The sequence below is a fragment of the Hyperoodon ampullatus genome (genome assembly GCF_949752795.1).
Source record: "Hyperoodon ampullatus genome assembly, chromosome: 5".
Lineage (NCBI taxonomy): Eukaryota > Metazoa > Chordata > Mammalia > Artiodactyla > Ziphiidae > Hyperoodon > Hyperoodon ampullatus.
In genome coordinates, this window is record NC_136918.1 from 146,310,341 (window position 1) to 146,418,754 (window position 108,414).

Consider the following 108,414-nt stretch of genomic DNA (forward strand, 5'->3'; position numbering starts at 1 on the left):
GTGGAGCGGCCAGAGGTGCCGGGAGCCTTCTCGTCTCCTGGGGGATCAGACTGTGGAAAAGTCTGAGCTGCGGTGATCTGAGTGACTTTTTATGTTTCTCTTGCAGCTGAGCTGAAGGAGAAGCTACAATCAGAAATGGAGAAAAATGCCCAGATGATAGAGGTACACAGGATAAGAAAATTCATTCCGTGTACGCGGTATTCCCCTCATCCCCACCCGGGACCCCTCCCCTTGATTCTAACAAAATGCAGTCAGAGCTGGAGTCGCGGGGGTGAAGCTTTCTCTGCACAACGTGAATTCATCACAGCAGCTGGTTGTGGGCTTTCGTGTTGCTTGGTGTGATGGGAGTCTCTTTCCTCCCATCTGGCTTCTGAGCAGCCCTGTGGCATGGCCCTGGCTGTGCTTGGGACACAGACCTCAGTCCTCACGGACGGGGGGCGTGGACGCCTCGGAGGTGGTGATCAGGTGACGTGTATGGGCCTTGGGGAACCACGGAGGGTGGGGGGGTGGGACGAGCGTGACTCTTGCGACCCATCCGTTTCTCAAGGCTACGCTTGTAGAAGGGCCGTTGGCGCTGGTGATGACCGAGGAAGTGTGTAGTGTTAGGGGATGTGTGACGTCAGGCCGAGGGGACCGGTGTGCCCTGGCCACTCTGGATAGGTGGTGGGTGGAGGATGGCCTCGTGCCCCAGCCCCCGCCCTCTGAGCTGGAGAGAGGGGACTCGTTTCTTAGGGCGCCTGGGACAGAGCCTGACCCCGTCAGAGCTCGACGGTGTCGCTGTAGTGCCTGGGTCTTGCGTGGGGGATGGATGCCTGTCTTGCCAGCCGAGTTCCTATGCTTTTGCTCAGCGACCAGTTCTGTTTCTGACAGGTGATCCTCGTTCTCGTGTCCTGGGCTGTTTGTCTGCAGGTGCTGCTGTTCCTGTCTGACTGGACATCCCGAGCTGTGTCCTGTACTCGCAGTCTGGTCTGGGTGGGGGTGACGGTTTTCGAATGCGCAGTTGAAATTTTTTTACTGCAGTAATAAACTGTTGGCCATCATCTACTTTTTCCTTATTTAAATTAGACCCTGAAGCAAGACTGGGAATCCGAGAGAGACTTGTGCTTAGAACACCTACGCCAAGAATTATCGGAAAGGCATCGGTCAGAACTGGAGAATTTACAAAACCAGTTTAAGAAAGAATTGGCAGAACAGAAGGCTGAGTTGGAGAAGGTTTTTCAAGACAAAAATCAGGCTGAATGTGAGTCTCTAATTAAAATGAGCAAGTTTGGAAGGGGACTGAGTTTTCCTGTGTCATCCCAGGAAAAATGCCGTGTGACTGGCTGGCAGGAGAGTCAGCCTTGGGGTCCCTCCTCGTTGGTCACAGGCATCTCAGGTTCCCTAAACCTTCCGAAACCTTCATTTCAGAGAAATCTTTTGCATGTTCTTCTACTAAATTGCTACTGAAAAAGTAGTTCGTGATTGTTCCCTTTCTGTTACACGGTGGGGCCCACCGGTCAGTAGATGCTGTCTGCTGGCCTGTGTCTTCCCCTCTCTTCCTCCCCGAAGAGAGCAGGATCCTGAGAATGGGGTCTGGAAGAGCCTGGGGGACCCGCTGTGCCTGCAGCCGCCCCTGCTGAGGAGGAGGACGCTGTGCCGTCACAAATTAAGTGAGGCCCGTGCCCGTCTCCAGTTTCCCTTCAGACTCAGGAGGCTCAGCATGAGGCGGCTCTGAGCAAGTTACGCGCGGACCTGCAGCTGGAACACTGCCAGTACGTGGAAGACCTGGAGCTGAAATTCAGAGAAAAGGAAAAGGAAAAGCAGCTTGAGGTAGAGGCATTGTACGGGGGTGCTGGGGGAGATCTCGGATTGGGGTCCTCTCACGCTCTATTATTGCCTAAAACTTAAGCCCTAACATGCGTATGTTTGTGTTTATTTCTAAATCGAGGTATAGTTGATTTACGATATTATGTAAGTTTTAGATGCACAACATAGTGATTCACAATTTTTAAAGATTGTACTTCATTATAAAATATTGACTATATTCTCTGTGCCCTACAGTGTATTCTTGTAGCTTATTTTGTACACAGTAGTTTGTACCTCTTAATTTCCTACCCCTAGCTTGCCTCTCTCCCCATCCCTCTCCCCAGTGGTAACCACTAGTTTGTTGTTTATGACTGTGAGTCTTTTTCTGTTTTGTATATACATTCATTTGTTCTGTTTCTCAGATCCCACATATAAGTGATACCATACAGTATTTGTCTTTCTCTGACTTATTTCACTTAGCGTGATAATCTCCAGGTCTATCCATGTTGCTGCAGATGGCAGCAATCCTTTTTTATGGCTGAGTCGTATTCCATTGTATATATACACCACATCTTCTTTATCCATTCATCTGTCAGTGGATGCTTAGGTTGCTTCCTGTCTTCGCAATTGTAAATAGTGCTGCTGTGAGCATTGGGTGCATGTATCTTTGTGAATTAGTGTTTTCGTTTTTTCAGATATATACCTAGGGGTGGGGTTGCTTGGTCATATGGTAGTTGTATTTTTAGTTTTTGAGGGACCTCCATACTTTAAGCCCTCCTTTAAAGAGACTCTCAGTATTTGGTGGAGCTGGTAGATAGCCATGTCAGGATATGGAGTCTGTGACTTTGACTTAATGATGGTGTTCAGTCCTACACCTGGAGAATTCGTGCCCTTGACAAGTGCCCCTGGGACATCTACAGGCTCCGGCCATTAGGGGTGCAAGGGTACATGCTCTGACCTTGACTCAATAAACAAGAAGTTAGCAAGAAACATTTCTGTGGCTCACGTATTCAGAACTCTTTTCCATTGGAACTTTACATACCGAAATATGGGTGATGTGGCCAGATCTCACTCAGGGACCTGAAGGGCCTTTATCACCAAGACCAAGAGCCAAGCAATGCCCCAAGCATTGGTTCAAGGAATTACCAAGGAAATAACTAGAAGACGGAGTTAGCCGAGGCCCATGTGTGGGTTTGCAGGGAGGAGAGTCGTGGAGCCGCGGAGGAGCCGCGTCTGGCCCTGTGGCTCTCGCACCGGCTCCTCCCTGCTCTCCTCCAGACAGAGGCCAGCTTGGCCGGGCAGGACCAGGGCCAGGCGGGGCCCTGCGGGCTGTCCCCCATCCAGGGAGAGAGGCGGCCTGAGGTCACCTTCTGCCCTGTGCCCTGGGTGAGGAGAGGCCCGTTCCACAAGGCAGCACTGCCCATGCTCCCCCGGGAGCGCTTGGCCCTGTGCTCGTGACTTGGGGTGCTGGGTGGCCACCCTGACCCAGGCCCCGGGAGGGCAGGTGGAGTCACTCAGCTCTGGCGTTGCAGGGCCGGCTGGCACTCAGCACACGCTTGGTGTGCAAGCTCTGTTCATCCCTGAAAGAGTCGCTTCCCAGGAAGGTTGACCAGGGAACGCGGAGAAAACCACGCAGGCCACACGAGGGTGAGGGAGCCCGTGGTCATAGATGGAGGGGGCCCATCCACCCTCCCTGACAAAGTAGGGGACAAGTCTCTGCTGGGAACGAGGCTGAGGCCTGGGAGGTGTCCACATGAGAGGCCGCGCTGGCCACGGCTTCCTCTGGTCCGCTCTCGGGGCCGCCTGGAGGTGGGTGGGCTTGAGCCGAGACTGCGCGTGTTCACCCGGTGCCCATCGGCTGCTGCACGGGTATCACCGGCACTGCCTTGGGCCCGGGGCTTGGTCGGGCTCCCACACCATCGCCTTCTCTTTTCAGTTGGAGGACCTGCACGCCTCGTACGCGGAGCTGCAGGCCCAGTCACAGGAGGAGATCCGGCGCCTGGGGGCCCAGCTGGAGTCTGCGAGGTCCAGCAGGCAGGAGCCGAGCGGTAAGGGGCCTCGTGTTCAGATCCAGGTTCCCGGCGGCTGGAGCTGGGCTCTCGCTGCTGAAACCCCGAACTGGGGCCTAACGGCTTTGCAGGCCCAAGAAAGTGGCTTAGAAAACTTCTGTGAATTTTGAGGTCTGCGGCCTCACGGTGCAGAGCTGCTGGTGGCAGCCTCAGCTTCCTCGTAGGCGCGTTGGTGAGCGATGCCTCTCGCAGCCTGTGTCCTCGTGTGGACACGCACCGTTCACGTGTGAGACTGGGCTCACGGTGGGGCTTGGCTGAGCGCCGTCGAGACGCAGTTCCCAGTGGGCATTCGGGTTGTGGGTGTACACCGCCTCCTGGGTCCCGTGAGCTCACCTGCGTCAGGTGTTGTCAGGCTTCTGGGGCCCTGAGCTCTGGTTTTGGAGGGTGACGCCATGTTTACTGAGGGCAGCTCACCTGGGTCTCCCCCTCACAAGACCCCAAGTCAGAGGGGTCTCTGCTCGCTGGTGGCACCTTCAGAGGGAGGAGGTCATGAGACACGGGGCAGAGAGACGTGGGCTTGTCTGCTGCTCTCTAGACAGGCCTGAAACTGTAGGGTCTGCCTTTGTGCCTACGTGTTACTGAGGAGCCAAGAACAGAGTTACGGGAAGGGACTCGCAGGAACACCTGACGGTCTGGGTGGGGGGATAGGCCTCCCATCCCTATCCCGGCCAGGCTCCGGGCAGCCGCGGGCAGAGCTGGCGGACTGACCTGTGCGGGGGCTTCAGGTGCGCTCTCACACACGGGTTTCAGCTTGTGCGCCTTCCACTGCACCCTCCCCCGTGCGTTTAAGGACCCTCATGGGGAGCGTTGATTTGGGATAGTGACCTGTTTCCATCCCTGTTATTTAAAAGCTAATAACTAGCTCTGGTGGACTAGCTGGCAGCACCCCCTTGATCAGAACCGTGATGCCGACAGTTCTCTTACCGTCTGCAGTACTGTTCTGTGGCTGTTAACAAAACACCACCAACTCAGCAGCCTGAAACCACCCAGGGTCACCCACAGCCAAAGTCCAAACGTTGGGCTGGGCCTTGGCCTGGCTCCCTCGGTCGGCAGGGTCCCGTCCCTGTGCTTGTAGGACCGAGGTCCTGTCTCCTTGCTGGCTGTCGGCCCAGGGGCTGCCCACGTTCCTCGCCACGCGGCCCTCTCGTCTTCAGGGCCCCCGCAACATGTGGAGTGCTTCTCACACTTCCAATCCACCTGACTTCTGTGCCAGCCTGAGAAAGCTCTCTGCCCTCAGGGCTCTGGAGTTTACTGAGGCCGTCTGGCTGGTCCCCCTGTGCGAGGCCCCCTGTGCCACGTAGCATAAGCCCTGGAGGGTCCCATGTCCATTCACGGGTTCTGGGATGGGGGGACCTTTTATAGTTCTGCCCCCAGCACCACACTACAGGCTCTTAACTACCTTCTGATTTCCCCTAAGTGTTTCATTTTGAGATGATGGCTTACTTTCATCCTGTAAAGAGTTACCCAAGCAGCTCCTGGCCCAAGTGTCTCACATGGAGGGGCTGGAACACCTGACGTGGGACTTAGAGCAGCAGCAGCAGCAGCAGCAGCAGCAGGAGAGAACCAGGCACGAGTCTGAACTGCAACAGCTGAGAATCTCTTCTGAAGAGAAGTTGAGGGAGGCTGAGAGGGGCCACCAGGAGGACCCGACCCTGTTACACCAGCGGCTGCAGGACGGGAAGGACAGCTCCCCACCGGAGGCTGTGGGAATCAGGTAAAGCAGCGCAGGAGAACACGTTTATGTTTGGGTCTCGACAAGATGACATTAAAGCTGGGCGCTGGTCTGACCCGCACGCAGGCTGCGGACGGCGCTGTGCTGCCGGGGTGGGTGGGCACCAGCCCCGCTTCACCACCCTCCTGGCGGTCATCCTGTCCTCGGCACAGAAGCGGGATCCCAGGGACAGTGGAGTTCAGTGGAGGGGCACCCGTATCAGGTTGTTGCAGCACAGTTTCTCAATTCATCCAGTGCCTGTTCAGAAGAGACGTCTGAAGGAGAAGGAAGAGACCGTCTTGATGAACTTGGCCTTCAGCTGGAGCAGCACGAGGTGATGGGACACCTTTGTTTTGCTTTGAGGTCTGGCTGACACGGGACATTATGACATGATGATTGGATGCCCGGGTGTGCTGGGAAGGGTCAGTCTGGTTAACGTCCACCACCACACAGAGGTAGAGTTTTTCCCTTGCGCTGAGAACTTTTAAGATCCACTCTCTTAGCAGCCTATGGTTACACAATACAGCGTTGTTAACTGTAGTCCTGTGCTCTGCGTGACGGCCCAGGACTTTTTCTCCTCAGACGAGAAGTGTGCATCTGTTGAGCCCTTCCTCCAGTTTGCCCACAGCCCCTCTCCCACCTCTGGCAACCACCAGTCTGTTCTCCGTGAGGTGGGTTTGTTAGATTCCACATAGAAGTGAGATCAGACAGTATTTGTCTTTCTCAATCTGACTTATTTCACTTAGCATGACACCCTCAAGGTCCATCCATGTTGTCACAAATAGCAAAATTTCCTTCTTTTTTATGGCTGAGTACTGTTTCCGTTGTGTGTATGTATGTACGTAGGTATGTGCCACATTTTCTTTATCCATTCATCTGTTGGTAGACATTGAGGTTGCTTCCACATCTTGACTGTTGTAAATAGGGGCTGCTATGAACGTTGGGGTGTGTGTGTCTTTTCCAATTAGTGTTTTTGTTTTCTTTGGTTAAATACCCAGGAGTGGAATGGCTGGATCATATGGTAGTTCTTTTTTTTTAACATCTTTATTGGAGTATAATTGCTTTACAATGCTGTGTTACTTTCTGCTGTGTAACAAAGTGAATCAGCTATATGTATATATATATCCCCATATCTCCTCCCTCTTGCGTCTCCCTCCCACCTTCCCTATCCCACCCCTCTAGGTGGTCACAAAGCACCGAGCTGATCTCCCTGTGCTATGCGGCTGCTTCCCATTAGCTATTTTACATTTGGTAGTGTATATATGTCAGTGCCACTCTCTCACTTCGTCACAGCTTACCCTTTCCCTTCTCCATGTCCTCAAGTCCATTCTCTATGTCTGCGTCTTTATTCCTGTCCTGCCCCTAGGTTCTTCAGAAGCATTTTTTTTTATTCCATATGTATGTGTTAGCATATGGTGTTTGTTTTTCTGACTTCACTCTGTATGACAGTCTCTAGGTCCATCCACCTCTCTGCAAATAACTCAATTTCGTTTGTTTTTATGGCTGAGTAATATTCCATTGTATATATGTGCCACATCTTCTTTATCCATTCGTCTGTCGATGGACACTTAGGTTGCTTCCACATCCTGGCTATTGTAAATAGTGCTGCAGTGAACATTGTGGTACATGACTCTTTTCGAATTATGGTTTTCTCAGAGTATATGCCCAGTAGTGGGATTGCTAGGTCATATGGTAGTTCTATTTTTAGTTTAAGGAACCTCCATACTGTTCTCCATAGTGGCTCTATCAGTTTACATTCCCACCAACAGTGCAAGAGGGTTCCCTTCTCTCCATACCCTCTCCAGCATTTTTTGATGATGTTCTATTTTTAATTTTTTGAGGAACCTCCATACTGTTTTCCATAGTGGCTGCACCAGTTTACTTTCCCACCAACAGTGCATGAGGGTTCCCTTTTCTCCACATCCTTGCCAACCTTTGTTATTTGTTGGTTTTTTAATAATAGCTATTCTGACAGGTGTGAGGGGGTATCTCATGGTTTTGATTTGCATTTCTCTGAGGATTAGTGATGTTAAGCACCTTTTCATGTGCCTGTTGGCCATCTGTGTGTCTTCTTTGGAAAAGTATCTGTTCCGATCTTCTGCCTGTTTTTTATTTAATCAGGTGGGTTTTTTTTTTTTTTTTTTTTTTGCTGTTGAGGTATATGAGCATCTCCATAAACATTGAGAAAGGTTGTGTTTCATTAATCTTTAGTTGGGAACTGGACTGTCTTTATGTTATCAAATCTGAATTTCCATCCTTTTCACAAAAGCTTCCTTCTGTGACACTGACACGCAGAGGGAGGCTTGCTTTTGTGTCTCTGGTGACTCCACAGGCTGCGTTGTGTCTGCTTGTTTAAAACAACAACCCGAGGTTCAGGGCACGACTTGGAGGCGGGTGGCTGGCAGGTCAGGTCCTGCCTGCGTCCCACGCAGGCGCGGTCACACTGCCACGAGCTCCTCAACCGCCTGTGTCATGCGTGTTGATGACCGGAGAGTGAAGCGCTGGGGTGAGTGCGTGCTGGTCATCTTTTTACTGGCCTTTACGTTCCTCTTCGTTGAACGGCCTCCATGCTGTTTGTTTCTGGCATCTCTAGCCTTTGCGGGCAGCGGTGTTCACACGGCTCTCTGTGACAGCGGAAGCCTTCTGCGCCTGTTCTGATGCGGAGCTCCGAGGAGCCGGTGGCTCCCCTGTCCTCCTGCCCCTGGCGCTGGCGGTGGAGGTGCCGTGCTGTTGGCATGGCTGGGCCCCCGGCCGCGCTCCAGGGAGTCCTGAGATGGCAGCTTGTGTCCATTTTTCACACTAGGAACAGGCAGGGCCTTGACTCTGTCTCCACTTCTGGGAAGTCTTCAGCGTGTTCGGACAGCCGTTCCTCCATGTGGTTTGTTCTCTCTCTGATACTCCTGCGGGCTTCATGCTGCACCTCCAGGCTGGAACCACCGGCTTCCTTCAATTCTCATTTCTCTTTTTATGTTGCTTTAGGCTTTTTTTTGCGGGGTGGGAGATTTTTTTCTCCCCTCTCCTCTAATTCTGCAGTTGGCTATCTTATTTCCATTGTCATTGTTAATTTCTGGGGCGTTGCCTTCTTGTTCTGCCTTCTTGTTCTGTGTTCTTTCCTGTGTCTTCTGCTCAGCGTCAGGGACGGGGTGTCTTTGGTCTTCTCCCCGAAGGCGGCCGTTGGTGTTAAGAGGCCTCTTGAGGCTCCGTGTAGTTCCTGCCGTGTCTCCATGCGTCTTCGTCTCTGTGCTGTGTGGGGCGTCTGTGGTCTGTGCATCGGTTGGTGACCTGAGGCACCGTGTGGTCTTGGGGGGCTGTCTGACCAGGCAGACTCCACCTGGGGGCTGGGGGGCGGCCTCCCCTCCGGGGGCCATTGGTCTCTACCAGCCCCCTGCTAGGTCCCTAAGGAGAGGGGCACAGCGGGGTCCCCACGCCAGTCTCCCTGGTCCACAGCCCCTGGGGGTCGTGCCATCACCTCTGTGCTCCCTGTACCCGCTTCCCAGCCTCCCGGGTGTCTGGGCAGCTCTCAGGCGGCTCCCTGTTCAACCCCTGTGAGTATCCGTGATTCCCATCTTCCAGCAATTGGTCATCTTTGGCTTACTGATTACCTCTTTCACTGTTTCTTCTCCTCATAGGTTTAGGTATTATGTCTCCTATCATCTGAGGGAATATAAAAACGATAGAGTACACGTGTGTTTAAGCAAAAGTCCCGGGTGTGGGCACGTGTGTGGCAGCGCATGGCATGCGCGGTGTGTGCGCGTGCGTGGTGTATATTTGGCGTGTTGACGCGCCATGTTGACTGAGGGTGCCTGGTGGAGCTCCCCCAGCTGGGTTTGGGAACCCCCATGCCCCTCTGGTCGGTGCCGAACCCTGGCCGGTGTCTCTCTGGCTGCAACTGTTTGGTTGTCCCTGAGGCTGAATGTCTTTTGACTTGTTTGGTCGTTGCGGCCACGTTTCTGCCCTTTCCTCAGAGGCCGGGAACCCCTTGCTCTCGGCTCCCCGTCCCCAGTCTCCAGGCACAGCAGGATTTCCCTGTATTTTATCTTTGCTTTTGTCGTCTGGAACTGGCTGTTGCCTGGTGGGGGGTGAGACTCTGGCCCCTTTTCTTTCCCGGGATGGTGAGTCACTCTCGTCCGACTTGCTGGGAAGCCTGACCCTTGTGAGCCGAGTTGTGTCGGGGGCGCTCGAGTCCACCCATCAGTCAAGTCGTTTTCTCCCGTGACCGTATGAGGACTCCAGTCTGGATTTAAAAGATAACTCGAGCTTATTGAGAGCTGGACATTTAGGCTGCCGTGGCCTCTCTGTGATTTTGAGGAAGATGGGGTGACTGGTTGCACCTTGAGGGAACAGGAGACGTTGACACTGCCTCGAGCCCCTCGGACCCTGCGCTCCAGAGCGTCGTCCTCGTGGGGCAGGCGCTCCAGAGCGTCGTCCTCGGGGGGCAGGCCCAGCACCCGGCTCTCGATGGAAAGTGCAGGGCAGGGAGCTGCAGGTGGAGCAGGGTGCCTTCCACCAAGGCCCTGGCCGTGTGGCCGGTCCCGGAGGCCTGGCCTGGGGTGCGGAGGGCAAGGGACGGCGGTCCGGTGGGGGACCCAGTGCCCACGGCTCGGCGTCAGTGGAGGAGGCCCGCCTCCCTGCTGGAAGCGAGACGTGGGGCAGCAGGTGGTGTGGCCGTGCGTGGCGAGGCTCCGTGGGAGTTTCCGTGGGGGTGGGTCCCCTGGGGGGTTCCCTGGGAGGCAGGGATTCAGGAACGAGGCTGAGAGAGTCATTAGAAGGTTTTCTCTGTGATTTCCCAAAGGAGACCCTGGGGTTGCACACACAGCTAGAAGAAAACCACCAGCACCAACTAGCAGTGGGGAAGTCCTCCCAGGAAGTCCAGCAGGAGGCGGGCCTCGCGGGGACCCAGGTGTTGGAAGGGGAGCAGCATGCGGGGCCTTCGGAAGAGCCCGGCCAAGGTGTGTGCCTTCAGTGCCGCTGTGTCGCCTGGAGTCCGGCCTGCAGGGGACGTTCTGGGCGGTGACTGATTCCCATGAGAGCCACCTGCACATGCTGGCTGTTCACTTTGCATTGTGGGCACCGCGGGCCCTTCCTCGGGGGTTGAGCAGGCCTGGGCGTGTCAGGAGAGGGCCTGCCCGGTGTCACGGGGACGGAGAAGCTGTGGTCGCCCCTGGGGATGGTCAGGGACCCAGGAGAGCAGACGTAAGGCCGGCACTGGACACGAGCCCAGGAGAGGGTGGGTCCCGCATAGAGCTGAGGGGGCAAGGCAGAGGGTCCCGCCGTGAGGGCCGGCGGCTCAGGGTCCCTGTCGGGGGCCTCGGAGCCGGGCGGGCCTGTGAAGGGGAAGAATGCAGCCCAGAGAGCTGGTCACGGCTGCTGGCATCGTGTCCTCCCTGTTCTCCTTCCTGCGGGAGGGGTGCCCCACGGCCCCTGCTCAGCACGTTCCTGTCAGCTGGTGCCTTGGCCACGCTTGGCTCTTTATCGAGCCTGGGACGGTGATGAGCCCTGGCCAGAGGAGCTCTGGGGGTGCCAGGTCACCCAGTACCCAGGCGGAAGGAGCAACGGTGGGTGTGGACCACTCAGGATGGGCCTGCTCATCTGGGCCTCGGGCTCAGTGACCACTGGGCTGAAGATGGGTGTGTCATGTCCACTTCTGACACCAAGCCCACACGGGGAGTTTCAGGATCTTTGTGCGGTTGTCTGAGGCTTCTGAAGGTAGGTGTCTAGTCTGAGTTGCGGGTCAGCCTGATGGTCCTGCCCCCTGGTCCCCTGCAGAGCTCGCCCGGGTGCCCCTCCTGTGTGCACACAGCACGGCCTTGGAGGTGGCAGCCGGAGACTTGGGTCTGGAAACCATGCACAAGGCTCATCTCCTGCTTCTTCTCACGGAGCTCAAGGAAGAAATCGACCTCTTAAAAGTAGAAAATAGAAATTTACACGAGAAATTGCAGCATGAAATCCGCCTAGAAGAGGACTCTGAGCAAGTAAGTTGAAACACCTCACCACTCTGCACTCCCCGCGTCCACCGGGGCCTCGTGTTAACTGGCCGGGGTCAGCGCAAGCCCCCGAGGTCCACCACGCCTTCCACCTGGAGCAGTGTTTGCTTGCTGGGTGCCTTCCTCGGGGTCGGGATGGGATACCACCTGAGCCGGGGGCCGAGTGTGCTCCTTACCGGGGCCTCCAGTGCTCAGGGGAACTGGCCGGGGCCCTCTGAGGGGCGCCAGGGTGGTTGGCGAGGCCACCTTCAGGCCTCATCCACTGTGTCTTCTGTGGTGTCCTGAGCCCCAGGCTCTTCTTGCTGACCGTTGGTCGTGTAGCCGCGGACGCACGCGGTGATGAGACCCCTCCCCTGAATTACTGGCGAGCCTCACCACAGTTCAGAGGAGCGGAGTGGAGGTGACTTTCTCTCGTGTTCCCTCCGAGCGGCCCAGGGTGACCATCTGGGAGGTGCTGCTGTCGCCCCTGGTCTTCCCCGCGGAGCCTCCCTGGGGTTCCTCATCCATCAAAGCAGTTGCATAGGAAGCGGTTGTTACCGGCAGGGCGGATCACATGCCGTCCCCACGCGGAGGCGCTGGGGGTGCGGACGGGGGCACAGCAGGCTCGGACAGGTTTGTGGGAGGCCCGCGGCCTCACGGCGGATGCTTGCTCGCCGGCGGTCTGCCTTGGCACATGACCTTCTCAGGCACCGTTCCCTGAGGGACAGACTCTCCTTGAAGGCTTTTGACGTTCGGGGTATATGTGTTTCCTGGACCACCATTTTATCTCCTTACCTAAATTACTAAGAGAGGTGTGTGGAATTCTCTCTCTCTCCCTTCAGTTCTCTTAGTTTTTACTTTTAAGTGTTTTATGGTTCCGTTATTACACATTTATGATTGTTATGTCTTCCTGAGAAGTGTACCCTTTTATCATTAATGAAACGTCCCTTTTCTGTCCTGTAGCTTCTTAGTATTGAAATCTCCCTGCTCTTTGACCAGTGTGGTCATTCCAACCTTCGTTTGCATTTCCTTCGATGGAGCCCGTTCTGTCCATTTCACCTTGGACGGCATCTCCTGGGGTTAGTGCTGACCCCACGGGCTAAGGGTCCGGTCCCAGGAGATCGCCCCGCCCCCGCCCCCATCAGAGGCCATTCGCCTCCCCATCTTCTCTGTGCTGGGCCCTTCAGTTCTCCTGGACTTGGCTGGCCTGCTCTGGAGTCTGCTCGCACGTGTGTGACCAGGGGCCAGCCTGGGAGCTGGGCTGGACCCAGTCACAGATTTTGCAGCTCTCCTCCTCTGCCTCTGTCCTCACGGGCTTTCCCCCCTCACCTCCCAGCTCCTCTGGTTCAAACAAGTAAGATTTCGACGTGCACGGCACAAGCAGGTCGGTGACCCAGGCCGTTTCCTTATTCTGGGTGTCAGACCACCCTCCCGCCCCACACACCTCCTCCCGCCCTGGGATCTCTTGGATTTTATCCGGAGTCTGCAGTTGTCGTCTCTGCTGAGAGCTGATTCTCAGCCATCACTAAGGGCAGGCCCTAAACTTTAATAACTTGAATAAAGAGTTGAGGTCAATCTCACAAACCTTTTTGGTTTTGTTTTGTTTCTTTTTGATGATGATCAGTAGTCTGTTGACCTTTCTTTCCTTTTTTGAAAATTAGGATATTTGTGTGTGTTCAGCTTTCTGGTTCACCTCCCTTTTCACATGACACCTTTAAGGGTGTTGGTTTCAGTCTCTTGCTCAGGTCCCTTGTAGAGCCTGGAACGTTCATTGTGCAAGTCCAGAGGCTTGGCCTGGCGCTGTTTGCTGCTCTCCTGTGGCTCCGTCCTGGCTGGTGGTGGTTCCTCTGTCTGGGGGGTTGGCCTTTCCTTGATGGGAGGCCCCGTACGTGTCTGATCCCCTGGGCTGGTCTTCATCGCAGAGGAGCTCCCCTTCGCGTGTGTGTCCAGACCTGCCAGCCCCCGAGGTAACAGTCGGGGCCAGGTGCTGGGATGCGGACACGTCTTACTTAAGCACATAGTCTTAGATTTGTGCATTTTAGGCTCCTTTATTCCCATCAGGATAAGAAACACTGCCATTGCTCTGTTCTGTGCAATACATTATGAAACTAGTGCTTGTATGTTGTGGAACTTCTCTATCTTCAGAGATGGATTTGGGTCGTTGCTGCCAGTGATCTTTTCATTTAATTTCCTCCTTCTTAAATAAAATTGTGCTTTCTGCAGGTGAAATGTACTTCAGTTGAAGCCCACCAGGAAGCACTGAAGAGCGCTAAGGAGAAGCTTGAGCTAATGAGACGAGAACTCGGCGAGAGAGAGGCTGAGTGGAAAGTCACGAGTGAGGACCCGAGGAGAGGGGACGAAGAGAGGCTGACGCAGCTGCTCCTCGAGCTGCAGGAGCAGGCTGAGTCCGAGAAGCTGTCCATGATGCACAGGTTTGAGCTTCGAGAAGCCGAAATGAGGCAGCTGCAGGACCAGCAGGCGGCCCAGATCCTGGACCTGGAGGGGTCGCTGATGGAGCAGCAGGGCCGCCTGAGGCAGCTGGAGCTGGGGCTCTTGGGGGACGAGTCTCTGCAGTGCAGCCAGTGTGGCCGGGAGCTGGGCGGTGGTCTGGCCCCCATGGACCGGGGCCACCTGAAAGAGGACTGTGCCCTCCAGCTGAAGCTGGCCCAGAGCAGGTGGGTGACGTTCCTGTGGCCGCCTGTTCAGTACGGGGCCGCCCGCCTGTCTGGGTGAGGCTGGTCCCCAGGAGGGCACGCGTGGCTCTTGGGGCTGCGGGACCTGCTGGCAGCAGCAGCACCCCCGTCCTTCCTGTGGAGCCCGTGTCCCATGATCCACGCTGCCCTGCATGCATCTGTGACAGTCATTTGTGTTCTTTGCACGGTTTACGGTTTCAGTAGCAGAACTTCAGCCTCATTTATCATAAGGACGTGTGGTTCATTTCTGAAGTTTCTTGTGTATTTTAAACTCAAACAGATTAAAAAAAAAAGTTTTTTTGAACTATGTACGTACTTCCCTGAAGCTTTAAATAGATTTAGAATGTGATTTGGTTTGCTGCCTCTTTGCACATCTGCGCTGTAGTGACCAGGGGTGTTGGTGAGTCCTGGTGTCACTGGAGCTGCTCTTGGTTTTGCTGCTTCTCATGCGGCAGCCGCTCCCCAGCATCATGAGGCAGGTGCAAGAGCTTCTGCTCTGGGGTCTGAGAACTGAGTTCAAATCCTGACCCCCGTGTGAGCTGGAAGGACACAGGCATGGTGGACAAACTCATGAGGCCTTAGCGAAGCCCTCTTGCATGGGCTGATCAGTGGAAAGGCTTTCGTGGTGTCTGGTGCACAGTTAGTACCTGAATCCCATCCCAGCTCTTGTCACTCACCTGAACGCGCCACATGGCACTAACGTGTAATGGGTGCCCCGTAGAGATTCTTCCCTGTTCCTGCTGGGGTGCTGGGTGCTTCAGTTAGAGGGGCGTCTCCCTGCTTCTGTGCTTGCCAGCCAGTGTCACCTGCAACTCATTTAATTCATGCCCCTAATTCACCCCGAAGGGGTTTTGGGGGTCTTTTGAATGCTCTTTGCAGCCCTGTTGGCTCCTGTAAATGATAACGATGCCGCTGCCCCTTCCCTGTTGAGGTCCTCTCCCTGCCGAGGAGCCGTCACACCTGCTTCCCTGTGGTGTCTGTGGAAATGTGTGTGTGGTTTCTTGCTGGGGGTCCTGTGTCCTGTACTTCAGTCGGTGACTGGGGAAGCCTGGGCTCTGGCGTCCGAGCTCCTCTGGCTTCGTGGGCCCCTTGGCTCTCCGCTCACGGCTGGCAGTGGGGCTCAGACCACCTGCAGCCCCGGGAGGTGCAAAGAGCAGGGAAAACCTGGGCACGACGGTCTCACCAGTAGAAAATGGTGTCTCCTGTGAGAAATGTGAGGTTGATGCTTTTGTGGCTGCACGTTGGTTCTCCATGTTCACTTGGCTTGTCTCCTCAGGTTTTTAGAAGAACGTCGAGAAATCACAGAGAAATTCGCCGCAGAGCAAGACGCCTTCCTGCGGGAGGCCCGGGAGAAGCACGCCCGCGAGCTCCAGCTGCTCCAGGAGAGACACCGGCAGCACGTCCTGTCTTTGACTGCGGAGCTGGAGACCCGGCACCAGGCCGAGGTGGACGCGCTAAGGGCTTCTTTGGAGCGAGAGTGGGGGGCTCTCTCAGAAGCCCGCGTGGCTGAGCTGCAGACAAAACACGCTGCGGAAATCAGTGCTTTGGAGACCAGACACGCATCACGCCTGTACGCTTTGGAGTCGCGTTACCTGTCTGAGATGCAGACCTTGCGGGGCCTGGAGCTGCCGGGCCTGGAGGAGCAGCTGCAGAAAGAGGATGCTTCTCACCACGTGGTCTTGACTTGGGTGTTAGAGAAGCTGAAGCTGAAACACGATGAAGAGCCTCAGTCCACAGAGGATGGCCTGAGAGCGGGAGTGAACACAGAGCACGTGGAGGGTGTGAGAGCCTCTCGGCTGCGCGGAGCTCGCCAGGTGAGGTGCGGGGCTTTGCCCTTCCCCAGGACTGGTGTCTTCTATTGCCCATATGTGTCAGCTGCACGTGTGTGTGTGTGTGTGTGTCCCAGGGACAGCGGTGGGTTTCCTGGTGAGGCGGGTACACAACAGTGAGTTTTACGTGTTTTTTGGTCCCAGGCTCCTTGGTGAAGGCTTTGGATCTCTGATCCTGGAAAAACGTGCGCCTGTGCCTGCGTACACTGTTCCCTGTGAGATTTCAAAGGGTTCAGAGTGCTCCTCAGGACCTCTACTGATTTCTGTGAGATTAAACCCTTTGTCCTGTATCGAGCAGCAACTGTCCCCGTGGCAGGTGCTTTCAGCTGTAGTATGAAAGGAGCTTCTGGAGACAGCCCCATGCCCTAGCCAGCGCTCCCCTTTGCTCATCTGCAGACCTATGGCACTTGTACGTCGTGAATAGGATGCATTTATTTGGCTAGAACGTCATCACGTAGCGGGAATTCAGTGTGGGGACGGGCTGCTCTGTGCCCATTGGGCCAGGTGTGCATGCCAGGCACTCAGGAACGATCCTGTTCTGGCGCCTTCATACTTTTGTCACGTATTGAAGAAGTAGATATTCAGAATTACAAAGCAGGAAATCTCAGCCTTGTGAGAACACAAGTACCAGGTAGAACCTTCGCTCGTGGCTGAGACGTGCTTTATGGGATGTCCCCAGGGGGGTTTTGTCCTTTGCTCCTGGTTTAGCGTGTTTACGGATGGAAGGACGAAGGCAGCCTAGTGCTGAGAGGTGTGGTGGCTTCTGTTTATGCTTCGGCTCTGCCTGTTCTGTGTGGTCTGCGGGCGAAATCTTTTCCTTTTTTTAAAAAAATGTTTATTTATTTATTTATTTGGCTGCACTGGGTCTTGGTTGTGGCACGCGGGATGTTTGTTGCTGCGTGTGGGATCTTTAGTTGAGGCCTGAGAACTGTTAGTTGCGGCATGTGGGATCTAGTTTCCTGACCAGGGATTGAACCTGGGCCCCCTGCATTGGAGGCGTGGAGTCTTACCTACTGGACCACCAGGGAAGTCCCTGCAGGAGAGATCTTGAACAAATTCCCCGAGGGCTGAGCACATTCCACCTGGGGTCATGAGCCTCTGGCCTGTCCTTGAATTCGGGCCCCAGGGCAGGTGTCACAACTCCTCCCTGGGAGTTGTCCTTTTGGTGTGAATTTGGAGGGCTGTGGTGCCCCTAGGCCAGTCCAGTGAGCTCTCAGTGTCAGCTTCAGTTTCCTCCCATGCGGATGGATGCGTGGGGAAGGGGGCTTGTTCCCAGCCTGTGGATTTAAATTAGATTTCCTCGGATTATAGGGTTTGAAGAAGATGAAGTTCTAAAAGAATATCAAGACGGAGAAGTACGCATTTTTTACATGAGAAAGCTATGTATTTTAAACCATGGCTTAATTTTATTAGTGTAAAACGCGCTTGCAGGAAGCACGTGGAGTGTTTCCCACCTTGCAGGTGGGAGGTGTGTGTGGGTGGCAGGACAGGTGTGTGGGAGGCAGTGCCCTGTGGACTCGCTCTCTGCAGGTGGAGCTGGTGTGGCCTGCTGAGGGCCTGCCCCTGGGGCAGCAGCCAAAAGCAGCCATGCAGGAGCTCAGGGGCGGGCATGTGGCCAAGATTCAGGTGCAGAAGGCTCCGCAGGAGGGGGCCCCCACAGGTTCCTTCTGGGCAGTGGTGGCTTCAGGGATGGCCTGGGGGTCAGGCTCTGGCCCCCACGGGGATGCCGGTGACATCAGCAAAGCCGCTGGGCCTCCTGAGGCTTCTCCTCGTGATGAGAGCCCTCGGACATCCGTGAGGCCCGCAGTGGGGTGGACGCTGGGCAGGCCTCACACCTGCCAAGAGGGCCCGGGGCCTGCGCTCAGCTGCGTGGGACGTGTGGGGCACCTCAGGGGCTGCCTGTGCCAGGTGCCCGGCAGTTGCTCCATGTCCTCTGCATCCCGTGCTGCACCCCCAAACCCTGGGGCCCATGGTGCAACCTGGGGGCACAGCCCTGCACAGACTCCGCCCAAGTGTCCTCTGGCCCGATGTCCTGTCTTCTTTGTTCTCGTGGCGCCGGATACCTGCTGCCTGGCAGTTTCTGGAGCACCCTGGCTGTGACCTCCTCTGAACTTGGCCTTGTCTCCCGCCTGGAAACTCCCACTCTTGCCTCCCTTTCGTCAAATCGTTTTCTCCATGGGCCCTTCCTTCCGGGACGGCCCCTCCGTCCGGGACTCACGGCCCCGCGCCCTGTGCCCTGCATAGCCCACGGTGCGTCCCCTGTGGGGCGCATGCCACGTGCTGTGCTCCTCTCGCCTGCGCTCTGCTCAGCGGTGGCCCGGGCCCAGAGCGGTGCCCAGACTGGGGCTCCAGGGCAGCGCGCCCGGGAGGGTTTTGCTGCCAGGGGCCCCGTCCTGCACACCTCTTCAGGGCAGTTGTTGCCGAGGTGCCCATGGCCCTGCCACACAGTGTCGCTAGGATCTCGGAGGTCAGGTGGGCAGTAAGGACCTGACCGAGGGCAGGGTCCCTGGAGGGCAGGGCAGCAGCAAAGTGCCTGGATGTATCCCACGGGGGCCGTTTGGTGGAGGCAGCTGCCCTGCTCTAGGTTGACCGAGGCTCGCGGGGAGCCCCGGGGCGGGCAGTGTCGGGGGTCTGCTGGGGCCAGGGAGAGGGCCCGTGCCTCTGGACCCAGGGGAGGCCGGAGGAGGCGGTGGCTGTGGAGGAGGGTGGAGCAGGCGGGCTGCTTGGGTGTGTGGGTGACGTGTGTCCACGCAGAACAGCCACCCCCAGCAGGTGCCCTTAGGGATTGCCACACGCTACGGGCTCTTGGTTAGAGTTTTTTTCTTTTTTCTTTTGGTTCCTCTGGGCGGCTTGTGGGATCTTAGTTCCCTGACCAGGGATTGAACCCGGCGCCAGGCAGTGAAAGCGCCGAGTCCTAACCACTGGACCGCCAGGGAACTCCCACTTCTTTGGATTTTTAACTTTGCGTGTCACCACGTGTATAAGCAACATGTCGAATTGCGAGGTCGAGGTTACAGCGGAGTCTAACAAAGCAGTTGGAATACACGGGGCTGCCATGGAGGCTGGGACCTGGCCCGGGTTCACGTGACCCCTGTGGGGCTCACACCCCTCAGTGCCCTTTGCATTGACACAGGATGGCAGAGGTGTGTGTGGACGCCATGCAGCCAGACCCCACATGATGTCACTGCCCCGCCTGCCCGCCCTGCATGTGTGTAGTGCACACACATAGCACACGTGCAGACATGCGTGTATGCACGGAATTCTGCACACCATCCTCGCAGGGCTTGCAAAACCCCTGGAGTCCATCTGAGGACACTTGGCTGGATGCCCCTGAGGCCCTTCTGCCTTGGTGTTCTTAGATTTGAAATACTTGTGTCTCCGCATCTTCTGATCTTTCTGGGGGTAAGGATAACTGGTGTTTTTTGTGAAGCATATGTACAAACTTATTGAGGTTATAAATTTTTGTAGGTACTTTTTCTATGGGGCTTTTCAAAAGGACATGTTAATAGCTCATTTCGAACCGTAAAATAAGGCCTGGCATTCGCTAGGTTTCCTAGGTTAATAGTCAGTGCTCTTAGCTGTGTGTGTACATATTGACTGATCTGATATTAGCATGTAAACTGTTTTTTCACGTGGAAGTTCCCAGAATGAGAATTAGTGGATTGGAGAAAAATAAAGGGAAGCATAAATATGACATTTATCCCTTTTGTTTGGTTGAAAAATCTGGGAGTTGGCATTTTTCTTGGTTTGCTCCTTGGACCCTGAGATGCCCTGAATCCCGGTTTCCCATGTTTGGGGAATGAGAGGACAGGAGGGATCCACACCCAGGAAGCCCATGCCCACAAACGCTCATGATAAAACAGATATCAGAAACACGATAAAAGCCCGGCTGAGACCAGACATGCAGCTGGTCACTGATAAAGTCACACAAACTATCTTCTCTTCACAATGTCATCTTACTCAGGTTTCATTAAAGAGGACAAAACTCCCTCATCCCCCTCAGTGTCCCCTCAGCCCCCATGTCCCCTCAGTGTCCCCTCAGTGTCTCCTCAGCCCCCATGTCCCCTCAGTGTCCCCTCAGTGTCTCCTCAGCCTGCTCAGTGTCCCCCAGCCCCCTCAGCGTCCCCTCAGCCCCTGTGTCCCCTCATTGTCTCCTCAGCATCCCCTCAGTATTCCCTTGAGGCAGGAGATAGATGGGCCCCAGGCTGAACAGTTTCTCCCCTGTGGACAGAAGCTCCATAAAAGCAGGATAATGGAGGAGGCTGGGCCCTGCCCAGATAGAAGATAAGAGACCATATATTCCTCATTCTCGAAGCCAAGGAGACCCTCCCGACTACACATGCACAGAAGGGCTCCTTGGAGGTCCAAAAGGGAGGGGCACCACCTCATACATAGTAAGTGGTGCCAACTACCCTTAGATAGGCCTCTTCGCTGGAATCCATCTTGGCCAAGAGATGTGCGCGCATGCATGGGAGGACCTTGAGATACACCAAATACGGACTCAGAACCAGGCAGAGCAGGATGGTTGGTCAAAGGAAATCTGGAAGAAATGCCCACGAAAGTGATTTAAACTGCCATGAGGGCGTGATGCTGTCTCTGAGCCTGCCCGTGTGTCTACTGTACTCTTTTTCGTTCTAAAAAACACTTTACTTGCTTCACTACTTTCCGTCTCTCTGCGGAAATTCATTTTTTCATAGTGGACGGGCCAGGGCCTTGTCGCTGGCTGCTCGTCCCTGGTGGTCCAGTGGCTGGGATTCAGCGCCCTCACTGCCGCTGCCCAGCCTCAGGCTCTGGTCGGGAACTGAAATTCTGCTTCAAGCCGCTGCAGGCCGAGGCCACCCGAGGTCACCCTCACCCCCGCAGCCCGCTTTCTGTCCCTGCAGTGTCCTAAGTGCCCCAGCCCCTCGAGTTCAGTCCTGAGGGGCCATTACAGAGGGGTCAAGTGGCTGCCAGGACAGTGCTTGCTGCAGGCACCGTGGAGGAGACGGTGGTCCTGGCTGCAGCCCAATTGCTCTCGTGCTCTCGTGCTCTCAGTGCTCTCGGTGTTCTCGGTACTCTGGTTGCTCTCGTTCATCTCGTGGTGTCGTCGCTCTCCTTCCTCGTGTTCCTCTCTTTTCTCTCGTCCTCTTATTGCTCTCGGTGCTCTGGTTGCTGTGCTCTCGTTGCTTTCGTGCCCTCATGAGCTACGTCCTCCTCTTCTGGGGCACTGCCCTGATACCTGCTGACCTGTGGAGGTGTCTGAGTTTCATTTCTGTAATCCTCTGAAGAGGCAGACTCTGCCGCTGGCCTTTCCTGGTATTTACTGGCTTACAGTCCTCCCTCTAAAGAGACTTTGTTGGATCCTGTTTGTTCACTCTGATGATTCTGTTACCTGTTCGTGACATGTGTCCTGCTCTTCGGCTTGGCATTTTTGTACTTCCGTGTTGACTCTCTTTAGAGCGCTGAGAACATTTGGGAAGTATTTTTCTAGTTGTTTGTTCAAGTATGTCATTCTTTTACTTTGCTACTAAGGATGTGAATATTAGATACTGTTTAAGTGACCTTTTTTGTGTAGCTCATTTCACAGGAGAAAACATCTGGGTTTGTGGGGAGGTGGGATATGCAGTTTCTTTCCCTATTTTATTTTAACTTTTTATTGGAGAAAATTTCAACATATACAGAAACAGAGAACAGATCAGAATCTGACTGCCCATGGGTACGTGCCAATCTCAGTGCATTAGCCGCCCAAATATACCATAACATGCTCCATGCTAACCTGCAGAATTAACAGTAGTCCCTTAATTTCATCACATATCCAGCCTAAGTTCCAGTCTCTTCCTGTGGCTGGTCAAATTGGGATCCACATAGGGCCTGAGCTGTGCTGAATCTGTTTTTCCTGCTTCCTGTGACGTTGGCTACCATTTCCCCCTTATTGCCTGTAAACGTGTCAGCAGTCTACACACGGGATGGGATTCAGGTCCATGTCTTGGTGAGAATAGTTCCAGGTGGTGGCCTCTTGGTCCTACCATCTTCCCTCAGGCTCTCCTCACAGACAGCCTTGCTGGGTGTCTTCTGGGATGCTGTGGTCATTGTCCCCAAAATAGCAGGGACATGCTGTTCTTTCTCTGTGAATGGGTTTTATCTGGGCTACAAATATCTCTGCACCTGTTTGAAAAGCAGTGTCACTTATCAGAAGAGTTGTTTACCCAGCGCTTGTGAAGCGATTGGATTATTTTTCAGGTTACTTCCCTTTGGAGTTTGGTTGTGAGAAAAGTTCTCTGAAAACGTAAGCCTGATTTCCTTTTCTTAGAGATAAGTGTCCTGCAAAGAAATCACCCTTGTATTGCTAACACTAAGCAGTGGAAGGAAAGCAGGAGTGAACTGTCGTCTGACCACCATCAATTGCTCAGGCGATGTCATCTTTTCTTGGGGAGAAGAAAATCTGTTCATATGATGTTTAAAACATATTAAGAGAACCTGTGGTTATTTTAGATATAGTTTGAATGTCTTTAATTCAATATCAGTTGAATTTATTCTTATTACTATGTTGGTATTCTTTGTGCAGAACTACTTATTTTTTTCTTCTTTAAGTGTATCCATTGTTTTTTTAATGAGTAAAATATATATGACACTTCCCACGTAATTCTGTGGATTTTTAGAAAAACTCGAGAATAACTTTTTAAAAACATCTTTTTCTTATATTGACTTTACCATTTAGAACAGATTAGAGAGAGTTTAGTCAGGCTGGAAATAGAACGATTGTGTGTAAGGAGATCTTGAGGGGATGCAGGGAGTGGCACAAGTAAAACCCCCTCTGAGCCTGTCTGGTCAAGTCACGGGGGCCGAGGTCGCGCAGCCAGCCCAGGGGTGCTGAGGTGTCCAGGTCGCTGGGCTGAATGCGTGATGCCGTCTGTGGCCTCCCCTGACTGTCCTGCTCCGCTGCACTGGCCTCAGCCTGGTGCATTCTGCGAAGTCCTGCTCCAGACCTGGGGGCGCACTGGGCAGAGCAGATCGCGGTGTCCCCACTGCCCCTCGCAGGTGTCAGGTTAGGGGGATCCCCCCCACAGGGCGCCTGGGAGGGGCGCTGTGTGTCCGCTGCTCCTGACTGCGTTTGGGACGTCTTGCTGGACCTGGCGTGTCTCTGCCAGCTGCCTAGAAACCCTCCCTGAGGCCGTGGAGGCTGAGAAATGAGTCCTGTGCTTGGCCCCGCTCCTGCAGCAAGGTCCGCTCTGTGCTGGGGCCCGTGGGGCCTCAGTTGGGCAGACGACCCAGGCGCTCGGCATCGGTGGGCTGGTTCTTCCTTCCCAGCCACAGCTCTGTATGGCACCCACCCTCCGCCCTCTCTGTTGGTGGGCAGTGACCCCAAGGCCTGGAAGGACCCCGTGGCCAGAAAGAGCAGCCTGAGCCCCCGGGCCCAGACTCTCACGTGTGCAGTGTAGCCTGCAGGCCCCGGGACTCGAGGCACGCCGGGGTGTGGGGCGCTCTTGGACTCTGACCCTGACCCCAAACACACGTTCACTTTTATCTGTTTGTGTACATTTGGCTTCTGTGAAAGATTTTTGCCTGAAGCATGTGGTCTGTGGCTCAGTCAAGTTTTTCAAGAAGCAGGTGCTTACGATTCGACCTGTCAACCAAAGCATTTATTTAACAGGCCAGCGAGTGTGCGGGGTCTGCCCTCAGGACCTGTTTGCCGAAGGTGCTGAGAGGGAGGAGCGCAGATGCCTGCGCCGGGCACGGCGCCCGAAGCGGTCCATGCACTGGGGTTCCTGTTTATCACGTGCCTTGCGGGATTTGCCTCTTCTTGGGTGTTGATGTTTTCTTATTTTTCCCAGCGTCCTTCAGTGTCCTAAAGTCTGTTTTTGGGCAAAGAGAGTGTGGCTTGTCCTCCTCTCCCTTGGCCTTGCCGTGCCGGTCTGTGGTGCCCGTTGGCATTCGGGGTTTTGTTCTTGTTCACTAGCATTTTGTGGTTGGCACACACAGAGCCAGCATCCGTGGTCAAATCCGGTTACTGTCAGGGCTGCAGCTTTCTTCCTGGCTGTGAACCATCTGGGTGAACCCCGTCCTTCCCATGAAGTGGTTGTGTGGTGCAGGTGAGACAGTTAAAGGGCTTTGGAAGCTGCCACATGTCCTAACTTGAAATTGCACTTGATTCTTCGTTTTAAAGGATTGAATTAAACCTGTTCCAGGAGAGGAAGTTTATAAAAATGTTCTGTGTTGATTGAGAAATGGTCTCTAGAACTTCAAAGTATAGTTTCAGTGTTGTGCTCTGCAAACCCCATTTTCTGATGCTTGTGACTGAGGTGAGAATCCAGAGCCCACAAAGAATGACTTGAAGTTTTCTATGAGCTATAACCTGACTGCTGCATGTCGTCACAGTGAAAATATGTGGAATAAGCTGAGCTCCAGCCTCACCACAGATCCACGTACACGGTCAAGGCCCAGTGTTGACCTTCCTCCCCACTCAAGCAGGGCACTTCGGTTCCTGCGGAGCTGGAAGAGGAGAAGGAGAAGCAGCGGGTCTGCTGTCAAGAGGAGATTGAACTGCTGACGTGTCAGTCAGAGGCGTTGCTGGAGCAGCAGATCACACAGTTAAAGGTACTGGGGTTAAGAGTGATCTATTTCATTGCTATCCTTTCTCACCTGCAAAGTAAATAAAAAAAATTTATTCTAAATTAATTTTGATATGCAAAATTAAAACACATATTCATTGTCTTAGAAACTGAGATTTTTCAAGGCAACTGTTTTTCTTTCATTTTTATATTAAGTTGACTAGTTAGCATTCCTTTTCTTTTAAGAACTTGTCATCAAATAGTTGACCCTTAACCAACACGGAATTAAGTGTGCCGGCCCTCTGCACGGTTGAGAACCTGCGTGTGATTGACAACTGGCCCTCGGTACACGTGGCTCCTCCGTATCCGCCATTACTGTGCATCTGCACGTTCACCCAGCCACGGATCATGTGGTGCTGTAGTGTTTACCATTGAAACAAAATCCATGGGGCTTCCCTGCGGTCCAGTGGCTAAGACTCCACGCTCCCAGTGCAGGGGGCCCGGGTTCGATCCCTGGTCAGGGAGGTAAGATCCCCCATGCTGCTCAGCACGGCCCAAAACAAACAATCCAAGGGTAAGTGGACCCACACTGTCCAACCCCGTGGTAAAGAACCGGCTGTATTTAAGCCTGGGAAAATCTGAGCCCTGCTCATGGCCTTGCATTGGTGACTCAGCAGCGGCCACGTCAAGCCTTTTCTTGCTTCAAGGGGCCTGTTGCCACGGAAGGGTGTCTGTGCAGGATGAGTGAGCATTCAGCACTACTTCTCACAATGATTTTTACTGTGGTTTGGTTTTGTTTTTAATTACAACTTTATCGAGATATAATGCACATATAAAAATCACTCTTTTTGAAATATACAGTTTGGTGGTCTGCAGTGTATTCACAAAGTTGTACAACTCTTATTGCTGTCTAATTCCAGAACATTTACATCACCACAAAAGAAACCCCCACCCGTTAGCAGTCTCTTCCCTCCCCCAGCCCCTGGCAACCACTGATCTACTCTCCGCTTCTGTAGAGTTGCCTTTTCTGAACATTTTATAGAAATCGAATCATACAAAATGTGGCCTTTTGTGCATGGCTTCTTTCACTTAGAATAATGTTTTCTAGGTTCATATATGTTGTAGGGTGTGTCAGTACTTGCTGTTTGCTTTCTATATATCTACTGTTTTGTTCCTCTAAATCTCCATTACTGACTTCTTTTGCTTTGATTTCCTTGATGTTTATTTTTCTATATTTTTTTGATTTTTGTTTTTGTTTTGTTTTTTGTTTTTTTGTTTGCTTTTAATTTTTTTAGTGCCTGCCCTGGGCATTACATTGAACATTTTATAACAATATGGTTCAGATTAATACCAACTTAATTTTAATAGTTCACAAAATTATTCTTCGATATAGCTTCCTTCCTTCCTTCCTTCCTTCCTTCCTTCCTCCCTCCTTTGTGCTAATATTGTCATACAAAGAACATCTGTATACAATTTATGCTCGTTCTTTATGCATTTGTCTTCTAAATCACATAGAAAAAAAGAATTACAAGCTATACACATAAATATAAAAGACAAAATAAATTACTTGCTTCTTGCCGCTTTCTAGATTTTCTTTGTCTCTCAGCAGTTTGATTATGATGTGTCCAGGTGTGGATCTCTGAGTTTATCCTACTTGGAGTTTGTTGAGCTTCTTCTATATATAGATTAATATTTTTCATCAAATTTGCAAAGTTTTTAGGCATGTTATCTTCAAGTATTCTTTTGCCCTGTTCCCTTTGTCCTTTCCTCTGGGACTCGCATGATGTGTATGTTGGTCTTTGAGGATGTCCTGGAGGCCTGTGAGCCTACTTACTTTATTTCTTATTTCTTTTTTTTTTTTTTTTGTTCCCCATAATGAATAATCTCATTTGACCTATCTTCGTGTTTACTGATTCTTCTACCCACTTGAATCTGCTGTTGAGTCCCTCTAGTGAAACTTTTATTTCAGTAATTGTGCTTTTCAGCTTCAGAATATCTATTTGGTTTCATTTTATAATTTTATCTCTTTATTGTGGGGCACTGGTTGGGGCATGCCTTCAATGCTGTGGCAGGCAGTATACATCTCTGCCTTAGCTTTCACTTCCTTTTAAGTTTTTTGATCAGCCTCTTATTAGCTCCAATTGTTATCACTGCCTCAGGCCACTGAGATGTTAAACAGTTGCTGCTAATTGTTTTTGCCAAATGGCTTGGGCACAGGATTGTTGAGGTGAGCTCTGAATCAGATCCGATAAAAAACCAGCTTTGAGAATGGAGCTCTTCAGTGAGCTGCCAGACAGGTCAGTTAGTGACAGTTGGTGGTGGTGCTTTGGTGCAACCCATTCTTCTCCTCCTCCCCCCATGGTTGCTGGGCTGCATTTTCTTTCTTTTTTTTTTTTGGCGGGCTCCCGGATCAGAGATTGAACCCTGGTTGAACCCTGGGGCCCACAGCAGTGAAAGCTTGAAATGGTCTTAACCACTGGACCACCAGGGAATTCCCTGGGCTGCATTTTCAAGGCTATCCCAGAGACTGGAGTGATGGGATTAGGGCAGGTTCAAACATCCAAAGCTTCCTGTTCTGATGGCGACTCAGCCTTTGTTTTTAATAAACACTTTAATTTCCAGAGCTATGAAAAAGTTGATTTTGACAGTTTTTGCCAGTGTTCTCGGTGCTCTTGTAGAGGAGTGGATTTTTGGAGGTCCTTATTCTGCCATTCTGGAAATGCTATCTCTGTATTTTTTTAAAAAAGCTTATTTCATTAATGTATTTTAATTCATTAGGTGAACATTATTAAAAAATATTTTTTATTATTTAAGAGGAAACAAGGTTTATTTTTTAAAACCAGAGGAAGTTAGGTTTCTAAATATCTTGGATTTTGAGGGTCATGATACCCTGATGATGGAGAATTTCTTAACGTGGCCATTGGGAAAGGTAGCAGGCTGTTTCTTTTGTATTCTATATGATAAGCACATTTGAACGCATGTTCACTGGGGATAGTGGCCTTGGCCTTTTTGATCATTGTTCTTGGCACAGAATACGGAATCAATGAATATTTGTTGAATGAACTAAATTCTAGTGAACAGCAGCGAAATGGAGCAAGGATAATTTTATAACTTAATGGCATTTTTCGTTGTTGTTAATAATGTACTTTTGTACAGGGTGAATTTGAAAGTGAAAAGAAAGCTGCTTTGCATGAAAAAGAGGCGATACATAAACTTGAGCGTGAGCAGGCACAGTCTCTTCACCAAAAAGAGAAAGAGTCTTTGTCTCTGCAGCTTCAGGAGAAGAATAACCAAATTCTGCAGGTATGTGGGATGCATCTTTTCTTTGTTAATTCTTCTTTTGTGTATGGTAAAATGTGCATAACATAATATTTACCACTTTAAGTGTACAGTTATAGTGGCATTAACCACATTCACAGTATTGTGCAAGTATCGCCACTGTCCATTTCCCAAACTTGTTCATCATCCCAAACAGAAGCTCTGCCCTCATTAAAAATTCCTGGGCTTCCCTGGTGGCGTATTGGTTAAGAATCCGCCTGCCAGTGCAAGGGACACGAGTTCGATCCCTGGTCTGGGAAGATCCCACATGCCGTGGAGCAACTATGCCCGTGTGCTGTAACTACTGAGCCTACACTCTAGAGCCTGCGAGCCACAACTGCTGAGCCCGTTTGCCACAACTACTGAAGCCCACACGCCTAGAGCTTGTGCTGCGCAACAAGAGAAGCCACCTCAATGAGAAGCCCGTGCACCACAACTCGCCACAACTAGAGAAAGCCCGCATGCAGCAACAAAGACCGTAATGCAGCCAAAAATAAATTAATTTAAAAAAAAAGGGCTTCTCTGGTGGCGCAGTGGTTGAGAGTCCGCCTGCCGACGCGGGGGACATGGGTTCGTGCCCTGGTCCGGGAGGATCCCACATGCCTTGGAGCGGCTGGGCCCGTGAGCCATGGCCCTTGAGCCTGCGTGTCCGGAGCCTGTGCTCCGCAATGGGAGAGGCCACAACAGTGAGAGGCCCACATACCGCAAAAAAAAAAAAAATACAACTCCCATCCCCCTCCACCCTGCCCTGGTACCCACCACTGTACTTTCTGCCTTTGTGAATTTGACTCCTCGAGGGATCTCATTTCAGAGGAATCATACAATATATGTTCTTTTGTGTTTGACTTATTTCACTTAGTATAATGTCCTCAAGGTCCATCTATGTTGTGCGTGTATCAACATTCATGGCTTTTTATGGCTGACAAATATTATTCCATTGTATATAGACACCATATTTTGTTTATCTGTTCATCTGTTGATGGACATCTGTTCATGGTCGTCTCTTCCTTTTGGCTGTTGTGCATAACGCTGCTGTGAACATTGGGGTGCAAGTATTTACTTCAGTCCCTGCTTTTGCTTTTTGGGGTATATATCTAACAACAGAGTTGATGGGTCATATGATAATTCTGTGTTTAACTTTTTGAGGAACTGCTAAACTGTTTTCCACAGCAGCTGTGGCATTGTGCATTTCCACCAATAGCGCACAAGTGCTCCAATTTTTCCACATTCTTATCAATACTTGTTGTTTTTCATTTTTTAAAATAATAGCCACCATAATGCATGTGAGGTGATATCTTGGTTTTTTTTGCATTTCCCTAATGACTGGTGATGTTGGACATCTTTTCATGGGTTTGTTGGCCATTTTTGTCTGTTCAGGTCCTTGACAATTTTTTTCTGTTGAAGTACAGTTAATTTACAATGTTGTGTTAGTTTCAACTGTATAGCAAAGTAACTCAGTTATATATATATATATATACGCATATGTGTGTGTGTATATATATATAAAGTGTATATATATACTTTTTCAGATTCTTTTCCCTTATAGGTAATTACAAGATATTGAATGTAGTTTTCTGTGCTATACAGTAGGTCCTTTTTGGTTATCTATCTTATATACTGTAGTGTGTACATATTAATCCCTAACTCCTAATATATCTCCATGTCTGAGAGTCTATTTCTGTTTTGTAAATAAGTTCATTTGTATCATTTTCTTAGATTCCACATATAAGTGATATCATACGGTATTTTTCTTTCTCTGTCCGACTTATTTCACTAAGCATAATACTCTGTAGGTCCATCCCTGTTGCTGCAAATGGCATTATTTCATTCTTTTTTATGGCTGAGGTCCTTGACAGTTTTTGAATTGGGCTCTTTTCATTATTATTATTATTGAAAATACAGATGTGTATTTATACTATTTTTAGAGATAGTCCCGCTGTGTGACCTTTCAGAGTCGTAAGAGCACTGCTGCTTTCTTTGACGTTATCATCATACAGGGTCACTGGATTTGAACTTATTCACACACTGGAGGCACAGTTTTCTTATGAATATGTGCAGGCACCGCGCTAAGCACATTAGGTGTAGAATTTTCTCATTTCTGTGCAGCTCTCTCCCTCTCAGGACACTGAGGCCCAGGAGAGGTTCTGTTAATTTGCTCAAAGTCCATGGCCGCCAAGTGGTGGGGCCAGGCCTTCTGACTGTAAACACTGCACATGGGTGTGTCTGACTTAATTTGGTACCAAAGATGTCAAAGTCACTCCCAGCCAGATTCAGGGCAGCATGTATCTGTGGAGGTCCGTCATTAGCTGCCCGTCAAGGGGCATGTTCCTGGCTGCAGAGGCCCCTCCTGTGCTGGGAGCCCAGCCACGAGAAGGCAGGAGGGTGGGGGGCACGTGCAGGGGAGCAAGGACAGCACCAGGGCTTAGGCAGGAGGGGGTTCCATGAGGAAGAACGAGCCTTTCGAAGTATTTCTTAAGCTTGTTCTTCAGTATACCAGGCATTTCTGCTGATACATGATATGCATTCTTAAAAAAACTTATTCTATACAAAATACTAAAATTAACCTGGTTTGTGGGCAAAATAGGGTTAGAGATACACCATTCAAAGCCTCTGCGATTTTATACCTCAAGGACCAGAAACAATAACAGTCCTAATAAAATTATTAGTATAGCTAAAAAGAAATGTTAAATTCTGAATTAAGAGAGAAATTGTAACATACATAGCTATTTACTTTTAAAAGGGGGGATGGTTGCTTGATGGCAGGAGTGTGCGAGAAGGTGGGGGGGAAGGACTGAGAGGCGCCAGGAGTGGGGGAGGCGCCAGGAGTGGGGGAGGCCCCCGTGCGGGCGCGTGGAGGTGGACAGCAGGAGGCTCCGCTGGGCCAGTGGGCCGCGCTGTGCGTCCGCTGCCCGGAGGCTCCCCGGTCGGAGCAGGGCGCACGACCCTTCAGGAAACCAGACTCTGCGGGAAGCTGTTTCCACTGTGAAATTATCTTACAGGTGTCCTTAACATGTACATGTTCGGTTAAAGTAATACTGTGGAGTAAGGATGGTGTCCCACCACCCACGTGAAGCACCTCAGGAGACCCCCCCGCCCCCTGCCCCCCGCCGAGGCAGCCACCCTTCTGATTGTTACAGGTTTCTTGCTCACTGATGTGTTTATTCCTGGACACTCTGCTGTTGAGCCTCAGCCCTTTCCGGCCTTCACAAGGGTTCCGTGTTGACTGGAGGTTCACAGACGGCGCTGGTGGGGCCGTACCCGCTGTCCAAGCCGCCGAGTGGCAGCCGTTGCGTGTGTGCTCATCGGTGGACTTGGGCTTGTTTCTGTCTTTCTGCCATTATGAATAAAGCTGCCCTGAGTTTCCTACACACACCTCTTACTCCAGATGTGCAGGAGCTTCTTAAACCTAGAAGTGCGTGTCCAGGTTGTGGGGTTCTACCTCCGCTGGGTAAGCCCAAGGCTGTTTCTGGGCGGTTCCAGCAGTCGTGCACTTGAGCTCCTGTTACTCCACATCCTCTCCTGGAATGTTCTTGCTTTTTAATTTTTGCCAATTTTGTGGCAACGGAATGGTGTCTCTTGGTGGTCTTAATTTGCTGATAAGATGCGCATCTGTAACTATGTTTGTAATCCATTTGTGTTTCCCTTTCTGTGGAACGCCTTTTTGTATCTTTGGCCATTTTTCTATTTAAAAGAGTTGTTTGTCTTTTTCTTACTGATTTAGGGAAGGTTTTTTTTGTATTTCTGGATTTCTTCTAATTTGTGGTTTTTTTTTTCCCTTTTGTCATCTTTTGATGAACAAATGTTCTTCATTGATGAATTAACTCTATTACCTTATTGAGTACAGACAGTCCCTGACTTACAGTCGTTTGACTTAGGAAGGATTTTTTGACTTACGATGGTGTGAAAGCAGTGTACATTCAATAGAAACAGTACTTTGAATGTTGAATTTTGGATTTTTATCTTTTCCTGGGCCAGTGATATGTGGTCCAGTTCTCTCCTGTGACGCTGGGCAGGGCAGCCACAGCTCCCCGTCAGCCACACGACCAGAAAGGTGAATGACTGATGTGCTGACAGCCATTCTGGACCAAGACAGCCGGCCGCTCTGCTATTCCTTTTCAGATTACTATTAATTAAAGAAACCAGGCATCTCAAGTTAATGAATTTAGCGCTTTTCTATATATGGGAAGAAGCCAAGTCTGGGCTCACTGAAATCATTTTTTTTTTTTTTTTTTTTTTGCGGTAGGCGGGCCTCTCACTGCTGTGGCCTCTCCCCCTGCGGAGCACAGGCTCCGGAGCACAGGCCCAGCGGCCACGGCTCACGGGCCCAGCCGCTCCGCGGCACGCGGGATCCTCCCGGACCGGGGCACGAACCCGTGTCCCCTGCATCGGCAGGCGGACTCTCAACCACTGCGCCACCAGGGAAGCCCTGAAATCATTTTTTGATCTGCATCTCCTCTACCTGGGTCCAGTATCCTGTGCTTTCCCATGCTGAGCCCGCTCAGGGCTCACTGTCCGGGCGGCTGTGGTGGCCTGATGGCTGCAACATCCTTTGTTTACTGATATGGCAGGTGACCCTTTTCAATCACAGGTGTATTAAATGCATTTCTTTTTTTAAAAAATTAATTATTTATTTTTGGCTGCGTTGGGTCTTCATTGCTGTGCGTGGGCTTTCTCTAGTTGCAGTGAGCGGGGGCTACACTTTCGTTGCAGTGCATGGGCTTCTCATTGCAGCGGCTTCTTTTGTTGTGGAGTGCGGGCTCTAGGCACATAGGCTTCAGTAGTTGTGGCTTGCGGGCTCAGTAATTGTGGCTCACGGGCTCTAGAGCGCAGGCTCAGTAGTTGTGGCTCACGGGCTTAGTTGCTCCGTGGCATGTGGGATCTTCCCGGACCAGGGCTCGAACCCATGTCCCCTGCATTGTCAGGCGGATTCTTAACCACTGTGCCACCAGGGAGGTCTTAAATGCATTTTCGATGTATGGTATTTGCAGTTTAGGATGGGTGTATTGGGAGGTAACCCCACTGTAAGTGGAGGAAGATTTGATAGGAATGCAGATGAGGGAGCAGGACCAGCAGAGGGAAGGGTCTGCCGTCCACCAGCCCCACCCTGGCATCTGGGGCCGCCCCAGCCTTGAGCCGTCCGGGCATGCAGTTCATCTTCTATGTCTCTTTTGTTCATTTTTTGGTCATTGTTTGCCATCTTGAAACTTGCCATTCTCTGTTTACTTATTCCATTTTCTTTCATTTTACCAGCGACCTATATGGCCCAGTGGTTTATAGGAGCCACAGTTTTTTCCCAAGTTCCCTCCATGCACAGCATTGAAACTGTTTTCTGTTCCTTTTGTTCTCTTCAGTAAATTGGTTTCAAAATTACACCCTTCTTTTTCCTCTGGCCTGTGTTTTGCGTGCTTTATGGGCCCCACGCTGGTGTCTCATCATCCGTTTTCTCCATCCCACAAACCACAGACCTGCTCTTGGATAAAGAAAGTTCCTTACAGAAACTTACTTTTAACTAAACTGTCTTAACTAAAGCTTTAACAATTTTTCTTCAACAGCTAAAAGACCAGATTTTATCCTTAAGTCGCGAAATAGAAGAGCGCCATTCCGAACTGGAGAGGCTTCAGCAAAGGCGGGAAAGGGAGAACCAGGAGGGCACAACTCTCATCTCAATGCTCAAGTCCGACATCGACCTGTCCCACGGCGAGAGGTCAGTGGCCGCCTCTGCTTCTTGAGCTTGAGTGCATGTTGGCACCTGGCAGATGGGACCCTGTGCTGCGTGGTCCTCTCGTCCAGGAGGGTCTTAAACTTCAAGATGAGCGCTGAGTCGTGGCACCCACATACCCACCACCTCGCTTTGCCAAACCTTCCCATTTTGCCAGGTTACAGGATTTGATGCTGCTATGAAGGCAGTTACTGACCCGTCCCTTTTCTTGTTTGTTTGGGAGCCTCATTTAGGAAATGGTTTCCCACCTGGCACTAGGCAGGTTTTAGCTCTGCTTCTCGTGTGGTTCTGGAGTGAGCCGTTCACTTGTGTTTGCCTGATGTCAGGAGACGCTCTCGTCTTTGCCTGTCGGGGCCATTGGCTCAGCATTGCCCGGGAAGGTGCAGCTCACTGGCCAGCCTCTCTGGGCCCCTTTGTGCATCCCTTGGCCTGTCCCTGCCGGTATCTCGTGGTCCTGCTGGTCTGGGGTCCCCGCTGCCCCTGGACCCTTGTCCTCAGCACCGCGGCGCTACCGTGTATGCAGCGCTGAGGGTCAGAGGAGACGGGGGAGGGCTGCTGTGCGGAGGGCAGGTGCCGCTCACGTGGGCTCGGTCTCTCCGTTCATTCTTTCATGGCTTCATTATCTCTGTGAGGACCTTGCGTGCTGTGCCCAGCTGCCTTGCGGCTCGATGAGGGGAGTGCAGGGCAGGACGTGTCAGGTCTGGCCCTGCCCTCGGGGGGCTGGCAGAGAGCAAAGGCCCCGAGGCGTTCGGGGGGCGTGCCCGGCAGGTGAGATGCCCCGACACCCACGAGTGTTTGGCATTCATGAGGCTCCTCAGGGACCAGGGGTCGGCACGGCCTGGACGGGGCCCAAGGTGGGGGGGGGCTGGGACCTTCTGGCGTTTTCTCTCAGAGCAAAGCAGACACCGCCTGCCCGAGCCCGTCTGGGGGTGGCCCTTACGCCCTCCCGGCACGCTCCCTCCGAGGGGCCTGGGCAGCAGCAGGGGTGTCGGGCCCGCCGTTTGCAGTCTGCCCCCACCTGCCCCCGCCCCTCACATCCCCGCGTCCCTTTCTCACCGTCTCTGGCCCTGACCTGGGGTGTCAGCTTCCCGAGGGGCGGCTCTTCCCGTGTCTTGAGTGACGTTTCCCTGTGCTGGGCCCGAGGGAGGGGTGTGAGCCACGGGCGGATGGTGGCGGCCAAACCCTGACGTCTCGTGGGCACCGGAGCCATGTCCTGGGCGGGGTCACCGTGCCCCAGACGATGCCCCCCAGCTGGAAGGGCTGGTCTGGGAGTATGCGGCTCAGAGACAGGACTCCTGTCCTAGGGGAACCAAACACCCCAAACTCCGTGTTTGTGTGGCCCTAGAGAGAGACACGGGGAGACACGGCGCCTTCCCGTGCTGGTGAGCTGTGGGCAAGGGGTGACCTGGGCGTTTGAGCCGGTGTCTCCTGAGAGGAGGGGGCCTCGGGCCACGTCGGCGCCCAGCTCTGCTCCTGAGTGCCGGAGAGGCTGTGCCGGGGGGCAGGCTGGGTCTGTGCAGCTCGTGGTGGCGCCGCTGCGGGCAGAGCAGCTGGCGGGGGGGGGTCCTGGATGAAGCCCCGGTGCTGGGCTGGCCGCAGGCCTCCAGGAGAGGGACGCTTAGGTCGCCCACAGTGCTGCTCGCGTGCGGTCAGCCGGGCGGGGTCTTGGCTGACGCTGCCCGCGTGTGCCCCTCTCAGGAGAGCTCTCCGGGACGCCCTGAGGAGGCTGCTGGGCCTGTTTGGGGAGACGCTCAGGGCCGCCGTTGCCCTGAAGAGCCGCATCGGCGAGCGCGTGGGGCTCTGCCTGGAGGACGAGAGCCCGCCTGCAGGTGAGCACCGACAGCCCTGTGCCCGCAGCCCTCAGGCCGGGCGCCGGGGGTCCTCCTGGCAGTGCGGCTTCTGTGTCTGCTCGCTTGTAGCCCCGGCACTGGACGAGGTGTGGCCCGGGCTCGACGCGGCCCTGCCGGAGCTGGACAGCGCATCGCCCGAGTGTGCCGAGACGTCGTCAGTGGCTGAGATTAGCAGTCATGTCTGTGAGAGCTTCTTCATGAGCCCAGAAAGCACGCTGGAGTGTGAGCGGCCCGTCAGGAGGATCTACCAGAGCCTGGGCCTGGCGGTGGATGGCCTCCTGGAGATGGTCCTGGACTCCACCAGGCAGGTGAGGCACGGCCGCGCGGCCCCCTGTGCAGAGGAGGGTGACAGGCTGAAGGAGTGGGCGGGGGGTCGGTGGGTGACAGAGGCTGCCTGGCGGTGACAGCGCAGCCCCAGGTGCCTGCCGGGCGCTGGGCAGTCAGGGTTTCTGATCCTCCACCAGACCCTGCGGGCGAGGCAGGAGGTTTTCGCTCTCCAGGCGGGTCTGGTTTCTTTCTCTCCTCTGCCGGGTGTCGTCCTGAGCCTGTTACTCCCAGGGAGGTTCACCCACATGTTTTCCTCAAATAGGAGTCTTTTCTGAGCCGAAATTCTTGGGGAAGTAGGCTTGCTGTGAATGAAAAGTAAAACCTCAGTGCACTTAATTTAGATCATGTGTGTTCAGCCTCTTTTACTGCACCTTGTACACCATTCTAATTCCGTGTTGAATACACTTATGTTTAGAGATTATTACCGAAGACGGCAATTTGTTAACCTTTTAGAATGTTTCAGACAATTAGCACAGACATTAAGTAGGAAAACTTGGAAAGCAATAGAGAGCCTTTTCCCAAAGTTGCCCAGTTAAAAAGTAAGCATTTTCACATGAAGCATCGCTGTTCACGTCTCAGAAATATTGAGACGCGAATGCAGGTAGAGCCACAGTGTCGAGCTCTGAAGTTTCTCCTCTGGTTTCGTCCCATCTTCTCTCAGAAACCGGACAGAGTTGGGGAGCATCTGATGATAAATAATCAGGTGCTTCTGATTGTCCCCAAGCGCAGTTAAGGAACAGACGCCGTCCGGTCTGCAGTCTGACCTGGCCCGCGGCCCTGCGTCCCCACTGCCCCCACTGTGTGCTCTGCAGGGGCACCTGGGTGTGTAAGCGGGGAAGCAGGGGAGGGAGGTGGGAATTGACACAGGGCAGCGGCCAGAGGGGAGCGAGGAGCCCCTGTGCAGGTCGGGGTCAGTGGTGGGGCTGCCCGAGGACCACTGGCTGCTGGGAGGGGGCAGCGGCAGCCCAGAACCCGGACGGGCGGCCCATGGCGGGGCGTGAGGAGCGGCGGCGCCAGGGTGGTTTTCAAGGTGAAACCAGCAAGTTTCCTTAGAGGCTGATGGGCCCAGAAGGGTCAGAGTCGGTTACACGCAGGGGGAGGCTGAGGGGGCCCGGGCCAGGTGCTGGGTTGTCGGTCAGGACAGCTGGGTGTAGGCGTTTTGAATTCAGAGATTAATCTGGGCCCTCCAGCCTGTGGGTGGCCTGGGGGCTTCAGCCCGGACATGCCCACCAGGGGAGCTCGGGAGGAAGGTGAGGTTGGGGCCCCGGGCTGTGCCTGGGAAGGGCGGCGTCCCATGGTGTCCGACCTGGGGAGGGAGGGTCGCGTCAGGTCCCCCGCCCGGTGTGGTGATGGCCCAGGAGCCTTTCCCCATCCTCCACCTGCAGTCACCAGGGGGCCTGTCCCTGCCCGGTTGCCAGGCACCTGTCCGTGTGTCCTCTGAAATGACCACCCCCCCGCCGTGTTCCACGCAGACACACGTGGGGTCGACGGTCACAAACGGTGTGTCCGTGCAGCGTTGCCTGTGTCTCCGTGTGCAGAACTTTCCTTTTTTGAAAATTTGTTGCTTACTTAGTAACTGACATAACATTGAACATGGAAATTGCTGTTTCTTATAGGATATTCATGGTTTCCCCATAATTCGACGCAAATAGAACTCTGTTGGTGTCAGTATAAGCTTTGATTACTTTTGGTCCAAAATGCCATTTTCAAACGTGTTTCACAGCTGGAGGAAGCACGTCAGATTCATTCTCGTCTTGAGAAGGAGTTCAGCTGCAAGAGCGAGGAGACGGCGCACGTATTGCGGAAGCACCGGGAGCTGCTGGAGCACCTGGATGCGGAGAGCGCGGCCAAGGCCCGGCTGGCGCTGGCGCTGCACACGGCGGAGGGTGAGCGGGGCCTGCCTGCCGGGGGCGCGCGTCGTGCTGGGGTCTCAACAGCAAAGGCGTCAGCCACCTTCCCGGGGGCGCGCTGCCGCCCCGACCCCCCGCGCCTGGTGCCTGGCGCTCGTACCTGGCGCTCGCTCGCGGTGGCCGCGTGTGCTGGGCCCTCGTCTTGCCTGCCGCTCCTGTGCCTCGCAGGGAGGGTGTCCCGGTGCCGTCCCTGGGGGAACAGAACGCCCCGCCCCCGGGGCCTTACAGCGGCTTCCCGCGTGGACTGCAGGCATCGTCGAGGGCTTCACAGAGGAGAGGGCTGGCCTGCAGGAGGCGCTGGGCCAGAAGGAGGCGAGTGAGCAGGGCCTGGTGGCCGAGCTGGAGGGCCTGAGGCAGCAGCTGCAGTGCGCGGCCCGGCGGCAGGCGGAGCTGCAGGAGGAGAACTCCGTGCTGTGGAGCCAGAAGGAAGCCTTGGCTGTGGAAGCCGGAGAGAGGGAGACCGGTAAGGATGCTGAGCTGCAGCCGGGGGCGCGGGCAGAGCCGGGCTGGCTCGGACGCGAGGCTTCGAGGTCAGAGAGGACGACGTTGCTGGCTCGCGGGGCTGCGTGTGGCTTGAGGGCGGCTGCGGTGGCTGACTGTGCTGTAGGAAAGGCTGCCGACTCTGAGGCCGCGTCGCCTGGCCAGGGGGTCGCCCACCTGTGTGCGGTTGTCAGCCTCGGCGTCCTCGAGGCAGTGGTCCAGCAGGGAGTGTCTGTTTGGGATCAAAGAAATGCAGTTTGGAGCGTGCAGGTTCGGGTCCCGCTGGGCAATAGAAACATTCGGGGCTTTTGAGGGTGAGGCCGGGGGGGTTTGCCTACAGAGGATTTAATTGGAGTCAGAGGCAGAAGCCAGTCTGGGCTGAACATGCCTGAGGGCCGAGGCCGTCACGAGGGAGGAGAAGGCCCGTTACGGGGACGGGAGCAGGTGCGGTTCTTGCTGCGCCCCTGGAATCTCTGAGCTTCGGCCGGGGTCCCAAGTTCACGGCTCCCCTCGCTGGGGCCCGGCTTGAGTTCCACTCCTTAATGACCCCCAGGCTCTATGTTAAAGCCCCTGGACATGCTGACTCTGCTTTGTTTCACATTTCACAAGATAAATAACCAAGAATGTGAAAAAAATGAGGGCTACTTAAAAATTTTCTTTAAAATTACCAGAAAAGTGTCTGTTAACCTTAGCTAGGAAGACATACGGTTTTTGTTTTTGTTTTTTTTTAAACATCTTTATTGGAGTATAATTGCTTTACTGACATACAGTTTTAACCAAAGCAGGTCATTATAGTTTCAGATTCTTAGAAATTTTAGATCTTAAAATATTTAACGTTAAAACATAAAAAGCTTAAAATGTGGAGCTTGTGGGCAGTGGCGGTGGTGGGGGCATGTCTGGGGCGGCGCCTGCGCTCCGCCCGCTGAGGGCCCGCCTTCCTCTCCCTGTGGCCCCCATGGCCCGGCCCCCCAACCCCGGGCGCGAGTCCGGCCAGGCCCACCTCTCTGCTGCCCCCACCACACAGCAAAGGCGTCAGCGACCTTCTGACTTTCAGGGGCTCCTGCTGAGCCACCACCCCAAGCAACTCGGAAAACTCATTTCTCTTCCTCCAATTCTTCTTTTTAATTTTCCGATTAATAAACAAACAGTTGTCTGTTTAATTGGTTTCTGCCCTCGTCTTCGGTGCCTCTTCTGGGCGAGACGCATGTTCACGCTCCCACGGCTCTCGAGTGGATGTGCGGGTCCGACGGGCTTGCAGGCTCTTCTTGAAGCAAAGAGTGATTTGTGCCATCGTCTTGGTTTCCATCCGCGTGGGTTACTAAAACTATTTATAGTCACTCCAGACTTCATCTTCTTGTTTAGCTTTAATATATATAACATTCTTTTGTCTCTTTTCCATTTTTTGATGTGAACTTCTGATGGTAAAAAATTAACGTTTCTTTTTTTCCTCTTTTGCTTTGTCTTTCTTTATACTTGAACTGTGTCTAATGGATGTTGTGCTAATTGAGAGCGGACCCGTGGCATCTTCTCAGTTCTGTGTCTGCGGTGAGTCTGTTCCCGCATCTGCTCGGAGCTTCCTAGGACTTGCTCTCCCCACCACCTCGAGCTGGGGCAGGGCTGTCCCCTGCTGACTGTGCTGCTGTCCACTTTGCTTGTGTGCTTGCTTCTTCCTCGTTCAGGTCGTGTCCTTGGTCCCCAGCACAGAAGCTTGTCCCGCTTTCCCCCCTCTGCTCGGCCCCCAGGGACAGAGGCGTGTATGAGCACATGAGCGCGTGTGCTCTGTCTGTCCGTGCCGTGTGCACGGTGCTCCCTAAATGGCAGTAAGATGTGGGTTGTTTTCTCCTCGGCTCCCCGCAGACTGGACGCTTTCAGAGAAGGACTGTGAGGGAAACTTTCCAAGACCTCGAGTGCCTGAAAGTTACCTTATTTCAACCTCATCCTTAAATGAAGTGGTAGCTGGAAAGACACAATTCTAGATTAGGTTTCTTTTACTTGAATACTGTGAGACTAAAAACCATTGTTTTCTTGCATCCGGACACCTGCTGGCACATCTGGTCGTGTTTCTTTGGGGGTGTTTTTAGAAGTTTCTCTTTGCTCGGATGTTCACACGTCCCGGAACCGTATCTGGAGTGGTTTCCCATGCCTGCCCTGCTCTGCCTGCGGCTGGGCGTTTGTTACATCTGGGGCTTTGTCGTCGTTACTTCTTGGCGATGTCTCTTCCGTGCGCACACTTTGCTGTCCCCAGACGCCCTGGGCCACACGTCCCAGTGGGGCAGTGTTCTGGCTGGGGCCCCCTCCTGTTCCCGGTATTGGCGTCCTGGCCTGTGGGTCCGAGTGGTGGCTGGGCCCTCCCCGTCTGAGACCCGTGTTTGTTGTCACGGGCTCTCATACCTCCAGCCTGCTCTCCCTGCGTGGGGCGTTAGGGCTTCAGAGTCGGGACCCTGTGGGAGATGCAGAGGTGTGGGGTCAGGCGAGCGGCCACGTAGCCCTAGGCCTGGTGCCTCCCCTGCGTCCACTGTGACTGCCCCTCACCCCTGCAGAGAGGCCTGGCCCACCTGTGTGGTAGGGGCTGGCTGGGGGGGCGCAAATCCATGGAACCTTTTCCCGGACCCAGGCCAGTCTTCCGTCCCGCGTTTGTTTTATCCCCAGGAAATTCTCGTGTTTCCTTTGGGTCCTCTCGGTTTGCTTTCATCTTTACATGGTTAACCCACCTTAGTTGCTCACTGTTGTCTGGTCCCTGTCTCTAGCTGCCCGGCCATCTGGGGACTTGCGGGGCGCTGCCGCCCTGCAGGAGTCCACAGCCTGGCACCTGGCCTCCCCTCCCCTTCCCGTCCCTTCCCAGGCGCCGTCCTGGGGCCACTTGGTCCCGATCCTGCTTTGGCTCCTCGTGAACACTGGCCAGCTTCCAAAGGGCGGGGGGTCCTGGTGCCCATGGGGGAATTCAGCTCAGCCTCACCTGTTCTCGCGTGTCTCGTGGGCAGTGCCATCTGTCCCCTGTGTTTTTCCTTGTTGTCTTTAAAAGTCAGCAGCAAAGCCCCTGGGAGCCGGGACCTGCTGCGACACGAGGGCCAACAGTGGCCTTAGTCTCAACAGAGACCCAGCGGCTTACGCTGCAGCCGTTACTCACCCTTATGGTCCTGGAGGCGGGTATCCGAGGTGAAGGTGCCGGCACATCACCTTCTGGTGCAAGCCAGCCTCCCACTCGTGGACGCGCCTTCTCACTGGGCCCTCACGTGCAGGGGGGCAGGGGCTCCGTGGGGCCTCTCTTAGAAGAGAAGCACTCGTCCCCTCGTGGGCCCCACCCTCAGAACCTCATCACCTCTGAAGGCTCCACCTCCAAACACCAGCATATGAATTCTGGGGGCACAACATTCGGACCAAGCAGTGGCATCACGGAAATAAGGCACGTTTCAGAGGTTGTCCAAGGCCTGGCATGAAGGCCACAACATTTCCTGGAGTCCTGCTGCTGACATTTTCCCTTCTCTTATTTCTAACTTTCATATCCTAAGTCACCCAGTTTTCTGTTTTCATTTTTGAAAATGCTGTGTGTTTTCATTTATAGGCACTCCTGTTTCTATAGCACACAAGGATTCAGGTTTGTAAAAGCAAATGAGTGATTTCTGTGTGATATGCTATATGTTTGCATCAGGTTTTGCCAATTTTTTACTAAAGAGGACAAGTACTTAGCTTTTGTGGCAAACTACTACATGAAAGATAACTTTGATCTTCAATATTCATACATGAAAATGGGCAAGCATTTCTCTCACGATGCTTAACTGCAGTTACTGAGCCGCAGGAAGCCTGTCTTGCCATAGTCGTCCTTGGGCTGGGGGCGTGCACTGGGGGCCCCAGGAGGTCTCCTGATTCTGGAGTTGGCCCTTGTGTGGCCTTAGTGGCCGCATGGACACCTCCCCTCAGTCCTGCCTGCATGAAGGCTGTGTGACCCTGAAGCGGGTCCTGCCTGGGTGGCTGACCAGGCAGCACTGGTCATCACAGCAGTGACACATGAGCCCTGGTTTCGGGTCTCTGAGGCCCGTGAAGGACATTGTTCTAACTGCATGTTCAAGCCTAATTTGCCATCATTGCTGACTTGTTAGCCTGGAAGTTTATTGAGAATGTTACATTAGTGGTGGTGATAGTTTGTCATAAAAGACAGATTTATACAAACCAAAATAATTAACTTTGGAAATCTGGTGAAATGTAAATACAAACATATGGGTTTAACATTTCAGTTTCAGGATAGTTTCAACTATCGGGATCTGACAGGTCGAGGGTGCACATCTGTCCTCTCGAGGCGGCTGTGTCCTTGGCTGAGTCACGCCCGTGGGGGGTGGAGGGATACACACGCTGCGCCGCCCCCCTCCCCCGCGCTCCGTCGCTGGAGAAACGCGCGTTTCCATGTTTCTGCCGGCACATGGCTCCCTGAGCTGGGCTCCTCAGCTGTTTCCTCGGCACCTGTAGCTCTTCAGAAGGCAGTGGAGTCGCTCACCAAGGAGCAGTCGGAGACCAAGGAGCAGTCGGAGAAGGACCGTTCAGCTCTGCTCTCCCAGATGAGGCTCCTGGAGGCCGAGCTGGAGGAGCAGCTCTCGCGGCAGCAGGCATGCGCCCGGCAGGCCGAGGAGTTCTCCGCCCTGAGGCAGCAGATGGGCTCCCTGGACCAGCAGCTGCGCCGCCAGCGCCAGTTCATGGATGTAAGAGTCTCGAGCGATAAGTTTGTTTGCGTCACCGGAGGTCATCTTCATAGTGTGAACTTCTTTCCAGGTTGTTAAGTAGCTTCTGTGCTGGCGTCGGGATGAACGTGAGCACAGCCTGGCAGATGTCTCGGGTGTTGTGCACGTGCATCTTGCCCTGGTCCAGGGCAGCGTCTGCTGGCCCCCTGCCGTCTGCTTTCTGTGTCTCCTTCTGCCTGTGTCTCAGAAGGCGCCCCCGGTCCCACCTGGAGGCTGCACCTCTTCATGTGGCTCCGTCATTCGCGGTGTCCATGACAAGGGGGCCCCTTCCGCCCTGTCCCCGTCCTCTGCTCCTGCCTGCAAAGGGTGGTGGGGACGCTCGGGGAAACGGTCCAAACTGGGTGCCTCTCGCAACAGGCGCAGGCAGTGGAGCGGGAACGCGAGCGCGAGGACTTCCAGCAGGAGATCCAGAGGCTGGAGGAGCAGCTCCGCCAGGCAGCCCGGCTGCGACCGCCGGGTCCCCGCGACAGTGACGTAAGTCAGCCTGTCTGCCGTGCGCTGGGCCCCGCCCGTGGGGAGCTGTTCTCTGCGCCGCTGTCAAAACAAGCTTTATCTTTAAACCCTTTTTTGCCTTCCATGTACACGACAACGGCCACGGGTGCAGCTGGCTGGTGCGGTGCGCGTGCTCCGCGCTTGTCTGTGTCTGCCGTCCGTCCGTCCGTCCGCTCCCTCGATGCTGCCCGCCCCCTCGCCTGTCCTCTGCATGACCAGGCAGGGCGGGAGTGGTGCACGGGGCCCTGTCTGGTTTGTGTTTCTTGCTGCTTCTGCTTGGGGCCGGATCTGTCCGCTTCCTCCTGTCTGAGGTCGCTGTAGTTGATTTGCTTATTCTTTTCAAAAATTAAAATTACCTTGAGATGATTGTGGATTCACTTGCAGTTAGAGGAACTAAGACCAGTTCCCCCCATGGTGATGTCCTGCAGGAGGTCCCAGCCAGGGTGTGGACCTGCAGACAGGAGACGGCGCCCACTCCCTCCCACCCGCTAATCTGCGCTCTCTCCGCAGCTTTGCAATTTCCAGGCTGTTGTGCAAACGGACCATAGGTGTAACCTTTGCACTCAGCCTGCTTCTCGACCCTGACCCAGGCGGTGCTGTATCTGTCTATGCTCGGTTCTTTTTTTTTTTTACTGCTCAGTGGCTTTCCATTCCTTCCTCTCAAAATTTATTTTATTTTACTAACAAATTCTGTGTTATTTTTGGTATATCATTTTACAGAGAGAATTCTGTCTATTCTTTCACCAGGCTTCACTGTGCAGCATGGGTCTAGAAAACCATGTAGAGGATCAGTTTTCTCACAGTTGTATTGTTGTACTCTCTTTACTTTGCGAGGTGGGTTTTTTTTTTTTTTAACTATTGTTTCTGAAGCATTTTCTGTGGTTTTTAGATTGAATTGTTAGAAGAAAAATTGAGAGAAAAATCAGATGGACTTAATGAACTGATTATAAAGAAAGATTTGGCAGATAGACAAGTATTAATCCAGGAAGAGGAGATTAAACGTCTGCAGGAGACAAACGCCAGCACCACAAGAAAACTGACGCAGCTCCAGGGAGAACTGGAGAGACAGCGGAAAGCTGCGAGGGACCTGGAGCAGGTGAGCTTGCGGTCCCAGGGTGGTGGGGGGCGGCCGGGGGCAGCTGCTGTGGCAGCGCTTCATTTCCACCGCGGACCCCCAGCGACCCCAGCTGAGTGTCCTACGACTTAGCTCAACTCTGACACCGTCTACCTAGAGATGGCGTCAGACCCCACAGCTTAAGGGCTCAGTCCCACAGGACTGTCCCTGCACCCAGATGCCACCTCAGGTCCAACTTTTATAAGTTGAGGATCCCACGACCCGCTCCTGGGTTTCGACGAATTTGCTAGAGTGGCTCACAGAACTCAAAACACTTTACTTACTGGGTTGCCAGTTTCTCATAGAAGGATGCAATTCGGGAACAGCCAGATGGAGGAGGTGCAGAGGGCAGGTGGGGAGGGCGCACTGACCCAGAAGCTCCTGGAAACCCATCCTTCTGGGTTTTGTGGAGACTTCATCATGCAGCCATGACTGGCCATTGGTGATGGATTCACCCTTCAGCCCCTCTCCCCCTGCCCCGGAGGCCAGGGCTGAGACTGAAAGTTCTGACCCTTTAATCCCATGGTCAGTTCCCCTGGCAACCAGCCCCCATCCTTCAGTGGCCTGGGGCTTCCCCAAAGCCAGCTCTGTGACACAGACTCAGATGTGGCTGGAGGGGCTTGTTGGGAATGTAGGGCAGCTTCGTCACTCTCATCGCTCAGGGAGCGCCAAGGTGTCAGGCGCTCTGTGCCAGCATCGGACAGAGACCAGGTGCGTGTTTCTTATTGCACATCCCAGTGTTGCATTTAGTGTAATAACATTTCATACCAGCTTTATAGCACTCCTTTGTCTCTCAAGTACTCTTGAGTTTATCCCTAGTAATTAAGTAAATCTTCAAGATTTTAGGTTTAGAAAGCTTATTTTATTAAATACTTTATATAGAGCCTAGTTATAATTATTTTAATTTTTGAGAAAGGAATTTATGTCAGCTCCTCAGTGAAAACACCTCCGGTGATAGTTCTTCTAGGTTTGGAATTACGCCTCAGTGATGTGCACGTTCTTGTGTCTAAGAGTTTAAGATGAGGTGGGAAAGCTGCGTGTGGGCAGGTTCCCTGACGGGGAGTGGGGCGGGGCGGGTAGGAGGGCCTTTCCAGTCAGCGCTGCCCCTCCTTTGCGCATTTAGCCCGAAGGAATCCAAGTTTCTTGTATCTCGTGTCACTGGGGGTTTAAAGGTTACTTGAAAATCTGAGGCTCAATAAGAAATTTTATTTTGGAATCATTTTGGCCCCAAGAAAACCCTGGCTCAAGGAGGAGAGTTTTATCAGGTGTGTGTGGTTTAGAAAATGCTGATGGGAACCATTAGGTGAAGCCCAGGCCCCTTCTTGAGGATGTGCTGTGTGGGAAGGACGCCCAGCACAGGCCCCGTGGCTCCTGAGTCAGCCAGCTACTTGCTCCGTCCCCCCTTGCTTGGGGACAGTTCTGGGTGGCTCCCTCCCCCAGCCAACAGCTACCGAGCTTACTAGGCACCAGGGTGTAGAAAATGTCTTTTTTTTCCTCTACGAAGTTGGACCATGTGTACAATTTTGGATGCCTGTTTCTTCCCTGCGTAATATGTTGTGACCATTCTGTCCATGGTAAATGTTCCTTGAAAACTTTTTAATGGGCTGCTAGCATTCATTGTATGGATGTGTTGTCAGCGTTCTTTGTCAGGTTCTTCCCAGTTAGAACAATTTGCTGACAGTCTGGAGACCCTTTTGGTACCTTGTTGAATAATGACTGGGATAACTTCCTTGCAGTGGAATCTCGGGCGCAAGCGGCGGCTCTGTTTGGGCTGCACCCTCCACTAGGCAGGCGTCTGCTCTGGAGCATGGCTGGATCTGTGGATGGTGTGTCCGGCATGTGCAGGTGTGCGCAGGTGTGCTCCAGAAGGGCTGAGGATGACCTACACTTTAATAACAAGCTGCAGTTTGAGGCCCCTGATTTCCTGAAACACTTGCCTAAAATAAATGTTTTTTTCTTAAATAGGACAAAGAGGCATTACAGGAACAGCAGATGAGTAACTTGCTCCTGGTGTCCACACTGCAGTCTAAACTGGATGAGGGCAAATGCCTGGGGTCACCTGCGGACAACCGTCCTGACGATGCAGAAGTCCAGCTGGAGGCGGTGCACAGGACGCTGCCGCAGCATGAGGACGAGGTGCGTGTGGGGCGGGCCTTGTGGGAGTGTCCCCTCACTGCTCCGTGTCTGCTGGTGGCCTCCCCTGCGCTTCTGTGTAGAGGGCAGGACATCCAAGCGATACAGTTTGTGGGCTTGTCACTACTGTGTTCGCTTTGTAATTTTAACATTTCTATGTGGATTATAGGACAGTAAGTTTTTCTGGCACGTACTTTAAATCTTTCAAAGTGATTTTAATAATTATTAAATTGATTAGAATATTAGGTCATTTTTAATGCTTACCTTTAATGCAAGGTTTTAAACTTAAAAGAACAATTAGAAAAAATTAAAGGTGACTTAGTAAGTGAAAACGAAGAAGTACTACATCTGAACTTGAAATTAGACGTGCAGGACAACAGCACTGCCGTCAGCATCAGAGAACTTCAAGAAGAGAATGCCAGTTTGAAGGTAAGCGAGAAAAACCCACCGACTCCGCCTGTGTCAACCGTGTATGCGCTGTGACCGCTGGAGTGACCATCAGCTCTGGGGAGTTGGCCTCGGGCTCCCCGACATTCGTGCGCCTTCCTGCTGAGACAGAAGAGGGGCCTCATGCTGGCACCCCTGGGCCAGCTCTAAAGTGTGCAGCGGGGCCAGCTTCTAGGGACCACTAGTGGGAATCAGAGTCACCTTGACTGGTGACGTTCATCTCCTTCACCTCCTGCACCAAACTCTGCTTCCTGTTTGCAAGTCCTTTAAAGGGTTCTTGTTGGAGTAAAGCTACAGGAGAGGCCCTTCCCTAGTGACAGAAACCGTGAAGAGGAGATAAGTCATAACTTAGGAACCGTGTGACTACTTTGGGCTCCGTTCTAGAAGAGGTGATTTCCAGGACGTAGTTGCTTCCTTCTAGGAGCAGAAGAAACTCTGTTTTTAAGTCTTCTCTATTATCTTAATGTAATTGTGCTTTTGCAGCAAAAAATAAAAACAACCTCTGTATAGTGCAGACAGCAACCAAAGTCGTAAAGAGAACATCACCTTCAAAGATGGCCTTGAAATAGTTGAGTTTAGACTCACTTGTTGCCTGTGGTTGCAGCCTGGCGGTCATTGGATGAGTGTGAACTCACCGCAGTGAAGGAAGTCGAAGGGTCGTGTCATTTATGCCTGTTCCTCACAAAGGTTACATCTTCATGATTGTAAAATAATCTTTAGTGAAAATGGAGTTTTAGGCCAAAGGACAACACTGGTTGTCCTTCCGGTGGGAATTCTTCCTTAGTTAATAGATGAGTGGCAGGTAAGAGCACACTTTGCTTGTTCTTTGGTGATTGCTTTGAAACGAGTTGCCTAGAAAAATGCAGTCATTGATTTTTGAAAGCTGAACTAATATGTTATTTTCGGCAGAAAGCACTTTAATAGAAAAACATTTTCAAATTGAGTGTTACTATTTAAAACTGTAGGCTTATTTAATTAGGATATTTCGCATCTGCGAGGTCAGGGGACTATTTCCCATAATAATGCTTTCTTGGCATTATTATCATTGTTATCATTTCCACAAGCATTTCTGCAAAACAGAGGAAGGGAGATGACGTGTGTGAGTGCGTAGGCCGAGGCGTAGCTGGCCGGGGCGGGGCGTGGCGCCCTCAGTGAGGTGGGCCTCGCCTGGCACTGTGTGTGGGACTGCAGTCTGATCTGGTGTATTAGGCATTACGTTCTTTGTAGTTTGTAAGGTGTCTGGGGGTCAACAGGGGCTTCTGTGTCCTTACACAAAGGTTATAGTTTTTGGGTTTTTTTTATTAATGTTGGAGGAGGGTTTAGAGATGGTGGGGCTGTAGAGTAAAAAGGAGTTTTGACTGAAGTTCTTCATGACCCCAAATGTTGCAGTGACAGAGGCTATTGGGAAATTAATGATCTGTGTTGGTACCTTATATATGTGGCAAAATTGTACAATATCCTTTTGTGTTACTTTGAAGAATGCCTTTAAAACCAATGACTCGTTTTTTTAAGGAGATTATATCAGTTATTTGTCCTTAGTACTCTAGAATGAGCCATGTGAGTGTAATTTTACATACTAAAAAATATCGTAAATATTAAAAATAGTTTATGTGATAAGGAAAATATTTTAGTTCCATTAAGAATAGAAAACTATTATAAAGACAATCCCAAATGTTTTCTTTTGGGATTTTTGTTCATTTCTAGACATGTAAATTTGTACATCATTTGTTTTATGTAATTCTACTCATTTTTTGTGAAAATGTCGACGATATCTTTACTTTGATATAATAAACCAAAATTCCATTTGTAGGACTGACTCTCGTTAGATTTCTAATTCTGTGAAAGAAACCACGTTTTGTTATATTTTCTGTCCTTATTTTGTGTCAGTGAAGGTTTTCATCATTTAGAATCATGGTACCGTTAGGTTTTTTGGAATGCTGTACACTTATGTTCCCACCATTCTTTGTTAAGACCTCTTTTGATGTGGTTATTGTTCTTTCTTTTCTGTGCTTCCTTCTCCAGCAGCTACTTGACATCCTAACACCTTATTCTCAACATGTATTGTCCCTTCCTTCATTATTTATTCTAATCCTTGGATTAGTGTTGTTTCTTTAATTTTATCATTTACTCTCCCCCTTATTCTATAATTTTCAAGGAAGAGGTCTTAAACTTTTTTTTTTTTTTTTGCGGTACTTGGGCCTCTCACTGTTGTGGCCTCTCCCGTTGCAGAGCACAGGCTCCGGATGTGCAGGCTCAGCGGCCATGGCTCACGGGCCCAGCCACTCCATGGCATGTGGGATCTTCCCAGACCGGGGCACGAACCCATGTCCCCTGCATCGGCAGGTGGACTCTCAACCACTGCGCCACCAGGGAAGCCCTGAACGTTTTTTAATACATTTAATACATTAAATGTATTCCTAAGTATCTTAGGTTTGTTGCACTATTGGAAATGGGCTTAAATTTATTTTTATTATCCAGTTGTTTGCCATGAGTATACACACATACATACATATATGTATATAATTTTTGTATATTAACCTTGTATCTTGTTACCTTGCTAAACTCATATATACTAGTAGTGTTTTTGTAGATTTCTAGGGCTTTCTATGTAGAAGAGTACACCGTCTGCAAGTAGACAGTTTTGTTTCTTTCCAGTCTTTGTCCTTTATTTCTTTTCCTTTCTTATTACAATGTCTAGCACTTCCAGTGTAGTGTTAAATAAAACAGGTGAGAGCAGTCATCCTTGCCTTGTTCCTGATCTTGGAGGAAAGTGTTCATCATTTTGCCATTAAGTATAATGTCAGCTGTAGGTTTTTCATAGATATCTTTCATCAGATTGAGGATGTTCCCTTTTGTTTCTGCGTTGCTTCCTCTAAATCTTTTGAAATACTTATATTATTTTTCTTTTAACTCTTTGAATAGGGTTAACTACATTGAGTGATTTTTGAAGGTTAAGCCAACCTTGCATTCCTAGGATAAACTCTACTTGGTGGTGATGAACTACCCTTTTAATGCATTGTTGGATTTGACTTGCTGATCTTTTTTTAGTGGATTTTTCATCTGTGTTCATTGAGCTACTTTTTTAAAAAATACATTTTATCAGGTTTTGGTATGAAGGTTTTGCTGGGCTTATAAAATGTTGGAAATTTTCCCACTTCTTTTTCTGAAAGAGGTTATTTAAATACATGTGATTTCTTCTCTAAATATTTTAATAGAATGTACAGTGAAACCATCTGGCCCTGCAGGCTACCTAAGTGGTGAGGTTTTTGGTAATGAATTCCGTTTCTTTAATAGGTATAGGGGTGTTTAGATTTCTGTTTTATCTTGTGTTACTTTTGACTGACTGTGTTTTTCAAGGAGCTTGTCCACTTCATCTAAACTGTCAAATTTCTTGGCATGAAGGAGTTTATAATCGTTCCTTATTAGTCATTAATCTTATTAACCATTTTCTTATTAACTCATCGAATAGCCGTAAGTTATGCATTGATGACCCTTTTTTCATTCCTGATATTGATGAATTTGTGTTTTCTCTTTTTCTGAGGTCTCTGTAGCCTAAGGGTTTATCAGTTTTACTGGTGTTTTAAAAAAACAGCTTTTGGCTTTACTAGTTTTCTCAATTTTTTTCCTATTTCTTTGATTTCTCTTATTTTCATTATTGGATTCCTTTTACCTCCCTTGGGTTTATTTTACTCTTCTTTTTCTAGCTTCTTTAGGTGAAACCTTAAGTCACTGATTTCATTTATTTATTTATTTAATTTATTTGGCTGCGTCGGTTCTTAGTTGTGGCACGTGGGGTCCTTCACTGTGGTGCGTGGGCTCTTTGTTGCAGTCTGCGGGCTTCTCTCTAGTTGTGGCACATGGCCTCCAGAGCGCACAGGCTCAGTAGTTGTGGCCCACAGGCTTAGTTGCCCCGTGGCATGTGGGATCTTAGTTCCCCAACCAGGGATTGAACCTTCATCCCCTGCACTGGAAGGTGGATTCTTAACCACTGAACCACCAGGGAAGTCCTGTCACTGATTTGAGACAGTCCTTATTTTTTTGATAAAACCATTTCTTATCTGTAAATTTTTCAGGGTATTAAAAAAAAATTCACACACACAAATTCACTTTTTTGGGGATAGTTCTGTGAGTTCTGAAAAATGCATTTAGTCCTGTAATCACCACCACAAACAAGACACGGTACAGCGCCCCACTCAGAAAGTCTCCCTGTGCTGCCCCTTTGTGGTCACCAACCCCACGCCCAACCTCTCGCAGCCACTGATCTGCTCTTCAGCTCTACAGGTTGTGCCTTTTGCAGAATGCTATGTCAAGTCACTTAGCATAATATGTTTGAAATTCATCCATCTTGTTGCGTGTGGCAGTAATTTGTTCCTTTATTTCTGAATAATACTGTCTAGATGTCCCATGGTTTATTCATTCACTCATTGACATATGTTTGGATTGTTTCTAGGTTTTGGCAGTTATGAATTGAGTTACTGTAAACATTCTTGTGCAGGTTTTTGTGTGAAAATAAGTTTCCAGTTCTTTAGAGTAAATACCTGTGAGTAGAATGGCTGATTCATATGTAAGTATATGTTTAACCTTAAAAGAAACTGCCAAACGGTTTTGCAAAGTTGCTGTACCATTTTACATTCCCAGCAGCAGCGTATGAGGGCTCTAGTAACCCTGTCCTCATCAGCACTTGGTATGGTCAGTCTTTTTCACTTGTAGCCATTTTAATAGGTGTGTAGTGGTATCTCCTTATAGTTTTAATTTGCACTTCCTCAGTGACTAATGATCTTGAGCGTCTTTTTATGTGCTTGTTTGCCATCCATGTTGTGGTGAAATGTTTGTTCAAATCCTTTGCTACTTTTTTTATTACTTTTTTTAAATTGAAGTAGTCGATTTGTAATATTATGTTAGTTTCAGGTGTACAAGATAGTGATTCAGTATTTTCGTAGATTCTACTCCATTTAAAGTTATTACAAAATAATAGCTATTATATTTCCCTGTGTCATACAATATATCCTTTTTGCTTATTTATTTTATATAAAGTAGTTTGTGTCTTAATCTCATACCCCTGTCTTGCCCTTCCCCCTTCCCCCTCCCCATTTGTAATCACTAATTTGTCCTCTATATCTGTGAGTCTGTTTCTGTCTTGTCATATACATTTGTTTATTTTATTTTTTAGATTCCACGTATAGGTGATAACATACAGTATTTGTCTTTCTCTGTCTGACTTATTTCACTAAGTATAATACCCTCTAGGTCCATCCATGTTATTGCAAATGGCAGAATTTCATCCTTTTTTATGGCTGAGTAGTATTCCATTGTATATTTGTGCTACATCTTCTTTATCCATTCATTTGTCGGTGGACACTTAGGTTGCTTCCTTATCTTGGCTATTGTAAATAGTGCTGCTATGAACAGTGGGGTCCATGTATCTTTTTGAATGAGTGTTTTCATTTTCTTCAGCTATATACCCAGGAGTGGAATTGCTGGATCATATGGTAGTTCTATTTTTAGTTTTTTGAGGAACCTCCTTATTCTTTTACACAGTGGCTGCACCAATTTACAGTCATGTCAACAGTGTGATAGGATTCTCACATCCTCACCAACATTTGTTATTTGTGTTCTTTTTGATGGCAGCCATTCTGACAGGTGTGAGGTAATATCTCATTATGGTTTTGATTTTCATTTCCCTGATGATTAGTGATGTTGAGCATTTTTTCATGTGCCTGTTGACCATCTGCATTTCCTCTTTGGAAAATCATATGTTATGGTCTTCTGCCCGTTTTTTTTTTTGGCTGCGCCGCATGGCATGCAAGATCTTAGTTCCCTGAGCAGGGATCAAACCCATGCCCCCAGCAGTGGAAGCGCAGAGTTTTAACCACTGGACCGCCAGGGAAGTCCTTCTCATTTTTTAATCAGATTGTTTGTGTTTTTGATGTTGAGTTGTATGAATGGTTTATATATGTTGGATATTAACCCTTTATTGGTCATAATATTTGTAAATATTTTCTGCCATTCAGTAGGTTGTCTTTTCATTTTGTCGATGGCTTCCTTTGCTCTGCAAAAGCTTTTAAGTTTATTTAGGTCCCGTTTGTTTATTCTTGCTTTTGTTTCCTGTGCTTTAGGAGACAGCACCAAGAAAATATTGCTATAATTTATGTCAAAGAGTGTTCTGCCTGTGTTTTCCTCTAGCAGTTTTATGGTTTACGGTCTTGCATTTAGGTCTTTTTTTTTTTTTTTACAGTTTTTATGGAACTATATATATATATTTTTTTAACTTATTTTTATTTTTTATTTTATATTTTTAATTTTTGGCTGTGTTGGGTTTCGTTGCTGTGCACGGGCTTTCTCTAGTTGCGGCAAGCGGGGGGCTACTCTTTGTTGCCATGTGCAGGCTTCTCATTGCAGTGACTTCTCTTGCAGTGTGTGGGCTTCAGTAGTTGCAGCACACGGGCTCAGTAGTTGCAGCATGTGGGCCCTAGAGCACATGGGCTTCAGTATTTGCAGTGCGTGGGCTCAGTAGTTGAGGTGTGCAGGCTCTAGGCGCTCAGGCTTCAGTAGTTGTGGCTCACGGGCTTCAGTAGTTGTGGCTCACGGGCTCTAGAGTGCAGGCTCAGTAGTTGTGGCACATGGGCTTTGTTGCTGCGTGGCATGTGAGATCTTTCCGGACCAGGGATCGAGCCTGTGTCCCCTGCATTGGCCGATGGATTCTTAACCACTGCAGCACCAGGGAAGTCCTGTGCACTTAGGTATTTAATCCATTTTTAATTTATTTTTCTATATAGTATTAGAGAATGTTCTAATTTCATTCTTTTACGTGTAGCTCTCCCGTTTTCTCAGCACCACTTATTAAAGAGGCTGTCTTTTCTCCATTGTACATTCTTGCCTCCTTTGTTGTTGATTAATTGACCATAAGGGTGTGGGTTTATTTCTGGGCTCTGTATTCTGCTCCATTGATCTGTGTGTCAGTTTTTGTGCCAATACCATGCTGTTTTGATTACTGTAGCTTCGTAGTGCAGTCTGAAGTTAGGGAGCATGGTACCTCCAGCTTTGTTCTTTTTTTTTTTTTTTTTTTTTTTTACAAATTTAATCAGTTATACATATACATATGTTCCCATATCCCCTCCCTTTTGCGTCTCCCTCCCACCCTCCCTATCCCACCCCTCCAGGCGGTCACAAAGCACCGAGCTGATCTCCCTGTGCTATGCGGCTGCTTCCCACTAGCTATCTACCTTACGTTTGGTAGTGTATATATATCCATGCCGCTCTTTCACTTTGTCACAGCTTACCCTTCCCCCTCCCCATATCCTCAGGCCCATTCTCTAGTAGGTCTGTGTCTTTATTCCTGTCTTACCCCTAGGTTCTTCATGACATTTTTTTCCCTTAAATTCCATATATATGTGTCAGCATACAGTATTTGTCTTTCTCTTTCTGACTTACTTCACTCTGTATGACAGACTCTAGGTCCATCCACCTCATTACAAATAGCTCAATTTCATTTCTTTTTATGGCTGAGTAATATTCCATTGTATATATGTGCCACATCTTCTTTACCCATTCATCCGATGATGGACACTTAGGTTGTTTCCATCTCCGGGCTATTGTAAATACGGCTGCTATGAACATTTTGGTACATGTCTCTTTATGAATTATGGTTTTCTCAGGGTATATGCCCAGTAGTGGGATTGCTGGGTCATATAGTAGTTCTGTTTGTAGTTTTTTAAGGAACCTCCATACTGTTCTCCATAGTGGCTGTACCAATTCACATTCCCACCAGCAGTGCAAGAGTGTTCCCTTTTCTCCACACCCTCTCTAGCATTTATTGTTTCTAGATTTTTTGATGATGGCCATTCTGACTGGTGTGAGATGATATCTCATTGTAGTTTTGATTTGCATTTCTCTAATGAGTAAAGATTTTGAGCATCCTTTCATGTGTTTGTTGGCAGTCTGTATATCTTCTGTGGAGAAATGTCTATTTAGGTCTTCTGCCCACTTTTGGATTGCGTTGTTTCTTTTTTTGTTATTGAGCTGCATGAGCTGCTTATAAATTTTGGAGATTAATCCTTTGTCAGTTGCTTCATTTGCAAATATTTTCTCCCATTCTGAGGGTTGTCTTTTGGTCTTGTTTATGGTTTCCTTTGCTGTGCAAAAGCTTTGAAGTTTCATTAGGTCCCATGTGTTTATTTTTGTCTTTATTTCCATTTCTCTAGGAGGTGGGTCAAAAAGGATCTTGCTGTGATTTATGTCATAGAGTGTTCTGCCTAGGTTTTCCTCTAAGAGTTTGATAGTGTCTGGCCTTACATTTAGGTCTTTAATCCATTTTGAGCTTATTTTTGTGTATGGTGTTAGGGAGTGATCTAATCTCATACTTTTACGTGTCCCTGTCCAGTTTTCCCAGCACCACTTATTGAAGAGGCTGTCCTTTCTCCACTGTACATTCCTGCCTCCTTTATCAAAGATAAGGTGACCATATGTCCGTGGGTTTATCTCTGGGCTTTCTATCCTGTTCCATTGATCTGTCTTTCTGTTTTTGTGCCAGTACCATATTGTCTTGATTACTGTAGCTTTGTAGTATAGTCTGAAGTCAGGGAGCCTGATTCCTCCAGCTCCATTTTTCGTTCTCAAGATTGCTTTGGCTATTCGGGGTCTTTTGTGTTTCCATACAAATTGTGAAATTTTTTGTTCTAGTTCTGTGAAAAATGCCAGTGGTAGCTTGATAGGGATTGCATTGAATCTGTAGACTGCTTTGGGTAGTAGAGTCATTTTCACAATGTTGATTCTTCCAATCCAAGAACATGGTACATCTCTCCATCTATTTGTATCATCTTTAATTTCTTTCATCAGTGTCTTATAATTTTCTGCATACAGGTCTTTTGTCTCCTTAGGTAGGTTTATTCCTAGATATTTTATTCTTTTTGTTGCATTGGTAAATGGGAGTGTTTCCTTGATTTCACTTTCAGATTTTTCATCATTAGTATATAGGAATGCCAGAGATTTCTGTGCATTAATTTTGTATCCTGCAACTTTACCAAATTCATTGATTAGCTCTAGTAGTTTTCTGGTAGCATCTTTAGGATTCTCTATGTATAGTATCATGTCATCTGCAAACAGTGACAGCTTTACTTCTTCTTTTCCGATTTGGATTCCTTTTATTTCCTTTTCTTCTCTGATTGCTGTGGCTAAAAATTCCAAAACTATGTTGAATAAGAGTTGTGAGAGTGGGCAGCCTTGTCTTGTTCCTGATCTTAGTGGAAATGGTTTCAGTTTTTCACCATTGAGGACGATGCTGGCTGTGGGTTTGTCATATATGGCCTTTATTATGTTGAGGAAAGTTCCCTCTATGCCTACTTTCTGCAGGGTTTTTATCATAAATGGGTGTTGAATTTTGTCGAAAGCTTTCTCTGCATCTATTGAGATGATCATATGGTTTTTCTCCTTCAATTTGTTAATATGGTGTATCACGTTGATTGATTTGCATATATTGAAGAATCCTTGCATTCCTGGAATAAACCCCACTTGATCATGGTGTATGATCCTTTTAATGTGCTGTTGGATTCTGTTTGCTAGTATTTTGTTGAGGATTTTTGCATCTATGTTCATCAGTGATATTGGCCTGTAGTTTTCTTTCTTTGTGACATCCTTGTCTGGTTTTGGTATCAAGGTGATGGTGGCCTCGTAGAATGAGTTTGGGAGTGTTCCTCCCTCTGCTATATTTTGGAAGAGTTTGAGAAGGATGGATGTTAGCTCTTCTCTAAATGTTTGATAGAATTCGCCTGTGAAGCCATCTGGTCCTGGGCTTTTGTTTGTTGGAAGATTTTTTATCACAGTTTCGATTTCAGTGCTTGTGATTGGTCTGTTCATATTTTCTATTTCTTCCTGATTCAGTCTTGGCAGGTTGTGCATTTCTAAGAATTTGTCCATTTCTTCCAGGTTGTCCATTTTATTGGCATAGAGCTGCTTGTAGTAATCTCTCATGATCTTTTGTATTTCTGCAGTGTCAGTTGTTACTTCTCCTTTTTCATTTCTAATTCTATTGATTTGAGTCTTCTCCCTTTTTTTCTTGATGAGTCTGGCTAATGGTTTATCAATTTTGTTTATCTTCTCAAAGAACCAGCTTTTAGTTTTATTGATCTTTGCTATCGTTTCCTTCATTTCTTTTTCATTTATTTCTGATCTGATTTTTATGATTTCTTTCCTTCTGCTAACTTTGGGATGTTTTTGTTCTTCTTTCTCTAATTGCTTTAGGTGCAAGGTTAGGTTGTTTATTTGAGATGTTTCCTGTTTCTTAAGGTGGGATTGTATTCCTATAAACTTCCCTCTTAGAACTGCTTTTGCTGCATCCCATAGGTTTTGGGTCATCGTGTCTCCATTGTCATTTGTTTCTAGGTATTTTTTAATTTCCTCTTTGATTTCTTCAGTGATCACTTCGTTATTAAGTAGTGTATTGTTTAGCCTCCATGTGTTTGTATTTTTTACTGCTCTTTTCCTGTAATTGATATCTAGTCTCATAGCATTGTGGTCGGAAAAGATACTTGATACAATTTCCATTTTCTTAAACTTACCAAGGCTTGATTTGTGACCCAAGATATGATCTATCCTGGAGAATGTTCCATGAGCACTTGAGAAAAATGTGTATTCTGTTGTTTTTGGATGGAATGTCCTATAAATATCAATTAAGTCCATCTTGTTTAATGTATCATTTAAAGCTTGTGTTTCCTTATTTATTTTCATTTTGGATGATCTGTCCATTGGTGAAAGTGGGGTGTTAAAGTCTCCTACTATGATTGTGTTACTGTCGATTTCTCCTTTTATGGCTGTTAGTATTTGCCTTATGTATTGAGGTGCTCCTATGTTTGGTGCATAAATATTTACAATTGTTATATCTTCTTCTTGGATCGATCCCTTGATCATTATGTAGTGTCCTTCTTTGTCTCTTCTAGTAGTCTTTATTTTAAAGTCTATTTTGTCTGATATGAGAATTGCTACTCCAGCTTTCTTTTGGTTTGCATTTGCATGGAATATCTTTTTCCATCCCCTTACTTTCAGTCTATATGTGTCTCTAGGTCTGAAGTGGGTTTCTTGTAGACAGCATATATATGGGTCTTATTTTTGTATCCATTCAGCCAATCTGTGTCTTTTGGTGGGAGCATTTAGTCCATTTACATTTAAGGTAATTGTCGATATGTATGTTCCTATTCCCATTTTCTTAATTGTTTTGGGTTCGTTATTGTAGGTCTTTTCCTTCTGTTGTGTTTCTTGCCTAGAGAAGTTCCTTTAGCATTTGTTGTAAAGCTGGTTTGGTGGTGCTGAACTCTCTCCGCTTTTGCTTGTCTGTAAACGTTTTAATTTCTCCATCAAATCTGAATGAGATCCTTGCTGGGTAGAGTAATCTTGGTTGCAGGTTTTTCTCCTTCACCACTTTAATTATGTCCTGCCACTCCCTTCTGGCTTGTAGAGTTTCTGCTGAGAGATCAGCTGTTATCCTGATGGGGATTCCCTTGTGTGTTATTTGTTGTTTTTGCCTTGCTGCTTTTAATATGATTTCTTTGTGTTTAATTTTTGACAGTTTGATTAATATGTGTCTTGGCGTATTTCTCCTTGGATTTATTCTGTATGGGACTCTGTGCCTCCTGGACTTGATTAAGTATTTCCTTTCCCATATTAGGGAAGTTTTCAACTATAATCTCTTCAAATATTTTCTCAGTCCCTTTCTTCTTCTCTTCTTCTTCTGGAACCCCTATAATTCGAATGTTGGTGCGTTTAATGTCAGCTTTGTTCTTTTTCTCAAAATTTCTTTGGCAAATTGGTGTTTTCTGTGGTGCCATATTCAGTTTAGGATTATTTGTTCTGGTTCTGTGAAACCTGTCGCAGGTATTTTCATAGGGAGTGCCTTAAATCTGTAGATTGCTTTAGGTACTATAGACATTTTAACAGTATTCTTCCAATCTCTGAACATGGAATATCTTTCCATTTCTTTGTGTTATCTTCAATTTCCTTCATCAGTGTTTTATAGTTTTCAGAGTAGAGGTCTTTCACCTCCTCAGATAAGTTTATTCCTAGTATTTTATTCTTTTTGATGTTTTCTTTCTCTTCTGGTACTTCATTATTAATGTATAGAAAAAGCAACAGATTTCTGTATATTAATCTTGTATCCTTAAACTTTTCTGATTTCAGTTTAGTTCTAATAGTTTTTTTGTTGGAGACTTTGTGGTTTTCTATATAAAGTATTAACATCATCTGCAAATAGTGATAGTTTTAGTTTTTCCCTTCCAATTTGGATGCCTTTTATTTCTTTTTCTTGTCTGATTGCTGTGGCTAGGACTTCTAATACTATGATAAATAGAAGTAGCAAGAGTAGGTATTCTTGTCTTTTTCCTGATTTTAGAGGGAAGGCTTTCAAGTTTTCACCAATAATATGATGTTAGCTGTGGATTTGTCATAAATGGCCTTTATTATATTGAGATATATTTCCTCTTTATCAACTTTGATGAGAGTTTTTATCATGAATGGATGTTGAATTTTGGCACATGCTTTTACTGCATCTATTGAGACGATCGTGTATTTTTATCCTTCCTTTTGGGAATGTGGTGTATCATATTGGTTGATTTACAGACATTGAATCCTCCTTGCATCCCTGGAATAAATCTCACTTGATCATTGTGTGTGAATTCTTAATGTATTGTTGGATTGGTTTGCTAATATTTTATTGAGGATTTTTACATCTATATTCATTAGAGATATTGCCGTAACTGTCTTTTTTGGTAGTGTCTTCTTTTGGTTTTGGTATCAGGGTACTGATGACCTCACAGAATAAGTTTGGGAGTGTTCCCTCCTCTTCAGTGTTTTGGAATTGTTTGAAAAGGATAAGGATTAGCACTTCTTTACATTTTTGGTACAGTTCCCCTGTGAAGCTGTCTGTTACTGGACTTTCGATTCTTTTGCTAATTTTTTAAAAGTTGGGTTCGTTTTCTTATTGTTCAGTTTTGGGAATTTATATCTTCTGAATACTTTTTTGATATATGATCTGCAGATATTTAACCCACTGTGTGGTTTGTCTCTTCACTCTTCAATAGTATGTTCCACAGATCAAGACCTTTTTAGTTTTGATAAAGTTCAATTTATTAAATTTTTAAATGGGCTATGCTTTTGGAGTTGTATCTAAGAGCTCTTCTCCTAACCCAAGACGACAAAAATATTCTCTTATGTTTTCACTTAGAAATTTCATAGTTTTGCTTTGTATTCAAATCTATGATATACTTTATATTTGGGCACATGGATGTCTAATTTTTCCAGCTCTGTTCAAACGCTAATCTTTTTTCCATTTAATTGCCTTTACACCATTCACAAAAATCAGTTAACCATATTTGTTTAGATATCTGAACTCTGTTCAGTTATATTGATCGAGATTTCTCTTTCTTTACTAATATCACACTATTTCTATTTCTGTACTTTTACAGTAAGTCTTGAAACCAGGTAATGTAAGTCATCCAAATTTTTCTGTTTACAAATTTGTTTTGGCTATTCTACTTCCTTTAACTTTCCATGTAACTGTAGAAGCAACAAAGTGATACCTGCAAAAATGTCTTGCTGGTATTTTGATTGGGATTGCATTGAATCTATAGACTGAGCTGGAGAAAATTAACATCTTAACAATTTTGAGTCTTCCAAACCATGAACATGGTGTAAGTCTCCATTTATTTGTCTTCTTGGATTTCTTTCAGTGATGTGTGGTTTTCAGTTTATATATACTGCATATATATTTTGTTAGATTTATATCTAGGTACTTTATTTTTTGTTGTGCTATCTTAAATGATATGTTCATTTAATTTAAAAAATGGTGTGTTTTATTTAATGTTAAATTCTAATATGGTAGATTATATTGATGAATTTTCAAATATTGAATCAGCCCTGAATCCCTGGAATAAACCCCACTTGGTCATGGTGTATGGTTCTTTTATATCTGCTGAATTCTATTTACTAGTGTTTTTTTTATTTGTTTGTTTGTTTGCGGTACACGGGCCTCTCACTGTTGTGGCCTCTCCCGTTGCGGAGCACAGGCTCCGGACGCGCAGGCTCAGTGGCCATGGATCACGGGCCTAGCTGCTCCGCGGCATGTGGGATCTTCCCGGACCGGGGCATGAACCCGTGTCCCCTGCATCGGCAGGCGGACTCTCAACCACTGCGCCACCAGGGAAACCCCTTTACTAGTGTTTTATTAAGAATTTATATATTCATAATGGATATTGGTCTGTAGTTTTCTTGTGATATCTGTCTGGTTTTGGTATCAAGGTAATATTGGCCTCACTGAATGAATTGTTCCCTTTTCTGTTTTCTGTAAAAGATTGTTCAGTATTAGTGCTATTTATTATTTAACTCATTACTGATGGGGGGATTTTTGTAGAAACTAACACCTGTGGCCGGCGATTTTTATTTTGGCCAGCCAAAAATAATTCTGTTATTTCAGTAACACTTTGCAGGTTATTACATTCAATAGTTACACCTGATGCACCTGTAAAGTCTCCTAATTTTTGTGAAATATTATCTTCAGTCCGCTGTTCTGTAGAAGCAAAGGAGCATTCTCCAGCACTGTGAGTTTCATTTTCACTTTCCGTGTTGGAATTAATCACTAAGGTTTTCTGTCTTTTTGTTGATCTAATATTCACATCATCTGAATCAGAACTATATTCTGAAGAATTATCATTTTCTGAGACACTAGTATATATGTTGCTCGGACAATCAGAGAAAGTATCTGCAAAAATTCACTGAAAAATTCTTCACTCAGAATTTCACGAGGCGTCATTTTTGAAAATTTTACATTTATAACATACACAATGTTGGAACAGAAACCTAACAGAGCAAAATGTGAATGATAATGACAATCATAAGTTGTATAATGAACCCTTGATCAGTTTTAAGCTTGAGCAACTTTGCACAGTGATGTTAATTGTATCACTCTCTAAAAACGCATTGATACGTCTCCAGTCAATAACATTCGGGTAACAAAAGACGTATTAATATGTCTCCTGTCAATAATGTGTTAATTGTTGAGTAACACCATGTGGGCCTGGCAAGTTCTCTTTTTCTTTTTTGTTTTTAAATTACAGATTCAATTTCCTCAATACTTATGGGGTTGTTCAAATTAATATTTCGCACTGGGAAGTTTTGGGCCATTATTTATTGAGGTATTTTTTTGCATCATTCTCTTCTAGAGCTCCAGTTACAAATACACCATACCTTTTACATCGTCCTATGGGTATTGGAAGCTGTGTGCATTTTTTATAATTCTTTTCCTCTGATGGGATAATGTCTGTGACTCTTCAGACTTTGAACTCTGTCATGTTCAGGATTTTCTCAAGCCCATTGGAGTGATTTTCTAAATTTCTTATCTTTTTGTTTATCATGAACATGCTTACCTTTATGTCCTTGAACACAGTTATAACATCCTTATTTGCTTGTTCCAGCATTTTTGTCATCTCAGTTTTAGTTGTCACTGGTTGTCTTTTCGTGTCAGAGTAAGCCACGTGATGCTGATTTTTTTTAAAAATAATTTTGATTTGCATCCTTGATATTCTGCAAATAATGTTGTGGGAACTCTTGCTTCCCAAAACAGTGAGATTTTTCTTTTAGTGGTAGTCATGTTGGTTGGACTTGAAGTTTGCACTCTGTCTTGCCTGTAGAGATCGCATCAAGTTTGGTTTCCCTTCCCTGCTTCTCTGTTGTCTTTTTCTCTCCAGAGCCGTGGCAGCCCTGGCTGCCCCAGTTCCCTCTTCTCGGCCTCATCTGGCCGCACTGCCTGACGGCACAGCCTGAAAGATGGAAACTCCCCCGTCTGGTAGCCTTTGCTGCATCAGAATCCCCAGCGTGACGTCCTGGGCCTGTAGGCAGGTGGGATGTACCTCTGGGTTTCACGGAGTCGGTCTGCATGCCCATCGTGGAGCTCCGTGGTCCCTCTTTGTGACGCCATGCTGTTGCTGACTTTCCAGATGCCCACAGAATCCGCTGGCTGAGAGAGAAGCACCCTCTGAGCCTCACTCTTAGCTGCCTGGGGTGCGTGGCACTGTCCTGTGCACTGTGCACTGTCGCGTGTCAGAAGGCACCGCTCCTCCTGCATTCAGGGAGATGCGACACACGTGTTCTGGCCCTTTTTCTACGTTCTGCAACTGCAGTTCTGTTCTTCCCTCTCTGGGCTTTGTGAACAGCGTTGCCCCTGTGCTTCCTCACTTGCTCCAACTGCACTGTATCTTAGAGGACTTATTTTAGATTTTAGTGTCTTACTTTTTAACGCCACTTTCATGTGCTAGCTTTGATATTTTAAGTGTGATGCTTGTGTTGTGACTTCGGCGCTTTTGTTGTGCACACGTTTTCATCTCAGTGTGCTGAGTGCGCTGAGTGCATCAGGCCACACATATGCAGACAGAGTTACCCCCCAACTCCCTTCAGTCGTCTGTGGGTGGGGAGACGTGGGTCTGTGCAGCACACAGTGTGGGGCTGGGTAGAGGGTCTTGCCTCACACTGAGAACTTTTCTTTTGCCAACTACATACAGTGGCATTCAGATGTGGTGAGTGTGATGCACAGCTTACGCCATCCAAACCAAAACCAAAAGTCAGTTTTCTTTTCTTTTCTTTTCTTTTTTTAGCGGTACGCGGGCCTCTCACTGTTGTGGCCTCTCCCATTGCAGAGCACAGGCTCCGGACACGCAGGCTTAGCGGCCATGGCTCATGGGCCCAGCCGCTCCGCGTCATGTGGGATCCTCCCGGACTGGGGCACGAACCCGCGTCCCCTGCGTCGGCAGGCGGACTCCCAACCACTGCGCCACCAGGGAAGCCCCCAAAAATCAGTTTTCTTATTTTTGTTTTCACTATGGGCCAGGTTTGGATTTGTGTTTAAAGTAATGGTTAAGTAGTACTAGTGAAACCAAGAATTGTATGAAACTCTTAATTTTTAGGACATATAAGATGTTACTATAATCAGTTGGTTGAAAATTGTTAACTAGAACACAGATTGGTTAGAACTTTTTAATTTTTGGTCACTACTATTGATGTAATCTTAAGAGAATGTAATTTGGAGCCATATTGACATAGATTTCAATTCTGATTTTCCATTTACTGTCTGTGGTCTTGGCAAGATATTTCACATCTGAATTTCAACTGTCTCATCTTTTAAGTAGGAATAATAACATTTCTTATCTTAAAATTGTTGAGAATTAGATTAAATAGCACATGTAGAAGTATCGTTCGATGCCCGCTGCGTTGAGTCCCCACATCCCCGCTGTGCGCAGTGTGGAAAGTGTGCTGTGTGCTCTGGCTCATTCATGTTCTTCATGACTGCAAACTCCCTCAGCCGATCTTCTCACTTTTATTCCTATTCTGGTGTTAGAATGATACCTAAAATCTAAATACCCCTTTAGGAAAATCAAACAAATCAAAGTTGTTTAAATGTTAAGAAAATAGACATTTAAAAGGTGGTGAAAACATTCATGTGTAACGTCATTGACTGAGATGTGGCCAAGTTAGAGCTTACCCTGAATCCTGGCAGCCGAGGGTTGGGGTCTGTCACAGCGATGCGTGTGGCCTTAGTGAAGCGTTTGAACGAGCAACAAAGCAGCAACTGCAGATACGAATATTTGACCATTTTGACATACTGGAAGTAGCTGGCGTTCTGGGTGTTCTTCAAATCTTAATGTCATTTGGTGATGTTGTTAGTTACTTCCACAGCTACTTTTAAGATGCGAAGTCTCCACTTCTGTAAGAATGAGTTCAGGCCCAACTGTAAGTGGAAAGGGGAACTTCGGAAGTTGATGTATGATTTGCCTCTGAAATGTGCTTTTTCTTCAGGTTGTGTATAACAGAAGTTCTGAAATTGAAGAGCTGAAATCCATTATTGAGAATTTGCGAGAGAACCAAGAGAGGTTACAGAAGGATAAAGAACAGGAGATTGAACAGCTCCATGAGGTCATCGAGAAACTGCAGGGGGAACTCCCGCTCAGGGGACCCGCAGCGCCCCAGGCCGGTGACGGCAGAGCCGCCAGCCTGCAGAGCGAGCTGCTGGGCCTCCCGGCCGAAGGAGCCAGGGCCTGCGCGGAGCTGGAGGGCGAGCTGCGTGCCGCCCTTGAGGCCAAGGAGGCCCTGAGCCGGCTGCTGGCCGAGCAGGAGCGCGGGCACGGCCAGGCCCTCGAGGCCCTCCAGCAGCGCCTGCAGGCCGCAGAGGAGGTGGCCGTGCGGCAGCTGGCCGCATCGGGGCCCGGCGCCGCCCTCAGGGAGGCCGAGGTCCAGGCCCTGGCCTCCCAGATCTGCGAGTTCGAAGCTGCCCTGCGAGCCAAGGAAGCGAAGATTGCAGAGAGAGAGTTAGAAATCGGCTCTCTGCACCGGCAGAAGTCAGCCCACTCTGCTGAGCTGGAGGCCATCCTGGCTGCCGTGGCCCGCTTCCGCTGCGCCCTAGAGCAGCAGCTCCTGGCGGCCTCTGGGGAGCCCCCTGAGCTGCAGCGGCTCCGGGCGCAGTGTGTCCGCCTCAGCTGCCAGCTGCAGGCACTCAACCAGTGCTTCCTGAGGTGCCAGAAGGAGCCGGACGAGCGGCAGGCGCACGGGGCCCACGTGGCAGGCAGCTCCCGGGGGCGGGCATCCTGGGGAGAAGAGGCCTCCTGCCACAAAGAGGTGGAACAGGATGTGTGTGGCAGGCGGCTGGCTGAGGCCCCCCACGGCCATGGCGGTAACCCACAGGTGGGCTCCTTCTTCGTCAGGCCACAGGTGGCGCAGCCTCTGTGTGCGGAGAGCTGCGTGCACGTGGGGAGCTGGGGTGTGTCCGGGGATCTGGGGGTGCATGTGGGGACCTGGGGTGTGTCTGGGGAGCTGGGGTGTGTCTGGGGATCTGGGGGTGCATGTGGGGACCTGGGGTGTGTCTGGGGAGCTGGGGGTGCAGGTGGGGATCTGAGGTGTGTCCAGGGAGCTGGGGGTGCATGTGGGGACCTGGGGTGTGTCTGGGGAGCTGGGGTGTGTCTGGGGATCTGGGGGTGCACTGGGGAGCTGGGGTGTGTCCGGGGAGCTGGGGGTGCAGGTGGGGAGCTGGGGGGCAGCTGTGCTGTGCTCCGTGTCTGCTGGGGGCCGTCTTCGCGGGGTTGCCCCAGCTCCAGCATGTGCTGACCTGCTGTGTGCACCACTGGTCTCCTGCTCCACGTGTGTGATTCTGGTCCTGAGCTGTGGGCTCTCCCTCGGGGCCTGCTGGCTGGTGCTCCGGCTGCAGAGCTCCTGGGACTCTGAGGTAGCCTCACTGCACTTCTGACTTTGTGATGCCTTTGGCTGTGTGCTCATAAGCATTGTCCTTATTTTCTCTGCTCATCACAGAGCCCTATTAAGGAGGATCCACAGCTGGCCAAAGCCCTGCCGATGTTGACCCGCGCAGGTCTCAGCCAGCAGGACAGCGTGATGTCGGTGCTCGCAGTCTGCCAGCGGCAACTGGAGTCTGAGCTGCTCTTAGTGAAAAAGGAAATGTGCCTGCCTGCAGAGAATGGAGTGTCGGGAACAGCGAAGGTGCCTGGGCACGTTCGGGGGTTGGTGGGGGCGCACAGAACACGGCAGCTGGTCACGGGCAGACACCCCCTCGGCGTCTTTGCTGCGACGGCGCAGATCGTGGACTGCGGTCAGGGACGCCTTCTCCAAGTCCGTCACTCTTGGCAGTGCTGCTCAGATCCGTTTTGAAATTTCCCACGTGTTTGATTTAAGCACACATTTCCCATGGTCTAATTAGCTTGTGAAAAGTGAGCAGTCAGTTACTTTTTCCTCATAGCTGATACCAGTAGGATTTAACTGGGCTCCAGGGCTTGTGTCTGGATTTTCCGTGTGAGGACAGTTGCCCACTGCTGTGCTGCCTCCACAACCTTCATCACTTGCAAAGGCTTCACATTTATTGCTTGAACGTCAGGTGTTTTCCCTACATGTTTTCACTTGTCCTCCCAGCAAAGAAGAGCCGAGTAATCTACGATTCAACAGTTTTAAATTCTGATCACCAGGACAGAAGCTACAAGAAGGCTGCCTTTTCTTTTCCAGGGTGGGGAGGGTGCGGGTCGGCAGCATCAAATTGTTCCAGAGCTGAGATGTTTGAGAACCAAAAGTGGGCTCGGTTCTGAAGCCTGCTCAGACGCGGGCTCTCGTGAGCCAGTCACCCTGCTGGTGTGGACGCTGCACATTTTGCTAGGTGTTCCAGCCCCTCACCTCCTGGGAGCGCTCCTGGGGTGTGCCACGAGCCACGTGCACCATGTTGGAAATTGGAAGATTCTGAATCCCACAGCACACAGGACTCTGGGCCTGGGTCTGCAGTTTTTTGTTTGTTTTTTTCAGTACGCGGGCCTCTCACTGTTGTGGACTCTCCCGTTGCGGAGCACAGGCTCCGGACGCGCAGGCTCAGCAGCCATGGCTCACGGGCCCAGCCGCTCCGTGGCATGTGGGATCTTCCCGGACCGGGGCACGAACCCGTGTCCCCTGCATCGGCAGGTGGACTCTCAACCACTGCACCACCAGGGAAGCCCTGGGTCTGCAGTTTTGATAGAGGAAGCCTGCATCTGATGTCATGTGTTTTACAGATGGCCTCAGAAAGTACATTCTGTTTGGAGAGAACCTTCACCTACTCTGTGTAGCAAACTTGTCTCAGCATCCTTGTGATAAGAACATTTCTTTAAATTCTTAAAAGAGAGCTCGGCCCTGGGATATCCTGAGCTGGTCGCCAAATTTTTAGGAGTTACACACTGACAAGGAAATTCCAAATTCATTCCATAAATTACAATTTTGTGTTTTCCAGTGTTTGCATATGGAACCTTCCAGGCCTTTTTCCTTAAAAAAACCAAAAAACAAGAAACTTACATCCTCAATAAATTGCCACAGAAATAGGTTATAACAGTTGCCTCTTTTTGTGTTGTGTGTGGCAAAATACATATACAATTTACATCTTAATCATTTTTAAACGTATAGTTCAGTGGTATTAAATACGTTTATAATGTTGTATGACCATGCATCTCCATAGCTCTTTTCATCTTGTAAAACTGAAACTACTCATTTAAACAATGACTCCCAGGGGCTTCCCTGGTGGCGCAGTGGTTGATGCAGGGGACACGGGTTCGTGCCCCGGTCCGGGAGGATCCCGCATGCCGCGGAGCGGCTGGGCCCGTGAGCCATGGCCGCTGCGCCTGCGCGTCCGGAGCCTGTGCTTCGCAGCGGGGGAGGCCACAGCAGTGAGAGGCCCGCGTACCGCAAAAAAAAAAAAATTAAAAAAAAATAAAAATAAAAACAAAAAAAAACAAAAAAAAAACAATGACTCCCATTTCCTCCTTCCCCCAGGCCCTGGCAACCACCTGTTATGCTTTCTGTTTCTGTATGATTTTTGAGATACTCTAAGTGTTTACATAAGTGGAATCACACAGTATTTGTTTTTTTGTGTCTGACTTATGTCACTCAGCATAATGTAATGTCATCAAGGTTCATCTATGTCATAGCAGGTATCAGAGTTTCCTTCCTTTTTAAGGCTGAATAATATTCCATTGTATGTATACACCACAGTATGCTTATCCATTCATCTGTCGATGGACACTTGGTTTGCTTCCACTTTTTTTTTTAAATAAATAAATTTATTTATTTTTTCAGCTGCGTTGGGTCTTCGTTGCTGCACGCGGGCTTTCTCTAGTTGCGGCGAGTGGGGGCTACTTTTCGTTGTGGTGCGCGGGCTTCTCATTGCGGTGGCTTCTCTTGTCGCGGAGCACGGGCTCTAGGGCGCGCGGGCTTCAGGAGTTGTCGCATGTGGGCTCAGGAGTTGTGGCACACGGGCTTAGTTGTCCGCAGCATGTGGGATCTTCCCAGAACAGGGCTTGAACCTGTGTCCGCTGAATTGGCAGGCAGATTCTTAACCAGTGCGCCACCAGGGAAGTCCTGCTTCCACGTTTTAACTGTTGTGAATAGTGCTGTTATGAACATGGATGTGCAAATATCTCTTTGGGACCCTGCTTTCAGTTCTTCTAGGTATATACCCAGAACTAGAGTGGCTGGATCGTATGGTAATTCTACTTCTAATTTTTTGAGGAACTGCTGTAGTGTTTTCCACAGTGGCTGTACCATTTTACATTCCTATCAAAAGTGTACAAGAGTTCCAAGTTCTCCACATCCTCACCAATATTTGTTACTTTCTGGTTTTTTTTTTTTTTTTTTTTGATAGTAGTCATCCTAATGGGTGTGAGGTGTATCTAATTGTAGTTTTGATTTGCATTTCTCAAATGACTAGTGATAGTGGATATCTTTTCATGTATATGTTCTTCAGAGAGATGTCCGTTGAAGTCCTTTGGCAAATTTTGAATCAGGTTGTATGTTTTTTTGACTGAGTTTTAGAAGTTCTTTATGATTGGCAAATATTTTTTCCCATTTTGTGGGTTGCATTTTTACTCTGTGGATAGTGTCTTTGTTTTTTGGCTGTGTTGGGTCTCTGTTGATGGGCGCAGGCCTTCTCTAGTTGCGGCGAGCGGGGGCTATGCTTCGTTGCAGTGTGCAGGCTTCTCACTGCGGTGGCTTCTCTTGTTGTGGAACACGGGCTCTAGGTACACAGGCTTCAGTAGTTGTGGCACGTGGGCTCAGTAGTTGTGGCTCACAGGCTCTAGAGCGGAGGCTCAGTAGTTGTGGTGCACGGACTTAGTTGCTCCACGGCATGTGGGATCTTTCCAGACCAGGGCTTGAACCTGTGTCCCCTGCATCAGCAGGCGGATTCTCAACCGCTGCGCCACCAGGGAAGCCCCTCTTCTCTTGTGTTTAATTGATTTTTTAAAATGGTGAAATGTTTAAATTCCTTTCTCACTTCTCTTTGTGTATATTCTTTTGCTATTTTCACATTGAGCATCCTAACATAAAGCACTCTGACTTGAATTTATACCAGCTTAAGTTTAATAACACATAAAACTCTGTTCCTTTGTAGCTCCATCCTTTTGGTTTTTGATGTAACAAAAAGCCATCTTTATACTTATGTGCCTTTAAACATAAACTAATAATTCCTTTAAATGCATTAACCTTTTAAATTATGTAGAAAACAACGCATGGAGTTAGAAACTAAAGTTACAGTAATACTAACTTTTAGACCAATAACTTAGGAATATGTATATTAGTCTTTTAGTTCATGATGAAAACAAAAAGCGCAGTTGTAAACCATTGTTACAATAATGTTAGCTTTTATAACTGCCCATGTATTTACCTTTATTAAGATCTTTATTTCTCCATACAGCTTTGAGTTACTGTCTAGGGTTCTTTCATTTCCCCTGCCGGACTCTCTTGAACGTTTTTTACAGGGCAGGTTTTAGTGGTAACAAGATCCCTCAACTTCTGTTTATCTGCGAATGTCTTAATTTCTAACCTACTGTTGATGGAGCTTTGCTGTATTTAGGATTCTTAGCTGACAGTTCTTTTTCTTTTAGCACTTTGACTATATTGGCGTACTGTCCTCTGGCCTCCAAAGTTTCTGGTGGAGAAATCTGTTGATAAGCTTATCGAGCATCCTTTGTATGTGACAAGTCACTTCTTTCTTGCTGTTTTCAAGATTTTCTCATTGTCTTTGGCTTTGTGTAAGTTTGATTATTATGTGTCTTTGATGTGGGTCTATTTGAGTTCATCTTTATGATGAGTTTGTTGAGTTTCCTGGGTATTTATGTTCATATCTTTCATCAAGTTTGGAAAGTTTTCATTCATTATGTCCTCATATATTCTCTTTGCTTCCTTCTCTCTCCCTTCTTTTGGGACTCCCATTCTGTGTATGTTGGTTTGTTCAGTGATGTCCCACAGTTACCTGAGGCTCCACTTACTTTTCTCAATCTTTTTTTTTCTTTTCCCCAGACTTGATAATTTCCATTGTTCTGTCTTCGCATCCACTGAATCTTTCTTCTGCCTTCTCAGATGTACCTTTGAATCCCTTTAGTGAGTTTTTAATTTCAGTTATACTTTTTAACTCCAGAATTTCATTTTTTTCTTTATTGATATTTCTATTTTGTTCATGCTTTTTTTTTTTTTTTTCCTTCACATTTTCCTTAGTTCTGTGAGCATCTTTAAGAAGGTTGCGTTAAAGTCTTTGTCTAGTGGATCCATCATCAGGTCTTTTTCAGGGATGGTTTCTGTAGACTTACTTTTTTCCTATGCCAAGGCCGTACTTCCCTGTTTGTGTTTTTTGTTGTTGTTGTTGAACACTGAATATTTTTAATCTATTCAGGTAAATCTAGAAATCAGACTCTCCCTCTTTCTCAGTATTTACTTTTTTGTTGTTGTTACTGTGTGGTTTTTTTTGGTTGATGTCTCTGTGCTAAGGATCAGCTTGAGATGTAAACTTAAGTTCTCAGATCTTTTCTGAGCCTATGCCTTTACCCAGGCACACGCATTCACTTTAGAATTTCCTCTGTATATGCAGTTATTTTTGAATGTCCTAGTTTTAAATTTTTCCCCAAAGGGAAAAAGAGAAAAATGCAGTGGTGGGGAAAAAGGGGCACCAGTCCTTTAAATCCCCTGGAAGTCACTTCGGCCAGAAGGGCAGGGACTGGAACACTTGGGGGCAGGTGCAGCAGCCGTGGTCTCCTGCCTCTCTGCCTGCTCCTCTGTGATCAGAAGCAGCAGTCAGAGCAGATTCCCAGTTTTTGGAGGACAGGGTCCTTTTTGCCCACCCTAGGTCCTGCAAGATGCTTCAGGGACACATGCACCGCTGCCTGCTGGGCCCTGGGGTGGGGGATGGGTAGCTGCTTCTGTGCTAAGAGCTGAGAGCAGTTTACCCCCCAAGCTTTCCCCTGGAAGTTGCAAGCCTTCAACAGACTGCAGACTTCCAGAATAGTTACATCAGGCACATTCTGCCAGTGCAGTAGTTGTCCAGGCGGGAGAGGGGTTCCCGGTGCTGCCTGTTCTGCCATCCTTCCAGGAGCCTCTCCAACAGTTACCTTTTAGGCAATGAGCTTTAAACCTTGAGTCTGTCTTTCATAGGATTTTAAAAAACTTGAAATCTTAAGAGTCTAGAGGGACAAAGGGCTCATCATGGAATCTCATCCTTAATTGTTCAGACAGTCTCTGAAATTGGCTCGTAAATAACAAATGTGACAACATGTAATTCACTTATTTTACTGTATGCATGTTCTTTTTTACCTGTAGGATAAGGAAAAACTACTGGAAGATTGTCAGCTGCGGAAAGTTGATCTCATAGATCAGGTGAAACAACTTCAAGAAAAACTGAACCATCTGGTACATTGCATGAGCTTCCAAAACGTCAGGACAGAGGACTTTAAATTTCAACAGGCATTGGAATCTCCACATGTTTTAGAAAATAATGCGAGTGATAGTTCCAGTAACAGTGAAGAAACTGACAGATCATCTCCTGTTGATGCATTTAATGTCACATGGGACCTAGTTGACATTATTGGAAATCAGGATTCGTTGATACGAAACGAGGTGCCAGATACTTCCACAGGAGAGCAGGTTGCTTTGCAAGACAGGTCACTCTGCTCACAGGGGAGCTTGTACGGGTGTTCCCATGACCTCTCCCACACCCAGGGGACCAAGCCCTTGAAGAAAGTGCTCAGGACGATGGACCTGTCCTCCTGGAGCTCCCCCGAGGTCATCAGGAAGGACTCAATCTCTGAGCGCCCCCCCAGCCTGCCCCTCACACCCTGCTCGGATGCCCTGAGCCAGCGCAGTCTGGACATCTCCCTGTGGGACGGGACGAGCACCCAGCTGCTCCAGGCTGACCAGTTGGGGCTGCTTTGTTACCCGGGCGAGTCAGCGGCAGGAACGGCCCCTAAGTGGGCGGGGTCTCCGTTAGCTGCAGACGAGGCCCCCTCCACTGACCACCATGCTCAGCGGGTGCCTGTGGTAAGTGGTCTCCTTGGGTGCTGTCCTGGTTTGGGTCCATGGGATGCCCGAGGCCCCAGTGTGTTCCCACTGGGTTGTGTCTACGTGGACGGCAGGGTCACAGCTGCAGTCATTGTTGGCTCACCTCCTGTTGTGGCCTGTTGGCCAGGCCTGGGTGAGCAATCCCCTGGTCAGCAAGTGTAGGGACGGTCAGCGTTCTGCAGGATGGACCCAAGTCTACTGTCATAGGAACATTCAGAGCACTTTGGTTGTTTTTAAAAATACATGAAAAATACATTACTCTTACTCAGAAATTCACCGCAGGCCTAAGTTTGCTAACTCATACTGGCTTTGGGAAGTATAATCTTAAACCTGTCTTCATGTGTGGTCTGCATATGGGTTCTTTGTCTGGAAGATGTTTTTTAGATTCATTTTCAGTTCTATATCATGTTTAACAGGTTCTACATATAATGTTATTAATTTCAAGAACACTTCAATATATTATTTTTGGGTTAGATTATATTTTATCTAACATAATTTTGAGATTTTGTGTATCTTAGATAAAATGAAAAATAAATTACGGGATACGTGTAATTTAAGGTATCCATATACGACCAGTTCATATCCATATGCTTCCATTTCATATCCATATGCTACTACATCATGCAAAATTTTGAAAGTCTGAAATATTTGCCAGTGACTTTTTAAAATATTCCTAGAGAACTGTGGACGGATTTGATTAAATTATTATGAGTGTATGGCCTCGTGTCCACAAGCTGTGAACACTTTGAGTTCTGTGTGGGAAGATGATAAATTCAGGACTTAGCAAGTTTTCCATCTGGCAAGTTCAGTTCCATGATATAACACGTTATCATTTTATGACCATTTAAACATCTACCTATTTGAACAGGAGAAAGATGTTGAAGATTTTATCATAACGTCTCTTGATTCTCAAGAAAAGTCAAGAGTGTCACCTCCTCTTGGGTTAGAAGGAAAAAGCGATGGAAAAAGTGAGTCAGTCACAAACTTTATTTTTACAGCTTCAGAGTATAGAATAGTTCAGAGTCCCTGTGCACCCCTCGTACGTCCCGTGTTAACTTGCCGTGTTGCCTGTGCACACTGCCTCTCTCTCTCTCTGTGTCTCTGTGTCTCTGTCTCCCTCTGGGTTTGTGCTCTGTTACTTGAGGACCTGATGTCGTTTTACTCCTGAGAAGATCCCTGTGTATTTCATGGCATCCAGTCCACGCCAGGACATCCGCCCTGACCCAGGGCAGCATCGCGTCCGCATACTTCACTGCGATTTTGTCCCGTTAGTGCTCTTTACAGAAACAAGCAGTGGCTGCCAGCATGCATCCAGATGTCCTTTGCGGGCTGGAGACTGGTGAGCGCAGACCCGGTGCCTGGCGCAGGGCTCGGGCCTGGACCCCACGAGGGCCGGCTCTTTATGTTCGCGGCAGGTTCGTCGGCATGTGTGCATCTTGTGGGACTCCGTGAGCACCCTGGCGGTGCCGTGCTCTTCATGTGGGTCAGTTTGGGCTCTGCAGTTGTGTTGCCAGGTTTCATCCTGTTCCTTCTGAATGGCCGATGTCCTGGGTAGGTTTTCGAGACCCTGGGACGTTCTGTCCTCAAGCTCGGACCCACTTAGCCTCCATTGATGGTTCTTGGTGGTCTTGCCTGGATCCTTGTCACTATGATGGCTGCCACACCGTGACTTTCTAACCTTATACTTTCTTCTATAATTGTTAGATTTTTACAAGTCAGTCACCTCAAGGTGTTTTGACTTTTGGAAAAGTCCCCATTGGCTCACTGGGTGCTTTTGAGGACAAGGCAGCAGCGCGGTCCAGTTCACTGGCCGTGTTGGCACTTGCGGAATGGGGCCAACAGCCTTCCAGCTGGTGCTCTCACTTCTTCCCAGCAGTAGCCACGTGATGTAACAATTTGAGCAGTTCTGTGAGGTGCGTCCCAGGAGCAGCCTCTCGTCCAGCTTCCCTGCTTGGAGTTGTCATTTCCTGAGGATATCATGTTCAACTTTCAGAAGTTTGCTCTAGTATTTATTTATGCAGCACAGCCCACACACCTCCCTTCCCATCTCCCTAAAATGGCCCCACCTGCACTTTCTGCCCATCACTGCCAAGTGTCTGCACTTCAAGGACGCGTGTTTGAGCGCAGGCGTGCGCTGCCCATGACGGCCTCCCCGCGTCCTGAATGTGGCCCTTGCTTTCCGGGTTGGACCCCCTACAAGTTTCTGGAGACAAAGCGTGTGCGGGGTACTTTTTGTGTGAACACTGACGTCTTCCTGATGTCGGCATCTTGGACTTGGGCTTGACCCTGGGTGGGGAGTTGGGTTCCTTCAGAGCGTGGAGCCCGCCGTCCTGGACCCGGGTGTCATGAGAGCAGCGTGTGGTGCACTGGAGCACGTCCTCCCACCCTGAGAACTCTGCTTCGTCCTTTGGTCATTTCCCCCACGGTTTTGTCTCGTGTGTCTTGTTAATTCTTATTGATCACATATTGGACCTCTTGTACTGATTTTCTCATTTTCTCTTTTTCCATGTTTGTATTCTTGTTCTCATTTCTAAGAGGTTTTTCAGAGCTTTACTTCTTTTTTTTTTTTTTTTTTTTTTTTGTGGTACGCGGGCCTCTCACTGCTGTGGCCTCTCCCGTTGCAGAGTACAGGCTCTGGACGCACAGGCTCAGCGGCCATGGCTCACGCGCCTAGCCGCTCCGCGGCATGTGGGATCTTCCCGGACCGGGACACGAACCCGTGTCCCCTGCATCGGCAGGCGGACTCTCAACCACTGCGCCACCAGGGAAGCCCCAGAGCTTTACTTCTTAAGCTTTGTATTGACTATTTTTATTTTTGCTGTTTTAGTTTCTGACTAGTCCTCTTTCCTAACCCTAACCCTTGTTTCCTGAACGATACTCCCCTTCTTAGTTCTCTGGGGATGCTCTAATTTTTCTGATGTTTTCTTCCGTTTGCTGCCTTTGCTCTGTTTCTTCCACACTTTCTCTGAGTCTCTGTTTTCTCTCTGTCTTTTGTGTTTGAATGTTCCTTGGCACGTTTGAGAAGGTAGACTTCTGAGAGGGCAGTCGTGAATGGCTCACTGGATGGCAGCTCTGTGCTCAGAGGGGCCTCGTCGGTGGCTCCGTGAGATCCACCTGCCCTTCCCGAGCTGTGTGCTGGTGGGGGTGGTGGGCTCTGCTTTTCCACCGGGTGCCTCCTTCCGTTTTCCAGAGCGTGTGCTTCCAAGCCTTCCTGGACTGGCCACAGTTCAAGGCTCAGGAACAGCTCAGGGAGCTGTGTGCTTCCGAGAGGTTAGGAGTTCTATTTTGAGGCCCCTCCCATCAGACAGAGGCTCCTGGAGTCTCAAACTTGAGACTTTGTTGAGGGCTTCCCAGCCAGGCTGCCCAGTCCGGGCTTTTCTCCACCTACCCCCAGATCAGGCGTCCCCTGCCCCATGGCCAGGTGCTTTGGGCCTGTCCTCCCGCTCAGCCTCCTCCTCATGTCCCGCTGCCTCTCTCGTCCGTCCTCCGAGGCTCTCGGCACAGTTGCCGATTTGCCCCGTCTGTGGGGGGTGAGGAAACACATCGCGTCTGTGAAAATGAGCTGAGCTGCCCAGAGGGTTTATGTTCAAATCACGGACATTAACATGCTAAACGTGCAAAATGTATATTTTCTTACTTAACGTGTGTAGCTGTCATCTTACGTTTCTATGAAACATTTTTACTGTCTGGGGGTGTCCATAGATGTTTCCTTTGGTGAGAGGAGCCTGGCCGTGGCCCTCCTGGTGCTTCGGGGCCGTCCCCGAGGATCGCCACCAGAGTCGCGGGTCTAGGCCCTGACTCTGCGGTGTGTTTCTAGGTGGTGGCATGGGGTTTGGAGAGACACTAAGCCAAGGCTCGGGAAGACCGGGAGCGCCCACTGCTGGTCCTGCAGCGCCTCTCAGCCCCCGGGGGTTCCGACTGCCGCTGGGCGCCAGGAAGGAGAAGGAAGTCCATCCGAAGCAAGTGAAGGTACTGGCCGGCGGGGAGCAGCGGAGGGGGCTCGAGGGGCCTCCGCTCTGGCCCGTCCGCAGCTGCGCTGGCCTCAGCCCTGCTACGATTTTGTGCCTTGTGTAGCGGCTCAAAGGGAGGAGATGCGCCGCTGTGGCAGGACCGCAGGGACGGTGTCCCAGGTGGGGCCTGGCCAGTGCTCGGGGGCCGCGGGTGCTGTGGCCGGGGGCGGCTCCTCCCGCAGCGCCTGTCACAGCACAGCGCCCAGAGGGCCTGCACGCGCGGCGCTGTCCTGAGTGGCAAGGCGAAACTGGATTGGTCTTCCTGAGTGTCATTCAGGTGCCAGACCTCGTGACCCTGTTTTGGGAAGCACTTGTGGTTTTTGCTTGTTTGTCTTTGGAGGCTTTCCCAAGATGCTTCGAGGGTTCTCTTATTCAGATAGTAAGTGTTCCCAAAGGGAACGATTTTGATGTTAAGTAAAATCTTCTCTGAAATTGTATTTGAAATGAAACTGGTTTTATTCCTTTAAGAGTTGAAATTGGAGCAGTGTCTTCTAGCTGTTTTTTCTTTTTTTGCATTCCTCAATTTTTTATATGGCATAAATACTAGAATTCCTAATTTTTAAGGAAAAAGTTTGGTTGTTAATGACAATGTTTCATGCTTAGGCTTTGAGGTTTAATACTTGATACTTAGTTATTAAAAAAGAAAAGAAAGAAAGAGACCCAGCAGAGGCCCTGGAGCCTTTTCTGGAAGCGCTGAGGCGGCAGGAGAGAAAGTCAGGAGCAGCCACCCCGCAGCAGCCTGTTGGGTCAGTCAGCCCGGCTTGTGTGTTCCCTGCCGGCCCCTCCGCTGCACCATCCTCAGTGGGGCGCGGGGGCCACTCGCCGCGGGGCCAAGTCTCAGGAGCCTCGTGCAGTCGCATCTCTGGCCACCCTGAGGCCAGCGATGCTGGTGAAGGTCCGTCACGCTGGGAAGCATGTGTCAGCTGGGCAGACGGGCCCCGCGGGGCGGCTGGTTCACGTGCGGCTGTGAGACTGCAGGCCGAGGCCCCCCTGCGACTCCGCGGTCCTCAGGGCAGAGGCTCCGGGATCTCATGGCCTGACTGTGCCCGTGGCCCGGGGGGCCGCTCCATGTCCGTCCTCCTGGCCGCCGTACATCCGGTTGGCGAGGGCGGAGGACCTCGCTCGTCACAGCTGTTCTTTTCCAGAGGTGTTTTTCAGAACACCTTTTTTTGTCCTTATTATGAGAAGGTGTTTACGGCCTGCGGCCCGGTCCACTATACAGCCTCCCCGCCTCCCCACCGCTCCTTCCCCGGGGCTGTGATTTGCGTCTGTTCTGTATCACATACGTTGTTTTTAAAGTGAAATTGTTGTAGAGTGTTAAAGATGGCAGCTTGTAAAGTAAACACAGTATACAGTTTGGTGTCTAGCACTTTTATGTTACTGTTTCACGTTTTCGGTCACGTCATTAGAATCAGAGGAAGACCTGTTTCTAGTTAAGTAACTAGTCGTTCTTTGTCGTAGGCCTCTTCGTTGCTACTTTCCTGTTTCCCTAACGTGCCCCTTGCGGGAACCTGTGTTGACATGCGGTGTGAGGACGGTCACAGTCACTTGCGCTCTGCATTGGCCATAGCACCAGCTGTCCGGAAGGGTGGCCCTGGGTGGGGTGCACCTTCCTCTCCCAGCCTCTGTGGGCAGCACAGAAGGCCGGCGTGCACGTCCCAGGTCCCATGTCCCATCATGCTGTAACTACCACTCCAAATCCTGATGGTGTGGAAGACCCCTTCCTGTGCTCACGTATTCTGGGCGCCCCCGGGGGCATGAGAGGGCTGCAGTGGCCAGTAGCTGGCCTGGTACCATCTGCAGGTGCCTTTCCCCCGAGGTGTCCCTGTGCAGCTCTTGGATCTCGCTCCTGGTGGGGAGCTGTGGTCCCGGGAGGGCCGGGGAGGTGCCTGGCATCTTGCTGACTTGGCTGTGGATTTCCCTGAGCTGAGCATCTTCTCTGAGGGAGCAGGCGGGATGGCTGGATTGTGGGGCCTTTGCTGGAGCAGCTCGCACAGAAGTTCACTCGTTCAAAGCTGGTTTACTTGTCTGTGACAGCTACAGGGAGGAAGGTTTGAGAACCTCATGGTCAGAGCAGCAAGTCTGGTCTCTGGTGCAAAGGCTGTGGGGGCAGCCTGGTGAGCCTTGGCGGGTGACAGCGGGGCAGTGACGGTGAGAGGTTTCCAGCCGCTTCTCCTCCTTTCTGAGATGTTTGTCCGTTTCAGGCTTTGCTGCAGATGGTGTGTGACGAGAGCCACCACATCCTGGCCCTGTCCGAATACCGTGGACCCCCGAGCGTCCTGAGCAGGGGCGAGCCCAGCGCCCCCCTCGACTGCCCCACGATGGGGGGCCAGGGCCTGCTGGAGGCAGCACCAGCTCCCAGCGAGCATCCCACCCCAGGACCCCCAAAGGGGGAGAAGGTACAGGCCTTCTAGATACAGACGAGAAGCAGTGGGCATGGACCTGGTCGAGGGCTTTCCTGGGCCCATAAGTGGGAGTGGAGGAGCCGGAGATGGGCCAGCGGCAGGCGGGGGGCCGTGCCCGGGCAGCCACCCCCCACCCACGGTCCCCAGGCTCCAGCCTCCAGGAGAGGCGCGGGGAAGGGGCCGCCTGGAGCCCTGCAGGGGGGCGCTTGATGGAGAGAGGGGTATGGGGGCCGGGCCGAGGGGCAGCATGGAGGTGAGGGCCAGATGCTGAACCGTGTGCAAGGAAGCCAGCCGGCCGTGGAGTGCGGACGGAGCAGTGAGCAGACCCCCCGACTTTAAGGGGAGGGAGCAGGTGGGCCCAAGCAGGTGGCCACGGGGCCGCCAGCCCATGCATGGCCCGTGTAGACGCCACCCCCCCGCGTGGACACTGACCCTAACCCTAACCCTGCACACACACATGCACACACACCCCGCCCCTGCACACACACGCACGCCCCCGCCCCTCACACACATGTGCACGCCCCGCCCCTGCACACACACGCACACGCCCCCTCCCCTACACACACACACGCACATGCCCCACACGTGCACACGCACAGGCACACGCACACACACTGTCTCCACCACTCAGGGTCTGGCCTCCCCTGGACCCGGGGCTCATGTGCAGCAGCCGGAAGAGAGATTTGCTTTCTGACATTCACTCTGTCTTACCTCCCCGTTGTGTTGGGGGCGGTTCTCTGCCCAGAGCTGGCTCCTCATGCCCCTAGGCGGTCATGGGTGTCCGTGTGTCCCCGTAAGTCGGGGTGGGTTCTGTTTGAACCTGCAGAATGCGTTTATAGGGACATGGGCTCTTTGTTTCGATATTTTAGGAACTTGCCAACGTGGGCCTCGACTGGAGAGGGGAATTTCTGCAGATTGTCCAAGAGGCCTTTGAAAAGGAGCGGGAGATACTGAGAGTCGAGCTGTGGCCCCGGCCCTGTGGCTCAGGCCCTGGGGGCTGCGGCTCCCTGTTGGAGCGGCTGGAGAAGATGGTCCAGGAGCAGGTGAGCTCGTGCCTTGGCTTTCCCCCAGAGCCCACCCTGACACAGAGGGTGGCGGGACGTGTTTCACCCGACCTTAGGGCAAGGCAGTGACTGAGCAGCAAATCCTGCTGCAGTCCACAGATAACACGGTGTTTTTATGCATGAATTCCGTGAAGTGGAAAACTCTGTGCATTTATTTATCTTCCTTCAGGATCTCACTCTGTTCTGGAAATAACTGGCCTTTCCTTGAAAGCAAAAGAGCAATTCTAGGCGGCCCAGCTCCAGGCTGTGAGCGCTGAGCCCAGGGTTGGAGGGTCGGCACCGCGAGGGCTGTGGGAGCCTGCTCCCCGCCAGTTCCCTCGTAAGAGAGGGCAGGGTGCATGGCGAGCGTCGACCAGGCCCAGCAAGCGAGACCAGGGTGCTGGGGACAGAGCTGCGTGCGGTCTGAGGGCTCCAGGGCCACTGTGCCCGCATTCATGCCGCACAGTTGTCCCCCGCGTCCTCCTGTGGCAGCGATGCCGGGAGCAGGAGCTGCGGGGCAGGAGCTGCTCTTGCCTGGCACGCCAGCCCTCAGGACCCCCTTCTTCTGCCGTGTCTTATGTCCCCCTGCCCTGATCCCCTGCCACCCCATCTGCAGGGGGACCTGCAAGAGAGGTCCTTGGAGCACCTTCGCCTGTCGGACAGGAGCAGCCTGATGTCCGAGATCCAGGCTTTGCGCGCCCAGCTGCGGATGACGCACCTGCAGAACCAGGAGAAGCTGCAGCAGCTGTGCGTGGCACTGACCAGCGCGGAGGCCCGCGGGAGCCGCCAGGAGCACCAGCTGCGGAGGCAGGGTGGGTGTGGCCTCTTGGCTTCGGCCCCGAAACGTTTATCCTGACACTCACCTGTCGGGAGGTGGCAGGCAGGTCAGCGAGCCCCTCGCTGATTCCCCAGGTCACCGAGTGCAGAATGCATGCCGGTCAGGGTGGAGGCCTTGCCCAGCATCCCGTGCTGGGCGCCGCAGGCCCACGTCCACGAGGGTCACTGGGGCTCGCAAGAGGCTGAAGCGGCCTGCGGCAGGTTTCTGAGTTTGATTTAAACTCCGGGACTTCTACACAGACACTCCTGTCATCTGCAGGGAGAGAACACTTTATCTTATTCTTTCTTCCCCGTCTCCTCTCCTCCTGTTCTTGCCACTTGCCCTGGGGATGCTCTGAGTGCTGAGTGAGAACTTGACTCCGTCCCGTGGGACAGCCTGCCTTCGAGGCCCAGCCTCGGCATGGCGCCTCACGCTGTGCAGTTCTGGGCTGGATTCGCTCGTATTTTGCATCTGTGTTCATGAGGGTCCTGGTCCATGGTTTTCTTTCTTCTGGTTTCGGTTCCTGGAGGAGTGGGTGTGTCTGCTCCTAGTTCTGGGAGGCTTCTCCGCGAAGCTGCCCGGGCTGGGTGGGCTCCATGGAGGTCCGTCTCAGCCCAGCTCCAGCCTCTGCCCTTGGGAGACCCCGGGCCTGAACATCGCAGGGGTCGAGAGGGCGTGTGCCCCCGCTACCCCGGAACCCCACTGCGTCACATGGCCTGCACGGCTGCGTGGTCCCGCCCGCTCTCTGCCCGTGTGTCTCTCTCTCGATGCTCACCGGCCCCGAGGGCGAGGCTGGCGGGGGTGTGAGCAGAAGGCGCGTGTCCCGAGTATCTTGGTTCCATCCGAAACAGTGGCTTCTGGGTCATAGAAGCTTCCTGTCCCCCCAGAGTGAACACATCCCGTTCCTTTACTGGGTTGTTACTGATTTGTTAACTCATTTGTGCGGCTCACTTTGGACTTGTAAATAATGCTATTTTAATTCATTTAATCTCTTTCTTAGTTGAGTTGTTGGCGTATAAGGTTGAGCAGGAAAAATGTATAGTAAGCGACCTGCAGAAAACCCTGCACGAAGAGCAGGAGAAAGCAAATAACGTCCAGAAGCTGCTGGTGGTGGAACAGAACACAGTCAGAGATCTGAAATCTGAGCTCTGCGAGTGTAGACAGGACAACGAGCGGCTGCTGAAGTCCCTCAACGAGGTGCAGAAGGAGGTCCTTCAGCTGAGGTGCGGCCCCCCAGCAAGGCTCTACCTTCTAGCCCCGTCCTGCCCTCAGGCTTCTGGCCGAATAATGATGGAAGTCATGTGGCTCCTGCCACGTTCTTGGCTTCAAGGTGAAATTTGCCGTCCGGAGCCGCGGTTTGCCCGGCTGTCGCAATGGGTGTTGGGGCAGCGCCTCTGCCCCCACAGGCTCGTGGGGGCCGCGCACACTGCAGGGCCCGCCCTCCCGGCCCTGGGAGCCCGGGTGCTGGCCGGCGTCCCCTTGAGAGCCTGTGTCCCCTCACAGGTCGGTGCTGGACAGTAAGGAGGATGACCTGCAGGCCGCGCTGCAGCAGCTGGAGGCCGAGCGCACCAAGGAGCGGGCCCTGCAGAGCCGGCTGGAGGAGGAGCGGCTGCAGCGCCTGCAGAGGGAGGGCCAGAGCGCCAAGACCCTGGAGGTGACGTGCGCGTCCACGATTGTGCCCAGGGGCCAGGGCTTGGGGCAGCGACGGGGCTACACCTTCAGGGCTCAGAGGGTCCCTGCACGTGCGGCCCCCGCCTCCGGGCATTCGCTTCTGTGCGGGCAGTGCGGCCCCAGAGCCGCATGGGGGCCCCGCCTGTGCGCAGGGGAGGCCTCAGGCCGGCCCCCTGTGTGGCAGCCGTGTGGCCACGCGCAGCCGTGTCCCGTAGGCCAGGCTGAGCCGAGCCCCGTGACGGGGTCGAGGGCCCGCCCTCCAGCAGCACCGCAGCCCCCGACTCAGGGACGGAGGTGAGCCTGGGACGCGGCACTGCGCTCAGAACAGCGCCTCATCCACGAGGACGGCCAGCGGAGCCACGAGAAGAGGGGTTATTGCTCGCCCTCCTTTGACCCAGAGTATAGCGTCGGAAGCTCTAGCTGCGGAAGCTCTGTAGATGCTCTTGCTCTGGCTTTGACTTGCCTCGTCTCACTTTTCCCCGATGCAGGAGTTAAGGGCATCTTTGGAGAAGCAGCGCGCTCAGAGTAACCAGCTGTGCGTGGCGCTAAAACACGAGCAGACGGCGAAGGACAACCTCCGGAAGGAGCTGCAGATCGAGGCCTCGCGCTGCGAGGCGCTGCTGGCGCAGGAGCATGGCCGCCTCTCGGAGCTGCAGCGGAGCCTGGAGGCCGAGCAGGGCCGCTCCCGCGAGCTGTCCGAGGCCCTGCAGCACGAGCGCCTGCTCACGGAGCGGCTGAGCCAGCGGCCGCAGGACAGGCAGGCGCAGCCGGCTCTGCTGCAGAAGCTCAGGGGCTGCGAGGCCCGCGTGCTGGAGCTGGAGGTAGCGCTGGAGGCCACACGGCAGCGAGCCCTGGAGGCTGAGGCCCACGTGCACCGCCAGGAGGTGGAGAGGGAGCAGGAGGTGAGTGTGGCGCTGAGTCCTCGCGTGGAGACCCCGCCGAGAGCGCGGGGGAGCTTAGAGCAGCCAGGACGGCAGCGCAGCCGAGGCCGAGCCGAGCGGACACGGAGAAGTGGAGCAGGTGGCAGAGAGACAGGGAGACGCCGGTGAGCCTGCCACGGCTGGAGGGCCTGTCCTGGCTCCGGGCTGTCCCTTGGTTTGGTCAGCGCGGCCTCGCAGCAGGCTGGAAGTCGGGAAGCACGCGTCCTCCGACCTTGTTCTTTCCCAAGGTGGTTTTGGATCCTCGGGGCCCCTTGCGGTTCCGTGTGCGCCTGAGGATCGGCTTTTCCGCTTCTGCATGAAGGCCCTTGGGATCTTGGTAGGAATCACACTGAATCTGTAGATCGCTTTGGGGAGTGTTGTCTCCTTAACAATGCTGGGTCTTCCCATCCGTGAAATTGGAAGGCCTCTCTGTTTGTTTAGCTCCTTATTTTCTTTCAATAATGTTTTGTCACTTTCAGGTGATAAGCTTTGCATTTCTTTTGTTAAATTTATTCCTAAATATTATTTTTTTGATGCTGTTGTAAATGGAATTATTTTTTACTTCTGTTTTCAGGTTGTTGTGAATGTGTAGCAATGTGGGTGATTTTCACACCTTGATCTTGTGTCCTATAACCTTGCTGAACTGGTTTATTATTAGTTCCAATATTTTTAACAGATTCTTTGGGATTTTCCATATAGAAGATCATGTTTTCTGCAAATAGACATAGTTTTACTTGTTCCTTTCCAACCTGGATGCCTTTGTCTCTTCTCCTTGCCTGACTGCCCTGGCCAGAACTCACAGTGTGTGAGGGCAGGCGTCCAGCCTGGTTCTTGATCTTGGGGGAGCAGTCAGTGTTTTACTGCTGAGTGCGATGGTAGTTGTGCCATTTTTGTAGATGCCCCTTATCGGAGGAAATTCCCTTCTATTTTTAGTTTATTCAATCTTTTCGATTTTTTATTTTTAATCATGAGAGAGTATTGGATTTTCTTTCTTTCTTTTTTTTTTTTTTTTTGTGGTATGTGGGCCTCTCACTGTTGTGGCCTCTCCCATCGCAGAGCACAGGCTCTGGACGGCCATGGCTCACGGGCCTAGCCGCTCCGTGGCATGTGGGATCTTCCCGGACCGGGGCACGAACCCATGTCCCCTGCATTGGCAGGCAGACTCTCAACCACTGCGCCACCAGGGAAGCCCTGGATTTTCTTTTTCAGTGTCTTTTCAGATTTATGGGTTTTGTCCTTCTCTTGATATGATATAGGACATTGATTTTCGTATATTCAGTCATCCTAGCACTCTTGGGATGCATCCCACTTGAATTTGGTGTATAATTCTTTTTTAAATAGTGTTGGATTCAGTTTGCTAGTATTTTGTTAAGAATTTTGCATTTATATTTATGAGAGATATGTTCTGTAGTTTTCTTTTCTTGTGGTGCTTTTGGTTTTGATATCAGGAAGATCTTGGCCTTGCAGGATGGGCTGGGAAGTGTTCCCTCCTTTATTTTTTGGATGGGTCTTAATTTTAGATACATTATACATTGACCAAAAGCATTTGTTTCTGAGGAAATTATATCCTGTGTTTTCTCGTGGATTGACCTTTATTTTGCTCTCTTTAAAAATATTTTTTAGAACTTCAAAAATATTACCTTTATTATTGCTTTTCGGGGGTTTTGGGAAATTATAAAAAGCTCTTAAAATGCACAAGGAAAACCAATGGCCTGGTCTTTTTAATGGTTAGGCTGCCATGAAATCGTCAAGAAATAAATATTAGTGAGATATCATTCACATGCTACTGAGTTCACCAATTTAAATGGCACAATTCAGCCGTTTTCCGTATATTCAAAAGCTGCGCAGCCTGATATCACTGCAGTCAATTTTAGAACATGTTCATCACCCACAAGGGACCCCTGGGCCTGTTAGCGGGGACCCAGCCCCTGGCACCCACTGGTCTACTTTCCATCTCTGGATTTGCCTCTTCTGGTCGTTTTGTGTCAGTGGAATCACACGGTATGTGGCCTTCTTCTGTGTCTGGTTCCTGCCGTGGGGTTTTCAAGGCTCACGCGTGTTGTGTGTGTAATGATTCGTGTTTTTGGTGGGGTTAAACAGCCTGGAATGCAGTCGTGTTTCATCACTAGAGATCGTGGAAGTGGAGGAATCATTTGGGGCTGTGGCAGAGGCCGGGGGTTTCCTGACGGAGGCGGCTAGAGTCACGGCCCTGGGTGGGCCTTGGTCACTCGGGACCCCCAGAGCGTGTTCCAGGTTTTTTGTGCGTGTGGGGGGAGAGAGGTTTGTTGTCTTCATGTGTTTTGCAAGGGGCTTCCCAAACCTTATCCAGAGTCTTCTGCCAAACCTTTTAATTTAATTTTGGGTTTTTTTTCTTTTGTTTTTCTTTATTTTTTTTTGTTTGTTTTTGGGTTGTTTTTGGTTTGTAAAAATGTAACGTGATTGCTTAAAAAAAATACAAAATGTTTTCCAAGTCAAATTAGTAACTGTCCTTCATGATGCACCTTGATATGTATTTTTCTTTCTTAAGTATGTTGTCCTTTTGGTGTTATTTTTACTGTAGGTAGTTAACTTGATCTGGGTTATGGGGTCTTTTTCTGGCCGTAGTGGCCCAGGCCTCTGATAGTTATTTCAGGGCCAATTTCATCTTTTTAAAATAAACCAGTGGGTCTCTTGGTTTTGTTACTTTCCTCATCTGGAAAATAGATCAAAAAGGATCACAGTTTCCTGAGGAGGCTCGAGCACTGAATGGGGGTGATGCCGGGAAGGGGCGGGAGCGCTGGGTGGGAAGCAGGCCTGGTCCGTGTGCGGCCTGAGGGGTGGCTGGGCCGGGCCTGTGCCCTCTCTGCCCTGCCTGCTTCCGCCCTGCCCGGCCTGGCCGTCTTTGTTTCCCTGGATCCCCCCTCCCCAGGCGTCATCCCCTGGGGTCAGCCCCCATGCTCTCCGAGCCCCCGCCGCTCCCTGAACTTCTCAGCACGTGGAGTGGTTTCTGTCGGTGGTCTGCTGTCTCCCTGTGGAGACTCGGGTCCTGGGTGTGGGGCAGGGAGCGGCCTAGCCGGCTGGGTCCCCTGGCATCTCCGCAGTGAAGGGCGGGGATCGCGAGTGGGGGGCACAGGGCCTCCTGAGACTCAGGCCCGCTTTCTCGGTGCTGAGCACCCACTCAGTGCCCGCATGCGTGCTGAGGTGGGGGGCCGGGCTCGGGCTGTGGCTCATCCCGTCCCGGGTCCTGTCCCGGATCCCCGGGGTGGGGGGACCCTGACACCGCATTGCGCCCGGAGCCCCCATATGGAGCGTGTTGGGGGTTGGTCGGTCGGGGCCCGGGGCCGGGCCGGGCCGGGCAGCCCCTGCGCTGAGCTTCTGGCTCCAGTCTCCACCCCGGACCGTGTGTGAGGCTCGCTTCTGTTTTTCACCGTTGCTGACAGCGGGAGTTAGAGCTGCAGCGCCAGCGGGACGAGCACAAGATCCAGCAGCTCCAGCGGACGGTGAGGGAGCTGCAGGCGAGGGAGGCCGTGCGCCCCTGCCCGGAGCCCGATTTGGAGCCCGAGCGCCCCCGGGAGCAGCAGCGGGGCCTAGAGAAGGTGCGGCAGCAGCTGCTCTGTGCTGCAGGGCTTCTGACCAGCTTCATCAACCAGACAGTGGACAGGCGAGTCTCTCGGGACTGACGCGGCCGTATCCCCAGCACCTTTGATGTTGAGAAAAATTCTGAGTGGGGCGTGTCTTTGATTTCGGGTTCAGGTTTTAATGAAACGGACTCTGTTTCTCATCCCACGTGTGTGGATGAATTCGTGGGCAGTATTCTCTTGAAAGATGATGGCAGCCTTGTGGTCTTTGCATTCTCATATGACAGGAAATCCAGGTGTCTTTCAGATCAGGTCTCTCCATGGCCCTTTACCATTGCTCACCACCCAGAGGGTCCGGCCCAAGGCCAGCCCCCCTCCCACCCGAGTCCCCCAAGGCAGGGCTGGTGCCCGGTGTCTGTGCAGCGTTTGCCTCGCCTGACACCCTGGCCCGCTGCCCACGGGGCCAGGATGCGTCTGCCTGGTCAAGGACCCACGACCCTGCTGTTTGGCGGGAACCAACGTTGATTTGCCCCTTTCTGAGCACACGGAAGCTCAGACCATACAGCTCTCTTGTCTGTAATTGGGTTTAGTTAATGGAGCAGCAAAGTCTTGCTTAGGGACAGCGTTTTAGTAGCTGACTCAGAGTCCCAGCAGAGAGCAGCCGGGGAGGTGGACACACTGAGGGAGCCTCTGTGGTCAGTGCTCAGTGGCTGGAGGCTTCCGGGCTTCACAGACTGCCCGCTTCCAGGCCGTGCCGCCTCCCGGCTGCCACAGTCACCGCCGGGCTCCCCAGGCGCTACACGGAGTGCCTGCCGCCCGGGACCCACACGCACCTTCTGAGTGTCCGTGTGCTTCTCCAGGACCATCAGTGATTGGACGTCGTCAAACGAGAAGGCGGTGGCGTCCTTGCTTCACACGCTGGAGACGCTCAAGTCTGAATTGGGCGCGTCCAGCTCCTGCCGGGTGAGACCAGCTTTCTTGTTCACTGCGGCCGGGCCTGCCTCCCGCCTCGGCCTGTTGCGTGGTTGGCTCAACGCACTGTTCCTGGTGCCCACGGGGGCGCTGATCTGTCCCGCTCGTGGCCGACGCCCCGGCCTGTCTGCCGCTCACGCACTTGTGTTGAGGCTCTGGGCTGGAAATGAGCTGCCCGTCAGCAGCGTCGGGGGTGCTTCAGGAGTCCTGACTGCTGCTGTGAATTCCCGACAAACTTCCGTGGCGGTTAGGACGGCGTGATGTCTGTCGTGGAAGCAGCACGCAGCGCCGGCAGCAGGAGAGCTGACCCTGCCCGTGTCCTGCGCCCGCTGGGGCCCGGAAAGAACGCGCCTGTTTAACAAAACATTTTCTAATCTTGTTTTCTCCTCAAGAAGAAAACGACGGTGGAGCTGCAGGTCCAGCTGGTGGACGTCCTGCTGAAGGACAACGAGTCCCTGAGCAGAGCGCTCAGCACGGTGACGCGGGAGAGGGCGGAGCTGTGCAGGGCCGTGTCCCGGCTGGAGAGGACCCCCCGGGCCCCGAGGACCCCGCAGGAGGGCTGCGCGCGCAGGGTACGCGTCCTGGGGCCCCGGCGGCTGCAGGCTGGGTTCGATTTGCTTATATTTTGGCGTACGTTTTTGTATCTGGCTTCATGTGGGATGTTAATCTGGAGGGTTTTAGTCATTGTCTTTGGTCTCGTCCTTATGAAATGAGCTGGGACATGTTCCCTCCTGTTTTCTGGAAGAGATTGTGTGGAGCTGGTATTCATTTCTTCCTTAAATGTTTGTTTAGATGCACCAGGGAGACCATCCGTGCCTAATGTTTTCTCTTCCGGAAGGTTCTTTGTGCAGGGCTTGGTGTTTCTGGTGCTCCTGGGCAAGGTGCCCTGTCAAGGCCGGGCAGGTCCCGTTGGCAGTTACCAGAGGGCCGTGGTGTGTCCCCAAGTGGGGCCTCTGTCTTCTCAGTTCTGTCCAGTTCCACTTTGTCTGTCTGAAGTGCTGTGGGGTTAAGGGGGCTCCTGTGCTCACGGGGCCCAACCGCCGGCAGACCTGTGGCCCTGTGCCTCGTCGGGAGGGACTGTAAAGGCGAGAGGTGCCGTTGGCGCCGAGCACGGCCGCCTGCTCCCCTGGGGGCTCCTTGTTCAGAGGGCGCCCGGGGTGGACTAAAGCACCATCACCTGGAACGCTTTGTCCTTCGCCTGGAAGGTAATGAATCAGGAAATGAATGTAATGAGTGAGCGAGAGGCAGGCTGAGGGTGGACAGACTGGAGCACCTTCTCCTTTGTGTCGGGGTGACTTCTGCTGGAGTGTCTTTCCCAGGAGAGGCCACAGGCTCTGTTAGAACCGGGCAGCGTGGTCTCTTCCTTGGGCCCCAGCAGGGGCGTCACCCAGCTCAGCACCTCCCTCTTCCGGGTCCTGCCCTGAGTTGTGGGCGGCGCAGCCAGGCTGCCTTGGCGGCAGCTGAGCGTGTGGCCCCGGGAGTGCTCCGAGCTGGCCTTGGCCTCAGCGACAGGCGGTCCTGGCTGTCCATTGTGGGCAGCAGCCTTGGCCCTCCCTGTGGGGCCCTTCGTCTGTTCGTGTGTCCACACCAGAGCTCTGGGTGCTCAGCACAGCGTGGTGTCCCGGCCATGCTGCCAGTGTTGGGACACGTGGCCTGGTCACGACATCCCCTCTGTGCGGTGTGGGCCCCTCCTGAGGTGTCCAGGGTGTGTGGCTCGATGGCGCTTGACCAAAGCTGGTGTCCACGTCTGCCAGGGGCAGCATTTCTAGGGCCAGGGAGGACAGGGGTGTCTAATAGGCTTAAAGCTTTGAATTCAGGGTGATTTCTCAAATGTGAGGGTTTTGTTTTTAGTAAAAAAATGCCTTTTGTACAATCATACTTCAGTAAACGGTGTGTAGCAACCACACTTGAGTGTAATAAAATAATCACATAACAACCGGAACATCACTGAGAAGAGACTGAAGACGGACCCAGGTGGCCGGCACCTGCCCCAGCCCAGCCGTGTCCAGAGGGCACAGCATGGGGCAGCTCGTTCCTGGGAGCAGTCACCACTGTGCTCTCAGCCCCTTTTCTTTTCTTTTCTTTTCCCCTCCCTCCCTCCCTCCCTCCCTCTCTTCCTCCCTTCCTTCCTTCATTTTTTTGGCTGCGTTGTGTCTTTGTGGCTGCGTTGTGTCTTTTTTGCTGCGTGCGGGCTTTCTCTAGATGCAGCGAGCAGGGGCTACTCTTCATTGTGGTGCGTGGGGTTCTCACTGTGGTGGCTTCTCTTGGTGCGGAGCACGGGCTCTAGGCGCGCGGGCTTCAGTAGTTGTGGCACATGGGCTCGGTAGTTGTGGCGCACGGGCTCAGTAGTTGTGTCTCACGGGCTCTAGAGTGCAGGGTCAGTAGTTGTGGCGCACGGGCTTAGTTGCTCCGCGGCATGTGGGATCTTACTGGACCAGGGCTCGAACCCATGTCCCCTGCACTGGCAGGTGGATTCTTAACCACTGCACCACCAGGGAAGCCCTCAGCCACTTTTCTTGAGATGCTCTCCTGGGAGAGCAGCTGTGTAGACACGCTGTCTGTGGTCACTGCAGAGGTCGGACAGGTCTGCGTGGAAGCAGGACAGGATGGTCTCGCCGGGCTCAGCACGACACCCAGACCCAGTACTGCCCACGCCAGAAGCTGGCGCCTGCAATGCCAAGGTAAGACCAAGCCCGTGGGTGGTGTTAGGTGTGCAGACACTGTCTCGTGGCTGCTTCTTACTTGTTTAAGATTTATGTTTCTAGGCAAGTTTTAGGTTCACAGCCAAATTGAGGGGAAGGTGTGGATATTTCCCGAACCCTCTGCCCCACCATCCACTTCCCCCCAGGCGGTGCGTGTGTTGCAGTCCATAGACCCACGGCGTCACGTTGTCATCATGTGCGGGCTGCTCTTGGGACCATACGTTCTGTGCCTTTGACAAGTGTAAGATGACAAGTGTCCACCACAACGGTGTCATGCAGAGCATTTTCACTGTCCTAGAGATACTCTGTGCGGCACCCGTGGCACTTTCTAAAATCCTGGGTTAAGGGGTGAAAGTCTTGGTGCTTGAATTACAGATGATAGTGTCCATAGTCTGGAAAAGCCTGGAGCCCACAGCTCAGTCAGCGCTTCTGATGGTGAAGCCCGAGCTGTGGGTCTCTCTGGAGGGAAAAGCCATATTAGGATATGGACACCAACCTCTGCCTGTGACCGCAGGTCTCGCCAACGCCCGATGCCCACAGACCTGTGATGGGACCCCCACCTGCCCCCCGGTTTGGTCCGTGCTTAGTGGTCCGATTCTTGGGCCCTCGCGGGGCTCCTCTGATGCTGGTGAGGGGTCGTCTGTGCTCTGCGTTTTGTCAGATAAACAAGATCCAACTCTGAACTGCAAGGTTGTTGCTGGTTATAGATGTCGTGCGGAACTGACCACTGTGATAATTTGCTGAGGAAAGAAGTCTGGTTCTTTTTAAAGCACCTGGTACAAGTGTGCTATGGAGACTTGTGAGAAGGATGTCTTTGTCCTGTGGTTAAGTTTCACTGTTTTTTCTTTTTCTTTTAGATGGAAAAATTGTACCTGCAGTATCTGAGAGCAGAGAGCTTTAGAAAAGCCCTGATTTATCAAAAGAAGTATCTTTTGCTGTTGATTGGTGGATTCCAGGACTCTGAACAAGAAACACTCTCCATGATCGCCCACTTGGGAGTATTTCCTTCCAAGGCAGATAAGAAAGCGGTGGCGGCTCGCCCTTTTACGAAATTCCGCACTGCCGTCAGGGTGGTGATCGCTGTCTTAAGGTACCGCCGAGGCACGTGCCTCCCGTCTGCTTTGGGGTCGTTTAGTCTTTGAAACGCTACAGTTGTTCCCTTTTTTGAGATGAATGATATTTGAGGCCTTAAAATATAGACGACCCTTGTCTTCCGGAAACCCCGCTGTGTCGAGCTGCGCCTTCTAAGGTGGAAGGGTTGAGGGTTAGGGTTAAGAGTTAGGGTTAAGGGTTAGGCTCGAGGTGCCTCTTTATTGTAAACAAAGCCTTCCCCTCAGTGGTGTTCTTATGATGGCAGACGTGTCTGATTGAGCTTAACACTGCATTTCACTTCTTCGTGTTTCAGTTTCTTGTATTTCAGTCAAATTTGTGTTTCATAAAGGGTGCCATGTGCACAGGAGCACACGCTGTGGGCCCCCCAGCGGGGAGGTACACCTGACCCCTAAGTGTCCGCCTGGCCCAGCCCAGCCCAGCTCCAGCCATTAGGCATGCAGGGCGCCACTTTGGAGTACGGATGGACTCCCTGGTGTGATAGGGAATTCTGCCTATTTCAAAATAAACAGTGATGAAAATCTATTTTATTTTATAATTTTAAAATCTGCTGTATTTCTAAAAATGTTTGTCCTACTAAGAATTGCGCCACTGTGTCTGCTCTGGTGCCCACGGAGGTGCCTTTTCTGGGCCACGCTCACCTCCGTCTGCGGGACCAGGCACAGCAGGGTGGGCTGGGCCCCCTCGGCCTTTCCCTGGACTGCACCACAAAAGGCAGTGTGGGTCCCATTGCCCTCAGAGACCCAGCACCGCACACAGTCCAGCCGCATACTTGCCAGGAGCCCCCGCGGGGTGGAGGCCTCCCCCGGCCTCCGGGCACTTAGCACCCTCCCTCCCTCTGAGTTCTCCAGACCACAGACTGTCCACCCACCTGCCTGTCACTCTGTCTGTCACCTGTCCGTCCGTCCATCTGTTCTGTATTTTCGGAGAACATGCCCCGTGCCAGGAAGTACGTCAGATGCTGGGTTGGGGCGGGGAGAGCCCCAAACCCTGCCTCCGTCTTTCTACCAACACGAAGTGGAGGTTCCTCCTGGGCCTTGGGTCTCAGAGGCAGCGGTGCTGTGAGGGAGCTGCTGGGGGCCATCGAGGAGAGGGGTCTAGGGACCCCTACACCGCTGCACCTCCCGTCACCACGTGGAGGGCGAGGGTCTCCATTTCCCCCAGCTGTCCGGGGCCCGTCAAGCGTGTTAGCGACGGAAGGGAGTGCGGTGAACCAGACAGACCCCAGCTGTCGGGTCTCGGAGTGGAGGGGCAGGGTCGGGGGCTCGGGGGCCCAGGGGCCGGGGGCGGGGTCGGGAAGGTGCTGGTGATGCCCGGGTAGAGGGCCACGCTCTCACTCCATGGTCCCATCACATCTGGATTTTCTTGGTTCTTTTCACTCCTGTTTTGCTCTAGTTTTCAATGTTTTCTATCTTTTTTTGTAGGTTACGCTTTTTGGTTAAGAAATGGCAACAAGTAGATGGCAGAGGAGCCCTAGCGCCAGGCCGAGCACCCCGCCCAGGTACCCCCCCATGCCACCCCACCCATGGGCTTCTTCAGTGCCCGCCTGGTGGGAGATCTCAAAGGAGAATAAGAAACCAGTAATTCAGCCAGTGCGCTTGTCAGGAGGCAAAGGGTTTTTGAAGGAAGGTGGTTTTTATTTTGGGAACAAGCACAAGCTTATACAATTAACGTTGATGAATAAAAGTGGTTCAGAGGAGCGTAATAATGATTGAAAAATACAGAAATGCTAAATGTATCGACCAATAGCTTATTTTCAATTCAAAGTCTTTTTTATTCTCCCAAATGGAGTGATGTTCTACTTCACACTGTGCACGTCTCCTGGGAGCACCTCTGCCTCAGTCCCGTCCAGCCTGCGGTCGTCCTCTGCCCCATCTGACGGGCCGCTACCCAGGTGTAGCCGGGCTGCCTGGGGGAGCTGCAGTGGGCAGCACCCTTCATGGCCACTGGGCTTCCCTGGTGGTGCCAGTCCCCTTTGATTTCCACGTGTGAATCCTTAACGTCTCGGAATCAGCTGGCTTCGAGGTTCTTCAGGAGGTCCCCCCGCATCCCCTGCCCCCCGGCTGCACCTGGTGGTCGCCAGGGTTCCTGCCCTTCCCACTCCTCAGAGCTGGGTGCAGGAGACCCACCCCAGGCCCACCTGGCGCCCTGCTCGCTCCATCAGGGTGCTGAGTGCTTCTCCAGGGCGCTGCCCACACAGACACGGGGGTCAGGGTTAGCCTTGCAGGAATGAAATTCAGGTGCTCAAAACTCAGGTTTCAGACTTCCCTGGTGGCGCAGTGGTTAGGAATCCACCTGACAATGCAGGGGACACGGGTTCGAGCCCCGGTCCAGGAAGGTCCCACATGCCGTGGAGTGGCTGGGCCCGTGAGCCATGGCCGCTGAGCCTGCGTGTCCGGAGCCTGTGCTCCGCAACGGGAGAGGCCACAACAGTGAGAGGCCTGCGTACCACAAAAAAACAAACAAACAAACCTCAGGTTTCTTCTAGAGATTTTTTTTTTCCTTTTTTCTTTTTTTTTTGTGGTACGCAGGCCTCTCACTGTTGTGGCCTCTCCCGTTGCGGAGCACAGGCTCAGGACGCGCAGGCTCAGCGGCCATGGCTCACGGGCCCAGCCGCTCCGTGGCATGTGGGATCTTCCCGGACCGGGGCACGAACCCGTGTCCCCTGCATCGGCAGGTGGACTCTCAACCACTGCGCCACCAGGGAAGCCCTAGAGATTTTTTTAATACAGTTTTTATAACGAGTACTTTTTAAACGTTTTTTGAAATTGCCATGCAGACTCCTAAAAGCTTGTAAATTTAAAATTTTGGTGGATGGGCCTCCCTACTAAAATGCATTCTTTTCTTTTCTTAATCCCTTCATTGCTAAATAATCCTGGGGGAAGGATTCCTGGTGCCCCGGCGGCAGCAGTCTCCACCCGACACCCGCGAATCCCCACCAACCCGGGACGTGTCTTCCAGCCACGCCAGGGGCCCTGTGCCAAAAGCATCCCCACGCAGGAGGGAAAGGTGAGTGGTGGTGCCTCAGCTGGTTTTCTACTGCAGGGTTGTAGCCGTCAGCGGGGGCCCCATCTGCAGAGACAGGGCCAAGCACGGAGGTGTCCCTGGGCAGATCTGTGCGGGTGCCCAGGCCCACCTGTGATGGAAGGGCCCCCGGGCACACATGACCCCCCACACACGCACACACACACATGCAAGGCTGTGGTGTTAGCTTTACTTAGTCTTTTTCTTTGGGATTGGGGGCTTTTTTGCACACGTAATGTGTTTTTATACTTACAACTTACTTGGCAATTGAGGTGTGACAGTGATAATGTTAAACATGCATCGGTTATTTGGGGAAAAAACTGTTTTCAATTAAAAATATAATTAAGAGGCCTTGTGGTTAAATTGTAGAATGGAATTTTGTTTAAAAATTCAGGTGAAGAAAGGTTTCCCTGGCAGCTGTGACTGTCGTGTTCTGAGCCCTGGGTGTAACACGGCTGTGCAGTGTGGCCCTCATCACCTTCATCACGGCTTGCACCCATGTTCCTGACCGTGAGATTTCTTATCCAAGTGCTGCTTGTGAGAGATGTGATTTCCATTTCCATTTCTCCAGACTGAAACACAAATAATGATAATCCTATTCAAATGCTTGAATATGATTACGAGTCATTTATTTAATTCATTTGACTATGACTCCTCCAGTATTTGGAACCTACCCGTGAAGTGAATAGAAAGCTCAGTCTGTGTCTGTGGTATTTGTCACACACATGTGACGGCTCATACAAGCATGTCGCCTGCTCTCTCTGTGCGTGCTTTCCCGGGGTTCTAAAACAAGCTCGTCAGAGCAGAATGCATCGTCCACCTCTGACATCAGACCAGCAAGGATAAAATGCTCACCTTGGCTCTCTCGCTCCATGGTCTCCAGTTGGTGATGAGACCTCCGTACGAGTTGCGTGTTAAGAGTGTGACGATTTCGGGCGTAACTGCCCTGATGGGGGAGGCCAGACCGATGAGCGTGGGCGGCACCGCCGTGCGTGAGGCTGTGTCCCCACTCACCCTGCGTCTCTGCCGATGGGAACCCACCAGTGTGTGTGTGGTTCCTCACAGAGACGTGTTCTGAAAGTTTCGGTCCCAGAGCGAGGCAGGGAGTGCAGCAGTGTGAGTCCGTGAGGGCCCAGAAGCCCGGTTCTATTCGGGGAGGGCAGGCAGGGGTTCTCGGTCTGGCTGTGGCTCCCCTATTCCCGAGTGGATGATACCTTTGAAGGAATAGGTGGTGGCCAAGGCCTCTTTTTTGTGGATGGCGCACAGGTAAGACACTCCCTGCCCTGGAGAGGAAGTGAGCAGTGATGCAGACGGGGCTCCCTGGGCCCAGCTGGAGGAAGGGACCTCTGTGAGGGATGCTGGGCAGAATCTGGTTGGGATGATAGACTCATGTGAAGATTTAGTGAATTAAATAATATATAGTAGTTTTTAGTTGTTTTAATTTGGAGACGTTGTAAAGAAGTTAGTTTTAAAGCACTATGTAGCACTTCTTAAAAAACCCTTACTCTTTTTCTGTTGTGGTAAAGAAAATACAGGAAGGTAACAACTGCCTAGTTTACCCCATTTCCCACGAGTGTCTGGTCAGCAGGCCCAACTCCACTGCCCCTCCGCACTGGCTGCATTCAAACCATCTGCTGAGTTCAACTCTTTTTTTTTTGTTTGTTGGTTTGTATGTTTGAAGATCCAATCCGTCCCCAAATCCCAGATCAGAAAGATCCCTGACTGCTTCCCAAGATCCAGAACATTCCTTGACGGAATACATTCACCATTTAGAAATGATCCAGCAAAGACTGGGAGACATACCACCAGGTAATGAAAGTCCTCTGTCTTCTGACGTGATCTGAGTGACCCAGGAGTGTCCAGTCTTGGAGAGGAGACGGCTGGGGTCCAGCTTAGTCACTCTTGTTAGTTTCAGTCCTGCTAATCAGCCATCATTAATAGTATCAGAAGGAGGGTTGTGAGTGGAGACACCGGGGGTGGGTGTGAAGGATGCACAGTGTGGGGATCACGGTGTCTCAGACTCACAGCGACCATGAAGACCGTGTTTACAGGATGTCGTTTGTCCAGTGTTTCTCAACTTTCATAATGTAAACCACTGCGTATCTTAATTGCTATTCTTATTGTTACCAAAAATAAGGTTAATTCAGTGATAGTGTTTCAAAACTGTGAAATTGTTCTTAGAAGATGTGAAGCCTTCTAACAAATTGCTTCCTCATTTCTACTTGTGTTTAGATTCTACTTCAGAGAAGTCCTGCTGCCAGAAGAGTAAACAGTGAATGAAGTCCTGTGACAATTGTATTTGAGGAAGAGGTTTGATTTTCTGTGGGAGCTTGTGATGTGGTGGGTGTGCTGAGTGGTGCTGGGCGCCAGCCCCGGTGTCGTCAGTTAGGTGCTCTCACCCTTACGCTTTGCTGTAAAGCCAAGTGGAGTATTTTCTGTGTGATTTCAGCACAACTTAGCTTCTTACCTTGATGAGGTAGCTGTGCGCTCATGAGTGACGGGCATCTGCCTGGTTCTCTGTTGGTCGAGCCTCCCTGCCCACCCACGAAGGGTAAGCAGAGGATGGCTTCCTGTTGTTTATTTTCTTAAAGTGTACAGCTGGAAACTTGGTTTAAAACAAAAACACACACAAAAACAAAAAGAATAAAATTAAAGCCCTGGTGTGTTTGTGAATAGCCCTGTGTTTTTTCTTTTTTTTTTTTATCCAGTCTGCTTTTATTACGGGCAAAAAAAATAAAACATAGACTTAGAATTTATACTGAACTTCTGTAAGTCAAAAATTTTCAGTGGAACTTAAAGCACTAATAAGACAAATAGCCACATGCCTATTGATTCATCTTGCTTGGTTTCTTCTTTTATTTCTGTCAGATGCTGTCACTACATATTTATTTCTCATGATTATGATCTTTTTATGTTTTACTCATGCTCGTCTGTACCTGGTGGTGGTATCTAGCCAGTGTCCTTTACCCAAGCGTCTGTTGTAAAGTAAACGTCTGTTTATAAGTATCTCAGTGTGTTTCTAGGACCTTTGAACATGACATTTATTCTGCTGGGCTTGGTTTTAATATAAAACCACTTTTTCCTAATCACTACTTACTTATTTTCGATTTTTAGATTTTAGACTTACTTGTTTAGATGTTTGATGACTTATTTTAGATTTTTCTTCCCAGTGCGTGTCTGCATTTTCCTCTTCTTAGCCAACACTGCCATAAGGACACTGTTTTATAATCTTCCCACCTTTTCCACTGAGTCCTGTCTTCTCCTTGATGTTATTGAAGCGAAATCTTGACCAGCTCCAGGAGCAGGAATCCAAGAAATGTCTCTTCACTTTCCAGAAGAATGACGTTTGAAATTGATCAAATACTGAATAAATAAATATCCATGTCATCCATGTTAAGCTAATGAGGGAGGGAGGGCCCATTTAAAGCCACCAGTGGATGTAACCATCACACCAACTTGTTACCATGGGGGTTAATAATTAAAAAGAAAGAGACATTCACCCTCCTTTCGTGGAAGAACACAGGTCATACCTGCTGATGAGGGAAATTCTTCTTCACAGTAAAGCACCCAGCTAATTAATATAGAGGGAGCAATACAATTAGAGAGCAACCAATTCTGCCCCCAGCGAAATAATCAGTTCACGGTGGGTTCATCAACAAGTCCTAAAACCAAGGCAAAGTTCCACTTCCACAGTGCAGGGGCCTGGGAGTGTCCACTGTGACCCTGGCTCATGGCAGGCCTGGCACGATGCCGTGTGAGATGCACAGTCTCCCCCAGTTTACAGATGGAGGGACAAGTGACACAGAACCACGAGGAAAGAGACACATGGGATGTTCTGTAAGTGACTGTCCTGGTTTCATCAAATAGACAACATTACTCAGAAAACAAAAGTGAGGGCCCTGTTTTTTGTTAAAAGAAACAAAGGAGGGCTTCCCTGATGGCGCAGTGGTTGAGAGTCCGCCTGCCGATGCAGGGGACACAGGTTTGTGCCCCGGACTGGGAAGATCCCACATGCCGTGGAGCGGCTGGGCCCGTGAGCCACGGCCGCTGAGCCTGCGCGTCCTGAGCCTGTGCTCCGCAACGGGAGAGGCCACAACAGTGAGAGGCCCGTGTACCACAAAAAAAAAAAGAAAAAAAAAAAAACTAAGGAGACATAACCAAATGCATGTGCAAAAACTTAATTAGTTCCTAAATTGGGGGAAAGCAGCTATAAAGTCATTTTGGGGGGTAGCGGGGTAAATTTGAGTATGTACTGGATAGCAGATTTTAGGGGAATTTGTGTTAATTTTCTTAGGTGTGGTCATGGTTATATGAGAGAATGCTGCTTTTCTTAGGAGCTGTATGCTGAATTATTTAAGAAAAAGGAGCCGTAACAAATGCAATTTACTTTGAAATGGTTTCGTTAGAAAAAGAGTACACATATATGGATTAAGTAAACATGCAAAATCTTTTAAAAATATTGAATCTAGATTGAATCTAGTTAGTATATGGTTATTTTTTGAAAATTTTCATGATGAAAGATGAAAAAAATGTCATGACCAAACTGAAGTTTGACCCAGTACGTCTTAATCAACTACAGGACACTGTGTCAGCCCAGGTGGGAGAACATAACCACGCTAGGCTTTCCAGCTAAGGGAATCCAGTACAAGGATTTGATCACTATGATGACGGAGGAGCCCTCTCCCTGGGGCTGGCGGGTCAGCAGAACGGTTACTGGGACACAGGGACAGAGCCCCCCTCCAGCAGGAGCTGACCCCTCAGGGGAGATGCATCAGCATCACTGTGGAAGGGAGAGAGACGCCCATCTTTCTCCTCTGCCCTCCTGTTCGCCAAACTAGACAGGGAGCCTGGGACAGTTCCTTGCAGAAGTCGGCACCTTGTGCAGAGCAGACAAGAATTGATCTGAAAGCACACTGGCAGGTGACCCTTTGGCTACGAAGAATTTGTTCTCACCCACCCATACTTAGTTACCAGAATGCACCTGCCTGATGTGGGGCAAACATTCTTCATACCAAAGAAGGCCCATGAGGTGTCGTATCTCAGTGATGCAGGCTCTCCAGGTAATGCCAGACTCCTGCCTCGGTGCTGGGTCTGCCCCTCGCTAATTGGTGTAGTTAACACACCCAGCCTGTCATGGAAAGTGGGGGAGGTGAGGAGGAGACGTCCAGAGCAAGCATTAAACAGGCCTGCGCCCCTGTTTCAAAGAGTCTTCCTTCTACCATGTAGGCCTGGTTTTCTGGGCCTCACTGTCCTTTCTGAAAGATTTGAGACCTTAACAGTCTTGTTTTTAGAGGACTTCCTTTCCTTTTACAGTCGAACCTGGAAGTACTAAGTACGAGGAGGTGCCCAGCGAAGACGTCAGGTACAGATCCAGGTTTTACTGTCCTCGAGTTGTGCCGGCCTCCAGGCTCCCCCTGTCATTGGGATCAATCCCACCAGTTGATGCAGGAACCCCCATCCCTGCTGGTTCAGAGGAGGACCACTGTCACCAGTGGCAGCAGCCTCCCCCCACCCCCGGGACAGCAGAGCCCAGAATCATAGGATGGAAAGCAAAAATTCCTCCAGGGTTAGCTGGCGTAGCAGTAAGAAGGGCTCTTCCCCTCTTCTGATGGCCCCAGGCTGATGTATTCTGGCTGTGGGAGAAATGGCCATAAGTGGGTCTGCAGTAGGGCAGCCTTCCCACTGTCAGTAGCTGAACTGCTTCTGGGTTGACGTCAGGGAATCCCATGGTCGTAAGCCTAGTGCCGCACTTTTGCTATGAGAGGTGTTTTCTGGTCAGAAGCAGCGATGGTGGTGAGTAATTTGGGCAGTCCCCAGATGGGCTCTGGGCAGGGACAGCAAGTCCATATGCAGAACAGGAGTAGACAGGGCACAAGGACAACTCGGAGAAATTTTCTGGGAACCCTGGCCATCTGTTCATGGGGTTTACTTTTGCCTTCCTGACCTGCTTGAGTCTTATCATTGACCACCTCCTCTCCATCACCACCCGAGTGTCCTACAGTTCAATTCTGACACTACCTGGGGTCAGCACAGAAACTTTGTTAAGGACTCAGTCCCAGGGGCTTCCCTGGTGGTGCAGTGGTTAAGAATCTGCCTGGGGACATGGGTCAAGCCCTGGTCTGGGGAGATCCCACATGCTGCGGAGCGCTAAGCCTGTGAGCCACAACTGCTGAGCCTGCACCCTAGAGCCTGCGAGCCACAACTACTGAGCCCACGAGCCACAACTGCTGAAGCCCGCACGCCTAGAGCCTGTGCTCCCCAACAAGAGAAGCCACTGCAATGAGAAGCCTGCGCACCGCAACGAAGAGTAGCCCCCATTTGCGGCAACTAGAGAAAGCCTGCGGGCAGCAACAAAGACCCAACTCAGCCAAAAATAAATAAAAATAAATAAATAAATAAATAAAATTTTTTAAAAAAGGACTCAGTCCCAGAAGACAGCCACGTTAGACAGCGGCCATCAGTGGAGCCCCCAGGCTGTGCACACTTCTGCCTGGCCGGCTACAAACTTGTCCTGAGTATCAGAGCTGCAGGTCCTTGTCCAGGTCTTGTGAAACCAACAGCCTACAGCTTCCTCGGTCAGTAGACGGGAGTAGCACACCCAGATGTGGTCATATCAAAGTCCACACACGCCAAGCCTGGGCCTTTCTTAGTTGTGGGCAGTGCAAGGCGTAGCTGCTTGTCTTTCACTTTGGAAGGGAGACCGTGATAGTCTACAGACCACTGATTTTTCATGGAATTTAGCTCTCACCATCCAAGGCATCTAGGGTACTTCTTCCTGCTCATTAGGACCAATTACCATGATGTCTTTAATGCATCAAAATGATATTACGATGTCTAAACAAAGACCCTAAGGTAAGGTAGGGAAGTTGTCCCTGCCAGTTGAAATCGAATTGATCATCTAATTGGCATTGAAAAAAGAATGATTAGGGAGCCTGAATGTAAAACCTTTTATGATTGTACCTGGGACAGGTGCCATCACTTCTGGACCCATATCAAGAGTTTATCCCAAAGTAGCCAGAGAATTACAACAAATAATGAAACTGGATGTAAACAGCAGCGTTCCATTGAGAACCGGAAACAGTATTGTCTTAGCTTGGGCTGCTATATCGAAATGCCATAAACTAGGTCGCTTATAACCAACAGAAATGTGTGCCTCAGAGTCTGGAGGCTGGAAGTTCAAGATCCTGGGGCCGGCAGGGTGGGGTTCTCGTGAGGGCCTCTCCTGGGTTGCAGACGGCTGATTATTCCTTGTATCTCTACGTGGTGGAGAGCAGAGAGGGGGAGCAAGCACTCGTGGCTCTTTTAAGGGCACTAATCCTATCCGTAAGGGAGGGCTCCACCCTCACAGCCTCATCTGCTTCCCAGAGCTTCTACCTCCCAATGCCATCCCATTGTGGGCAGGATTTCAGCGTAGGAGTTTTGTCCATCACAGGTACACACAGCTGGGCGTGAAAAGATCCAGAAGGCGTACGTAAATGACATGGTCGGTAGTCAGACTCATGGTGCTGCATCTTGTTTCACTGTCTCAGCCACGTCTGTGGTCTTGTGGGACGTTCCCTATGACTAGTTGGCAGAACAGGAAGAAGCACAAGTTCTGCAGCTGGATCTGCACAGTGTGCTGGCCTCAGCCAGAAGTAGACAGTTGCCACACACACGCAGCTTATGGGATTTGGAAGATTTCCAGCTGGCAAACTTCGGATAGTACATTGGTCCTCCATTCCACGTGGAAAGAGAGCTGACTTGGGTTCCTGATCCGTAGGCATTCTTATGGATAATTGACTGTCCAGCTGGTCAATACTTGACAGCAGAAAGATTGCAAAGTGGTGTCAAGGTCATCTACAGGACGGGTATGTAAGAAGACCTTCCTCAGGGCACCCACTGTGGAAGTGCAGTCCAGTGGACAGGATGACTTGCTCATGGGTGTCACTCAGTCTCTTTCCTTAGGTGGCAGGAAAGAGACTTGCACTGGTTCAGCAACAAGACCTCCTCTCACCAAGGCTTCCTGGCTTCTCCCACTTCTCAGTGCCTGAACTGCCAACTGCAGAGGCCAGGGCTGAGACCTTGATGTGGCGAGCTGGTTCCTCTATCAGAGGACGCAGTGGTTGGTCCCGCCAGGAATAGACACACTCCAGGTGCAACTTTTTTGCTTCCCTGTCTGCAGTGCATCTGCCAACACCACTCTCTGTGCCCTTGGAGACGTCTTGTTCGTTGCTGTAGCTCTGCATGACACTGCCTCTTAGCAGCAGGCGTTATGTTAAAGCGATGAAAGTGCAGGATGAGTTCACACGTAGAATCCACTGGTCTTACCATGTTGGAGGAGGTCATCGAGAGGACATGACCGCTGGTTGACCTGTGAGCTGGCCCTGGGCCATCAGAGGCTCCCCACCTGCTCCCCATCCTTGGGTTGTGCATTGCGCTTGCCCTCCCCACACTGGCAGCTGCCCCAAGGATGCAGCCTTGAGAGAGCAAGGTGGTGTGGAGACCATCTGGAAAGTGTGCATGACTGAACCCAGTCAAGGCCTCTGTATAAGCTCTTAAGATTCTGGCAGGCGGGTGCGGAGATCTATTCGTCTTCTGGCCGCCAGGACAAACCTCGTAAGTTCCGTGCTTATTAAACCTGCTGATCTGGAGTGTCTGTGTCTCTTTGGTCTCTCCTTGCCCTCATGTACAGGGGCAAGTTTACGAACCAACATCATGTGTCCCATCAGCTGGAAGCAGCTGTCTGGGCGGAAGAGTGGAATGGCTGGCTGAAGGCTCTCTATCAGCGCCAGCTTGGAAATCAGTCTTTCAAGTTGGACGCAGTGTTGCAAACTGGTGTATGCCTTAAACTAGGAGCACGTGTATCATGTACTTCCCTTACAGCCAGACTGCAGGGGTCTGAAAATCAAGAGGCAGACTCTTCCACTGTGTGTGCAAGTTAGATTCTCTAGTTTCTCAATCGCAGATAAGCAAAGGAGTACCGAGCCACACCCCTGTGGGTCACTCAGGTTCTACACATTCTTCCCCGTTGTGCAGTGAGTGTAGGAGCAGCCCTACCCTCTCTATCACCAAGACAGTAACTCCTCCTTTCACCTGCTGGTTCCTAGACACAGGAACCCAAGGTTCCCAGACATCATCCATAGTTTATAATCCAATGGAACACTTGGTGTGTTCCCCAGGGAGTGTCCCTTTTGGGGACCAGGACCTCTAACCCTACAGAATCTAAACTTGGGAGGACAGGAAGCACAAAGTTCCCCAGTGGATCACGGGGGTTGATGGTTAAGTGGGACCACTCCTGTTTCCACCCCTTGGGTTTCAGATTCAGGTATCTTTCTTATTGGGAACACAGTGCCATATATAGGTCTTGAATGAAACCCCATCTTTGCAGAACATTACCTCCAATTTGGCACTTGAGCTGTGCCTTTAGCTGACTGTCCCAGTGCTGTGTTAGGCAGCAGATCCCGTGGTCATTGCACTCCTTGCTGTGCACTTCCTTTGCCATAAAGTGAATCCTACGTTTGATATGATGACGCATGGGATCCTGTGCCAGAGGAACTACCACTCCATAAGCCCCTGTTGCCTGACACTTGTGGGCAGGAAGTCAAGCCTATATATGGAATATGAATCTGTTTCTGTGAAAACAAACTCCTGGCCCTTCCAGGATGGAAGAGTTCCAATACAGCAAACTTGGCTGGTTGACCTTTTCAGTGGAAGGAGCCACATTCAGAGCTCAGCATTGGTCTCCCGCTGGCAGGTTAGACCTTCAGTGTCAGCTAGTGGTTAGATCAGCTTTGGGCCCACGAGTAGCCGCCAACCTCATTACTTCGGTCCCTCTGTTCTTGTACCCATCATGCCAGTACAGGGGTTGCCAAGTAAGAGATGCTGTCCAGGGTCAACTGGCTGAATCGTCATTCTGTCTGCTTGGTGGTTTATTACTTTCATGGGTGCTCTCTGGTGGGCATTAATATTTTATACCAAGACCATCCTGCTTGGCACCTATCCCACTATGTCTTCCCACATGCTTTCCTTGTCCCCAGTTTTCCAATTGTTTTCCTTCCAAACCCTTAGTGAGTCACACAGGCCATCCAACACTGCCCGTGTGTCCATATATATTCTCACCTTGGGCCACTCCTTACACAGAAAAGGGAATGACTAGGAACTCTGCCCATGGGGAGGGTATATCCTTAACCACTGTCTGTCACGGCCAGCCCTGAGTGAGGCTGTAATGTAGCTGCTGTACACTTTCATTTTGAACTCACATGCCAAGCCAACCTATCTGTGAACCAGGCTCAAGATTTTTCCACCTCTGTCAACTTGCTCTGAAGGCTTCCCCATATGGTCATAGATGTGAAGGAACAGAGAGGCTCTGATACAACAGCAGTGGATGCCATGTGGGTCTGGGCCACCTATTTTGTACTCCCTTGTGACCTCTGAACAGTCTCATGCTCAGTCTTGAATGTGCTCCTTCCTTCCACCTGGTAATGGACTGTTTCTGGGCCAAACCGACCTGATGACTTGGTGAGTTTGGCAGAACCCACCTCACAAAGCACTGTCCTGTCTGCAGGGTTACTTGGTGTCCCAAGGTCAGATGTTCCATCTCTGTCAGAGCACAGAAGCACACCAAGATGGTTCCCCCCCCCCCCAAAGGCATATATAATTCTCTGCTTCAAGTGGCATCACAGAACCCAGGGTTCCTGCTTTGTGAATCTCTTGCTGAGATGTGCCAGAAACTCCACATTCCATCGTTCTCCACCACCAATACCACCTGCTAGACCATATGGCCCAGGCAGCAGAACTGCTTGCACCACAGCCTTGACCTGTGACAGAAACTTTTCCTTTTCTGGTCTCTTCTCAAACCTGGAAGTCTTCCAAGTCAACCAGTATTTGGGCCAGAGCAGTATTTATAGGTGTGGAATATGCTGCTTCCAGAACTTGAAGAGGCCCAACAGTGTCTTCCTTTATTAAAAAATGGTTGAAGGTGCATGATACAACATTTGTCTTTTTCTTTTGGAAGGGATGCCTTAGGGCACCACTGACCACTGGATCCCTAAAAATATAAGTGTAGCAGGTCCCTGAATCTTCATAGGGTTTATCTACTACTCTCTGGAGCACCTGTATCTTACCAATGTCTCCAGCATCTTTATTATGTTATTGATGTAATGGAACAACGTGATGTTCTTCAGGATGAAGTTTTTGGACTATGAGAGGGCAAGAGAGGTAACATAGGCTTCAGGCAAAACTGCATCTTTGTTCCACGTGAATGTGAAATGTTTCTGATCTTTTCTGATAGGGACAGAAAAGAACACACTGGATTAGCAGCCACCTACCACATCTGACACAGAGACTACTCTTGGGGCTGCTACTGAGTTGAGTTTGCAGTATACCCTCATCCTTCAGGATCCTTCTGATTTCTGCAGGGATCATGCTGGTGAAGTAAAGGCTTTGGGGACCACCATGCTGTATCCTTTAGATCCTTAAAAGTGGCACCCATCTCTGCCACCCCTCCCACCCCCAGATGTGATGTTGTTTTATGATCCTGATAGGAATAGATCCGTTTTAGAGGTTTCCACTTGGCTTTTCCTATTGTGATAGCTCTAACCCTACAGGTCAGGGACCCAAAATGAGAGTAATGTTAATTGCCAAGTATGTCAATGCCAATTATTCATTTTGGGACAGGGAAATGACCACCAGGCAGGTTCACAGACCCAGTGGACCTACCGTAAGCTGGACCTTGGGCAGGACTCCATTAATGATCTGGGCACCACATGAGCCACTCTGACAGGGGAGCCATGATGATCCAGGGGTCTAGGTGTCAAAGTCATTTCAGACCTTGTGTCCATCAGTCTTCAAAATGTTTGGCTACCCACTTTTTCCCGGGTGTAGTTACCAAAGGAAAGGCCTTTGGGATTCATTTCTGTGTATACTTGTGGTATATCACAGGGTCCTTCTTGGTATTTGGCCACCTCTTCAGTTCCATGTCTGAAAACTGGCTCAGGTCCAGAAACTGGCTGTGGGATCCTGATTTTTTATATTGGGCAACCAGCTTGATTTTCCTAGTCATCCATCCTTGACTTTTTTCTGCTGGTAGTACCTTCAACTGCCCATCTATTTTGCCTCTAGGGATGCTGTGTTTTATGAAGCATTTCTGCAGCTCTCTGCAGCTCAGTCTCCCTTGGCTGCCACGCACACCTTGCTGGCCATTGTAATTTGCGATACTCGGACTTCTGTCAGTTCCGTGCTGCTTCCTGGCCTCTTCTGTTTTAGGATCCTATCGTCCCCAATGCTGTTCTGGAACAGGCTTTCCTACTGTCAGCTCTCACCTAAAAGGTGAGCCACCATTGACTAGTGACGTCAGTACCCCTTTCATCAGTCTGTTTCTTTGGACTTTTGTAAAAATTTGTTATTTGTGCCTTTATGTGGAATATAACCATCTGGTGGGTCTTCAGGAGGCACAGAGTATTTAAATTTCAGCAAAACCCACATCCCTGACCCTTGTACTCCTTTCCATCAGTCTGCTGTAGCAATTGTCATTTCAACTTTGCTTACTGTGGGCCATAGCTTTTTCTACATGTAGTGTTTTTTAAAATATATCTGCAAATTCTGAAATTTCTCCCTTTGAAAGGAGTCTGATGCCTCTCCCCTGAATATAGGTGAGATTTACTAACAGCTAGGGAGTGGCAGAAGTGATGGTATATGACTCCTGAGGCTAGTTCACAAGAAGACCATGGCTTTCCTTTGTCTTTGGACAACTGCCCTTGGAATCCAGCCATTACATTGTGGGGAAGTCTAGGCCACAGGGAGTGGCCATGTGTGGGTATGCTGGCTGACACCCCCAATCCAGGCTCCTGCATCAACTGTCAGACATGTGAGTAAATGAACCTTCAGATCATTCCAACCCCTGGCCTTCAAGCTGCTCCAGCTGAGGCCCCAGATGCTGTCGAACAGAGACAAGCCATCTCCACTATCCCCTGACCCACAGTAACCTAAAGAGATAATAAATGATTCTTGTTTCAAGCCACCAAGTGTGTAGTTATATAGCAGTAAATACAGCATCATTTTAGGAGCATCCTTTCAGGGAGTTTGCTACCAGTCTTCGCCTGGACGTTAAATCCCGTATCTTAGAAGATTGATCATAATACTCTTCTACCCCATGTTACTCTCCAGTTCTCTCCTGATTTCTGCAGGGGTCATGCTGGTGAATGAAACAAGGATGCTGGGGACCACCACTCACCAAGCACAC

At 50.4% G+C, this 108,414-nt stretch overlaps 1 protein-coding gene across 1 annotated transcript; it reads left to right on the plus strand.

Moving 5' to 3' along the window:
- Positions 1-13,817: 13,817 nt before the first annotated feature.
- Positions 13,818-98,163, plus strand: PCNT (pericentrin; the record flags this gene model as incomplete). Its single annotated transcript, XM_079705313.1, is given in 37 exon segments — positions 13,818-14,257; positions 15,498-16,035; positions 17,581-17,844; positions 20,934-21,101; positions 24,499-24,624; positions 27,735-27,881; positions 33,449-33,600; positions 35,314-35,773; positions 37,516-37,678; positions 37,953-38,165; positions 41,745-41,777; positions 42,644-42,873; positions 43,270-43,386; positions 44,294-44,500; positions 46,484-46,654; positions 46,928-47,080; positions 64,925-65,806; positions 66,428-66,613; positions 72,227-72,943; positions 73,833-73,932; positions 76,782-76,933; positions 79,179-79,373; positions 80,249-80,422; positions 81,039-81,234; positions 82,240-82,462; positions 82,743-82,893; positions 83,399-83,825; positions 83,828-83,955; positions 87,250-87,470; positions 88,248-88,350; positions 88,752-88,931; positions 90,933-91,040; positions 91,919-92,151; positions 93,596-93,672; positions 95,051-95,180; positions 96,877-97,004; positions 97,428-98,163. Coding segments are annotated over 37 exon segments (8,337 nt in total). The 3' UTR covers positions 97,472-98,163.
- Positions 98,164-108,414: the final 10,251 nt, after the last annotated feature.